Source organism: Lithobates pipiens, unplaced genomic scaffold, assembly GCF_037356315.1.
Source record: "Lithobates pipiens isolate NorthernLeopardFrog02 unplaced genomic scaffold, aLitPip1_a1.2 Scaffold_22, whole genome shotgun sequence".
Taxonomy (NCBI): domain Eukaryota; kingdom Metazoa; phylum Chordata; class Amphibia; order Anura; family Ranidae; genus Lithobates; species Lithobates pipiens.
Window position 1 is genome coordinate 38,217,963 of NW_027507784.1, and position 139,836 is coordinate 38,357,798.

Genomic DNA, 139,836 nt, shown 5'->3' on the forward strand with positions numbered 1-139,836 from the left:
CTTAATTTGTTGCTAATTTGCATCTTTGTCAAAACTCTGATCGTGTGTACGGGCCTTAAGGCACATCTCACTACAATACTGGCCTTGTCTTCAGTGCTGCCCCCTGCAGATACTCCACTTCCTCGTCTGTCATCTTTTGGGTTCAGGTGAGGCTGTGCATTCAGCCTGCCATGCATATAGAAAAAGTCCACCTTGTGCACGTTCCCCTCACCTCTGCAATTGTGGGTGCACAGCTATGGGAGGCAGCACCAGTAGATACTCCCTTGACAAAGCCTGTCATAGACCCGCCCCCTGGGAGTGCATCATTGCGTGATACAGGCTGTCATGATCCCGTCTCCTGGGATTTTGTCACCAGGGTAGGACTTGGGGTGGTGGGGACCCCTGGGCTTAAGTCACTTTCGGCCCTACCTTCTATACATTACCGTATTTATTGGCATATAACACGCACCCCAAGTTTAGGAGGGAAGTTTAAGGAAAAAACTTACATTTAAATGCCCATCAATGTAGCCTTATCAGTATCCATCTGCAGCCTTGCCCATCCATTTGTAGCCTTGCCCCAGTGTCATTTACAGCCTTGTCATTGCAGTCTTGAAGTTTAAAAACTTGTCTCGGCGGCTCTCTGGTCCTCTCGGTAGTGTAACAACCTATTAAGTCACCCATCGCAGTTTGCTACAGAAGTGACGTTCCGTCGCCGACATCTTGGTACACCCCACACTCGTCCACAGTAAGGATACACTAAAAAGGGGTAAAGCAGACATGTTGCATGCACCGGAGTTTTGTATTTTACATGTATTTATAACAGTAATGTCAGTTTATATAGTGAAATACAGTACTTAGAACTCCGTCTGACTACTTGGATCTTGAATTTTAAAAGCAGCGGCATCCCTGCTCATCTCACAGGTTTGCTAATTTGGCAGAAGTTCGCTGCTTTTAAAATTCAACATTTAAGTAGTCAGACGGAGTTGTAAGTCCTGTATTTTACTATATACTAACCTTAATGTTCTAAATATGTCTAAAATGCAAAACTCTGGTGGGTGTAACATATCCACTTTACCCCTTCTTGGTGTATCATTCCTGTGGACGAGTGTGGGGTGTAGCAAGATGGCGGTGACGGTATGTCACTATTGTAGCAAACTGCGATGAGTCTTGGAATATGTTGTTGCAGCAGCTCTCGGGTCCTCTCGCAGTCCCGAGCGGAGCCGAGAGTAGCCGAGTGTACTCTGCTCGGCTCACAGTCACGCCCAGTCCCTGTGTTATGTCCATCATAGGGCAAGACTGGGCGTGACTGTGAGTGGAGCTGAGAAGAGTACACAAGAGTACGCTTGGCTATGTATCTCGGCGGGGCCCATGGGCTTGAGCCCAGTCAAGCCCAATGGTAAGTCCAGCCCTGTGCGTAGACTAACCCATGTTGGCTTTGATTGGCAGTAAGTTGTTGTGACTGACACGATGTCTTGTACCTCTTGCAGGTGGATGATCTACTTAACCAAATGGCCACGGGACACGTCGACTCCCAGAAAGTCTTACAGCCCATCCGTCCAGGCGTTCTCCATTCTCCTATAGCAAAACAGGAGCTCAGCCCCGTTTTTTATTAATTCTCGATCAGGGGTGCAAATCAGAGCAAAGAAAAAAAATCTCCTTTTTTATGTAACTAGTGGAGGGAGAAAAAAAAGAAAACCCGGGAATATGTTTCTCTAATGACCTCCATGCACAGAATTCCCCCATTTCTCACTGTGAATGCCATAGAACGCTCGCATAAACCAGAGCCATTTTGCATTTTTTTTAATTATTTCTACATAAAGTGGCAAATAAAAGACTTCCTTTTTTTTAAAACTGTTCCGCGTCTACAATTTTAAGAATATTCTGACCACCCAAGCCGACTCAATAAACGTGCCATAGTAACTAATCTGGGTATATGTTACTGAAGATAGGTTATCTCAAGGAGGATTCTAATTGGTTGATGTGGGTAATTTGCATTTCTCTTTGCACCGTTTGAGAAGGTCCATGCATCTTGATTTAAAGTATATGTATGGGTAGCATCCATCTCTATCCCAGTGGAGACCATTACCTTCACTTCCTGCCCCATAAATACAACAGGAATTGAGAGGAAATCGCTGCAAAATTAGGAGACCAGAACAGGAGTCATAATAAATTTCCTCTTTTATTCCTGTTCCAGTGACTTAATTAAAGTGTTGGATTTTACCCCCAGTTGCAGTGCTGACATGGGTAGATCTGTGTGCTGCCACCCTCCCTGTGTTGGTATTGTCTAGCGGGGGCCTCGCAAGCCAAACAAATTCCAGATCTAGCAACGCACACACTTTCATTCATGGCAAGAATCCTCTCCGGTCAAGAATGGCTAACATGTTTCAAGGGGAGTCCCCACTTCATCAGAGCCCCTGATGAAGAGGGGACTCCCCTTGAAATGAGTCAGCCATGCTTACATGGGAATAAAACACTGTTCAAGTAAGTGTTTGCATTGAATCTTGCGTTACTGGATCTGGAATTGGCTAATGAGCTTTTGCAATTTGCAGTTTGAGAGTATAGCACCTGTCTACTTTTATTAATAAATGGTCTGCAATGGTAATCCACTAGGCTGGTGCGCTCTTTGTTTCTTTTAGTACATTTTGATATCGGGGCTGGCCCTGCCTTAAGAGGGCAGCAAAGCTTAGTGGTGTAACACGTCTCTGGAGTGGAGCGGTGAAGGTCCATCAGTCTCCGAACACTGCAATGGCAAGCAGGCTGCTATTTATTTATTTTTTGTTCTACAGTCTAGCTGGGGCCTTGCAAGCTGTAAAAAGGCCCCTCAGAATGCAAGCAGCCCATGGGCCACCAGTTGCACAGGCCTGGTAAAATTGGTACTAGTGGTTAAATTGGGCTTCAGTGGAACTGAATCTGGGAGTGACCAAAAAGCAACCAATCAGAATGCACTGTACCGCAGGTCGACCAGTACAAGTTGGATTTTGTTTGGCTGAATGGGTTACTACACTTAAAGTAGATATAAACTGTAGCTGGATAACATTTAGTGTCTTCTCCAGCCATTTTGAGCCTCTTCCTATCTACATGCTCTGACTTCAGCACTGGCTGCACATGATTGCTCTGGACCAGTTTCCTGATGGTGACAATGTTGGCCCATGTCTGAGCAATGTGTATTGGGAAAATCCTTTTGTAGTCTCCAACGGGGACATATGTGGAAGGGTGATGCAGGGAGCACAGCTGAGAGACGCCTGACGCCCATAACAGGAACATACTGTAGATGCCAACTGTCCCGGATATGCTGGGACAGTCCTGCACCTCAGACCTCAGTTCCAGTGACGCTGTGTTTTGGGATCACAGCATCACCCGTAATTTTGAGTTACTATGAATGCTGTGCAGTAACTCAAAAGTATTAAAGCAGAACCAAAATCTGCAATACTTGCCTCTCCTACGACTGTCTAAGGTTCCTCGCTGTAATCTTCTACTGAGCGTCGATATTTAGCAGTCTTCAGTGGCCAGTGCAGGATGATGTCACTTCTGTACATACACAGGAGTACAGTGATGTCAACACCCAGGATCTGCATCAGAACATAAGCGCCGCCATACAATAGTACTAAAAAATAGTACTTTTTTTTTTTTTTTTTTTTTTTTTTTTATTTAACAAATGCGGTTTAGAGTCCATGACCACAATACAAATGAAGTAATATCTTACACAACATTGTATAATCATTAATTGAGGAAAAAAAAAAATGGGTATCTTGACACTTCATTCTATATTTGGGATGCAGAATATTTAAATCGGGTGTTCCGTATCCCAAGTGATAGAGAATTTTTCTAGTTAAAAAAAAAAAAAAAAAAAAAAAAAAAGGGGGGGAGGCCCAGACCCGGCAGTCACGGACAGTCCTCTCTCCTCAACCCAATCACCCCAAATTTTGTTAAACTTTAAGACCTTTCTGACCCATATATGTCAGTTTATAAAGGGGTTGCACCTGGTTCGCAAATTCTCTCTGCGGCCTGACTGTGGGGACCACAGATGTCTTCCATTTAAGTAGGAAAAGTTTCCGCAAACAAAGCGTTGGATTGAAGAGAAAGCACCGTTGATGAACGGAAACCTCAGTTTGGGAACCAACTCCTAATAGAGCACCCAACTCCTCCACTACCCCTTGCCAATAGGGCAGGAGGACAGGACCATGCCATGTGTATAAATGTTCCAACCTCCGTTCCACACCTAGAACAGATTTAATCAGCCCCAGTGTATATATAATGGATAGACTTTGCGGGTTATAATGCGCCCAATTGTAAGAATTTTTCAATTGAATACATCTATACCAAGCTGAGATCAGCATAGGAATACATTTGTGGAATATCATCCCATTCCTCAGCAACCAAACCTGGGATATCAGCTTGCTACGTCTGACACAGTTGGGTCAACTAGTTGGCTTCACATCCTGATATCCGAAGATAAAGAGAGGAAAGGATCATATCCACATTTTTCTAGATCAGGAAGTGCTCAACTGAGTGCGATTCCAGCATAATCGGATTGGGGAATTGTGCCCTAAATGCGTGGTGCAGCTGCAGATATCGAAAGAACATTCAGTTGGGCAATTTTAAATTCCTGTTTTAACTGGTCAAAAGTCAATAAAGAACCATCCTTAAATGAAATGGTACTTTTAATCCCTGACCCTATATCATTTATAAAGAGATTTAAAAAGTAAGGGGGCAACACTGAACCTTGGGGTACACCACTGATAACCTTAGACCAGGGCTCTCCAAACTACGGCCCTCCAGCTGTTGTGGAGCTACACATCCCATGACGCATTGTAAAACTGACAATCCCAGACATGACTAGGCATGATGGGGATTGTAGTTCCTGAACAACTGGAGGGCCATTGTTTGGAGACCCCTGACTTAGACCAATGGTCATCAACCCTGTCCTCAGGGCCCGCTAACAGGCCAAGTTTTCTGTATTACCTTGGGGGAGATGCAGACTAGAATACTGCAATCACTGAGCAGCAAATGATATCACCTGTGATGTATTTCAGTTATCTTGCAAACCTGGCCTGTTAGAGGGCTCTGAGGACAGGGTTGATGACCATTGCCTTAGACCATTCAGAGTATGAATCATTAACCGCTTTGTGACCACAATTGTGACTAACGCAATGTCTTGTACCTCTTGCAGGTGGATGAACTTCTTCTCCAAATGGCCGTGGGACACGTCGACTCCCAGAGAGTCTTGCAGCCCATTCGTCCAGCCGTTGTCCATTCTCCAGATGGCAAAACAGGAACTCAGCCCCATTCTGATTAATGCCTGAGCAGGGGTGCAAATCGGAGCGAAAAAAAATCTCCTTTATGTAACTGATGGGGGGGAAAAAAAATAAAAAATATGGGAATGTTTCTCCAATGATCTCCGTGCGCAAAATTCCCCTATTTCTCGCTGTGTGCGCCATAGAACGCTCACACAAATCAGAGCCATTCGTATTTTTTTATTTATTTATTTCTACACAAAGTGGCAAATAAAATACTTCCTTTTTTTTTCTTTTTAAATGGTTCTTCGTCTACAATTTTAAGAATATTCTTAAAGTGGACGCAAATGCTCCATAGTAACCGATTTGATCTTATGCTACTGAAGATGGATTAGCTCAAGGAGGATTCTGATTGGCTGTGGACATTCTGCATTTCTGTTTGTACCATTTGAGAAGGTCCATACATGTTGATTATTTTATTTATTTTTTAAGTCTATTTAATGGCCCTTGACAATTGCCTTCACTTCCTGCCCTTGAAGCACAACAGGAAGTGAGAGGAAATCAGAACACCAGGACAGGCTTCTCCATAGATTTCCCCTTCTGTTCCTGTACTGGTGACTCATTGAAAATGTTGCCTTTACCCCCAGTTACAGTGCCGACAATCAGTAAATGTGTGCTCCAGTACTTGGTATCCTGCTACCACCCTGTGGTGATACTGTCTAGCTGGGAAAACAGAGGGTGCACCAGCCTAGTGCATTACCATTGCAGACCATTTATAAATAACAGTAGACCGTTGTTATACTCTCAAACGGTAACGTGCAAAATTAACATTACTAATTAATTGATACAAGGTAATGTTTAGTAATAGCCTGAATTGGGGGGGCATTTGTTTATTTCTTATGGTCATGTACAAAGATTGTACATACCACATACACAGGTATCCCCAGCCTCATTACCCCTTTTGGGCTGTATATAAGTCCTGTGTTGCCCTCCCACGTGAGCCTTCTATCCCCAGACGAAGCTGGTTACGAGAAACGCGTTGGGAGGGGCCTCACACATGATGTTGTTCCGCAAGTCAGCCTGATCGCTTGGACCTGCTAGTTGTTTGTAACGTATGTTACATATGTACTAGAGCACACGTATGTTTACGAAATTTTAAAATGTGATTTTATCATTTTAATAAAATTTTGGTGAAATGCTACACTATGTGGATCTTCCTCTGTACTTTAACTTCTTCCATGAAGCCTATCTTGTATTAGGAGATTGTGGAACCTTTGCATGCAAGAATTGTGGTGTATATGGCTGCTATGCAGCAAGGTGTCTGATGGTCTCCTTGAGGGACCAGAGCAGGTGGTAAGGAGCTCATTTAATCGCCTGCGTTGATACCTTTTTGAGAGCACTCTTTCTGGTGCATGTTGTTGTCATTCCTTCATGGCAAAGAAATGGGAAATATTGAAGTTTAAAAAATTTGAGCACCTTTTTGCTGTGTGTGTGTGTGTGTGTTTTTTTTTGTTTTGTTTTTTTTGCGCATTTTAGATGGACTTTATTTGCACAGATATGTACATTTTAGGATGAGTTCATCATACACCTATATTACCAAAAGTATTGGGAAGTCTGCCTTTCCACGCACATGGCATCCCAGTCTTGGTCCATAGCATTCAATATTGAGTTGGCCCACCCTTTGCAGCTATAACAGCTTCAACTCTTCTGGGAAGGCCAAATCATTTGGTGGAGGGGGGATTGTAGTGGTGAGTTATTTTTCAGGGGGTTGGGCTTGGCCCCTTATTTCCAGTGAAGCCAACTATTAAGGCATCGGCATACCAAGACATTTTGGACAATTTTACTGCTGCCAAATTTGTGGGAACAGTTTGGGACACAGAGTCCTGACCTCAAACAGATAGAACACCTTTGGGATGAATTAGAGCACAGACTGCAAGCCAGGAATTCTCGTCCAACATCCTCACAAATGCACTTCTGGAAGAATGGTCAAACATTCCCATAGACACACTCCTAAACCTTGTGGACAGCCTTCCCAGAAGAGTAACGGCAAAGGGTGGGTCTACTCAATATTGAACCATACAGACTAAGACTGGGATGCCATTAAAGTTCATGTGCATGTAAAGGCAGGTGTCCCAATACTTTTGGTAATATAGTGTATGTTTAATGCACTTTTATTGTGTCTCTTATGTGATTTATTAACTTATACGTAGCACAAGGATAGCGCACTTTATAGTATTGTTTGGTTGGAGCAATGTGCAAAAGCTCAGCAATGAATTCCAGCTCTAGCAACGTACGTGAGATCCAATGCACATATTTTCTTACTTGGGAAGAAACCACCCAGGTAAAGTATGGCTAACATGTTTCAAGGGGAGTCCCCTCTTCATCAGAGCCCCTGATGAAGAGGGGACTCACCTTGAAACACGTTGGTAATAAAAACACTTGGGTCAAATATGGCTAATGTGTTTCAAGGGGAGTCCCCCTCTTCATCAGGGGCTCTGATGAAGATGTGACTCCTCTTGAAACATGTTAGCCATATGTGACCCAAGTGTTTTTATTCCCATGTAAGAAAGTATGTGCACTGGACCTCACGTTTACTGTATTTGGAATTGGCTGATGAGTTTTTGCACATTGCAGCTTGAGCGTATAGCAATTGTTTACTTTTATTAATAAATGTTCTGCAATGGTAATCCACAAGGCGCTCTTTGGTTCCTAGTACATTTGATTTTAGGGTTTCCCACCTTAAGACGGCGGAAAAGCTTGGTGGCGTAAGGTGTCTTTGGAGTGAAGCAGTGAAGGGCCATCAGGCTCTGAACACCACACTAGAGAGAAGACTTTTTTTATTTTTTATTTTTTATTTTTTTTTGGTTCTACTGTCTAGCTGGGGCCTCGCAAGATTCGAAGGCCCATCAGAATGCAAGCAGCCCATGGGCCACCTGTTAGACAGGCCTGGTCCAACTTGTACTAGAGGCCAAGTTGGGCTTCAGTGGAACTGAATCTGGGAATCCCTTTCTCACAAGTCATTAACGGCTTTATTAAAAAAGTGACCAAAAGCAACCAATCAGAATACGCTCTACTGCAGAAAAAACAGTACAAGATGGATTCTGTTTGCCTGAATGGGTTACTACACCTAAAGTAGATATAAACTGTAAATAGAAGGTGCAATCAGTGCAAAAAATAAATAAAAAATACTAACTCAGGAGTCCAGGGGTGTAACTATAGGGGGTGCAGCAGTTTCAACCGCAACTGGGCCCTGTGATGCAGGGGGCCCATGCAGCCCCCTCTACATATGGCCGGAAGCAGCATAGGCAGCTAGGGGTACCAGTACACCATGCACACGGGTGGCTGGAGCTGGAGGGTGACTAGCAGAGCTCCATGCTCAACTATCGCACTGGCTGCTCTTTAGTTGTTCATTCCCCGCATGACCTGTGTCCTCAGCCGGCTCCTCAGAGTACCCCTCTCCTGCTCCATGCATTGCCGCTCAGTCCAATGTCTGTTCTCCCCAGCCAGAGTCCCGCCCCCCCTGAGTCCGGCCCACACTGCACTGCATACTTCTCCCGGGTAAACAAACTTTAAGCACACAGATGCAGTGCAGCCCTATGAGAGCTCCCCGGAGGACACTGCAGGCTTGTCTGCCAGCCCCCCTCCTCCCCCGTCATATACAGATGATGAAAGGTCTTTCTGGGAGATATGCTGATCACCCGTCCAGCACACTGGATGGAGCCCAGGTCAACATGGATGAGTGCACGGCCTACAGCTTGGTCATGGTGAGTGAGAGGACCCCATCCCCCACACATCATTACATTCCCCCTCCTTCTCCCACTGGGGACAGGGAGCCCTTCTCACGTGGGGACAGGGACCCCTTCTCACCTGGGGGTAGTAACTTCATCTGCCCTGGAGAAAAGGACCTCATCTCTTCTGGGGACAGGAAACCCCATCCTGCCTAGGGACAGTCCCCCAATGGGGCACCTAAAAATAAAAAATAAAATAATAAAAAAAACTACTGATACCAGTGGTGGAACTACAGGGCTCACAAAGGTCATACCTGTGACCATGCCCTGGAGTTCCACCACTAGACTTGGAGGGAAGGGCCCTGGCTGGGGTTTAGGGGGGCCCTTCATGGTTTCTTGCATTGGGGTGAGCGTAGAACTTAGATCGAAGGTGGATGGTCTGTCACCATTATTGAAATTGCTGATCTTCACCGGTGGAGTCATCTTTCTGGGACTTGTTGTTCGCCAGCATCTTAGATATAAACTGTAGCTGGATAACATTTAGTTTGTCTTCTCCAGCCTCTTCCAGTTTACATGCACTGACGCCACCATTGGCTGCACATGATTGCCCTGGACCAATTTCCTGATGATGACAATGACGGTGACAACGCTTCATGCCTGAGCAAAGTGTGTTGGCACAGCTTCTTGAAAAAACTTGTGTCATCAGTGCAAGTGTTGATCCCAATTAATTATAAAAAAAACTTAAATTCAAATTGTGATCTGCTGCAGTTAATTTATTTATAATGGGGAAAATGTATGTATATGAACGCGTAACTGTGCTGATCCAAAAAGTGCTAGTGAAATATAACCACTAAGACGGTGTCTATACTTTGTATAAAACCTATAGACTGCAAAGTGCAATGTGCCAATAAATCATTATAAAGTGCAAATTATCATGTGCAAAATATTAAAACCCCAGAGTTCATTTCCGTATCTCATATATATTCAAAGTGCATGATGTGCTTCAATCCACATCCATGTTCAAAAAAAGGGAACTTTTCACCACTTCATGTGCCACCACCACCGTCTGAAATGGCCACTCACCAGAACCTTAGAGAATGTTTTGCCTTTGCTTCATATTGGGATAACCACTCCACTATTTTGGCGTTCCTCCACCTGGATTACAACTTCCTGATGATGCATATGTGTACGCGAAATGCGTAGAAGCTTCTGGGTAACGGTTGACGTCACTTCCTGTCACTGACCTGCATCAGATCGAGGCTTGAAATGCAAGCCGACTCCGGTAAATGAATTTAGCAGAGCTGAACCTTAAAACAAACTGCTGGAAAGACTCAGTGCCGGTCCAGGGTCACTTTTAATTGTGAGTGTACATTTCAGACATTCTGGATATTGTTTAATTTGCTAAAATAAATATATTTTTAAGTAAATTGCGCAATGATGGATGCTTAATCTGATTTTTATGAGATACTAAGACTGACATGGAGATGTGAGGAATATCTAGTGGTAATCCAGGTGGAGGAAAGCCAAGATAGTGGAGTGGTTATCCCAATATGAACCAAAGGCAAAACTTTTTCTAGGTTTTTTTTGGAGCTGGCGGTGCCCATTTCATAAGGTGGTGGTGGCACATGAAGTGGTGAAAAGTTCCCTTTTTTAGAACGCGGATGTTTATTGAAGCACATTATGCACTTTGAATATATATGAGAATGAGATATGGAAATTAACTCTGGGGACCATAGAAGAGATTTATGCTCTGGAGTTGTAATATTTTACCCATGATATTTTGCACATGATCATTTGCACTTTATAATGATTTATTGGCACATTGCACTTTGCAGTTTATAGGTTTTATTGCATAAGTTGTATTCAAAGTATAGATATCGTCTTACTGGCACAGCTTCTTGTAGTCTCCAACAGTGACATCTGTGGCTGTGTGATGTTGGGGGCACATCTGGGAGACACCTGACACCCCATAACAGGAACATAGATGCCACCTGTCCCCCATATAGGCCCTCTCTTACAGTGACACTGGGTCTTGGGATTACAGCATCACACTTGCATGCTCAGTAACTCGTAAAAGGGTATTAAAGTAGAACTAAAGTCGGCAATACTTACTGTACTTCACCTTCAACGATCTAAGGTCCCTCTCTGGCATCTTCTACTGGGCATCAAGATGTGGCAGTCTTCATTGGCCAATGCAGGATGACATCATCCTGCCAGCACACAGAATCTGTGCCAAAATGTAAACTGAGCTGCACATGCACAACTTGGTGTACATTCTGAAGAAGACTGCAAGCAGGCATGCATTTTATTGCAGAAGAGACATTACTTGCCTATCCTGAAATTTAGAGCCTGCTTTCTCGCAGTTTAAGTGGAGACTTTATTTCTGCTTTAATTGGGGAGATCACAGCCATGAGTGGGCAGTTCCTACATATATGGCCATGGGATGTTGCCAGAGAATGGGCTTAAAGAGGAGTTCCACCCAAAAATGCACCCTTTAAGTGAAGTTGACCCCCTGACATGCCACATTTGGCATGTCATTTTTTTTTTTTTTGGAAGGGGGGGGGGGGGGGTGATTGAGCGGATACCCAGTTTTTATGGGCACCCAGCTCCCATTTCCTCCCTGACCTCTGCGGCACCAGAAGGAAGTTCACCGCTCCCCCCCCCCCCCCCCCCTCCTCGGCAATTATCTGGGACATCACAGGTCCCAGAAGATTGCCCCGCCATTCACAGCATGCAGCGTGGCTCGTGCAAGCGCAGCTGTGAAGCCACTGCCCACAGTTAGAGTGTCGGTGCCATGGAGAGGAGGGGGGAGAGGAGTGGGGCTTTGGGCAATTCAAAGGTATATTACTTTTCTTGTTTTACACTTTTTTAACATTTTTTAGCAAAGATCCTAGAGAATAAAACGGCAGTCGTTGCAATATTTTTATGTTACATGGTATTTACGCAACGGTGTCTTAAACACAATTTTTTTGGGAAAAAAATACACTTTTTTTTTAATGAAAAAAACTGTAAAGTTAGCCCAATTTTTGTTGCATATTGTGAAAGCTGATGCTACGCCACGTAAATAGATACCTAACATGTTACGCTTTAAAATTGCACGTACTCGTGCAATGGTGACAAACTACGGTACTTAAAAATCTCCATAGGCGACCTTTTAAAAAGTTTTAACGGTTACCAGTTTAGAGTTACAGAGGAGGTCTTTTGCTAGAATTATTGCTCTCGCTCTGTCAAGCGCGGTGATACCTCACATGTGTGATTTGAACACTGTTTACATTTGCAGGCGCGACTTACGTATGCGTTTTCTTTGGTGTGTGGGGACAGTGGCGCTATAAAAAATTTTTTGTTTTTGTTTTGTTCTTCTTGATTTTTTTTTGATTTTTTTTTTTAACATTGTCCCTTTAAAAATAAAAAATAAAAAATCTGATCATTTTTATTCCTGTCACAAAGAATGTAAACAACAGGAATGTGACAGTAATAGGCTTCGACAGGTACTCGGCATTTTGGAATACTGCCATTTTTTTAAAATCGGTGCCATTGGCAGCCAAGTAAACCTGAAGTAATTTTGCGACGTCACTTATGTGTTTTTACATCGGTGACCCAGTCTAAGCTGATTCCAGCTTCATTCGTCTCTTCGGTGAGCCGGCAGACATGCCGGTTGGTCGCTCGGGTCTCCTGGGGGAAGGGGGCATCCCCTCCCGCTACTCGTGATAGCGGCCGAGTGGCTGCTATCAACACATAGCTGACCGCCAGCTCCAAAAAAAACAGTTACCGGGGTGAAGTCTCCCATCCGGATACTAACCAGGCCTGAACCTGCTTAGCCTCCGAGATCAGATGAGATCAGGTGTTTTCAGAGTGATGTGACCATTGAGGAACTCTTCGGGCACTCTCAACCCTCTTGACAAACGCCAAGATGGTCACCTTGGGAAACAAACCACTTCAACAAAATGGCGTACAGGTACGCGATTTTGTGTGAAGTGGTTAAAGTGTTCACTTTTTCACATTCAAAGTAATAACTAAAGCCCTTTTTTTTTTTTTTTATATTGAAAGACCATTAATATTGAAAGTAAAAGAAAATCCCCCCATTTTGGGTTGTCCCCAGAATAGTAATAGAGGGGGAATCTTCTAATGGGTACACTAGTTCTGGTGACCCAGGTTGTCCCCAAGGGATTCCTGTCATTTGCAGGGATTTTCTCTTGCTTCTATTTTGGCTATGGGGTAGAAAGTGAAGGTAAATCTCCCCAATGGGACGCAGATGGCAAAAAAAATTAAAAAATTATAATAATCTGACAGGGTTATAACCCACTCTTACTTTTATACAAAATTAGGAAAATACTGCCTATACTTTGCTGGGAGGCTGTCAATAGACGTCCTCCCCTTTGCAGGCTCCCCGCACGCCCCCTGCAGGGCGCATGCGTCACGCGCTGTGATGACTGCGTCAATGAGACTCAGGTGATCACAGATCAGAGTAAGGGGCCGATCCTGGTCTCTTACCACGTGATCAGCTGTAGGCCAATGACAGCTGATCACGGGATGTAACCAGAAGATCAGGTAATCGTTTTTCTGACAGCGTGAGGAGAAAAGAAATCCAGTCACCGGCTTCAGTGTGAGGGACATCTGTCCCGAAGAGGAAGAAGCGAAGCCGCCTCATCTGTGCCCACCAATACCGCCTTCAAGTGCCACCTGCCAGTGCCCACACAGTGCCACAAATTAGTGCATAAGTGCCAGCAATCAGTGACACCTATCAATGCTCACGAGTGCCACCTATGAATGCCCACCAGTGGTGTCAATCAGTGCCACCTACCAGTGCTGATCAGTGCCCATCACTGCCTCCCATCAGTGCCCATCACTGCCACCTATCAATGCCCTTAAGTGACACCCATCAGTGCTCATCACTGCCATCTATCAGTGCCTATCAGTGCCAGCTATCAGTGCCACCCATCAGTGCCCACCAATGCCACCTATCAGTGCCCACCAGTACTGCCTATTAGTGCCCATCAGTGCAGCCTCAGCAGCGTACATCAATGAAGGAGAAAAATTACCTGTTTGCAAAATTTATTAACAAAATATAAAACGATTTTTTATTTCTTTTAAAAAATTTGGTCTTTTTAAATTTTTTTTTTAAATAAAAAATCCAGAGGGGATCAAATACCACCAAAAGAAAGCTCTATTTGTGGGAAAAAAATGATAAAAATTTCATTTGGGTACAGTGTTGTATGACGGCACAATTGTCATTCAAAGAGTGACAGCGCTGAAAGCTGAAAATTGGTCTGGGCAGGAGGGGGTTTACTGTAGGTATCCAGTAAGCAAGTGGTTAAGGATAAACTAACTCAATACACCAGTGGTCATTACTGGGACAGGATCCTCCGGTGCCCAGGCCAAGAATGTAGAAATGCACCCACCCCCCTCCTAATCCATGTCAAAGAATAGGTGTACCACCTTGTGCCCATTTTTTGATCCTTTGCTTCGGCCGTCGATGATTGGCATGGAGTGTACACTGCCCATATATGGCCAATCACTTGCTTTCTTGTGCCTAGAAGGTAGTTGTACATGCACGGTGTGTTTTAGTGTCAGCCATAGGCAGATGGGCTGGAGAGAGAGGGTATGTTTGGAGCACATCCTGACGGCAATAGCTATCGGAGCAGCCATTAAGCTGTGGCCCACTGGTTGATAGCCACTGATCTGGAGATTGCGTGGGTGAGGGGGGTGTCTTCCCTTACTGATGCCCCTCCTGCCTACTCCTTGTCCCAGCACGGCCACCCCCCCGGGCCAGATGTGGCCTTTGCCTATCTTTATCCAACCCTTGGAGCACTAACCCCCCCCCCCCCCAACACCAACGATGGGGCATAATGTCTGCTAGTAACACCAACAATGGCCCATTATTATTTATTGATATTATTTATTTATTACAGCCACATCTGTAGTGTTTTTGTCCAGTTCTGGTCACTAATCCTCAGTAAGGATGTGCTGGAGCTGGAGAGAGTTCAGAGAAGGGCAACAAAATGTAAAAAGGAGACTGGAGGACCTCGATTATGAGAAACGACTACAACCATTAAACTTATTCTCCTTGGAGAAGAGACGCTTGAGAGGAGACATCATGGTGATATATAAATACCTTAATGGTGGTCCCGGCATAGGAAGAAAACTATTCAGGCTTGGGGAGTGTAAAAAGACACATGGCCGCTCGTTGAATCCAGAGGAGAAGCGGTTTAACCCTGAGCTGCGTAGGGGGGTTTTCACTGAGAGGGCTGCGAGGATGTGGAACTCCCTTCCACAATCGGTGATGTTAGCAGCAAGTATTGATAGTTTCCAAAAACTCTGGGACTATGTATCTTAGTGATCATAATATACCGTATATGGGGAATGATTATCGACATGAACACACACGCACCCCAACACAGGTTGAACTGGATGGATTAGTGTCTTTATTCAACCATACCAACTATGTAATTATTTCTCCCACTGACACCACTGATGGGGAACTATTTCTCCCATTGACTCCAACATTGGGGCACATTTCCTAACCCTAATAGACGTGCAATTTTTTTAGTTCCGAATTCGTTTTTATAACGATTTTTGACAAATTTGTTAATTCCGAATTTCCGATTTTTTCAATTTCTGAAATTTCCGAATTTCCGAATTTCTGAAATGGGAAAGTTCGAAAACTTCTAAAGAATGAAAATCTGAAATAACTATTAAATTATAGGTATTGGTGTTTCCATTCAAATTTGGCTGTTAGTAAACGTAACGAGTATGAATTTATCCAAAGTTACAAATTATCTGAAATAACGAATGCTGTATCTAAAAGAATGGAACGTAACGATCTAATAATAATAATAAAACCTTTTTATTATTATTAATTATTAATTTGTTCCATTACATTGGTTTAGATGCGACATTCGTTAATTTGGATAATTCGTAACTTCAGATAAATTTGTATTTGTTACGTTCACAAACAGCCAAATTTTAAAGGAAATTCCAATACCTATAATTAAAAATAGTTATTATTAGTTAGTTATTTCGAATTTTACTGATTTTCTTTCTTTTTTTTAAGATTTTCAAATTTTTGGATTTCTGAATTTCCCGATTTTCGAATTTCCCCAAAAAAGCAAAAAAAACAAATGAAACGCAAAAAGAAAAAAAAATTGTCAGTGCATATGTCTAAACTCTAATACCTAAGATGGGGCCTTGTTTACTCTTACTAACGCCAAGACATTTTCTTCTCCCACTCGCCAGCGTCTTGGCCCCTCTAAAATCTGAAGGACAGTATTCTGGCCCTTTGTTTAGAGTGTTTTGAGACACTGCACTGTACGCTCCCCGCACCCCCAATCTCTGCTGTACTTGCCTCCTTCCCTGACTGTCTTCTGCTACCCACGTAGCCAGTGTAGTGGGTGTTGTAGAATCTCATATTAGCCAATGTATTTCATATTATTCACATTGATTTGCATATGTTTTATTGTTATTATTATTATTATTATTATATAGTAGTGGTCTTATCAATACTATTGTTAAATAGTACGAAAAATCATAAGCCGCAATAAACAGATACAAACGACTAATTGTGCAAAAATTAATAATGTTAGAATGAATATTATACAGGGTATAGCGACCCTATATATATATATATATATATATATATACGTGATATAAAACACACATGTGTTAATGTCTCAAAACCCAAAATATGACTACTGCAATTTAGCACATACAATAAAATTCCATGGCGTAGGCCTATAAATGCATAATGCATAAAAAATGAAAAAACATAAACACCCAGTGTATAAACAATAAGTCCGTGTATGGGAGCCACCAAATTGGTTAACGTAGAACTGTAAATAAAAGTCCTCCAAAAAATATGAAAATGTATATAAAAAATATAAACCACAATATTCGTAGAGAGTTCACCACTAGGTCCAAGATGGGAAAAATTGTGTTCAATCCACCACCAACATACGATAAGGTTTGCTGCTTACCAGATAGGCATGACCCCCCACTACAGAGGGTCACACGAGACTTGTGAAAATAAACACCACTTCCAGCCGGGGGGGGGGTTTCCTCGATGTCCTCCTGGTTCCACTGCTCCAATAGATCTTGGGAAGGAGACTCACTCCCGGACGCTTAACTCAGAGGTCCAAAAGGAGGACTCAGAAGCAGGGGCATCAAAACCATAAAGGGAAAAATAGAACTCAAAATAGTGTAAAACCCTTTTATTATAAGGATAAAAAAAGTAAAAATGCACTTACAAGTGTATAAAAGAAAATAAGCCTTAAGTCCGTAGCGCCGGCCGGACGCACACGGACAGACCCGTTCTCCTGGAACCCGTCACAAACACGAGGTGATAAGTAGCGTACCGCTCATCCCTACGCGTTTTGCAACAAAATTGCGTCATCCAGGGGCATTCGTAGCGCTGGCCGGACGCACACGTACAGACCCGTTCTCCTGGAACCCGTCACAAACACGAGTCAACAAAACACGAGTCAACAAAAACACGAGTCAACAAAATTGCGTCATCCAGGGGCATTCGTAGCGCCGGCCGGACGCACACGGACAGACCCGTTCTCCTGGAACCCGTCACAAACACGAGTCAACAAAACACGAGTCAACAAAAACACGAGTCAACAAAATTGCGTCATCCAGGGGCATTCGTATCGCCGGCCGGACGCACACAGACAGACCCGTTCTCCTGGAACCCGTCACAAACACGAGGTGATAAGTAGCGTACCGCTCAGCCCTACGCGTTTCGCAACAAAATTGCGTCATCCAGGGGCATTCGTGCCCCTGGATGACGCAATTTTGTTGCGAAACGCGTAGGGCTGAGCGGTACGCTACTTATCACCTCGTGTTTGTGACGGGTTCCAGGAGAACGGGTCTGTCTGTGTGCGTCCGGCCGGCGCTACGGACTTAAGGCTTATTTTCTTTTATACACTTGTAAGTGCATTTTTACTTTTTTTATCCTTATAATAAAAGGGTTTTACACTATTTTGAGTTCTATTTTTCCCTTTATGGTTTTGATGCCCCTGCTTCTGAGTCCTCCTTTTGGACCTCTGAGTTAAGCGTCCGGGAGTGCGAGTTAGTTCACCTTTTCATGTTTTGTGAAAAGGTGGAGTAACCTTTTAAAAATGTTAATAATTATATAACGCTTTTAGCAATACACTCTTTAGTGAGGCTGATTGTTTTAATAGTGATTGTGTTCCAATTTGGGTACCAGTATTCTGGCCTGGTCATAGTGATACATGGTGTGGACATATGTTTTATATTGATAGTAGAGTCTCATAGAAAACAGGAGTCCATGTTTTACAAATCTCGCTCTTTATTGCCTGAAAATAAAGCAAGTTCAAGAAGCAAAAGTGACGAAGACAGACAATGCGGGAGATTTAAACATGCCCGGTTTCAGGCGCTCCTTAGCGCAGTTTTGTTGACCTTGTTTGAATCTCCCGGACAAAGTTGATTTAACCAATAAATAAATAAAAAAATGCAAGTGTGATGAAGCTGTACAGCTGAGCGATAGTCTCTGACCAATTCTGGCAGAGGAACAGTGAAAAGAGCAACACTGTGTGGTAATGGGGCTGGCCAACGGACTTGGACGCTGGAGGTTTTTAATGGCTTCATGGTTTTCGAGTAGCTCCCCCTGGAGCACAGACATCGCATTATTACTTTGGCACAAATGACATTGACAAGGGTGGGAAGGTCACATGATGAACGATGGAGAGATCGGAGGGTGAAGGCACAGAGTTTTAAACAGACGCGACACCAACAAGCGTGTTTGGAGCTGGGCAAGGGCAGCCATGTTCTTGGAGACCAAGAGTGAATTCTATCTATATATACAGGTCAAATATCTCCCTGATTTTTTTTATTTTTTATTTTTTTACGTTTTCACACTTTTTTTTTTTTTTTTTCCATAAACATAATTGAAAGTTTTAAAAAGCCCAAAACGAACACACCTCCCCAAATATGGAGTTGTGCTTCGAAATATTAAAAAGAAAATGTAACTAAATTTGGCACTTACAAAAATGTTTAACACAAGCACAATGGTTTTGTCACATAGGGGTTTCCATCACTTTGCCGTAAAGCAAGACGGAATACGGAAGAGGTGGTGGTCAGCCTGTCATAGGTAAATTTTCTTAGAAATCGGCACCCAGCATGACAAAAAGTCCAAGATTTTGTCCTGGTGAGCTAGTGATTCCCGCTATAAATTGTTTTATTTTTTTCTCTTTTTACAATTGGTCAGAAAAGCTTCCTGTGCTATTTCAAGGAGCCGGAGCCAATCGTGGTCTTCACCAAGACAGCGGCTCCTTTAAAGGAGAAGGGGCAGGTGTTTAGAACTCTGTGGCTGATGGTGAAAGGTCACATGACAGACGATCGCACGGTGAGGGACTGTGCAGCTTGTGATTGCGATCTGTAAATTGAGACCCTCAGTCTGTGTATAATTTGGAATATCCCTCATGTATAACCCCACCCGCCCCATGTTGTACCCATAGTTCATCTTCAAATTGACACCTCATATTCCCGGGTATCCTGAAACAGAAAAGATGATATGCAAGTTAGAGTATGCTAGTTTATAAAGAGTTAAGTGAAAAAGTATTTGGCCCCTACCTGATTTTTTTTTTCTGCATATTTGTCAGATCATCAAGCAAATTTTAATATTACACAAAGACAACCCGAGTAAATACAAAATGCAATTTTTAAATGGTGATTTCATTTATTAAGGGGAAAAAAGCTGTTTAAACCTGCCTGGCCTTATGTAAAAAAGTAATTGCTCCCCCCTCCCTTGCTAAATCATGAATGAACTGGGATTAACCACATTTTTTGGAAAGCTGAGTTAAATTTTTCTTGCCACACCCAGGCCTGATTACTGCCAGACCTGTTGAATGAGGAAATCACTTAAATACCGTAGAAGCTGTCTGACAAAGTGAAGCACGCTAAAAGATCTCAAAAAGCAACACATCATCTAAAGAAATTCAAGAACAGATGAGGAACAAAGTATCGTATTTATCAGCGTATAACACGCATAACTTGAACACTATGTCCACCTTGCCAGTACAGCAACAACAGTTTGTCATAGACTTACTTGAGTTTGCTGCAAGCCATAACTATTTTTGGTTCGAACAAAAGTATTATAAACAAATTAGTGGAGTAGCAATGGGGGCTAAGTACGCCCCTAGCTTAGCGAATCTTTTTATGGCAAAATGGGAGGAGGACGTCATCTATAAGGACCGAAGCCCTTTTTTGATATTTTGGGCGAGGTATATAGATGACGTTCTCCTCTTGTGGGAGGGGACTAAGTCCCAACTTGATGAATTATTTTTTAACATCAATGCCAATGATAGGGGCATAGGATTTTCAGTGGAGGCTAGTTTAGATAGTATCCACTTTTTGGATTTGCCAATTAGTAAATCTGAAGGGAGTTTTAAGACGATTTCCTATTTTAAGAAAACTGATAGGAACTCTTTCATACCTATATGGATTTGTCACCACAATTCATGGTTGAAATCAATCCCTAAGAGTCAGTTTGTAAGAATGAGGAGGAACTGCTCTGACGTCAATGATTTTAGGTTGCAGGTAAACATCCTAAAGGGGAGATTGGAAGAAAAGGGGTATGACGTTGAGTCCATGAATTTAACCATAGAACAGATTGCTGATGTTGATAGAGCCTCTTTGTTGAAGGCTGGTTTAGGTAAAGAGAGGGAGAAGCCTAATATCCATTTTGTTACAACTTTTTCTACCCAACATTATTTAGTTAAAAAGATGTTGCGTAAACATTGGCACTTATTATCTAATGATAGAATCATTCGTACCTTCCTCCCAGCTAACCCAGAGATCATTTTTAGGGGGGTCCCCTCTTTGAGGCATAGGATAGCCCCTAATGTAATAGATCCCCCCATTAAGAAAGTTTCCTTTTTTCAACAACTAACGGTACCATCAATGCCGACGGTATCAGATTTGCACATTAAATAAGAGCAAACAGAAAAAAACGGAGTCGTTTGTTTCTACTAGCACTCGAAGGGAGCACATAATTGAACCTTTCATAACATGTAGCTCTAAGGGTGTAGTATACCTTTTACAATGTCCATGCGGTCTTCAGTATATAGGGAGAACCAAGCGAGCCATGCAGGTTCGCTTGGGAGAACACATCACGAAAATTAAGAATGGATATAAATTTCATTCTGTATCCAAACATTATGATTTACATCATGGTCGTAATCCAGCAAACACCTTATTTTTAGGTATTGACAAGTTCAATGCGCATTGGAGGGGTAGTTCCCTGGTGCGGGACTTGTCTAGACTAGAAATGATGTGGATACATAAAACACAATGTTATACACCTTATGGTCTTAATGTGGATGTTGATGTGAACGCCTTTATAGATAACGGTTAGATCTTCATATTGTGAACCATTTCCGAGTTCCTGGTTTGGATCCAATAACTTCGATCTGATTGTATACTTTTGACAATCTTTAGGTGTTATTAATGTGAACAAATGTCCTTTGATAATATATCTCTCTAACCGACATCATCTTCTTTGAATAGTGAGATGGGATGAGTATATTTTGTTAGATATTGAGGAGTATGTGCACTGAATATGATTCATGTGTGCACATTCTTCTGGGTATGCATGGGTAGATATTTTATCAATAGATGCCCAATGTGGAGCGTTTGCTCCAACTAATGAGATAATGGTATTTTGGCACTGGTTGGGCCTGGCCGAGGGTTTCGGCCATTTACGACATCATTAGATGTTGCCCAATGAGGATGTTTACCCTTTGGGGGGGAGATGAGGTGTGTCTGAATGCCCCTCCACTATGCAACATACATTGATTTGAATGGACCCCGTGGATGCTGAAAGGTTAATCATAAATCTTGGGTATGTCCTGCGACTTTGATAGATCCTTATAATGGACCCTGAGGGTGGTGTAAGAGCCAGTTATAATTTTTTGGGTACGCCTTGTGACTTTGGTATGAGGGGTTAACCCATATATTTTTTTAATTTAATTTAATTAATTCTTAATTTAATTTAATTTATTTTGTTGTTGGCCGTGGTTTATTATGGAATATTAATCCTCTTTTGTGATTGGGGTTAATGAATTTCCCTTTGGGATTTTGGATTTCTGCATGATGTGGATTTATTTAACATGCATCCAATGATACAGGAATATATTTTTATTAATAACCTTCTATTTATAAGGATAGTTAGAATAATGTCCTGAAAATAAGAAAGTTTTTATATATTTTTTATAAGTTTTTAGATTCCTATAAAACGTTCTGACCACCTTTTTGGGCATGTATCCCTTACTTTTGAAGGAGAGTATGACTGGTGGAGCGTTTATGGGTCCTTTCATGCTTTATTGCATATATTTAAATTGTGCGATTGAACATGGAGGTACGCCCCTACCAGAGTATATGCTCCTGATGGAGCAACTAGGGTTTATAGCGGGGTTTGTAAATGTGAACCTATTACTATTAATTTAAGAAATGGTTCCCTCTCCCCTTTTAGATAGGTTTATTATTTAGGAGTAATGGTAAGGGCAAGTGATCAATATTGCCCTGTTCCAAAATGGTGGATTAGGAGCTGTAACCAGGAGCCCGGAAGTGGGCGGTTACAATCTTTGCCAGTGAATACTTATGGCGGTGGATCAGCGTGCCGCCCGTACCCCAGGAAGAAGTCATTTTTGACGAAACGACGTAGGGTGAGCGGCGTGCTGACGTCACCGCCATTCCCCGTTGGCCAGGAAGGGCGGGCAGTGTAAGCAAGAGAGAGCCGGCCGACTCGTCACTATACACACGCTTGTATTCAGCTGGAAATTTGTGAGTTTGTTACCTTTATTTTATTGTGTTTGAATTAAAATTTTATATGGAGTTACGCTATGGGAGCCTTTCTGTTTTATCTTACTAAATGATTATGGTGAAACGGGAGACGCCCTGAGAAAGGGATACAGGAGTTGGAGACACCAGCAGAGCCTATTAAAAGGACCAGGAGTGATAGTCTTGTTTGCAAGCTCGTATGATCTCCCTAAAAAGAGATCTTGTCAGCTGGTAAGCCTCACTGAATCTGGTGGTGGATGAACCTCTCTCTCTGGGTGCACCTGCTATATACCTGAAGGGTGTTTTACGGAGTCACTTAAATGGACTGAAATCTCATCTCCTTGTCTCTCTCCCTTTTCTTTGGACTGTTCATGTTTTTTAATAAATTTTTTCTGCACCATTTGCGGTCATATCAATGTCTTTTTTGTAAACAGGATATATTATGTTATATTATTATTCTGGCACTATATAAGCTTCTAGCGCAGCTTTTCTTTTGAATTATTGTATATTGTGTGTGTCTCACATTATGTTGCGGCAAGAATTTATTATTATTTAATTTTCTGTTTCACTGGCACAGGATTTTTGAGTATTCTAGTATTTTTTTGACAGCGCTGTTTTCCAATGGTTTTTTGTATAACACGCAACGCAAGTTTAGGAGGGAATTATAAGAAAAAAAACGTACATTTAAATGCCCATCAATGCACCTTATCAGTGTCCATCTGCAGCCTTGCCCAGTCTCATTGCAGCCTTGCCCAGCCTCATTGCAGCCCTGCCCAGTCTCATTGCAGCCTTGCCCAGTCTCATTGCAGCCTCGCTCGTTTAAAATTAGAGCCGCAAAGATACACAGAGCCGGATGTCCTGTGTACTCGGCTCCTCTCGCAGTCCCGCCCAATCCCGCCCCTTGGCCCGACTCCTGTGATGGACATAACACAGGTCCAATGATGGGACTGGGCGTGACTGCGAGCGGAGCCGAGCCTAGTCGAGTACACTCGACTATGTGTATATCGGCGGTGCTCACTCTTCTACCCTCAGAATCAGCGGGAATCGGCGGGGATCGGAGTATAACACTCACTGACGATTTTCCCCTGATTTTACGGGGAAAAAAGTGCGGGTTATACGCCGATAAATACGGTAATTGACACATATCAGTCTTAAAAGGGTTACAAAGCCATTTCTAAGGCTTTTGGACTCCAGTGAACCAGGGGGAGAGCCATTATCCACAAATGGAGAAAATTTGGAACATTGGTGACCCTTCCCAGGAGGGGCCGGCCTACCAAAATTACTCTAAGAGCATGACGACGACTCATCCAGGAGGCCATAAAAGAACCCAGAACAACATCTAAAGAGCTACAAGAAAAACAGAAATGGAAGGCGCGCACACCTAGTGCATTACCAAAGATAATTTAATAAAAAATGTTTTATATAAAAGTGGGTACTCACTTCTTTCGGATTACCCCTTCTAAGGAAGGCAGCATCCACCCAGTTTTGGATACCATATATACCTTTCACACCACCATTTTATTTGACATCTGTTACTCCACACCTTGAAAGACCTATTAGCGCTGGAAGTGACTGTGTTTTTTGAACATCTAAAGAACTGCAGGCCTCACTTGTATCAGGTAAGGCAGTGCTCATGATTCAACAATAAGAAAGAGTCTGGGCAAAAAAAGCATCCATGGGAGATTTCTATGGTGAAAGCCACTGCTGGCAAAAAATAACACAAAGGCTCATCTCACATTTTCCAAAAAACATCTTGATTATCCCCAAGACTTTTGGAAAAATATTCTGTGGACTGATGAGACAAAAGATGAACTTTTTGGAAGGCGTGCATCTAGGGTTGCCCCCTCATCCCTTTTAAAACCAAACACATATTAATTACACAGGTTCTGGGGCTGATTAAGGTGGTCATTAAACTCACTTGGTGCCTTACCTGCATTCAATTAGCCTAGGGACCTGTGTAATTCATATGTGTTCAGGTCTAAAGGGATGAGTTGGCAACCCTATGTGTGTCCCGTTACATCTGGTTTAAAACTAACACTGCATTTCATAAAAAGAACATCATACCAACAGTCCGATATGGTGGTGGTAGTGTGATGGTCTGGGGCTGCTTTGCAGCTTCAGGACCTGGACAACTTGCCAAATTTGACGGAACCATGAATTCTGCGTTCTAACAGAAAATCCTGATGGAGAATGTCCGCCCATCAGTTCCTGACCTCAAGCTCAAGTGCACTTGGGTTATGCAGCAGGACAATAATTCAAAACACACCAGCAAGTCCACCTCTGAACTTCTCAATAAAATAAAACAAAATTAAGGTTTTGAAGTGGTCTAGTCAAAGCCTTAAATCTGACTAAGATGCTGTGGCGTGACTTTAAAGGTTTAAGGGGTAATTACTTATTCATATAGGGCCAAGCAGGTTTGGACAGCTTTTTTTTTACCTTAAAGCGGAGGTCCACCCTAAAGTGGACCTTCCGCTCATTGGAACCCTCCCCCCCTCCGGCGCCACAATTGGCACCTTTCAGGGGGGAGGGGGGTGCAGGTACCTGTACAGTACAGGTATTTGCACCCACTTCCGGCGTAGATTATGCAGAAGGTACGCCCCTTTCCGCAGAATCTACGCCCCTTTCCGAAGGTCCCCCGCTGCCTGCTGGGAAACACACGGATCCCAGAGACAGCGGGGACCATCCTTATTGCGCAGCGAGACTCGCGCATGTGCAGTAGGGAACCGGGAAATGAAGCCGAAATGCTCCACTTCCTGATTCCCATACCCAAGATGGCGGCGGCAGCACCCGAGAGACGATCGAGAGATCGGCTTCGGGTGCCGACATCGCGGGCGCGCTGCGCGGGTAAGCGTCATTATTTTAAAAGTCAGCAGCTGCAGTATTTGTAGCTGCTGGCTTTTTTAAAAAAAAAAACGGCGGACTCCCGGCGGACTCCCGCTTTAATAAATGAAATCATCATTTAAAAACTGCATTTTTTCTGACACATATGCAAAAAAAATTTTTAAAAAAAATCTGGAAGGGGGCAAATACTTTTTCACAACACTGTACATAAACACCGAAAAAAGCGCTCAGAGATAACCTTACTTAAATTAATGGGAATATCTTTGCAGAGTCTCACATGTAGATGTTATAAAAAGAGTTTCCAAAAATATTTATTATCCTTTGCAGTTCAATTGAGTTGTTTGAAGGCTCTTATTTTAAAGCGGAGGTCCACCCTAAAGTGGACCTTCCGCTCATTGGAATCCTCCCCCCTTCCGGCGCCACAATTGGCACCTTTCAGGGGGGAGGGGGTGCAGGTACCTGTACAGTACAGGTATCTGCACCCACTTCCTGGATAGCTCAATGCGGAAAGGGGCGTAGATTACGCCCCTTTCCGAAAGTCCCCCGCTGCCTGCTGGGAAACACACAGATCCCAGAGGCAGCGGGTCCGTCCTCATTGCGCAGCGCGACTCGCGCATGCGCAGTAGGGAACTGGGAAATTAAGCCGAAAGGCTCCATTTCCTGATTCCCATACCCAAGATGGCGGCGGCAGCACCCGAGAGACGATCGAGAGATCGGCTTCGGGTGCTGACATCGCGGGCACGCTGGACAGGTAAGTGTCACTATTTTAAAAGTCAGCAGCTGCAGTATTTGTAGCTGCTGGCTTTTAAAAAAAAGATATTCCTATTAATTCAACTAAGGTTGTTTGAGTGCTTTTTTTTTGTTGGTGTTTTTGGATTATGGTATTTACTTTCACCGGGCAGTTCTCATGAGCAGCATCTGGAGTTGCCAACTTTTAGACTCTGGTATGCAGTATAATATTTTTTAGGTCTTATTCCAATAGCTCATATAGCCGGACTATTTGCATTATTTATATACATGCTAATTCCTGTAGTTAAAGGGTCAATTCACCCAAAATTAAGTTATAAATTACACACTTTCAAAATGAATGTTTCATAGCAATGGGTGGAACCTGCTAAAGGTAAGTCACGGGCTTTGTCTTCTATCCCCCCCCCCCCGCCGTTCAACATTTCCTGAAGGTTCCTGCCCACCTGAGAGTTTCAGATGTTCAGAGGTCCAACCGATCCTAAGTAGTCAAGGCTGAGCAAATATTGAAGTTACTGTACACTTGGGGTAATGACAGTGACTGCAGAGAGACCTAGGGCAGTCAGTGAAACATCCCAGGTACTCAGTAGAAGACCCAGAAAACTCAGTAGAAAACCCACAGAACTCATTAGAAAACCTGGGACTTGTAGAATAACTGAGACACTTGAAAAACCTGGGGCACCAAGATGAAGACTACAATGATTGGAAAAAGATCCAGTAAAAGACCCGGGGGAATTACTAGAAGATCCCAGAAACAGTAGAAGATCCAGATCACGCCGTAGCAGGCCAGGAAAACTCCTTAAAAGACATAGGCACTCAGTAGAAGACCCAGAGCATTCAGTAGAAGCAGGGGTACTCAACAGAAATCCTGGGGCACAAAGATCCAGGACAAATGCCCTCTATGTCAGGGCTTGGTTTTGCTCCGGACTTATTGGATTCCAAGGTCTTCCCAGGCCAGCTGTGAGATACAATCATTCTAGTATTTCCTGAGCTAGCGCTAAGACCTCTTCCCGATCTGGCATGTACCAGGGCCTATTCCACACCATCAATGACAGGTTGTCACACTTACCCCAGCCTCATATAATGGGTTGTTGAAATCGGACTCCACGGTGATGGGACTGTAAGAATGGGAAGCTGGGAAGGAGAATCCAAAAAGAGACTTTCCTTGAAACCTGAGGAGGGGAAGCACAAGAGATGTTCAGTATTCTGAGATGACTTGAGCACTTGCTCAGTAAAGCTTTAGTCCACCAAAGTGATATTTTAGTTACAGGTAAATTCTGGCAAGCTGAGTCAGCCCTTGGATTCCTATATCTTGGAAAATCTAACTGGCAGATCTCCCAGCCATAATTCCTGGCTCTGTTTCTGTCCACTGGGGAGTTTTGGGTGTTACATCAACCTTTTGTGTCACCTGGCTGCTCCTGTTATCTCCATATTCTACAAGTCTTCTTTTGTGAAAGTTCTACATTAGTTCAAAGTTAGACATGTGCAATGCATTTCCTTATAAAATCGAAATTCAGACAACATTTTAGTTAATCGAAGATTCAGATGTATCTGAATTTCCAAATCCGAAATAAATGATAACGACCCAAATTATCCAAACTCAAATTCAAAAATGTATTTGAATTCAAAAATGTATTAAAATTCGAAATGGAAACATGTTGTCAATAAATACAGTAAGGTATAAAAGTGAAATAAGATAAAGATTCCTACAAATACTGTAGCTGCTGACTTTTAATATTATGCCCCGTACACACGATCTGACTTTCCGACAACAAAACCATGGAATTTTGTTCGAAGGTTGTTGGCTCCAACTTGTCTTGCATTCACACGATTACACAAACGTTGGCCAACAATTACAAACCTAGTGTCATACAACATGTACAGCGAGTCGATAAAAAGGAATTTCAATAGTCATTACGAACACTAGTTTTACAAGACTGAGCGCTTAAGGCTAGTACTTGATTCCAAGCATGCGTGGACTTTTGTGCAACGGACTTGATCGGAAAGTCTGACAGCAAAATTTTGTTGGCGGAAATTTTGAGAACCTGCCAGCCAACATTTGTTGGCGGAAAGTCTGACAACAAATGTTTGATAGAGCGTACACATGGTCGGACTTTCCGCCAACAAACTCACATCCAACATTTGTTGTTGGAAAATCAGATCGCATGTACGGGGCATTAGAGCATTTACTTGTCCAGGAATCCAGCGGTGTCCTCTCCCGAGCCAATTTTGCTATCGGGTGCTGGTACCGCCATCTCGACTAAGGGAAACCGGCAGTGAAGCCTAGCTAGGGCAACACTGGTGAGGGTCAGAAGTCCATCTCTGTGAACAAGTCTATCAGCTCTCATCGTACATACAACCAGCCGATCACACCAAGAGTGCACTCACTTTGTGTAATAGATGTATATTCCGCCAATCAGAAGGATGACCAATATAATGGGCAGGAAAATGGCTAGCGCAATGTTCCCACCCTCCATTTGGTGGGAGGGGTCTGTTGTCTGGGCAACTGGAAGAGAGAACAAAGACAAGTCATTCACCTAGGGGAAGAGCATATGCTTTAATGGACTTGAAATGGAAAGAGGTGACCCAGACCACGAACCTCGGAGGTGGGGTTAGATGATGATGAGTGATGAACAAAGCGGAGGCTCCTAGTCATGTTGTTAATATAACAATGCAGAAATGGAATGGCACGGGGTGATGTGTATGTTATGGTGGTGGTGAAAAGTTTGTGCAGGAAAGTGATGACTAAATAGACATCCACTAAGTCAGACCTTCCAACTTCCTGTCATCCAGGAGCTCCTCATAGGCAACTGAAAATGAAATAAAAAATATTTGTACTTATTTTATTAGTAAGTCTTATTTATTGTCCCATCCTTTCTTTAACATTGCCACTTGCCATCACAGAATGGTCCCTAAAGGGGCACCTGCATTCAGATATGTAGAGTAGTGTATAAATTTACCAGGAGAGTAGGCATTGGCCTACATGGATGATTATTAGTAGCTTAACCAAGCTACAAAAACCTCATGAGATTAATCTCTTTGCTTATATCACATTGCCTTTTATTGTGAGCTGCTACATAAAAGACTTGCAGTAACGTGATGCAGTGGTCAGCAGGGTTGCTCACCATCTGTAAATTTGCGACCACTTTGTAAATTTTAGCCTATTTACAACAATAAATGTCCATTATGGACATTGGCTGACCATCATTTTTTAATTTTGGCAGATTGTCAACTGAGCATGTGCAGCCCCGAAGCATTAAGATTTGTTTTACCCTTAGGCACAAAGGGGTTATACCTTAGCCTCTTTACACCCAAGGGTAAAACAAATCTTAATGCTTAAGGACAATTTTGCAAGTTTGACATGCGCTAGTAAAACCTTACATAGATTGGAAGTAAAGACATACACTATATTACCAAAAGTATTGGGACTCCTGCCTTTACACGCACACGAACTTAAATGGCACCCCAGTCTTAGTCCGTAGGGTTCAATATTGAGTTGGCCCACCCTTTGCAGCTATAACAGCTTGAACTCTTCAGGGAAGGCCGTCCACAAGGTTTAGGAGTGTGTCTATGAGAATGTTTGACCATTCTTCCAGAAGCACATTTGTGAGGTCAGGCACTGGTGTGGACGAGAAGGCCTGGCTCACAGGCTCACTCTAATTCAACCCAAAGGTGTTCTATTGGGTTGAGGACAGGACTCTGTGCAGGCCAGTCAAATTTCTCCACCCCAAACTCACTCATCCATGTCTTTATGGACCTTGCAGTAATTTTACGGTATGTATTTTTACGGTATGTACTTTTTGGAAGTGTCAGTAAAAAAATTGTCTCTGTTAGTAAATTTCACGTGTTGTGCCAGTAAAAAAAATGGGAGCTGTCGGTAAATTGATGGCATCCTGTCAGTAAATGTCACTTCGGGAGATTGGCAACACTGGTGGTCAGTCATTTAGGATTGCACAATGCCACAATTTAATTACGCAGCAGAAACTATTAGTGATTGATCTCACCTCTTCTCCTCTATGGACTTGAATTGGAGAAGGAGAATAATAACTCAACAATCACTTACTAATAGGGATGAGCCCGGTGTTCGATTCGAACCCATGTTCGAATCGAACATCGGGCGTTCGTCCGTTCGTCAAAAACAGAACTTTGTGGGCCATTCGCATCAAATTCGTGTGATACGAACGGCCCACAATGCACTGCGCCAGTCGCAGTGCATTGCTGGCTGATGATTGGCCAAGCATGCACTGTGACCCCACATGCTTGGCCAATCACAGCGCCGGCAGCGAGAAGAGCCATAATTGGCCACAGGTTGGATGCCTGTGGCCAATTATAGCTCAGGGGGTTTAGTACACGCCCCACACTATATAAGGCTGCCAGCGCGGCAGCCTTGTGTAGTGTGTTGCAGCGTTCATAGAGAGAAGGATAGGCAGGGACAGTGTCAGCTGTGCTTTACTTCTTTAGATAGCGCTGTTACAGTGAGTGTAGTGTTCAGGGAGAGAGCAGGATAGGCAGGGACAGTGTCAGCTTTGCTTTGCTTCCTAACCTAGCACTGTTACAGTGGGTGTAGTGTGCCTCCTGCACAGCATACACCTGAATCTACCCACCCCTCATTGCTGGTGTTGTGTAGTTCATTTGTGCAACACAGACATCTGCCTAACATTAACATAACATATTTTGGGTGCGGGGTTCCCCTTAATATCCATACAAGACCCAAAGGGGCTGGTAATGGGCTGGGGTAGGGGGGTGATGGGGTAGCCATGCCATTTTTCTCAAAGATTTTCCTGCATATTGCCAGGACAAGATATTACTTAATAATTACTTAATTAATGCTTTAATAGCCGCAAGCAGTTTTAAATGGCTTTTTTTCCTTTACAAATGTCATTTTGTGCAGGGACTGTTCTAAACATGGGAAATATATGTCAGTTCACAGGCATACTTTAGACACCCCCCAGGTACGATATTTAAAGTAATATTTCACTTTTTTTTCACTTTATGCTTCATTAAAATGACTGCTCCAGAAAAAACGTCAGTTTTTAAAACTTCTTTTTGCATTGATACATGTCCCCTGGGGCAGGTTCCGGGTCCCCAAACCCTTTTTAGGACAATAGCATGCATATTGGCCGTTATAATTAGCACTTTAGATTTTGAACGTTCGCGTCCATTGTAATTAATAGGGTTCTAACGTTCGTGCAAACTTTCGGTCCGTTCGCAGGTTCTGGTGCGAACCGATCCGGGGGGGGTGTTCGACTCATCCCTACTTACTAATAAAGGGAGATTGGGAACTTTTTGGCTGAGGGTGAAGTACACTCAATTAGCCCTTCCATGGTCAGGACAGATTTCTGTACACTAAAGAAAGTGTACAAAGTAATGGTGCCACTTGGCTGAAGGCCATGGTAAAGGAGGGTGATCCTATAGGGCAGTGAAAGCGAACCTTGGCACCCCAGATGTTTTGGAACTACATTTCCCATTATGCTCATGCACTCTACAGTGTAGTGGAGCATCATGGGAAATGTAGTTACAAAACATCTGGGGTGCCAAGGTTCGCCATCACTACTATAGGGCTTGGTTGGTGGCACATCTTGAGATATTTTAGAGTCGACCTCTATTGCAGCTCTTAGCATTTGGCTGACTGACATATCAGAGCTGCAAAGGAAGTGCTGGAAGACTTTCCTCTTCCAAACTCGGTGGTCACAGGTCTAAACAGGGAGCAGGTAACCCATCATATGTCCTAACTGTACTGTAGATCCCACTCTGAGGTCCAAAGAGTTCATTATCTCTACTTAGGACCACCGGTCCTACATTTCTTTTTAGTACTGGCTCAGAGGGCAAATGTTCCCCTCGGTGTTAATTTGGTCAACAAAAAATATTTTCGTCATCATTTTTGTCAGCTGCATTTTTCCCGGCGATTACCCTGAATTTTCGTCAACTGACAAAAACTATGATGAAAAACATTTTCAAATCAATTTCCAATTCTAAAACAGAATGAAGATGTGAGGGAGGGATGTTTTACTTATAAAGGCGTTATATAATGGCTAAATCTGTGTCTGTGTAGTTTGTTCAAAACTTGATACCATAAATAATAACATATAATTAGATTTTTTTTTTTACTCCAGGAGTAAATAATACATTTGGAAATGCTAGAGAAATGCTTAAATAATACATTACAATTTAACTAAACCCATTAGATTTGAGTTGATTTAAATGGTTTTAGTCGACTAAAATGCACTGCAGATTTTAGTGGACTAAAATACGACTAAACCAAAAACAATTCAGATGACTAAAATTCAACTAAAAATGAAATGGCATTTTAGCCATAGGACTATGAATGAAACTAAATCGAAATTTGACATCAAAATTAACACTGGTGCCCCTGCACCCCAACCCAGTTCTCCCCGACTCATTTAGGAGATCTTTCCTGGGTGATTTTTTTTTTTTCATGTACACCCCTGAGAGATAAATCTCATGAAACTTTTCTCAAAATCCTGCGATAGCGTGAAAAATATTTTAAAAAATATGGTGTTTTCAGTTTCTGAGAACGCCCATGTAGTCCTAGGCCAGGGATCTCCAAACATCGGCCCACCAGCTGTTGCGGAACTACACTTCCCGTGAGGCATTGTAAAACTCCGACATTCACAGACATGACTAGGCATGATGGGAATTGTAGTTCCTGAACACCTGGAGGGCCATAGTTTGGAGACTTCTGCCCTAGGCCAACCCCTTTCCCTCCATAAAGGAGCAATAAGATGCAAGGACTGGACTTACTCAAGGCAGCTAAAGAGGGTCATACATGAGTAACCACCCAACCCAATACACATTTTGCAAGATTGGAGCAGTATGGGGTTGGTTTACTAAAACTTGGGAGTGCAAAATCTGGCGCTGCTCTGCATGGTAGCCAATCAGCTTCCAGGTTTTATTACCAAAGCTTAATTAAACAATTTGATGTTAGAAGCTGATTGGTTTCTCTTCAGAGCTGCGCCAGGTTTTGCACTCAGGTTTTTAGTAAAGTAGCCCCTATGTGTCCATCAGAGCAGGACTGTTACCATTATTGGGCAATTGGCCAACATTATGGGAGAAAGTATGATTAAAAAAGACAGGGGAGCAGAAGGATAACCCAAACTTTTGCCTCTACCCAAAACCACAATACAACTGTCCATTTTGGCCACAATAATCTAAATTCTTTAAATAGGAAAGGTTCTCTGTGGGGTTTTGATTTGCAGCCATAAAGTACAATATTTTGAAAAAATATAAAGTTTTATTTAGAAAAAAATTGTTGCATCAAGGCAGGTTTTTACCTGTTTTTTTAACCTTAATAGTTTCTAATACCCCCCTAATTATTATTAATCGAGTGATATTTCCTTATTGTTCTTTTCACTCCAACAGTGGTTGGGCGAGTGTTTGGTCTGCTTCTCGGTTCTTGGCATCTCCCCGCCCCCTCCAGTGTTGGGCCTAAGCGTGGCCTCTTGTGGGCCTTAATTATTTGACCCATTGGTATCTTGGCCCCTTCCCCTTCGGAGTTGAGGTGGGGATGCCTTGCCGCATTGTTTGGATCTTTTCGGTAGCCTATGGGCACCGCAATCAGGGGGTCTCTTTTCAGCCGTGATTGGTAAATATATTTGAATTATTTATAAATGTGTTAAGATTTAATATACAGAAATAGTCTTTGCTTGTAGATATTTTTGGTCTCCATATGTTTTCATTACCATACACATATTTTTCCTCCCCAGAGTTTGTTTCCTCGCTCCCCCAGAAGAATACTGAAAAAGGTCGAAACGCGTGGGGTTTCTTCAGTATGATTTACATACTTATATCATGCTATGTTTTTTCCTCTTGTACTCAATGGCTGTAAATGTTATGTACATGTATTAGCCTTATCCATAGAGCCCATGTTTTAACTGCAACAAATGTTGCCTTGAAGCAACGATTGTTTTTAAATAAAACTTTATACTTTTTTCAAAATATTGTACTTTATGGCTGCAACTAAAAACCCCACGGGGGAACCTTTCCTATTTATGCTTCTTTAGGGGCGTGCAGCGTCCTTTTTTTTTCTCACTAAGAGTATCATTTTCAATTTTTCTAATCTAAATTCTTTAACAAATGATCCTTCTCCTTCGTGTGTATGAACTTTAAAAGGAAAGCTGTCGGGTGATCTGGTCTTACCCATTAATAAAAACTCTAGATTATCTGACTGTGATGCCAGTTCGGGATTTGGCCCTCTCTGAGTCACTGACGGCCAGGCAGTTTGCAATTTCAGAAGAAGGTCAGAAGTGGCTTCCTCCATATTTCTGTAAGGACTGTTACTGCATGGAGCAGAAGCTATACCCATAGCTGGAGCGGTACTCACTTTTACAGAGAGGTGGTTGGTTGGTCCACTGTGATGGGTGCCCAGGGACGCAGATGATGGTCACTTCTCCGATTAGTTCAAAACCTTCGTAACAAAAGAAGCGCAGAGCCTCTCCTGCCTGGTAATGGTGCTTGTACAGGGTCTGGTACCCATTCTCTGGAACTCCGGGGTTCAGACAAGGCTCGTACTTCACTAGAAAGTGGGTTACAATTCACCATAACATTAAATACAATATCATATAGCTGAACAAATGAATGGGGTGGGCAACTACATGGCAAATGAGGTTCAATGTAGAAAAATGTAAAATAATGTATTTGGGTGGTAAAAATCTGAATGCAATCTATACACTGGGGGGAGAACCTCTGGGGGGGAATCTAGGATGGGAAAGGACCTGGGGGTCCTAGTAGATGATGGGCTCAGCAATGCCAAGCTGCTGCTAACAAAGCAAACAGAATATTGGCATTAAAAAGGGGATCAACTCCAGAGATAAAACAATAATTCTCCCGCTCTACAAGACTCTGGTCCAGCCGCACCTGGAGTATACTGTCCAGTTCTGGGCACCAGTCCTCAGGAAGGATATACTGGAAATGGAGCGACTACAAAGAAGGGCAACAAAGCTAATAAAGGGTCTGGAGGATATTAGTTTTGAGGAAAGGTTGTGAGCACTGAACTTATTCTCTCTGGAGAAGAGACTCTTGAGAGGGGAAATGATTTCAATTTATAAATACCGTACTGGAGACCCCACAATAGGGATAAAACTTTTTTGCAAAAAGGGAGTTTAACAAGACACGTGGCCATTCATTAAAATTAGAAGAAAAGAGGTTTAACCTTAAACTACGTAGAGGGTTCTTTACTGTAAGAGCGGCAAGGATGTGGAATTCCCTTCCACAGGCGGTGGTCTCAGCGGGGAGCATCGATAGTTTCAAGAAACTATTAGATAAGCACCTGAATGACTGCAACATACAGAGATATACAATGTAATACTGATATATAATCACACACATAGGTTGGACTTGATGGACTTGTGTCTTTTTTCAACCTCGCCTACTATGTAACTATGTAAAAGTATATCATAGCAAATGAATACAGGACCTTCAGATTTCATTATCTATTGTGATGGCAGCATAAACGCATTATAAATCAATAGGTTTTATAAAAGTGCAAATAAGCTGTTGCCTAATCGCTATGCGCACCATTATGGCCATTGTGTCATGGAAGGGCAAACTATAAGCACTTCACTTGACATTTGCTGAAATTAACCTTTCATGCAACAATATACAGCAACATTATCATTTATCAAACAAGCTGCAACTTTTATCATTAAAGAGGAACTGCAGTCGGCTCACATAATTTGTAATAAAAACATCTTTGCCATTCTGAAGCTTCCCTCCAAGCACGTTGCATATAATTTTATATATACTGTGATTCTTTACTTGCCAAATATGTTTCAGAAATCTCCCTCCACTGAGTCTGGCTGCAGCCATTTTAACTGTGGGCAGCTGAAGCTGCTGCCTGTTCACTTCCTGGATTTACACAGACACACCTCCAGATCTGCAGCTCTCATTGGCCCTCTTAAGACTCACCCCCTCCCCCCCATCCTGGCAAACTCTCATGCTGCGTACACACGACTGGACTTTCCGGCAGACAAGATCCGACAGTCTTCCCAACTGACTTTTCAGCGGCGTTCCGGCGGACTTTCCGAACGTACAGACTTGGCCACACACAATCACACAGATTCACACGGCCCAACAGATTCGAACGTGATGACGTACAACCGGACTAGAACAAGGAAGTTCATAGCCAGTAGCCAATAGCTGCCCTAGCGTCAGTTTTCGTCCGTCGGACTAGCATACACACGAATTGACCGACGGAAAAATTTGAAACATGTTCTAAATCTAAAGTCCGTCTGATTTTTTTGACAGCAAAGGCCTGATGAAGCCCACACACGGTCGAATTGTCAGACGGATTTGTTCCGTCTGACCTTTACTGTCGAAAAAAGTCCGGTCGTGTGTACACGGCATCAGGAGAGTGAGAGAGAGCTGTGTATGATGTCATAAGCCTAAGCCAATGACCAGACAAGAAACAGGAAGTGGGCTGTATAAGAGATTTACTGGCAGAAAAAACATCTTTTACTATCCAAAGTTAAAACAACAACAAGGGCAGAAGATTTAATAAATGGAAAGATGAAAAAATGACTGAAAAATTCTGCTTTAAAAAGCTTTCCGTTGACCAAGCCGAGATGATGATGTCACCAATCCTCTTGTAAACTTGTAACAAGTCACAAGGTGGGAGGCTGCAGCAGGGGTTAATCTGTGTCAAACATTTAGGAAAACAGCCAAGAACTGTATGGGCACCAGGATTTACATAACTATTTCATCTCCAAGCCGCTATCTTAGTCCAGAAAATGCTCAGCCTGGATGATGACTGAACAAAGATGGCACAATCCTTCCGGAGAAAAAAAAAAATGAGATGAAGGCATCATCAGGGGGGAATACCGCTAAACCTGTGAGATGTAATTAGTACCTGGATGTGTTATCTATCAGCTATTACGCACCCAGGTACTTAACATACATATATCTGACCCTAGATCTACTCTCAATACATTAATCACAGTACAAAACACCAAATAGATTTTTGTTGGTGTCGTTTTTTTTTTTTACATCTTTTCATGGGAATACACACTATAATATTTTGGCATGGTTGGCAGGATCTCTTCATGGGAATATACAGTGCCATAAAAAGGTTTCATACCCGTTGAAATTTTCCACATTTTGTCATGTTACAACTAAAAACGTAAATGTATTTTTTGGGGATTTTATGTGATGGACCAACACAAAGTGGTACATAATTCTGAAGTGGAAGGAAAATGATAAATGGTTTTAATTTTTTTTTTACGGATAAATATGTGAAAAGTGTGTGGGGTACATCTGTATGGCGCCCCCCGAAGTCAATACTTTGTAGAACCGCCTTTCACTGCAATTACAGCTCCAAGTCTTTTTAGAGATGTCTCTACCAGCTTTGCACATCTAGAGAGGACATTTTTGCCCATTCTTCTTTGCAAAATATCTCAAGCTCTGTAAGATTGGATGGAGAGCGTCTGTGAACAGCAATTTTCAAGTCTTGCCACAGATTCTCAATTGGATTTAGGTCTGGACTGTGACTGGGCAATTCTAACACATGAATATGCTTTGATCTAAACAATTCCATTGTAGCTCTGGCTGTATGTTTCGGGTCGTTGTCCTGCTGGAAGGTGAACCTCCGCCCCGGTCTCAAGTCTTTTGCAAACTGTAACAGGTTTTCTTCTAAGATTTCCCTGTATTTGGCTCCATCCATCTTCTCATCAACTCTGACCAGTTTCCTTGTCCCTGCTGAAGAAAAGCATCCCCACAAAATGATGCTGCCACCACCATGTTTCACAGTGGGGATGGTGTGTTCAGGGTGATGTGCAGTGTTAGTTTTCTGCCACACATAGCGTTTTGCTTTTAGGCCAAAAAGTTCAATTTTGGTCTCATCTGACCAGATCACCTTCTTCCACGTGTTTGTTGTGTCCTCCACATGGCTTCTCATAACCTGCAAACAGGACTTCTTATAGCTTTCTTTCCACAATGTCTTTCTTCTTGTCACTCTTCCATAAAGGTCAGATTTGTGGAAAGCATGTCTAAGCCCTTGTATACGCGATCGTAGATTCCAACAACCAAATCCGTCGGATTTTGTCCGAAACTGTTGTATACACACGGTCGGACGAAGTTGTCGGAAAATCCGATCGTTCAGAATATGATGACGTTATTACATTACGATGGGACTACGTTCAGGCTAGTAGCCAATAGCTTTGATGTAGGAATTTGATCTGAGCATGCACTTTGTCCGATCGGAATTCTCTACACATGATTGGAGTATGTCCGATTTTGTCAGAAAATATTTCCGGCAAGTTGGAAAATTTGGTCCGACGGATATTCCGACGGAAAAAGTCCGATGCATACCACGCACAGTCGGAATATCCGACAAAACGCTCCGATCGGACACATTCCGTCGGGATCTCCGATTGTGTTTACAAGGGCTTACAGTTGTCCTGTGGACAGATTCTCCCACCTGAGCTGTGGATCTCTGCAGCTCCTCCAGAGTTACCATGGGCCTCTTGTCTGCTTCTCTGATGAATGCTCTCCTTGCTCGGCCGGTCAGTTTAGGTGGACGGCCATGTCTTGGTAGGTTTGCAGTTGTGTCATACTCTTTCCATGTTCGGATGATGGATTGGACAGAGCTCCGTGAGATGTTCAAAGCTTGGGATGTGTTTTTATAACCTAAACCTGCTTTAAACTTCTCAACTTTATCCCTGACCTGTCTGGTGTGTTCCTTGGCCTTCATGATGCTGTTTGTTCACTAAGGTTCTCTAATGCCACGTACACACGACCGGACTTTCCGGCAGAATAGGTCAGACAGAATCATTCCATCGGATAGTCTGATCATGTGTGTGATAGTCCGATCGTTTTTCTTTAAAAAAATTCAGACGGACCTAGAAATAGAACATGTTTCAAATCTGTCCGACAGACTGAATTCCCATCGGGAAAACCATTCAGCTGTGTGCTGGTCCGACAGACCAAATATGACGCAAGGGCAGCTATTGGCTACTGGCTATTGAACTTCCTTTTCTAGTCCCGTCGTACGTCATCACATTCAAAACGAACAGACTTTAGTCATAGACAATGATGTGCAACTTTGTGTTGGTCTATCACATAAAATGCCAATAAAATATATTTACATTTTGGCTGTAATATAACAAAATGTGGAAAATTTTTAAGGGGTATAAATACTTTTTCAAGGCTCTGTACACTACGATTGTTTGGTATATTCAGCAGGATCTCTTCATGGGACTAAACACTATGATTTTTTTTTTTGGCGTGGTCACCAGAATCCCTTCACGGGAATGCACACTATGACTTTTGGCATAGTCAGCAGGATCTTGACTTTAACAATATTTTTATTGAAAAAAAAATTGTTTTCAGACAGTGAGGATTGAAAACATGTAACAGATACGGGAATTTGCAAACACAATGAACCAAACCCCTTTATGTAACCGATAAATCCAGTGAAAACAAATATTAGGAGGTCATTCCAGAGACATCAGCAAGATGTCTTCATGGAAATATACACTAAGCCCTTGTACACACGGGCGGACATTCCGACAACCAAATCCGTTGGATTTTGACTGACGGATTTTGTCCGAAACTGGTGTTGCATACACACGGTCGGACAAAGTTGTCGGAAAATCCAATCGTTCAGAACGTGATGACATTATTTTTCGTTACGATGGGACTACGTTCACACTAGTAGCCAATAGCTTTGGTCTAGGAATTTGATCTGAGCATGCGTGGCACTTTGTCCGATCGGAATTCTCTACACATGATCGAACAAAGTCCGATCAGATTATGTTGTCGGAAAATTTTACCGATAAGTTGGAAAACTTGGTCCGTCGGATACTCCGACAGAAACAGTCCGATGGAGACCACACACATTCGGATCATGTTGTTGGAAAATTTTATAGCCCAGCTCTAAAATGTTGTCGGTCGGATATTCAGACGGAAACAGTCCGATGGAGCCCACACACAGTCGGATTATTCGACAACACGGTCCGACATTCCGTCGGAATGTCCGACCGTGTGTACAAGGGCTATGACTTTTTGGCGTGGTCACCAGGATCTTTTCATGGTAATAACACCCAACACTCCAAAAACATGCAGGTAGGTTAATTGGCTTCTGTCCAAAATTGGCCTTAGTATATGAACGGGGACCTTAGATTGTGGGCTCCTTGAGGGTAGGGACCAATTTGAGTGTGCAATGTACAGGGATAGGGGTAGACACTCACTCAGGTTGAACTGGATGGACTGGTGTCTTTATTCAACCTTACTAACTATGAAACTATGAAACACACTCTAGTATCTGCACTCTTATTCAAAAGATGGCTCATTCCTTTTACTTCTTGAATTATAAATTAGAGAGTTTATAAAATACAGTAAATGGCACATCCATTTTCTTCATCCCCAACCTTACGCCATGTGCCAAACCTAACTGAAGAGTCATGCGAGTCACATTGCAATGTGCCGAAATATTGCAGCATATGTGTGGCAAAAAAAAATAAAAAATAATTCCTTAGTGTCCATATTTTTTTCAAGGTTGCAAGGATAGCAGGCCCAGCTGGAGAAGATCAGTTATCATCTATAAATAGACAATGCCGGTGGTGACGGAGCATTGCGTATGCTTTAGAGGTCAAGCGATGGCAGCGGTAGAGCGGCTGCACTCAGGTTTATGCAGGTGAAATCTCTAGGACACCAAAAATAAGAATGGAACCGCTCAACTTCTAAAAGGCCAAAGCAGATTTATTGATGTTATCCAGTACAGGGGTAAGCCTCCCGCTCCTCCTACGCATTTCACTTTGTTAGGAGGCTTTTCATGGCGTCTCTTTGACCAAGCTCCTAAAGGAGTGAAATGTGGAAAAGGAGCAGGTGGATTATTCCTGTGCTGGATAACCTCAATAAATCTGCTGTGGACTTTTAGAAGCCGGGTGGCAAATTTTCACGAAGGTAACTAAAGCAGAACTCCAGTATCATTTCCACCCCCCCCCCCCCCCATCCTCCCTCTACAATACCCTGTCCTTTGATGAATCCTCCACTCTACCATTTTGTCTTTTAATTCCAATAAATTTTTATTAAGATAATCAGTTTCCATACAATATCGGAGAAGTTTTACATGCAATAAAAGAGCAAGAATACTAGCACGACACAGAGTTGTACATCGAACAGCACTCGGAGAGAAGTATAACAAGAAAGAAGGGGTTAGAACTGATTTGACTTCTATAAGTATTGATTTTGTAAACCATGTAAACAACATCAAAGAAAAAGGAGGTTGTGTTCATCCTACCATTTTGTCTTTTAACCTCATATGCCTTTATCTCAAATGTATTTTGACCAGTCTGGTCACATCTCAGGTACTTCCTCTTCTCTTCTGGCTGGGCTGAGCACCACCCTTGTAAGGATGTGTGATAGCTATACTGTGTGCCCAAGTTAGGTGATGATATCTTGAATATCTTCCAGTAGGTATGTCCAGTGCCAAGACAAGGTCATCCACCACCCAGGGCAAATATGCCAAACTGCATCCCCCCTTAGAGTTAGCAGTGATGTTGCTGTTAGCCTTGTAACAGAAGCAACTGGCGCAGGTCACCCCCCCCCCCCCCCCATTCCTGCAATAATCCATTGCACCCAGGGCAGCCATTCCTCCTGCCCACCCCTTGTCCTGGCTCTAGGTATGTCACTGACAGCCTGGGTTCACACGAAGTGGGTTCAATGATGCTTCCCATTATTCAACCCAAATCAGGACAGGCGGCCAGCTATGGAGGAGGATGTGGAGGGCATTCCTGAATTATGCAAAGGGAGACTTGTCCTTTACTTTTTCTTTTTTTGTTAGGAAGGGGAGATGGAGAAAAAAAAATTGTTTTATGTCAAGGCAGAGAATGCAAGGAACACCCTGCGGGTGTTTATTGCCCAAGAACATGACAGGAGAGGTGAAAAAATGTGATATAAGTGATTACTCTTTCGTTACACCTCCTGTCATGTTCTTCAACAGTAATGCCGTGTACACACAAGCAGAATGTCCGACAGAAAAAGTCAGATGGAATCTTTTCATCCTTATTCCGATCGTGTGTGGGCCTCATCTGACTCTGAATTTTTTAATGAAAATTCTGACGGGCCTAGAAATAGAACATGTTTTAAATCTTTCTGACGGAACCAATTCCTATCGGGAAAACCGCTTGTCTGTATGCTGTTTTCCGATGGATCAAAAACAACGCATGCTCTGAAGCAAGTATGAGACAGAAGCTATTGGCTACTGGCTATTGAACTTCATTTTTCTAGTCCCGTTGTACGTGCGGTACGTCACCGCGTTCTTAAAGATCTGACTTTGGTGTGATCGTGTGTACGCACAACAGTTTCAGCAGAACTCCGTCGGAACTCCGTATGAAAAACCTTCGGAGTTTATTTAGATGGGAAAACTGGTCGTGTGTACGCGGCATAATTATTTGTCTTAAAATATTTTCTATAAAGTGCAAAAGACAATGGAGCACCAAAGGAATGAATCAAAGAGATAATTAAGGAATGGAAGAATCAGCAATGGAGCACCACAGGAAGGAATCAGAGATAATCAAGAAACAAAAGAATCACCACTGGCCAGGGCAGGACTTAGGGTGGTGGGGGCCCCTGGGCTTGAGTCGTTTTTGGGCCCTATGTTCTATATATTACTGTATTTATCGGTGTATAACACGCACCCCAAGTTTAGGAGGGAATTTTAAGGGAAAAAAATTTAGGGAGAGAAGTTTTAAAAAAAACTTCTTACATTTACATGCCCATCAATGCAGCCTTATCAGTGTCCATCTGCAGCCTTGCCCAGTGTCATTAGCCTTGTCATTTGTAGCCTTGAAGTTTAAAAATGGAGCAGCTGAGATACAGAGTCCTGTGTATCTCAGCGGCTCCCGGGTCCTCTCACAGTCCCAAGCGGAGCCGAGTGTACTCGCCTCGGCTCACAGTCACACCCAGTCCCTGTGTTTTGTCCATCATAGGGCGGGACTGGGCGTGACTGTGAGTGGAGCTGAGCACACTCGGCTATGTATCTCGGTGGGGCCCCCTATTGGGAGGGGCCCATGGGTTTCAGCCCAGTCAAGCCCAATGGTAAGTCCAGTCCTGCCAATGGCACACCAAAGGAAGGAATCAAAGAGATACTCAAGTAATAGAAGAATCACCAATGCAGCACCAAAAGAATGAATCAAAGAGATAATCAAGGAAAAGAAAAATCACCAATGGAGCACCAAAGGAATCAAAAATATAATCAAGGAGTAGAAGAGTCACCAATGGAGCACCAAAGGAATCAAAAATATAATCAAGGAGTAGAAGAGTCACCAATGGAGCACCAAAGGAATGAATCAAAAAGATAATCAAGAAATAGAAGAATCACCAATTGAGCACCAAAAGAATGAATCAACGAGATACTCAAGGAATAGAAGAATCACCAATGGAGAACCAAAGGAATGAATCAAGGAGATAATCAAGGAAAAGAAAAATCACCAATGGAGCACCAAAGGAATACATTAAAACGATAATCAATGGGTAGAAGAGTTACCAATGGAGCACCAAAGGAAGGAATCAAAGAGATAATGAAAGAAAATAAATTCACCAATGGAGCACCAAAGGAATGAATCAGAGATAATCAAGAAATAAAAGAATCACCAATGGCGCACCAAAGGAATGAATCCAAGAGATAATCAAGGAATAGAAGAATCGCCAATGGTGCACCAAAGGAATGAATTAAAGGGATAATCAAGGAATAGAAAAATCATTCTTTAGCTGGAGCCTATATCCAATGTATTTCAAGGATTACAAAAATCTTCCATATTCAGGGTAAACAAGAAATCATATCAGCATCGATTGAACAATATATCAAGGTATATTATATGCCCATATAGGATGCTCCAAGGTATATTACACTGTATACCTACATACATTACAAAGTAACAGCACCAGTTTCAACCATTCCATGCTCTTTGTCTTTGTATGCTTGTAAGTGACATGCTGCCTCTGGTGGCAGGAGATGTGGCAAGTAACACGCCCAGGGCTCCCACTGATTCTGCATTGTGGTGAACCACTTCATTATATATTAGAATGTAACAATAGAAATGATGCGCTTTGATCACTCTGACGCCATATCAGCCATGGTGCCATGATGATTGAAACGCCAACACCAGCCTTTGCCCGCGAAAAAAAATTGCTTACCCCCGGGCGCAGTAGACGGCTGCTGCTATGGGCTCTAGCCCCGGATCTTTTGCAGACCTAGCAACGCCCCTGCACAGAAGTACTGCAACTGGTCCTTCCTCCGAAGAGGAAGGGCCTCAACTAAGCCCCCCCGGGATGCAAGGCTCCAGACAGAGGCAAGGCACTCTACGGTCTTCCTAGGTCAAAACCAGGTGTACACCACTCCTTAGGGACCAAATTCAACCCAAGGGCCACAGATCCTCTCCCCGACATCAGGGCAGACCCCAGTACCCTGCACCATCCGTCTCTGTTAGAAAAAAAACAACAACAAACCACACATGCAGTGCAAATGCCAATGATAAATAAGTACAAAAATAAATAAGGGGCAAAGTGCAGATTCACAAGGCAGGTCTTGCGGCCGGTATAAAGATTTACCCCTGGACCAACCGCAAAGCCTGCCCAAAATAAGTGAAGAACAAATGGCAGCAACCAGCTACTTTGTTTGCTACAGCTCTGCGCCATTACACCTCTAGGTGGCACTATTGTCACATCTCTTAACAAGACGGGGAGACGCAGAATAAAATCTAAAATGGAATATAAATTATGCAAGATGGGCTATGATTAATGTATTAGGGAAGAATGCACAGACACCAGCAGCAACAAAAGTGCTGAAGTAGTGGGGTGTGTGAACAGTAAATGGAAAGACCCGGCGCGTCTGACAACTAGAATACATACTGCCAGTAAATGGAAAGGAATTCGCTTCTAATTACTAATGAAACAAAGAAAATAAATAACATCGTGTTTTCTTAAGAGATATAGGCTACATACAGAAATCATGCGGTGAGATTGCGTGGTGCACCATTTCTCCCTATGGAAGGTGAATTTTGCTGGCTGAAAAGCACACTAACGACCATGGCGTAGTGTGGGCAGGGCTATTAGGTGGTTGCTTGGGTACAAAAAAAAAATTCTTAGGGGTGCAATCATAGGCGTGTGCCACGTGTGCATAGAATGTTAATAGCATAGTTAATGCATAGAATGTATTACAGTGAGAAACCTTGTGGCTTTACAACCCCTTTAGGCTGCGGGAATTGGATGCGAGTTCCCCCTCCGCATCCGATTTGCATAGCAGGAGATTTGGACCGGCTCTCTATGGAGCCGGTTCACACATCTCCGCAGCGGGTCCGGTGCGTCTTTTGGTCCATTTCTGGTCCGAATTCAGACCAAAATTCAGGCCGAGGTCGGACCTGGAACGGTGAATGGAGACACACCGGGCTCAAGCCTTAAGGCTACCCTTGGAAAAATAAATACAGTTGCCATTCTTATCCTCTCCCACTGTTCTTTTCTATTGTTTATTCTATTATTTTATTTTCTACTATTTTCTATTCTATTTTATTATTTTCTATTCTATTCAAATTTAATCTACGAATAATATGAATTTCAGAAGATGGTTATATTCCATTTTATGCTATTCTGTTATTTATTCTATTCTATTCTTTCATTCTATGTCAAGCTAATGATAAGTATATAAGAACACAAAAACACAAATAAAAAATGCTATTACATCATGGCCTCTTCCACGGTATACAAATTCACAACATGACCTTTTGTTTCGAGTTATGAAGCCCTTGAGCTTTTATAGCGCCCTTACATCAGCATATCGCTGTAAACACATCTTGCACCCCTTTATGGCACATTGATGCCAACAGCTGTCCCGAACCCCCGCCACCTCCCGCCGCAGTGCCCGCCATCTCTCCGAGCCGAGAGATCTTACACGTCGCTTCGCCAAATGACACCTCCGACTTGTCATCCCAAAGAGTGTAATAATAAATATGATATAAGAAGCGCGAATAATCCCGCCATGAGAGAATTATTGGGCTGTTGCTGACTGTCTTCTGCAGGTGCCAGTGCTAGATCCCCGGCTGGTATGTTGGTCCTGCGGCTTCAAGAGTTTCTGAGCGGGTATAGAAATTTGAACTCACGTGTAGGCATGTGCACACAGAAAACGTTTGATTTGTTTCCTTTCGATTTGTTATTTACATAAATTAGTTTAGTTGAATTTGTTTCATTCTTTTTGTGTATTCAAATGCCAATTCAATTTTTTCAAATTTCATTTGAATTTGAATGGAAATCAAATCGAATTCCATTAAAATTCCATTTAAATGTAATTTCATTAAAAATTTTATTTATTCTATTCAAAATTCAAAGTTTGGGAGATGGTTATATTCTTTCTCTTCCATTCTATTCTATTGTTTTTTCTATTCTATTCTTTTCTATTATCTTCTATTCTTTTCAATTCAATTCCTGTTCGAATTTATTCTATTTGAAATTAGAATTTCAGAAAACGGCTATATTATTATATTCTTTCTATTCTATTCTATTCTGTTCTTTTCTATTGTTTATTCTATTATTTTATTTTCTATTATTTTCTATTCTATTCTATTATTTTCTATTCTATTCAAATTTAATCTATTCGAAATTCGAATTTCAGAAGATGATTATATTCCATTTTATTTTATTCTGTTTTTTTATTCAATTTTTTTTGGTTCTTTTATCTTCTAATCTATTTTGTTCTGTTTTACTCTATTCTTTTATTTTCTATTCTATCCCTTTTTTTCTATTCTATCTTTTTCTATTCTTGTATTTTCTATATTGTTCTGTTTTACTCTATTATATTCTTTTCTTTTATTCTATTCTGTTTTTTATCCTATTCTATTTTTTCAGTTCTTTTATTTTCTATTCTATCCCTTTTTTTCTATTAAATTTTTTTTCTATTCTTGTATTTTCTATTTTGTTCTGTTATACTCTATTGTATTATATTCTTTTATTCTATTCTGTTTTTTTATTCTATTCCATTTTTTTGGTTCTTTTATTTTCTATTCAATTTGGTTCTGTTTTACTCTATTCTTTTATTTTCTATTCTATACCTTTTTTTCTATTCAATTTTTTTTTCTATTCTTGTATTTTCTATTTGTTCTGTTTTATTCTATTGTATTCTATTATTTTATTCTATTCTATTTTATTCTATTTTTTGGTTCTTTTATTTTCTATTCTATTTGGTTCTGTTTTTACATAAATTTATGGTAGAAGGGAGTGGGGATGGAGGGAGCGGAATCCCCACCTTACACATATCACAAATCAAAATTAAGAAAAGGAGTCACGGGGGAGAGGAAATAGTAAGGGTAAGATAAGATCACAAGAGGACAACTTAGAAGGTTTGTCCCCCCCCCCCCCCCCCTTTTTTTTTTTTTTTTTTTTAACATTATCTTAGGTATATTAAGGATCGATCCGGTCGGGTACCCAATGTATATTTTCTTACTTCCTGTTTTTATATGAATGTTGAAAATATTAAAATATCATGAATGCTAAACAAAGTGATTTGTAATAGTATGTATAAGAAATATTTTTTACTGTCTTTTGTAAATGTGGAAAACAAAATAAAAAAATATATATATATTTAAATACTCTATTCTTTTATTTTCTATTCTATCCCTTTTTTCTATCCCTTTTTTTTTCTATTCTTGTATTTTCTATTTTGTTCTGTTATACTCTATTGTATTCTATTCTTTTATTCTATTCTGTTTTTTTATTCTATTCTATTTTTTTGGTTCTTTTATTTTCTATTCAATTTGGTTCTGTTTTACTCTATTCTTTTATTTTCTATTCTATCCCTTTTTTTCTATTCAATTTTTTTTTCTATTCTTGTATTTTCTATTTTGTTCTGTTTTACTCTATTGTATTCTACCGGTATTCTTTTATTCTATTTTTTTGGTTCTTTTATTTTCTATTCTATTTGGTTCTGTTTTACTCTATTCTTTTATTTTCTATTCTATCCCTTTTTTTCTATCCCTTTTTTTTTCTATTCTTGTAATTTCTACTTTGTTCTGTTTTACTCTATTGTATTCTATTCTTTTATTTCCTATTCTATTCTATTATTTTCTATTCTATTCCTTTATTTTCTATTTGATTCTTTTCAGAAATTTGAATTCAGTTCGAAAACTATTTCAATTGGAATTTTGGGCGCAAAATTTTAATTCATTATTTTGGATTCGTTCAAATTCATTACAATTGTAATTCGGAAATTCAGGTACATCCAAATTTCCAAATAACAAAAAATTTGTCAGAATTTAAAATCAGAACGAAATGACCTGCACGTGTCTATTCATGTGTTGCTTCCTGTCCTAGAGTGACAACACTCACTGTGCTGTATCTATGGAGGAGCAGTGTTGTCACCCTAGGACAGGAAGTGTATTAAGCCCATTGTAGGTGCTTTTGGCTGTGGAACACGGCTCAGCATGGGCACCATGACTGGTCTGTAGCTACGCAACCCCATACACAACAAACTGCGATGCTCTGTGTGTTCCGTCACCTTTCTATCAGAAGCAGCATTAACTTTTTCAGCAATTTGAGCCCCGGTAGCTCTTCTATTGGATTGGACTACAGGGGCCGGCCTTCACCCCCCGCGTGCATCAATGAGCCTTGGCTGCCCATGGCCCTGCCACCAGTTTTCCTTCCTCGGACCACTCTTGGTAGGTCCTGATCACTGTGGACCAGACAAGAGCTGGAGTTTGGAGTTTCTCAGACTCTGACCCAGCACTAAATAATGTTTTTTTAGCCCAAACGTACACTTTAACCTCTCGCCTGAATATGTGCAGCGGCAAAGAGGGCGAGCTCTAAAGCCCACACGCTGTACATATGCATCCATTGGTGGCAAAGCTTCTTTTTTCTTTTGCATGCTGACTGCACACAGTGACTGAGCGGTCAAAAACAGTTCTTGGTCTTTGTTAATGATCGGTAGATTTGGGAACTGACTCCTGATCATCACTGTGGCAGCCAATCACAGTGGTCATGTGATTAGGCAAATCCTTCTCATCCACCGTCATTAAAGATCTTGTTAAAGGAATTCCAGGCCTGGGCAAGTGAGGGGTTAAAGCGACTTTCTCATTTTGGTGGTCAGTGGTGACCACAAATGTAAGAGATATTCTTCCAGCTGACCATTATTGCAAGGAGCATTCCTTCGAGTGACCACTAATGTAAGAAACATTCCACCCACTCACCACAAATGTAAGGAGCATTCTTCCCACTGATCACCAATGTAAGGGGCATTCTTCCCACTGATCAGCAATGTAAGGAACATTCTTACCACTGATTACCAATGTAAGGAACATTCTTCTCACTGATCACTAATGTAAGGGGCATTCTTCCCACTGATCAGCAATGTAAGGAGCATTCTTCCCACTGATCACCAATGTAAGGAGCATTCTTCCCACTGATCACCAATGTAAGGGACATTCCTCCCACTGATCACCAATGTAAGGAGCATTCTTCCCACTGATCACCAATATAAGGGGCATTCTTCCCACTGATCAGCAATGTAAGGAACATTCTTACCACTGATTACCAATGTAAGGGGCATTCTTCCCACTGATCACCAATGTAAGGAACATTCTTCCCACTGATCAGCAATGTAAGGAGCATTCTTCCCACTGATCACCAATGTAAGGAACATTCTTCCCACTGATCACCAATGTAAGGATCATTCTTCCTACTGGTCACCAATGTAAGGGGAATTCTACCCACTGATCACCAATGTAAGGATCATTCTTCCTACTGGCCACCAATGTAAGGGGCATTCTTCCCACTGATCACCAATGTAAGGGGCATTCTTCCCACTGATCACCAATGTAAGGAACATTCTTCCCCCTGATCACCAATGTAAGGAACATTCTTCCCCCTGATCACCAATGTAAGGAACATTCTTCCCCCTGATCACCAATGTAAGGAACATTCTTCCCCCTGATCACCAATGTAAGGAACATTCTTCCCACTGATCACCAATGTAAGGAACATTCTTCCCCCTGATCACCAATGTAAGGAACATTCTTCCCACTGATCACCAATGTAAGGGGCATTCTTCCCACTGATCACCAATGTAAGGGGCATTCTTCCCACTGATCACCAATGTAAGGAACATTCTTCCCACTGATCACCAATGTAAGGGACATTCTTCCCCCTGATCACCAATGTAAGGAACATTCTTCCCACTGATCACCAATGTAAGGAACATTCTTCTCACTGATCACCAATGTAAGGAGCATTCTTCTCACTGATCACCAATGTAAGGAACATTCTTCCCCCTGATCACCAATGTAAGGAACATTCTTCTCACTGATCACCAATGTAAGGAGCATTCTTCCCACTGATCATCAATGTAAGGAACATTCTTCCCACTGATCACCAATGTAAGGAACATTCTTCTCACTGATCACCAATGTAAGGAGCATTCTTCCCACTGATCACCAATGTAAGGAACAATCTTCCCACTGATCACCAATGTAAGGAACATTCTTCCCACTGATCACCAATGTAAGGAACATTCTTCCCACTGATCACCAATGTAAGGAACATTCTTCCCACTGATCACCAATGTAAGGGACATTCTTCCCACTGATCACCAATGTAAGGAACATTCTTCCCACTGATCACCAATGTAAGGAACATTCTTCCCACTGACCACCAATGTAAGGAGCATTCTTCCCACTGACCACCAATGTAAGGAGCATTCTTCTCACTGATCACCAATGTAAGGAGCATTCTTCTCACTGATCACCAATGTAAGGAGCATTCTTCCCACTGATCACCAATGTAAGGAGCATTCTTCCCACTGACCACCAATGTAAGGAGCATTCTTCCCACTGACCACCAATGTAAGGAGCATTCTTCCCACTGACCACCAATGTAAGGAGCATTCTTCCCACTGACCACCAATGTAAGGAGCATTCTTCCCACTGACCACCAATGTAAGGAGCATTCTTCCCACTGACCACCAATGTAAGGAGCATTCTTCCCACTGACCACCAATGTAAGGAACATTCTTCCCACTAACCACCAGTGTAAAGGACATTCTTCCTATTGGCCACCAATGTAAGGAACATTCTTCCCACTGATCCCCAATATGGGGGGCATTCTTCCCATTTTGATAGCACCACCCTGAATTATTTTACTCCTGCAGTTCCCCACTGCTTCATCCAAGCTGGAAGTTGAATCCCGTGTATGCTTGGGTGGTATCCTCCTCCTTATGTGATATAGTTCAGGCTGCTTTGGCCTGAGCACTGCATTATGGGAGGAGATGGAATGTTTCCCCATTGCCAGAAATACTGCACAATGGAGCAATATAGTGATTGGGCAGCAAGGCAAAGGTGAGTATAAGTGTTCGGCTGGTGGACACTTATAAGACTCCATCACTTTGTCATAAATGGGAAAAGTAACGGAGCCTTCTCAAAGTATTGAGGACATCATGTCAGCATGACAGCCAGGAAATTCACTTTTTAAAAAATTGGTCAATGATTTCATCCTTCGTGCTTTCCTCCTGATAGTGTTCTCAAACTCTGCCATTCAGGAGTTCTAACCCTGTTGTGCTGAAACGCCTCCTCATAGAAAGACCGGTTTTGTTGGCCTGCATTCCCGATTATTCATATAAGAACGCCTAAAGGCCAAAGCTTATATTTCAGTTTTTGGGTGGGCTCCAGCTATTTTTCTTATATCTCTCAGAAACAAAAGGATTCCCCAAAGATTTATTAATTCTATATTGCAGAGAACCCATCGAGTAATGTGACATCATCACCTGCCATTGCAACGATGGACGGAGCCGAGTATACAGGTGGCAATACCTTACAACTGAAGGTTCCAAGAGATCGTAACAAAGTAGAATGAGACTAAACTTGCCAGTGCTCCACCGAAAATCTGCAAGCACTTTCACGGAGTGAAAACAGATCTTCATTATATTATCATACAACTCAACAATTTTTTATAATTGTCTCAACGTGCCACCAATGGGAAAACACAGGAATAAGACAGAGATCATGCGGGATAATGGGGGTGTTACTCACAGACACATTTGGGGATGCGGTCGCTCCATTTGGGGGTTCCGGTATCTCTGTTGTAACAAGTGAGTATCTCACTGCCTTCCAGCGTGTAGCCCTCGTTGCAGGAGTAATGCACATGAGAGCCAATAGGAAGCCGTGGATCAAACGCCCTGCGGATGCCATTAGCGATCTCCCCGGGGTCCGCACAGTTCAGAACTAGAGACAAAAATAGGGATTTTTGAACTAGTAGCGTAGATGTCATGTATATCTCTGAGTGTAAGAGGCCTTCTTCCCACTGACCACCAATGTAAGGGACATTCTTCTCACTGACCACCAATGTAAGGAACATTCTTCCCACTGATCACCAATGTAAGGAACATTCTTCCCACTGACCACCAATGTAAGGAACATTCTTCCCACTGACCACCAATGTAAGGAACATTCTTCCCACTAACCACCAATGTAAGGAACATTCCTCCCACTGACCACCCAATATAAGGAACATCCTTCCCTCTGACCACCAATGTAAGGGACAATCTTCCCAATGACTGCTAGCATAATATGCATTCTTTCCCCTGACTACCAATGTAAGGGGAATTTTCTTACTGAACACCAATGTAGGAGGCATTCTTCCCACTAAAAATCAATGTAAGGGGCGTGGTTACTATTGACCACCAGTTTGAGGGGCATTACTAGCCACCAAAATATGGAGCATTTTTTCCCACTGACCACTAATTTAAGGGATATTCTTCCTGCTGTCCCCCGATAAAAGGGACACTTCTTGCACTGACTGCTAGCATAATGTGCATTATTTTGCCTAAACACCAATGTGAGGAACATTCTTGCCACTGACCCCCAATGTAAGTGGAATTTTCTGCCTGACCACCAATGTATTATTATTATTATTATTATTATTATAATACAGGTTTTATATAGCGCCAACAGTTTGCTCAGCGCTTTACAACATGAGGGCAGACATTACAGTTACATTACAATTTGGTACAAAAGGAATCAGAGGGCCCTGCTCGTTAGAGCTTACAATCTAAAAAGGAAGGGGCAATTGATAAAAAAGGTAATAGCTGTGGGGGGATGAGCTGATGGAGGAAGTAAAACAGTGTTAGTTAGAAGCAGGATAGGTTTCTTTGAAGAGAAGGGTTTTCAGGGATCGTCTAAAGATGGATAGATTAGGGGACAGTCGGATAGATTGGGGTAGGGAGTTCCAAAGGTAGGGAGAAGCTCAGGAGAAATCCTGGAGGCGAGCATGGGAGGAGGTGACAAGGGAGCTAATTTATGGGGCCTTCTTACTACTGACCACCAATGTTAGGGGCATTCTTCCCACTGACCACAAATGTAAGAGATATTCTTCCAGCTGACCATAAATGCAAGGAGCATTACTCTGAAAGGCCACTAATGTAAGGAGCATTCTTCCAACTGACCACCAGTGTAAAGGGCATTCTTCCCACTGAATACCAATGTAAGGGACATTCTTCTCAATGACCACCAATGTAAGGGATATTCTTCCTGCTGACCCCCGATAAAAAAACTGACTGCTAGCATAATGTGCATTCTTTCGCCTAAACACCAATGTAAGGAGCATTCTTGCCACTGACCCCCAATGTAAGTGGAATTTTCTCACTGACCACCAATTTATGGGGCCTTCTTACCACTGACCACAAGTGTAAGGGGCATCAATGACCACCAATGTAAGGGGCATCAATGACCACCAATGTAAGGGGCATTCTTCCCATTGACCACAAATGTAAGAGACATTCTTCCAGCTGACCATAAATGCAAGGAGCAATACTCTGAAAGAACACTAATGTAAGGAGCATTATTCCAACTGACCACCAATGTAAGGGACATTCTTCCCACTGACCGCTAATATAATGTGCATTTTTCCCACAGACCAACAATGAAAGGAGGCATTCTTCACACTGACCACTTACAAGAAGGTAAAGCTGATGGAATTCTAAATGAAATGAATCAGTTTCAACCATTTATGAACAGGTCCTTCAGACTATAGAGAACTGGAAAATGGTGAACTGCTGTAACTACACACAGAACGGACTGGAAGTGCTCACTCACTCTTCTCGCAGGTGGGAGGGGCATTGCTCCAGGACAAATCCCATTGGCAGGTCAGAATGTCAGAGCCAATGATGTCATAACCAGGTTCACACTGATAGGTGACGACTGTGCCACGGATAAGATCTGGGTGCGATGACGTCTTCCAGCCGGACTGGATGTCAGGCAGTGCTGAGCAGGTGTCATTCCGGGGCACCTCTAGAGAAAGAAAAAGAATCCGGAGAACACCTTAATTTCATATTAAAACCAATTACCTACTTTAGATGGACACTAAACATGCATGAAAAGTAAGCTCCATTAAAAAAAAAAAAAACCTTTTATAAAATCATGTATGCAAAGATTTTATTGTAACATAAAAGGAAACTATGACTATGTTTGGCTAACTGTATGTTTGTTGGTTTATAAACCGATCTTTTATATCTTTATTTTCATTGTATTGAAAATAAACCTTCAGTAGAGGTTGCTTCCATGGTGCTGTGTTTGCAGAGGATGCTGGGCTATTTACTAAGACAACCCAGCAGTCTCTGCTTACTTTCTGGCTATCTCTCTCTAACTGACAACCCATATGAATGCATTGTAAAAAGACTAGGGCAAAGGGAAATTCAATTAGGTTCTTTAAGTTGAGGAGGAGATATTTACCAGGATACATCTAAAATCTTGTCCAGTCATCCCATAATAACTACTGCCAACAGTCACTTTTTAAAGTGAACCTGTCATTAAAAATCACTTTTTATTAATCAATAGGGTACAAGACAACACTATCAAATCACACTAGTGTTTTGAGTCTCTCTATCTTGCCATAGATACAAAGTCTGCTTTCCAGGCCCCTCATATGGCCTAAAGCTTCAAACTACGGCCCTCCAGCTCTTGCGGAACTACACATCCCATGAGGCATTGTAAAACTCTGACATTCACAGACATGACTAGGCATGATGGGAATTGTAGTTCCTGAACAACTGGAGGGCTGTAGTTCGAAGACCCCTGACCTAAAGCCTAGGCTAAGATCACATGGTCAATGGCTACCAGGTGCATTATGGGCGCTTAAGAGACGTCAGAATGCCCATAACCATTGTCCCTGGCGGACAGTCTCTTACCTTTGAAGTGGATGATGAAGCCTTGACTCAGGCTGAACACCGGGTCATTGGGGTCAGACTGGAACTGGATAGTCACATCGTTAGCAGAAGAGAAGAGGTTGAAGCGTTGATGGACGCCCATATACTGTCCCAACACACGTGCTGTGAGGTCATCACCATCATATACCGTCAGGGCATCGCTCCGTCGGATGTTGAGACTATGAGGAATGGAGAAGTCTGTGAGGGGCTACTCTACTGTACTGTATGAATATACTGTAGGTCTGGGTCATATCGTGCGCACATACCTGTATTTTAAATTTAGGTGTCCAAGTTGTAGAAATTGCTCTGTCTATGGAATGCAGCTCTTTCCCCGGAATCCTTTTCATATGACTATTTAGCACTACCAAAATATAATTCCACAAACAGCACTGAATTCCATAGACAGGGCTGCTCATTTATAATGTTAGACACAGCTGGTCTCTAACAACATGGTAGACTGTAGTTCCCCTATAGCACTGTCGACTATTCAGTTGGGTAAAACTGATGCTTCAAAAGCCAACCCGGACTCATGGGAATAAGATACATCAGCTATTCTTAATCAGGGTTCTGGGGAACCCTAAGGTTCCTCCATAGTCTGGTAGAGGTTCCTTGAGCTGTAGCTGATTAACCTCCTATGTGATGGTGCCTGCATAGTTCCAGAGGCAATAACACTTGGCAGAGCCAGCGACGTGGTGCCAATTGTCCTTTTAGCAGCCAGTACGGGTGGTATTCTGATCACCACTGGTCCAGGGGGCATTTTTCCCATTGACCAATGATGTAAGGAGAGAATTCTTTGCATTGACCACCAATGTAAGGGGGTATTCTTCCCACTGAAAATGAATGTAAGGTGGCACTCTTCTGAATGACCATTGATGTAAGAGGGAAATTCTTCCCATTGACCACCAATGTAAAGGGAGCATTCTTTCCATTGACTACTCATGTAAGGGGGGGGATTTTTCAAATTGACCTTCAATGTAAAGGGGCCCTTCTTCCCATTGACCACTGGTGTAAGGGGGCATTATTCCCATTGACCACAATGTAAGGAGGGAATTATTCCAGTTGACCTTCAATGTAAAGGGGTCCTTCTTCCCCATGACCACTAATGTGAGGGGGGAATTCCTCTGATTGGCCACCAATGTAAGGGGGACATTCTTCCCACTGACCACAATGTAAAGGGGGGAATTCTCCCCATTGACCACTGATGTGAGGGGCATTTTCCCAATGATCCCCAATTATTTTTTTTCTTTTTAGCAGAGGTTCCCAGAGACCTGAAAATTATTTTAAGGGTTCCCCTGGAGGTAAAAAGTTTAGAAAGGCAGAGATGGAGAATGGAACTGTGCAAGAAAGACAGTTTTACTGTCCTGAGTGTGTCCACTGGCATGGCAGTGGCAGTTGAACCACAATCTTCTTTATTGTCATGCATCCTTCACCTTTCATCAACTGCCACTCTGCAGCAGCTGATATAGGTTGTGCACGCTGTAATCAAGTCCATAAGCAGATGTCCTCTGCAGTCCACAGTGGGCTGATTATACTGTCAGAGGCCAAGATGATCTGTAAAGCCTTCAAAATCATGAATTATGTCCTATGGACATGTCCCTCTTGTTTACTGGTCATTTGAAACCTTAATATCAACCATAAAATATTGATTTATATGATTCCCCTTTCATCATATGCGCATAAAACTATTGTGAATTTGTACAATTATTATATTTAAATATGGCTGATAAGTAGTTAAAATTCATTTCTTGCAGCACAAGGTTCTAGGTTCAATAGAATGCTAATTCTAGATGCTATCTGGGTGGAGTCCACCATAGGTTTCCTAGAAAATGAGCCTCCCTTTGGAGCAGCGATTGGTGTGATTGGTGTTATGTACTCCATAAAGAGGTGCAGAACCTGTCGTCTCTCTATAAAATATATAAAACATAAATATGTTGCTCACATTTCTATCTCCAGCAGAACCCGGCGATCCTCTTGAACGTGGATACCCCACACGCAGTCTTGGCCCTTGGCATAATTCTGGGGCCAATCTGGAGAAAGGATTACCCCAGCTGGCTCAGAGATCTCTCCCCCGCACAGTGCTATGACATGGGAAACAGAAAGCATGGTGGTTAGATCATGGATGGCTGTGGGGTACCTGTCACCTGCACCATTACTAAGGGGACTATATTAGGAGGCCACCATGTTGTGAGTCACTGACCTGTAAGTATGCTAAAACGCAGTTCAGAAGTAATTGGGAACATGCTTATATAAGGGCCTGTGTTGATAGTATAATTTTGAGATGTTTCTAAAGCCATTCAGAATTCACTGATAGGTGCATTTGACCTCCTTCCAACCTGCATTTGACCTGCTTCTAATGGGTTTTGCATTCCCATAGCCTTGTAAAGGAATGCAAAACCCATTGGAAGCAAACAAAAGCCTGTCAACACTATCTAGCTAATGAAACCAAGGATCAAAATGACAGCCCTTAAACTTGCTAGTCAACAATGGCAACTTCAATATTTCTGGAATGACAGGTTATCTTTAATATTTTTCAGGATGTTGGTTGTCATTTCCTTGGGAATTGGAGGCACATGGTGTATACTGTAATCTCTGCTTTTATTGTAGACTGTATTGCAGACAGCACATTTTACAATATGTACTGTACTGTATACCATATAGTATATTAATAAGACCATGTGAGCTGAAAACTGCACTGTATGCTGTATGGAAGATAGTGCATGATTGCACACTAAACATTACTGCATTATAGACAACACATCCTACACTGTGCCCTATAGACTGTGCGTTACAGACAACACATCCTACACTGTGCCCTATAGACTGTGCATTACAGACAGTACATTCTAGACCATGCCCTATAAACTGTACATTACAGACAGTGCATCATAGACTATGCCTTATAGACTCTGTATTACAGACAGTACATCCTAGGCTGTGCCCTATAGGAATGTGCATTAGAGACAGTGCATCCTTGACTTGCACCCTGTAGACTGTGCATTAAAGACAGTATATCATAGAATATGCCCTATAGACTGTGCATTATAGACAGTATATACTAGGCTGTGCCCTATAGACTGTGCATTATAGACAGTATATCCTAGGCTGTGTCCTATAGACTGTGCATTACAGACAGTACATCCTAGACTTTGCCCTATTGACTGTGCATTATAGACAGTATATCCTAGACTATGCCCTATAGACTGTGCATTACAGACTGTGCATCCTAGACTAAGCCCTATAGACTGTGCATTACAGACTGTGCATTAAAGACACTACATTCTAGACCATGCATTATAGATTGTACATTACAGACAGTACATCTTAGACTATGCCCCATAGACTGTGCATTACAGACAATACTTCCTAGACTGTGCATTACAGACAGTGAATCATAGACTATGCCTTATAGACTGTGCATTATAGACAGTATATCCTAAACTTTGCTCTATAGACTATGCATTACAGACAGTGCATCCTAGACTAAGCCCTATAGACTGTGCATTACAGACTGCATTAAAGACACTACATTCTAGACCATGCCTTATAGACTGTACATTACAGAGGGTGCAGCATAGACTATGTCCTATAGCCTGTGCATTACAGACAGTAGATCCTAGACTATGCCATATAGACTTTGCATTACAGACAGTACATCCTAAACTATGCCCTATAGACTGTGCATTACAGACTGTGCATTAAAGACACTACATTCTAGACTATGCCCTATAGACTGTACATTACAGACAGTGCATCATAGACTATGCCCTATAGACTGTGCATTACAGACAGTGCATCCTAGACTAAGCCCTATAGACTGTGCATTACAGATTGCATTAAAGACCCTACATTCTAGACCATGCCCTATAGGCTGTACAATACAGAGGGTGCATCATAGACTATGCCCTATAGACTGTGCATTACAGACAGTGCATCCTAGACTAAGCCCTATAGACTGTGCATTACAGATTGCATTAAAGACCCTACCATTCTAGACCATGCCCTATAGACTGTACAATACAGAGGGTACATCATAGACTATGCCCTATAGACTGTGCATTACAGACTGCATTAAAGACACTACATTCTAGACCATGCCCTATAGACTGTACATTACAGACAGTACATCCTAGACTATGCCCTATAGACTGTACATTATAGACAGTACACCCTAGAATATGCCCTATAGACTGTGCAATACAGACAGTATATCCTAGACTTTGCCCTATAGACTGTACATTACAGACAGTACATCATAGACTGGGCCTTACAGACTGTGCATTCTAGAACTAAGCCCTGTAGATGCTGCATTACAACAGTTCATCCTAGGCTGTCCCCTATAGACTGTATATTACAGACTATGCATCCTAGAATATGCCCTATAGACTCTGCATTACAGACAGTAATCCTAGACTGTACCTTATAGACTGTGAATCATACACTGTACATCACAGCCCTATACCTTGACTATAGCCCTGTGCATTATAGATGCCCCACACCCAGACATTCTTCCCAATCCCCTCCTTTGGCGGTGTATGTAAGGCTTTTGATAGCAGTGCTCCTCGCAGTGACTCATTAAGGATAAGGGAATGCTTTGCAATCTTTGCCATGCTAAAATATCCCATCTTCTTGGTGTTTTGAAAATTTTGGTAAAAAAAAATGAAAAAGGGCCAATGACCTAGTGGTCTTGAGATTTGGTGGGGTATACTCTGGGAGGCAATGGTGGCCCTGAAGGCGTGGATGTTAGATGCTGAAGAAGTGAAATGTGATTATTACGCACAGTGGAGGAATAGATCCCTCTAAACACGGGCTAATCAGCCATCCGAGGTATTTTTAGCGATCTCAGTGGTAAATACATGTAAAAGTGTTTATTAATTCGCACTAATCTCTAAACGTGACACCTACTCCAGCCGTAAGCTAAATGAATGTGATGAGTTTAAAGCAGTCCTTGGATTTAACTCCGCCGCCCCCGCTCGCCTCCCATCAAGCCACTTTTTAGGCTGGAGAAATCTTACGCCGACGTTACATCTCGACGGGTGAGAAGGAGTTAATTCTGAGCCCTACATTAGTTACCATGGCAACTAGAAATTGTTAAGAAACACAAATATATATCTGAGCACTTCCCATCCCCCCCGAAGCTCTGTGTGGGGACGACATCTCAGGAATAGCAGGAATGAGCTATGTAAAGCAGACTGGTCGGTGGGCAATTAAGGTCGGTTTATCCAGAATGACTGGCTGGCTCGCCAAATGTGTCATAGGTCACTCAAGGGAAATTATACTTTGTTTTCAACAATTGCTCTTAAAGCGGAGTTCCACCCAAAAAAATTGAAAGTCAACAGCTACAAATACTGCAGCTGCTGACTCTTAATATAAGGACACTTACCTGTCCAGGGCGCCTGCGATGTCCTTGCCCGAAGCCGACCCGTCCCTCTGCTCCAGGTGGAGTCGCTGGCATTGCTAGTAAAGGAATCAGGAAGTGAAGCCTTGTGGCTTCACAGCCTGGTTCCCTACTGCGCATGCACGAGTCGCGTTACGCGTTTTGGTTCCTGCTGTCTTCTGGGATCTGTGTGTCTCCCAGAAGACAGAGGGGAGGGGACGGTGAAGGGGCTGGAAATAGCGCAGATCGCCACAAATACTGCAGCAATCTTTCCCCGGAAGTGGGAGCAAATACCTGGATTATACAGGTATCTACTCCTCCCTCGCCTCTGAAAGGTGCCAAATGTGACACCGGAGGGGGGGAGGAATGCAGAAAGTGGTAATTCCATTTTTGGGTGGAACTCCGCTTTAAGGAGTCAACATTGTAACATTGCTTTGATGTGACTGTCACATCTTCATGTGTTTGTTGGTTCACGCTTCAATGACTTCACATTTGTAAGTGGCCATCATTGGTCATTTATATTGTTGGTAAAGTGGTCAGTATCCCGCTTAGAGGGCTGATGAGATGAAATCAGTTGGCTACATAAAGAATATTGGGGGTTGTTTACGAAAGGCAAATCCACTTTGCACTGCAAGTGCACTTGAAAGTGCAGTCGCTCTAAATCTGAGGGATAGATCTGAAATGAGGGAAGCTCTGCTGATTTTATCATCCAATCATGTGCAAGCTAAAATGCTGTTTTTTATTTTCCTTGCATGTCCCCCTCAGATCTACAGCGACTGCACTTCCAAGTGCACTTTCAGTGCAAAGTGGATTTTCCTTTAGTAAATAACCCCCATGATGTTCTTATGTATATTACTATGCAGAGTTTGTATATGCCACTAAACAGCCAAAAGTTTTTAGACACCTGACCTTCCCAACTACTCTGTGGCCAAAAGTATGAGGACCCCCAAACACAGATGATTGAGTTAAGCAGTGGCAGCTGGTGCGCAATTTTCTTTTTGGGGGGGGGGGGGGGCGCAATGCAAAGAAACTGAAAAATTCTGAAAAAAACCTCATCAATTGCAGCTACTGTGCCATCAAACACAGTCACTGTGCCATCAAATGCAGCCACTGTACCATCAAATGGAGCCACTGTGCCATCAAACGCAGCCACTTTGCCCATCAAACGCAGCCACTGTGCCATCAAACACAGTCACTGTGCCATCAAATGCAGCCACTGTACCATCAAATGGAGCCACTGTGCCATCAAACGCAGCCACTTTGCCCATCAAACGCAGCCACTGTGCCATCAAACGCAGCCACTGTGCCATCAAACACAGCCACTGTGCCCAAACGCAGCCACTGTGCCATCAAACGCCGCCACTGTGCCATCAAATGCCGCCACTGTGCCATCCAACGCAGCCACTGAGCCATCCAACGCAGCCACAGTGCTCATCAATTGCCACCACTGTACCATCAAACACAGCCACTGTGCCATCAAATACAGCCACTGTGCCATCAAGCGCAGCCACTGTGCCCATCAATTGCCACCACTGTGCCATCAAGCGCAGCCACTGTGCCCATCAATTGCAATCACTGTGCCATCAAACACAGCCACTGTGCCCATCAATTGCCACCACTGTGCCATCAAACACAGCCACTGTGCCCAAACGCAGCCACTGTGTCATCAAACGCAGCCACTGTGCCATCCAACGCAGCCACTGGAACATCAAACACAATCACTGTGCTCATCAATTGCCACCACTGTGCCATCAAACGCAGTCACTGTGCCATCCAACGCAGCCACTGTGCCCATCAATTTCCGCCACTGTACTATCAAACACAGCCCCTGTGCCATCAAACGCAGCCCCTGTGCCATCAAACGCAGCCACTGTGCCATCAAATGCAGCCACTGTGCTCATCAATTGCCACCACTGTACCATCAAACACAGCCACTGTGCCATCAAATGCAGCCACTGTGCCATCAAGCGCAGCCACTGTGCCCATCAATTGCAATCACTGTGCCATCAAACACAGCCACTGTGCCCATCAAACGCAGCCACTGTAACATCAAACACAGTCACTGTGCCATTAAATGCAGCCACTGTGCCATCAAGCGCAGCCACTGTGCCCATCAAACGCTTCCACTGTGCCATCAAACGCAGCCACTGTGCCATCAAACGCTGCCACTGTGCCGTCAAATGCCACCACTGTGCCATCAATTGCCACCACTGTACCATCAATTGCTGCCACTGTACCATCAAACATAGCCACTGTGCCATCAAACGCAGTCACTGTGCCATCAATTGCCCCCACTGTACCATCAATTGCCGCCACTGTACCATCAAACATAGCCACTGTGCCATCAAACGCAGTCACTGTGCCCATCAATTGCAGCCACTGTGCCATCAAACGCAGCCACTGTGCCCATCAAACGCAGCCACTGTGTCATCAAATGCTCCCACTGTTTCCCATGAAATGCTCCCACTGTGCCCTATGAAATGCTCCCACTGTGCCCCATGAAATGCTCCCACTGTGCCCCATGAAATGCTCCCACTGTGCCCTATGAAATGCTCCCACTGTGCCCCATGAAAAGCTCCCACTGTGCCTCATCAAATTCAGCCACTGTGCCATATCAAATGCCACCAGTGTGCCCCCTGCCCACCGTCTGCACTTACCCTGTCTTGGTGGGACAGATCCTCGATGCTCCTCGATATCTACTCCCGTCCTCTCTTCCTGTGCTCTGCTATGATTGGATGCCTGATAAGGGTCCAATCACAGCGCCTGTGGTTTCAGCCAATCAGGTGATGGGTAACAGATCCGAGCACCTGATTGGCTTTTCTAACACAGCTGAGTGACCTGCGTGCAATGCATTAATCTATCTATTGGTGCTAGAGGGGGTGGCAGGATAGAGGGGGCGACCCTTATGGACACACCGCCACTAGAGTTAAGAAGTATCCAGTGGAGGGTACTGTTAATACTACAGCATGCAAATACATTTTAGACAGTTGCCCACTTCCAACCTTGTGATCACAGGTGAAGGCCCTTTTCTGTTCCAGCATGACTGTGCCCCTCTGTACAAAGCCAGCTCCATAAAGACACGACTTGACCAGTTGGGTGTGGAGGAACCTACCTGACCTGCACAGAGCCCTAACCCTAACCCTACTGAACACCTTTGGGATGAATTAGAAAGCTGATTGTAAACCAGTTCTTCTTATCCAGCATCAGTACCCGACCTCACAAAATTCCCACAGATGCATCCAAGAAACTTGTGAAGAATGTAAGCTGTTTTAATCACAAGGTGAGGGGTCTATATTAATGGTAAGAAGAGTAACAAGACATTCCTTAAGAATGCTCTCAGCTGCATGCAATATACACATATGATTTTTATCGGGCACTGAGAACTATGAGGCCAAGTTCACCATCCTAGTAAAAGCTGAGCAAAATTTGCAAAAAAAAGCACACCTATCTGTAACCGATGTCTCTTACCTTTGCAGACCGGTTCGCTCTCGTTCCAGTGGGGATCAGCTGGGTCCACGCACTCTATGACCGGCGGGCCTTGTTCGAGCATGTACCCCGCATTACAGGAGAATGAAACCAGGGTCCCCACAGAGAAGAGGGGGTCTGTGGTACTGAAATTTCCATGGGCCAAAAAAGGCTCATAACACCGCGTCTCCGAAAACACTAACAGAGAAAGAGAAAAAGATGAAAAAGGTGAGGGGATTGGTCATTTTGATTTTGAGGTGGGGATATTAAAAGATCAGTTTACCCACCAAGCAATATTTAATTTTGGAGTCTGAACCAAGTTTTCTTGACCTTTTGCATTTCCAGTAAATTCTGAAGTTCCTGGCTCTTTTCTCACCTTAACATTCTGAGCGACCACCATAGCAAAGTTTCCCAACTTTGAAGTAGATGACGGGCTTGTGTCGATGGCATCAGTATGAGATGCTTCTAAAATCATTCAGAATTCATTTGAACCTCCTGATCTGCACTGGACTTGTTTTAAGTGGATTTTGCATTCCTATTGACTAGAAGGAAATGTAAACCAGATGTGAAGGCTTCACTGCCAGTTTCCCTTACAGGCATTGGCAAAACATCGGCTGGGAAACATCGGCTGGGGTGCCGATATAACTGGATTCCAGGACAGGTAAGTTTCCAAATATTAAAAGTCATCAGCTACAGTATGTGTAGCTGCTGACGTTTAATTGTTTGCTGGAGAGGCGGGGTGGAACTCTGCTTTTACATTCAATATATCAGCTCTGCTTTTAAGTACCAATAAACAATTTTTTCCAATGGTTTTGTAAGGGACATTTTTCACACGGACGATTTTAGCAGTGGTTCCCTCAGACCCAAAACATTTTTTTAAGGGTTCTTCTTGAGTAAGAAGGCTGGGAAAGGCTGCTTTAAATACAAAGTTCACCTTTTTTTTTTCTAAATTCCAGCTTCCCTTTGTACCAACACACCTCTGTTGCATAAAAATAAAAGTTTTCTATGTTTTTTAAGACAAGGCCTTACCTTGTGTGTTCCATAGAAAAGTTCATGATTGCCTGGTTTGTAGATTTAGGACATGAAAACCAGTAAAACACAGGAAGGAGTTCAACAGTTGACCTCGCTAGCACGCACCCTGCCCCCATATTTGCACCGCAGCCTTTTTACTCAAGAGGAACCTTTGAAATAATTTTCGGGTCTCAGGGAACCCCTGCTAAAATGGGGGGTCAGTGGGAAAAATGTCCCTTACATTGCAAACCATTGGGAAAAATACTATTGGTGCTCAGAATGCCCACCTTCCATACAGCTAAAAAGATTATTGGTGTCCTGGTTCTGACAAGTGGCATTAGACCCAGAACTATGCAGGCACCATCAGGTAGGAGGTCAATCAACCACAGCTCAAGGAACCTCTAACAACCTTTGAAGGAGCCCCAGGGTTCCATGGACCATGGTTGAGAATAACTGGATTAAAGGGTCAGTTCAGCCAAAACTAACATTTAATCCCTTCCCACCTTCCTGACCTGCTATGTTTGTCTTCTCCTATTCAACCCAGCTTGCCTCTGACCCGTCTCTGGATTCTTGTCTACCTTGTGACCTCAGCCTGTATTTTGGCCTATGCATTCTGCCTTCTGATTTGGTACCTTACTGCCCGGCTCTTAACTGACCTTGGCCTGTTTCCTCAGGCTGCCTGATGTTCCTGTACTTCACTGTCCAGCTCTTGCTAACATTGGTCTGCCTTCTGACTTGGTAAGTCGCTGCCCGGGTGTTGATGACCTTCAGCTTGTATTGGTGCTACTGAATGGTTCCTTCTGCATTTCTGCATCTGATCCTTACCTGGTGGTCCACAATCAGCCAGAATCTGCTGAGCTGCCTGTAACAATGGCCCATGTGCCACTCTGTGCCCTCACATCTCCAGTGCCCACTGCCAAGGGTGTTGGACAGGAGGTGCAAGAGAAGACCTCTTTTCACCTCGATCTGCACCAGGTACATGATGAGTAAGAATGAACAGACTAGCCTAAGGTCTCTAACACATATGTTGTCCTCTTTCCTTTCTTTTCTAATTAGAATCTATGTATATCCATACATGTAAATAAACCAAACCCTTATTTAATATCTAGATGACCTTCATTAAAATCAAGACAAACTCATTTTAGAGCTCGTTCTACAAGAAGTGAATAATTAAAGTTGATTACAATTTGTCAGGATGTTTATTCAGGACAGTTTGTCAAGGGAAAGATGGAGTGCCAGACGCTAAGGGTGGACGATACCCTTTGGCACCTTCCATTATCTTCCCACAAGATGTCCATGGCCATATATAAAACATTTACACAATTTTCTGTTACCCTCCAAGAAAAATTGTTTTGTGAGACACAACCACGTGAACCAGGATAGAACCATGACAAGTTTATACCAACTCTATCAGGCCTACAATGAGCCTAATTATGCACCTTTATTTAGTAGTAAGGATCAATTCTTTTAAAGAAAATTGCAGAGAATGAGAGTTGTATGCAGCCAGTAAAAACCCCTACTGCCCGATATTCAACTATATAAGTTCACCTCTACTTCAGGAAGGTTTAGGGAAATGGCGTACCTTCATAGCGCAGGCTGAGCAGAAGAGGTGCAGTTGGGTTCTCCGAGACCAGCTCGATGTAAAGAGATTGGGCATCGCTCAGCAGACCCCGCTCTGGGGCATCATCTATATCAGAGTCGTAGATCAATGGGGAGAGGGTGGAGCTACCAGAGTGAACCACCAACCTGCAGGGAGGGTAAGAGATGGGTGAGAGATAGAGAGCAAAGGGAAGAGAGACCAAGGCAAGAAGGGACCCATACTCTAGAAGGAAGGGGGCAGGGCTACAAAGACGGGTAGGCAGAACAGGCAACTGCCTTGGGTACTTCAGCAGGAAAGGGGGGGGGTGCAAAAAGGGCAGGACCTGCAACCTATATTGTTGAAATAGTTTACAGCTCATGGGGATTAGTGCACAGTTTGGCCTTTTACCTTTGAGTGCTAAAGAACCTTATCTGGTTGGCGGGCAGTTTTGTAACCCAGTTGCCAAAATCACGCTTTTACATTTTTAAAATGAAGATTTATATAGCAGTGCTTTTAGTGAAATTCCTCTGATGTGACAATGGTTGGTAATCACCTACCACTGTGTCTTAGCTGTAAAAAAAAGTCCCATATATCTGACTTCACCAATCCAATCCACTTGCTGTAGATTTCCACAACATGAAGGAGACCTCTTTGAGTGCTAAATCTTTTGCCACCACAACATCTAAATCAAAGGCTTACCGGAGGGATGGACCTCAGAGTGCAGATGTCATTATGCACATGGGTGTGGTACAGTTCCCATAAAGGTTTCATGAATGGTCCACAGCTACAGCTTCCACTTCCAGTACCCCATCAAATCACTGATGTCCACAATATAAAAAACACTCAAAAAGGGCAAATCATCCAACGGTGATTTATTAAAGCACATCTAAAAAATGCTTCCAAAGCTTTTACATTATGCCTCCACTTAGTTTACAACGTGCGTGCTAACGTCAGCTCCCAGAAATGCTATCATTTGTATTTTGTCACTAAATGAAATCCTCAGGGGGGCGTTCCTTAGTGACGAAATGCGTAGGGTTGAGCTTCTGGATGCTGACAACAAACAATTCAAAAACACAAAAGTAATCCCCTATTTTACCTAAATAAACTGGATTTTGAATTTGGAATGACATGTGTGGGTGGCTTTATCCTCAGATGGCGATAATCGGGGGGTGGGGGGGGGGTTGTCAGGGAAAAGACTGACCTGTCATTGTCCTCATCCAAAGAGACTCTCTCGAAGTGCAGATGCAGCCGCTGTCCTTCAGATGCCTCAATTAGCCAATGGCAGCTCAGGTTGTTGCTGTGGATTGCGGTGACATCAGGGGCCACAATGCGTCCGATGGTGGCGTTACGTATCACACCTCCGCAAGTTGCTGGATTACATATGTAAAGAATATATTTTTAGGGATTATGTACATTCTGCCTGTGCAAAGGGCCACTCAGCCCTCCATCACAATGAATTTCTGTACCTCCAAAGAGCCAGTAAACCTGAGAAGTTATAACCTCGGAGGTGGGTTGGGGGTGGAGTCAAGGGGTGACTCGGGGGAGGAGTTCCTGCACATATCAGAAATTACATTTGCACCCAGACAGATTCAAATAACTCTTCTTTGCAACCATTAATGGATTATATTTTTTAGATTACGTATCAATATGCTGCTGTGATTGGCTCATGCCTTTCCTGCTGCTTTATCCAAAACCAGAAAAAAAAAATGTTGGGCTTGGATATACTTTGCAGGAAAGGCATGAGCCAATCACAGCAGCATATTGATATGTAATCTAAAAAATATAATCCATCAATGGTTGCATAGAAGAATCTGTCTGGGTGCAGATGTAATACTTGATATGTGCAGGAACTCCTCCCCGAGTCATCCCTTGACCCCGCCCCCTACCCACCTCCGAGCACCATTCCTTGGTTCCACCCCTTACCCACCTCCTAGTACCACCCCTTTTAGCCCTTGTACACACGGTCGGACATTCCGACAACAAAATCCGTCTGATTTTTTCCGACGGATTTTGTCCGAAACTGGTGTTGCATACACACGATCGGACAAAGTTGTCGGAAATTCCGATCGTTCGTAGCGTGACGACGTTATTTCGTTACGACGGGACTAAGTTCAGGCTAGTAGCCAATAGCTTTGGCATAGGAATTTGATCTGAGCATGCGTGGCCCTTTGTCTGATCGAAATTCTCTACAAATGATCGGACAAAGTCCGATCAGATCATGTTGTCGGAAAATTTTATATCCAGCTCTCAAACTTTGTTGGTCGGACATGCCGACGGAAAAAGTCAGATGGAGCCCACACACGGTCGTATTATCCGACAACACGGTCCGATCTGACATTTTCCGTCGGAATGTCCGACTGTGTGTACAAGGGCTTAGAGAATGCAGAATAATTATCATTTTGTGGTGCTAAGTATTTTGTATGGAATTTGTTAATGATAAGAAAGGCAGTAAAATAGATCTAGCAACAATGGACACCCCAGCGACAATAGATCCACCCCAGCGACAATGGACTCCCAAAAGCCAGCATCAATGGGCCCTCCAGCAGCCAGCAAAATTGGAGGGAGGGAGACTACTCCCTCAACAGTAGATCCCTCTCAGCATTGATTGACCCCCAGCAACAATAGAACCCCCTGCAAAAATATATCCCCTCCAGCAACAATAGATTCCCAAGCAGCCAGTATCAATAGACCCTCCAGCACACCCCAGCACCCCTTGCCATTCAGTTCTGAAGGTGCCGGAACTGCGTTCCTCCATGTTCCTGCTATATAAATATAAATATATACTGTATTGGAGTACCTAGCAGTGTAACACAGTCCCCACCACCTCCACCTTCCGCCCAGCCCCCCTCACCTGCACATACTGGCGCTTTGCCACTCCATTGCGGGCGGGTAATGTTCAGACAGACCAGGGAGTCTACACCCTTCAGCGTGAACCCAGGGGCACAGTGAAAGTTAGCGGTTCCTCCAGGGTGGAGGTCCGTGACAGTTACTTCTCCGTTATCCGGTCGCGGAGGGAAGACACAGCTCAGGACGTAGGCTGAGAAGATAATTAAGTACACATCCATTGAGTTAGTCAGTATAATTGGGAGTATAAAAGTCCCCCTCTCATCGTTAGGCTTTAATTTATTTTACATTATGGTGATAAAGTATGATACAACCAAGCAATAAAATATTATCATAGGCGTAAAGGCGAAGAACACAGGTCCGGAAATTGAAGGACACACCTTGGTAGCGCAGTTTGAAGGCTCCTGGGCTGGTGACGCGATAGGTTTGAAAGTGTACTGCAATGTGATTGGTTGGGCTACGGATCACCTGACCCTCAGCCATCAGGGTCTCATTGGCCAGCAGAAAGCGGCGGTCTTCTTCCACGCCCTCGATGCTCAGAGCCTCCTCTTTGGACAAGTTCAACTTCTCCACCTAAAAATAGGTCCTGATTATGAATACATTTCCTTGTGCACTGTGACAAACGTCTGTATCGGTGTAATAAATGGGCACCTTCATTCATATCATAAATGTGTATAAAAGTTATTATATGATAAGCACAAAGTTCTACGTCTCTCTTTTATAAAAGACTTCCTGGCAGGTAACTACAATTCATGGGGCCCCAGAGCAAAACTTTGAATGGGGCCCTTAGTGACCTCTCTCTGTGATGTCAACTGGGACAATAAAGTAATTGATTTTAACATACATATACATACATATCTGTGCCTACATCAAAGATGGGTAGCAGGAGAATGGTCAGCCTAGACCAGTGGTCTCTAAACTGCCACCCAGGGGCCAGATGTGGCACTTTGCTTGCCTTTATTTTGCCCTCTGGGCACTATTCTCCCCACTGACACCAACAATGGGGCACTATTCCTCTCATAGACACCAATGATGGGGCACTATTCTTCCCACTGACACCAATGATGGGGTACAATTTCTCCCACTGACACTAATGATGGGGCACTATCCCTCCCACTGACACCAATGATGGGGCACTATTCCTCCCACTGACACTAGTGATGGGGCACTATTCCTCCCACTGACACCAATGATGGGGCACAATTTCTCCCACTGACACTAGTGATGGGGCACTATTCCTCCCACTGACACCAATGATGGGGCACTACTCCTCCCCACTGACACCAATGATGGGGCACTATTCCTCCCACTGACACTAGTAATGGGGCACTATTCCTCCCACTGACACCAATGATGGGGCACAATTTCTCCCACTGACACTAGTGATGGGGCACTATTACTCCCACTGACACCAATGATGGGGCACTGTTCCTCCCACTGACATCAACGAAAGAGCACTCAAGAGAAAAGGGCCTGCTCCAGGTGTCTGGGCCACAAAAATCTCCTCCTCCTCCTCAGATATGGTGCTGGCTCAGTATGCAAAATATCATGTAAAAAGAAATTCAATCCGGATGGCCGCACTCGATAATTTCGATAGTTTCTTTATTGGTTAAAAACCATACAGCAAGTGATGGAATCAACAGCTAATGAAAAAGCACTATTCTTCCCACTGACACCAACACTGGGGTACTATTCCTCCCACTGACACCAATGATGGGGCACTATTCCTCCCACTGACACCAATGATGGGGCACTATTCCTCCCACTGACACCAATGATGGGGCCCTATTCCTCCCATTAACACTAACAATGGGGTACTATTCCTCCCACTGACACCAATGACGGGGCACTATTCCTCCCATTGACACTAACAATGGGGTACTATTCCTCCCACTGACACCAATGATGGGGCATTATTGCTCCCATTGACACCAATGATGGGGCATTATTGCTCCCATTGACACCAATGATGGGGCACTATTCCTCCCACTGACACCAACAATGGGGTACTATTCCTCCCACTGATACCAATGATGGGTCACTATTCCTCACATTGACACCAACACTGGGGCACTATTCCTCCCACTGACATCAACGCTGGGGTACTATTTCTCCCATTGACACCAACAATGGGGCACTATTCCTCCCACTGACACCAACACTGGGGTACTATTCCTCCCACTGACACCAATGATGGGGCACTATTCCTCCCATTGACACTAACAATGGGATACTATTCCTCTCATGAACACCAATGATGGGGCACTATTCCTCCCACTAATACCAACGATGGGGCACTATTCCTCCCAATGACACCAACAATAGGGAACTATTCCTCTCATGGATACCAATGATGGGGCATTGTTACGGATACCAGGGCATTTTCTACTCCTACTGGTTACGGCCCGGCCCCTCTAAATTCTGAGGGATAATAAACTGGCCTTTTAAGGCTGCCAAGTCCCTGGTTAGGATGGTTACGGTGAAGGCACATTTATGGTTCTACAATGCACTCTCACCCATGTATAACCCTATTGACAAAAACCTTTTGTGTTTTACCATATTCAACTTACCTAAAGTCAACATGCACGCTTATCGGACACTTAAGTCCACTCATTTAGTGATATTTGGATTTCCGTTAAATCGTAATACTGCATTTCAAACTCATTTTTGTATTTTGTGCATTGGCGATTAGTTTGTTTCATGGCATTTGTCTTTTTATACGCCTCATAAACTTTGTAACCACCTCATTGTTATCCAGACTATTGGATTGAATCTTAACCACTTGCCGAGCAGCCATCCCCAGAGCCGATGCGAGTGCTCAGCGGGTGCGGTGACCTCCCGCGATCGCTCATGACACACCAAGAACCCGGGATCTGTGTGTGTAAACACAGAGCCCAGTTCTCGAAGGGGAGACGAGACTGATTGTGTGTTCATACAAAGTATGAACAGCGATCTGTCATCTCACATATACAGTCCCCTCCCCCCTTCAGTTAGAACACAGAGAGGCAACGCATTTAACCCCTTGATCGCCCCCTAGTGTTAACCCCTTCCCTGCCAGTGACATTTATACAGTAATCAATGCATTTTTATAGCGCTGTATAAATGCCAATGGTCCCAAAAATGTGTCAAAAGTGTCCGATGTGTCCACCATAATGTCGCAGTCCTGATAAAAATCGCAGATCGCCGCCATTACTAGTAAAAAAAAAAACAATAATAATAAAAATGCTATAAATCTATCCCCTGTTTTGTAGACGCTATAACTTTTGCGCAAACCAATCAATATATGTTTATTGTGATTTTTATTTCCAAAAATATGTAGCAGAATACATAGCGGCCTAAACTGAGAAAAAATGAGCTAGTTTTAAAAAAAATTGGGATATTTATTATAGCAAAAAGTAAAAAAATATTGTGTTTTTTTTTTCAAAATTTACGCTCTTTTTTTGTTTATAGCGTAAAAAATAAAAACCGCAGGGGCGATCAAATACCACCAAAAGAAAGCTCCATTTGTGGGGGAAAAAGGACGTCAATTTTGTTTGGGTGCAGCGCCGCAGGACCGCACAATTGTCAGTTTAAGCGACACAGTGCCGAATCGCAAAAAATGGCCTGATCATTCAGCAGCCAAATCTTCCGGGGTAAACCCTTTGTAAAAGAAGGATAATAAACTAGGCATTTTTTTTTTTTTTTTTTTTAGAAAGTTTAGATCCCCCGGGCATAGACAGTACACCACCAATGAGGGGGATAGAAGTTGCTTGGGAGGGGCAACAGTGCAGGGAAATCCCTTTAAATGTACTTAGTGACTTACTGGTATTTTTTAGCATCCACTAATCTTTTATGAAGTATAAAAACCAGAAAGTGACAAACATGCTTTATTATTCAGTAGAAAAATGTAAAAAGTGTATTATTATTTGAATTATATATTATTACATATTCATTAGTGTTCCTATGCACACTTCCTCTATAGCCTTAAAGTGGTTGTAAACCCTTCCAGTGAAGTGACTGGCCACAGGAAATACACAGAGACGAAACAAATCCTCCTACATAAGTTGTACCTGTTTAGCTGCAGTCTTCTCTTCTCTACATTCACTCAAAGTGCTGAATTTACACAGGATTTCCCAGCTCTGAATAGCAAGGGGCAAAGAGCTGAAGTTACATCAGTGAGGAGAGCTCTGAGAGCCGATTGGAGGGAAGAGACACCCCCTCCCCCTTCCCCTTTCAAAACAGGAACTCAGCTGAGGCTGTCAATCAGCTGGAGTTCCCTCCCCTGTCACCATTTTCCTCTTGGTGTCAGGAAAAATCCTCAGAAGTGATTCATGCTGATAGCAGAGGAAGTGGACAGAAATGAAACTTAGTGCTGTGGATTGAGACACTAGAGGGATAGGCTTTGTTCATATTTCATGTCTGAGGTTTACAACCACTTTAATACAAGCTTCCATTTTTTTTGCAGAATTACAAACCTCAAATTTATTCATTTGTAGCTAAAAATCTTTTAAGGTGAGGAACAACGAATTAAGTATAAAGGGTTAATATTAGAGGGCTGACCAGAAGACAATAAATTGACTCGCAGTTGGGGGAAGCAAGGGAGATCAGTATCGGATCTGTGTCATCTTAACATGCACAACCCCCCTAGTTGCCCTCCCTCCCTATTGTGGCTGCCCTATGGCAGCCACAATATGTCAAAATTAAATCTAATTTGTTTATTCGTTGTGTCAGTGTAACATTCCAGGCATTTAATGCCTCTCATCGTAAATTGTCCAGACCATGCCCTGCAACCAACATCGGCAGCAATGATAATGATTGCCCCCCTCAGGATGCCTTCAGTTTAATCAGTACATGCTTTATTCACTAATACCAAGCCCTGAGGAAGGGAGACCCTCAACCCCCAAAACCTGTTGGCTGTTTATGATAAAAAGAGTCTGAAAAAAAATGTCTCTGGACTTTTTACATTCTGATTTTGGGGCTTTTCTAATGGCACACTCAGTTCATATTTTGTAGAGAAGGGTGTCAGCTATGAGACTTACCCGAATCTCCACTCCATAACCGAGGTACACGGACACACTGTACGTACAGTCCAGACCACCAAAGAAACTTCCACCAGAGTATTCCGGAGCCTCCAGAATACCCTCCAACTCCGAAATATTGTTGTTACACAGAACTGGAAGAACAGGAAAAATGCAGACGATATCAATACACTACATTTCGGAGTAATGTCAGCTTTGTAAGAATTAAATTAAAAATTAAATTAAATTAAATTATAAATATAAAGCAGTGATGTCATCCCCAAATACCCTACAGTGATACTTCAGGTCTAGGTAGAGTGTTGTGGGATCCTGATAAGCTGCTGGTTTCCTATGGCTACGCTAGTAGTGAGATCTCCCAGTCATATTTCCCAGCTCTGCTACTGCACACCCGAGAGTTTCAGGGGTTCCCACCCACCTTTGTGTGCTCCAACTCCTCCTTCTACTGTCTGCATAACATAAAATACATAATCAAGTAAGGATGGTGGGAACCCCTCGTAATGAGCACAGCAGGTGTACAGACCTAGGAACTCAGCACAGGGATGGTGAGAACCCCTCATAATGGGCACAGAAGGTGTACAGACCCGGGAACTTGGCACAGGGATGGTGGGAACCCCTCATAATGGGCACAGCAGGTGTACAGACACCTGGTCACTCAGCACAGGGATGGTGGGAACCCCTCACAATGGGCACAGCGGATGTGCTGACCTGGGAACTCAGCACAGGGATGGTGGGAAACCCTCATAATGGGCACAGCAGGTGTGCAGACCCAGGAACTCAGCACAGGGATGGTGGAAATCTCTCATAATGGGCACAGCAGGTGTACAGACCTAGGAACTAAGCAAAGGGATGGTGGCAACCCCTCAATGGGCACTGCAGGTGTACAGACCTGGGAACTCAGCACAGGGATGGTGGGAACCCCTCATAATGGGCACAGAAGGTGTACAGACCTGGGAACTCAGCACAGGGATGGTGGGAACCCCTCATAATGGGTACAGCAGGTGTACAGACCCGGGAACTCAGCACAGGGATGGTGGGAACCCCTCACAATGTTCACAGCGGGTGTGCTGACCTGGGAACACAGCACAGGGATGGTGGGAACCCCTCATAATGGGCACAGCAGGTGTACAGACCTGGGAACTCAGCACAGGGATGGTGGGAACCCCTCATAATGGGTACAGCAGGTGTACAGACCCGGGAACTCAGCACAGGGATGGTGGGAACCCCTCATAATGGGCACAGCAGGTGTACAGACCCAGGAACTCAGCATAGAGATGGTTGGGACCTCTCATTATGGGCACAGCTGATGTGCTGAACAGGAAAACTCAGTGCAGGGATGGTGTGAACCCTTCATGTTATATGAGTATTGGGTAGACCAAACTTTTAAATTTCCAGAACAGTGATGCCACGCCTCTAAAATACTACTTTATCTAGCCTTGTGATGTCACAGCAATATATAACATAGTATAAAGTCGCAATGTCAAAGCTATAAAATATAACATACTTGGACAACAGAGATCAAGTTCATATGAAATATATCTGATATTATTACTGTAGTGATGTCACTGCTATAATTTATAGCATATCTGGAGAGCAGTTACATATTATTGTCAGAGTAGCAATGTCACCCCCATAAAATATAATAGATAGGTGCAGTGTAATGTCACTCCCATAAAATATAATAGATAGGTGCAGTGTGATGTCACCCCCATAAAATATAATAGATAGTTGCAGTGTGATGTCACTCCCATAAAATATAATAGATAGTTGCAGTGTGATGTCACTCCCATAAAATATAATAGATAGTTGCAGTGTGATGTCACTCCTTTTATACATGGGGAGTCACTCTTGGAAAATAGAACTGATATTTCTACAGTAATGATGTATCTCTTGTGAAATGTAACAAATCTGACAACTCCTATCACTCCTATAGAGTTTTTAGAGTGATGATGTCATATAAATAGAACATCAATAGTTGTATAATTCTCACCGGGGCTGTGTACTGTGGTGACGGTGGTGGTAGTGATCAGGGTGGTGGTCGTCTCTTCCTCCCCCTCGGCAGAGGGCCCCGGGCCTCCTGTAGGTGCCGGTGATGGAGGGGTCAGGGTACTGAGAGGTGGCGGCAGAGAGAAAGCCCCACCAACGGCTGTGGTGAGGACCCCGGAGGTCTCGCTGACCCCTGCCAGAGCCAGGTCATCGGTCAACGCCACGGGGGCGCCCAGGGTGGGGATGGAGGTGGTGCCAACTGTGCGGACACAAGACCAAATAACATAATGAAATCAAACATACATGATATTAATTTTGGTGAACAGGTCATTAGACAGGTGCAGTTCTTTTAGTTCCAAATTGAAATTTCGGATACATTTTATGTATTTGAGTTGATCCAGAGGAAGGCGGAAAAAAACCCCAACAAAGCATGATCCAGAACAGAGCAAACAATAGAAAATAATAGAATAAAAAATATAGAAAGAATATAACAATATAACCATTTTCCAAAATTCTAATTTTGAACAGAATAAATTAGAATTTCGAATAGAATAGAAAAGAATAGAATATAATAGAAAAGAAACGAACATAAAAAAAAATTGAATAAAATGCAATAGAAAGAATATAACCTTCTTCCGAAGTTCAGATTTCTAATAGAATAAATTTGATTCCAAATGGAATTCAATTTGAATTCGAATGGCATTCAAAAAATTCAAATCGACTTGAATTCGAATAAATGAAAAGAATTCCGAAAACAAATTAAACAAAATTTAACTAAATTGATTTATGTAAAGAACGAATGGAAACAAAACAATTTTCTTTTTGTTCTGCACATGTCTACAGGTCATTTACAGTAGATAGGTGTTTTAAAAGTAGATGCAAATCTTTACTGAATAACATTCTAGGCTCTTGCCTAGAGTGGTGGCAAGAAGAATGCCAAGGGGAGGGGCCATATCAGCCCCCCGCCCTTCTGCTTGATTCCTGCCACCGCTTATAATGAGAGATTTCATCAACAGGGTGTATCAACAACATCCTCCTTCCTCAGGTCCCATCAGAATGGAATACCCAACAGCATATACTGTATAATAGAATACACAGGCCCTAGTCCATAACAACACATTACACATCACACTTTTTTTTGTGTGTTGGATATAGTGTAAGGATTAGAGCCCCTGTCAGGTTTTTATTGCTTATATAGAAAAAAGTGTAGCGCTATATTACAAAAATGACCACAATGTGGATATAACCTCCTGTGGATATTTATATCCACTTTCTGTTATGGCTATGGGACAGGAAGTGAAGAGAAATCTCCCCTAAGGGACATAGATGACCCAAAATAAAATAAAAAATATTACAGGGCTTTACTCTATCCAAAATGGCTCCATCACTCCCCACGCTGACCGTCCTTGGCCCGCCCCTTTCATTCATTGGATTTCAGTTCTTTCAATCATGGAGACTCAGTATCACATGTTGGCGTTACCTAGGGGGGTCTGCATATAAATACGGCCTGCGCAGGAACAGGGGCGGACTGACCATTCGGCCCCTCTGGCACTGCCCGAGGGCCCTGGGCCACTACGGGGCCCCATCAAGGTTTCCAGCCTCAGTAAAACCAGGGACAGTATGAAAAAATCTGTGTTTTTTTTTTTTTTTTTTCATCTGTCTCTGAAATGTCCCTTACCGACATCCTTTTGGTCTAAAAATGCTGAGATTATTGCTGCCCCACCTCTCCAGTACCTTCTCAGCCAATAGAAACATGTCTGTGTATACTGTGTGTACATGTATGTGTATACTGTGTGGCCCCATAATCTCTGATTGCCTGGGGGGCCCCATAATCTCTGATTGCCCGGGGGCCCAATGAGTTGTCAGTCTGCCCCTGCCCAGGAACGCCCACTCCTCCAGACTGATACCCAACCATCAAGGCATTTTGATATTTGCATAACTCCTCCCAAGAGCCAGCCCATTGCTTGCATCAGGGAGGAGTACTGAGGCCGGGTGCTGTGATGTGTTCAGGAAGCTAGGTCCAGCCCCCTGCTGACTCCTCCCACCGGCCGTGATCTGCGTAGAGAATCATAGAGACCCAGTGATGACATTAATAGGTCTAAAATAAGGTATGCAATAAAAACAGAATTATTATTATTTTTTTTAATATTTCAGATATTATCAGATTAAACTTGTAGTTCCCAGTGGTAATGCCACCTTCCATAGCGGGATGCAGGGTTGGGTGCCAATATTGAGAAACCCAGTGGTTCTGTAGTGGGTTCAGGGCACTGCAGAAGGCCCACCAGTAAAATTCCCACTGTGTGCTACTTGTATGCCAATGTTACCTTTGTTACCAATGTTACCCTCTCAACCGCCCCCCCCCCCCCCATCATCATCAGCCAGCAGCACCCCAACTCTCACCTGCAAAGAAGCTCTCCTGACCCAGGAAATCTTTCTTCATCACAGCCTGATGTACCAGCTGCTCCAGGGAGACGGGGTCCGAGCGCCCCATGGACGGTGTGTGCAGCAGTTCTGGGATGTCTGTACTCTCCTCATCCAGCAGGGGCAGTCCTGAGCAAGAGAGACAACGCATAGACATGTTAAAGAGACCCCGTCACCAACTCTAATCATTGCAGGTAAAAAAAGTAAAGAAACTGAAATACTTACAGCATTTTTCCTTTCTATAAATAATTTTGTATTCATTAGGGGAATGTCCCTTTGAACTTGCTAGAAAAATTGATTACTAAAGGAAGAGTCAGTTTCCTAGCACAGCTCCCTCCCTCCTTGTTCCTCACAGCCACCCCGCCCCCGTTCTGGAAGTGGGTAATTTTATTGCAGGTGCTGACAGGAAACATACTGCCAGGAGGAGAGAGCAGAGTGAGCGGAATAAAGACCTTATTGTTTAATATATATATATATATATATATATATATATATATATATATATATATATATATATAAACACACATACAGTGTGTATATATATATATATATATATATATATATATATATATATATATATATATATATATATATATATATATATATAAACACACATACAGTGTGTATATATATATATATATATATATATATATATATATATATGTATATATATATATATATATATAAACACACATAGAGTATATATATATATATATATATATATATATATATATATATATATATATATATATATATATATATATATATATATATATTAAACAATAGAGTCTTTATTCCACTCACTCTGCTCTCTCCTCCTGGCAGTATGTTTCCTGTCAGCACCTGAATGGCTGCCACTCCCTCTCCAAGTCTGAAAAAAAGAAGAATCCCCTGTGTGGTGGACAATAATGTTTCAAAGGATTTTTAGTAAGGTATATTAATAGTTTAAAAAAAAAAATATTTATGAAATGTATAGAAAAAATATATAAAAACATTGAATGTTTAAACACGTCTAAAATGTATACACCGTCATATGCATAAATGTACAATACAGTTTGTGATTTCTTGTACCTGACGCGTTTCAGAGTACTAAGTTGCCTCCTTCTTCAGGGATATAAGCAAGAAGAAACTATAATTAAATGTTATAACTGTGTAATCAACATTCCAGTAGTTATGTCTTTAAAAAAACATGCGAGGGTACAAATGCATGCAAGTTCTCATTTAGGAGACCCCCAGTGGCGTGAATGTGCGCAGATGTCTACAGATATCGCACCCAGGAGGAAGCCCGCCGCTAGCCCAGCACTCCCTCCTCCACCATAGGAGGGATGACCAACCAGTGGGTAGGGAGAGCCTGAAGACACGCTGGGGTCAAAGTCTCTCCAAGTCTGGGTGCTGCTGTGAAGGAGATGACAGAAGGCGGATATCAGAGTGATACAGGAACTTGCACTCGCTTCCTAACCTCCAAACTCCAAAAAATCAATCTAAAGCCCCATACACACGGTCGGACTTGTACAAACTTTTCCGTGGACTTTTGTACAAAGTGTGTTGTCCACAAGTTTGTATTGCATACACACGGTCGGACTTTTTGACAACAAACACGAACGTAATGACGTCACAACGTACTGACGCCGCTTCAAAAGAGGACGTTCAATGACTCCAGCGCCACCTTTGGTCAACTTCTGTATTGTAGTCTGATCGTTTGCAATGGTTCTGAGCATGCGTGTTTGTACCTTGTACAAAAGTCCGATGCTTTTGCGTACACACGGTAGGACTTTGCTCCATCGGACTTCTGTTGTCAAAAAGTTTGTCCGTTCGCAGAGCCAACAAAAGTCCGATGAAAACAGAAAAAGTTTGTCCGATGGAGCGTACACACAGTCGGATGTTGCTCCAAAACAGCTAATTTGCATGTTTGTTGTCAAAAAGTCCGACCGTGTGTACGGGCCTTTATCCTCATCTCAACACTGAACTCCAAACCTGAACCTAAGTCTTCACCTCAACCTAATACCTAACCCTAAGACCCCTTTCACACCAGGGCGTTTTGCAGGCGCTATAGCGTTAGAAATAGCGCCTGCAAAACGCCCTAAAGAAGCTGCACCATTGTTTCTAGTGTGAAAGCCCAGAGGGCTTTCACACTACAGCGGTGCGCTGGCAGGACGTCAGAAAAAAGTCCTGCCAGCAGCTTCTTTGGAGCGGTGAAGGAGCGGTGTGTTTACCGCTCCTCCACCGCTGCTGCCCATTGAAATCAATGGGGCAGCGCTGTAATCCCGCCGGCAAAACGCCGCTATTGCGGCGTATTGCTGGCGGTTTTAACCCTTTCGCGGCCGCTAGCGGGGGGTAAAAGCGCCCCGCTAGCGGCCGAAATGCGCCGCAAATCGGCGGTAAAACGCAGCTAAAAATAGCGGCGTTTTACCGCTGACGCAAGTTGCGGTGTGGTGTGAAAGGGGTCTAAACCTCAACCTAAGCGCTCACCTCAACCTAAGATCTAACCCTAAACCTGAACCTAACCCTTCACATCAACCTAAGACCTAACTCTAAGACCCCTTTCACACCACACCACACCTTGCGTCGGCGGTAAAACGCTGCTATTTTTAGCGGCGTTTTACCGCCGGATTTGCGGCGCATTTCGGCCGCTAGCGGGGCGCTTTTACCCCCCGCTAGTGGCCGCGAAAGGGTTAAAACCGCCGGCAATACGCCGCAATAGTGGCGTTTTGCAGGCGGCATTACAGCGCTGCCCCATTGATTTCAATGGGCAGCAGCGGTGGAGGAGCGGTAAACACACCGCTCCTTCACCGCTCCAAAGAAGCTGCTGGCAGGACTTTTTTCTGACGTCCTGCCAGCGCACCGCTGTAGTGTGAAAGCCCTCTGGGCTTTCACACTAGAAACAATGGTGCAGCTTCTTTAGGGCGTTTTGCAGGTGCTATTTCTAACGCTATAGCGCCTGCAAAACGCCCTGGTGTGAAAGGGGTCTAAAACTGAACCTAAACCTTCACCTCAAACTAAGACCTAAACTTAACCCTGAACCTAACCCTTCACCTCAACCTAAGACCTAGCCCTAAACCTGAACCTAACCCTTCACTTAAACCCAGGACCTAAACCTAAACCTAACCCTTCACCTCAACTTAAGACGTAACCCTAAACCTGAACCTAAGACCTAAACGTAACCCTTTACCGCAATGTAAGACCTAATCCTAAACCTGAACCTAAAACTTTCCCTCAACCTAAGACCTAACCCTAAACCTATACCCTTCACCTCAACATAAGACCTAACCCTAAACCTGAACCTGACCCTTTTCCTCATCCTAAGACCTAACCCTAAACCTATACCCTTCACCTCAACATAAGACCTAACCCTAAACCTGAACCTGACCCTTTTCCTCATCCTAAGACCAAGCCCTAAACCTGAACCTAACCCTTCATCTCAACTGAAGACCTTACCTTAAACCTGAACCTAACCCTTCACCTTGACCTAATCTCTAACCCTAAACCTGAACCTAAACCTTCACCTCAACCTAAGACCTAACCCTAAACCTGAACCTAACCCTTTACCTCAACCCAAGACCTAACGCTAATCCTGAACCTAACCCCTTACCTCAACCTAAGATCTAATGCTAAACCTGAACCTAATCCTTCACCTCAACATAAAACCTAAATCTGAAGCTAACCCTTCACCTCAACCGAAGACCTAACCCTAAACATGAAGCCAACCCTTCACCTCAACAGAAGACCTAACCCTAAACCTGAACCTAACCCTTCACCTCAACCTAACCCTAAAACTAACTCTTCACCTCAACCTAAGACCTAACCCTTCACCTCAACCTAAAATCTAACCCTAAACCTTATCCTTCATCTCAACCTAAGACCTAAACCTGAAGCTATGCCTTCACCTCAACCTAACACCTAACCCTAAACCTAACCCTTCACCTCAACCTAACACCTAATCCTAAATCTTAAACTAATGTTTCACCTCAAACTACCACCTAAACCTTAGCCTAAGCCTTCACCTCAACCTAACACCAAACCCTAAATCTTAACCTAACATTTCACACCAACCGAACACTGAGCCCAAAGCACAAAGCCTTAACCTAACCCTTCAACTCAACCTTAGACTTTACCTTAAGCTTCAACCTAACCTTTCACCTCAAGCTACCACCAAGCCCTATACCCTAATGTAAACCTTTACCTAAACCGTAATTTAATCCTCAACCTAAGACCTAACTCTAAACCTGAACCTAACCCTTAAAAATCTTTGCCTCATTCTAACACCAAACACTAAGCCTTAACCCAACCTTTTACCTCAGGGTAACACAGAATCAAAAAACCTAAAAAAAAACTCAAAAACCTAACCCTTCACATAAACCTTAACCCAGCTCTCAGATCACCTTAACCTAGGACCTAACTCTAAACCCTAACCCTTCACCCAAACCTTAATCTAATTCCTTCACCTAAACCTCAGCCTAACTCTGACCCTAAAACTAAAGTTTCACCTCAAACTACCACCTAAACCTTAACCTAACCATTCACCTCAATCTTCACACCTAACGCTAAACCTTAACAAACCCTTCACCTCAACCTCACAACTAACCCTAAACCTTCATACCCCAGACCTTTATCTTAACATAACGCCTAACCCCAAACCTCAGCCTAACCCTTCATGCTATCCTAACACCTATATCCTATATATCCTAACCTAAACCCTTACCTTAATATACCACATAACCCTAAACCTTCACTTTGGCATTCCACCCATCCCTAAATTATAATCTAACCCTTCACCTCAACCTATCTCTTAACCCTAAACCTCAACCTAACCCTTGACTTTCACCTAAAACCAACCTATAAACTTTATCCTAATCCTTCTCTTCCACCCAACTCCAAATCATAATCCTTAACCTAATCCTTTACCTTTCCTTATTCTCCAAAATACAAACCTTCCAAACCTAACCCCAAACCTTAATCTATCACTAAATCTAACGTTTAAAGTAGACCTGTACTTATTACACCTTGAGTAAAGTAACCCTGAAGCTTAGTGGTAGGAGCCCAATCTCCTGCTTACCTTAGCCACACTCCTCTGCCTTCCAAGACCCTGCTTTAGCTTGGTTGTCCTGCGTATGACCCAACCTTTACCTAATTAGGTACTTAATAACCAAGAAGGGAATTAATTTGTCTTTCTCTGCTTTCTTATTTACAGACTAGAAACATGGGAACATTAAGTGTATCTAAACCCAAGAACTTAATTTATTGCAGCTTACTAGTCCTTAGACGTGGTGGCTGTATTCGTTTTCTTTTTTAGACTTCACCTGATTATCCTGCCAGTAACATACTTCTTGTTCTTGGGTGGCAGCACTCAATCACCATACTGTATCTACGGAGGCCCAGCGTTTGTGACCCTAGGCAAGACTACAGAATACCTCCCCCTCTCCTAATCTCCAATATGGGGTTGGGGGGTGTTCTGAAGAACTGGCCATGATGATAACACTGCTGATTTATAAAGATGCAGGAAGTATCAGCTTGGTATATATTGGTTATGTTTATCAGACCAAAAGAAAGCAAATACGGGGAGGTTTCTTTTGTTAGGTTTTAATCTTTTCTGAGAACATTGGCCAATTCCCTTCTCCCCGACCCTTTTTTTTATATGTTTCCATGGCTTCCTGCTGATGTTGTAATCACATATCTCGGATTCTCAGAATTTTCCTAGATTCTCAGAAATCATCCCAGTCTTATTCTGTTTATATAAAGGTCAGGCTGATTTACACATAGTATATAAAATTTACGCTCATTATTTTCAGGGGGATGTCCCGATACATATTATTATAACCCAGACTTTCTCCAATCATTTTACTGTGTAGGAACCCTTAAAATCATTTTCAGGAAACCTCTGCTAAAATGATTATATAGCACCTACAGCTCAATGTACAATTTAGTTTACAATAGCCTTCATTAAATGGCCCAGACCGAGTGATGACCAGTCTAGACAGTCAGCCTTCCAGCCTACTGTCGTTGGTTGTTAGCGCCACCAGTGTCCCAGCAACCAATGACGTCATTTCTGTGCCCTGTCCTCTTTAGCAAGTTTCTCCACCCAGCTCCCACCCCCTGCAGCACGCTTCTTCTTAAGGCTCCCGCCTCCCGCTGCTTGGCTACAGGGATCATCTATCGGGTACACCAGAGAAGTTAAGGATGGGCATTCTATTGTATGGGGGCACTCTGATGGAGACACCTGATCTATGGGGGCACCCACATGGGGACACCTGCTCTATGGGGTACGGTAATGAGGACACCCACTCTCTGATGGGGACACCTGCTCTAATGGGGACACTGTGATGGGGATACCTGCCCTCTGTTGGGGAAACTCTTATGGGGACACCTGCTCTATGATGGGGACACCTGCTCTATGATGAGGACAGACTGATGGGGAAACCTAATGTAAAAGGGAACTCTGATAGGGATACCTGCTCTATTGGGGCACTCTAATGGCCACACCTGATGTAAAGGAGCATGCTGATGGGGACACCGGCCCTCCAATGGGGACACTCTGATATGGACACCTGTTCTATGGGGGCACTCTGATGGGGACACCTGTTCTATGGGGGCACTCTGATGGGGACACCTGTTCTCTGATGGGGACACCTGCTCTATGGGGGCATTCTTATGGGGACAAAAGCCCTCTGATGGGGACACTCTGATGAGGACACCTGTTCTATGGGAGCACTCTGATGGGGACACCTATTCTCTGATGAGGACACCTGTTATATGGGAGCACTCTGATGGTGACACCTATTCTTTAATGGGGACACCTGCCGTTTGATGGGGACATCTACTCTATGGTGTACTCTAATGGGGACACCTGCTCTCTAATGGGGACACTGTGATGGGGAAGACTGCCCTCTGTTGGGGAAACTCTGATAGGGACACCTGCTCTATGGGGGCACTCTAATGGGGATACATGCTCTCTGATGGGGACACTCGATGTAAAAGGGCACTCTGATAGGAACACCTGCTTTATGGGGGCACTCTGATGGCCATAACTGATGTAAAGGGGCACTCTGATGGGGACACCTGCCCTCTGATTGGGACACTCTGATGAGGACACCTGTTCTATGGGGGTCACTCTGATGGGGACACCTGTTCTCTAATGGGGACACCTGCTCTATGGGAGCACTCTGATGGGCACACCTGCTGTAAAGAGGAATTCTGATGGGGACACCTGCTGTCTGATGGGGACACTCTGATGGGCACACCTGATGTAATGGTCACCAGGACAAAACCAGTGGAGCAATCTCTCCAGTGGGACACAGACTTCAATAAAAATATAAAATTCCTGAAGCGTTGGATTATCTGATGTATGTTTTAGAGCCACTGGGTTTTTTTTTTTTTGTGTACCAACTTGAGCCACTGGGTTTTATAGTATATTAAAGTAGACTAGCAGCTCTATTTTTCTTAGGACTATTGCAGATAGTGAGACATGAATACGGGTCAAAGCACAGAAGCATCACTCCACTTGTAAAAGTCTACAATAAGATTTTAATTGTAATCGCCGAGGAAAAGCCAATGTGTCTTGAGGGCTTCCTCTTCTCCAGGGCTGAATAAGATCAAAAGAATGTAATCTGGACCAGACAGCAGTATCAGAAGGAAGAGTAATTAATCCTAATCTTGTTGGAACCTTTCATCTTACTTTCGGCAGAAATAAAAATCCAACAAAAAACCCAGAAAATGCAACCAAAAAATTTCACCTAATCCTCTCCCCAAACCTTGAAGTGAGGTACCATCTGATCACTGATGAAAAGATGAATTCCAGGCAGGGTATATTTTTCCATAGTTACATTGGTGCAGCTTGAACTAATGTAACGATGTATGTACTGTACCAGACGGATGTCCCTGCAAGCTGGAAGTCACTGAAGTAAACAGAACTACTCCAATGATCTCCACTTGGGTCCTGCGCTGAGCGGTCAGCCCAATGTATTGTGACTACAGAAGGTCGGCCACTCTGCCACAGGAAATACGCTCTCTCGTGCTACGATTAATGCTTTCTAGTCTAAACGCGTTAGCTAGGCCATAGACGAGTCGAAAACTGACTGTTCTGTCGATTGAAAAACGAAAATGGTACATACGATTGTGCCATCATCTATTTGATTTTTCGAAACAAAAAATCCAGCATGTTGGATCAGGCACATTCAAATGAGACACGGAACTCGTGTGTGGCAGCTGGCACACTAATGATGCGAAAAACTAACAACCAAGAATTTTAGTTCAATTTTTGACTCGTCTATGGCCTGCTTTAGTCAGTTTGTGCTGTACTCACAATGTATCCAATAAAGATTTGCAGTTACTGATGACACGGGGTAGCCGGCTTTATCTTACTCTATGGGCCATTATGTAAGTGCGGTGACACGCTGATTCACTGGTAATACCAACTCCTTGGGATCTGTACGGCTAAGTATCTATCCATGGTGTTTTATTATCATTCAGAGAATGCTTTGCATGTTCTGAATGTATGCAAAGCGTTCTCTGATTAGACAAAGTGGAGAGTGTGATGTCAACTCCTCGCCTCGCCACCTCCTCCATTCAGAGAATGCTTTGCGTTCAATGGTGCCCATGCCGAGCAGCCAACCTCCTGTGTGCCAAATGCAGCAGGGAAGACACTTGGTGCGGGAAGTAAAAGTAAGTGAAGATCACAGAAGTAGTGGTGTAGTAGTGGTGTAGTAGTGGTGTAGTAGTGGTACATACTCCAGTGATTTTCAGATTCCAGGGGCATCGGCCAGGCATGGTATATACATAATTACATTGCTGGACCAATGTCACTATATATATAATATCCATAGCTGAAATTCATTTTTACATTTTCCTCTAGAACCAATTATACTCTCTTGCTCAATGTTTCATGTACCTTAATAAACTTTCTCCATATTATATGAACAACAAAAAATGTTACCGAGCGATGACAAATGTGTCAAACGTTTGGTGCCAATAGGAGCTGAAGTGATACATTCCACCATATGAAATTAACCCGCCCCGATCATCGAATTATGTGAAAGAAAATGTATGAACATCCATCAGGCTGGAATTCGGAAAAGGTTAAAATATATTAAGTAAAAAAAGTGATACTTTGTGGCAGAGGGAGACATTCTCCAGCACACTTCGGACTCGCCATGCGATTTGACAGTTCCAAAATTGCAAGACAAGTCGCACCCCACGCAGGGTGGGGGGCGTGTCAGGACAAATCTGATCACTGGAGAAGAGCAGGCTGAGTTCCCAGCACAACTAGAGAACAGAACACGGCATGCTCTTCTGCTTAGTGTGGTCAGTTTTTAATAGGAAAGCAGAAGGGCTGGCATGAACACCAGGGACTTCACACAAAGGAAGTAATACAAAGAGAACAGGAGACTTTCTCTTACAAGTAAATGGTATAGGATCAGGAATATGAAATGATGGGTTTGCATACCAGTTCCCACCCAGGCCAATTCTAACATTTCTCCCCTACATCAGTATTTTTTTTGCGAGAAAATTGCTCAGAACCCCAAACATTCTATATATTTTTTAATTAGAGACCCTAGAGAATAAAACAGCGGTCATTGCAATTTTTTATGTAACACGGTATTCGCACAGCAAATTTTCAAATGCGATTTAACCTCTTCAGCCCCGGAAGATTTTACCCCCTTCCTGACCAGAGCACTTTTTTTTACAATTCGGCACTGCGTCGCTTTAACTGACAATTGCGCGGTCGCAAGACGTTGCACCAAAAAACAAAATTGACGTCGATTTTTTTCCCACAAATAGAGCATTATTTTGGTGGTATTTGATCGCCTCTGCGATTTAAATTTTTTGCGCTATAAACAAAAAAAGAGCGTCAATTTTGAAAAAAAACGCAATATTTATTTACTTTTTGCTATTATAAATATCCCCCCTAAAAAACAAAAACAAAAAAAAACCTGCAATAAGCTTATATTGATTGGTTTGCGCAAAATTTATAGTGTCTACAAAATATGGGATGGCATTTTTATTATTTTTTTATTAGTAATGGCAGCGATTTTTATTGTGACTGCGACATTGCAGCGGACAGATGGGACACTTTTGAAACTACTTTGGGACCATTGTCATTTATACAGCGATCAGTGCTATAAAAATGTACTGCTTACTTACTGGCAGTGAAGGGGTTAACCACTAGGGGGTGATGAAGGGGTTAAGTGTGTCCTAGGGAGTGATTCTAACTGTGGGGGGGAGGGGCTACAACACACATGACAGCGATCACTGCTCCCGATGACAGGGAGCGGTGATCTCTGTCCTGTCACTAGGAAAAACAGGGAAATGCTTTGTTTACAAAAAGCATATCCTCGTTCTACCTCTCCATGACACGATCACGGGCACCCGGCGGACATCGAGTCCGCGGGACCCGCTGTCACAGTGACGGAGAACATGCCCGCAGCGCTGCTTCTTAAAGGGGATGTACCTGTACGCACATTTGCCCACCAGAGCCATTCTGCCGACGTAAATCGGTGTGCGTTGGTTCAGGAAGCAGTTGAAAAAGAAAAAAAATAGACTTTAATGAATTTTAATGCAAAAAACACAATATATATTGTGTTTGGGTGGGGGGAATTTGTGCTGGGAGAAGAGATTTCAGTGGGGGGGGATGTGTACCAGGAGGGGAAATTGCAGGGGTAGAGGATTGTTTTCGATTTGTGCGCGGAGGATTTGTGTAAAGAGAGTATTTGAGCTGGAAGGGGGGTTGGGGGGCTGGGGGGGGGGTCAGAGATTTGTGCTGGGATGGGCGACTTCAGCAGGGGGGTGGATTTGTCCTGGGAGGAGGAGGAATTTATTCTTGGGGGGTGAGCATGCAGATTAGTGCTCAGTTTTATTTTGGTGGGGGGGGGGGGATTTTTGCTGCCATATAATGCTCATACATCTTGGGGGGGGGGGGGACACAGCCAGTGGGTTTTTTTCATGTCCCGAATCCCTCGACCACACTTTCCACAAGTAATTTTCCATTTCCTGAACCTCAACACCTTCCAATCAGCAAAAAGAGAGGGGACTTGCCATAAGGCTTGGATAGATTTTACAGAGTACCTACAGTACGATCGAAGGTGCTCGCTCTCTGGTCTCGGGATTACTGTACATTGTTAAGTCATAGAAGATACACTGCTACAGGGCGGCCGTTCTGTGCAGAATCACGTATATATTACATATGAATCACGTATATATACATGTGATTCGGCAACTTCCACTTAGGAGGCGCACGCGCGTGCCACCGGCGCACGTGCGCGCCACTTCTGCTTGTGATTACTAACAACAGAAGCTGATCTGCGGGTGCCAGGCAATGGATGTCCTCCGGCATCCAATGATAATCGGGAAGAGACACAGGACACAGGACAGGGGGGAGGTGATGGATTTTGTGTTTCGGCAAAAGCAAGGATTGAAAATCCATCACTTCCCTTCGTAAAAGTACCACACAAACTGGCTAGGCGCACATTTAACCCTTTGATCACCCTCATGTTAACCCCCTTCGCAGCCAATGTCATTAGTACAGCGACAGTGTATATTATTTTAGCACTGATTAGTGTCACTGGTTCCCCACGTAGTGTCATAATGTCAGTTAGTGTCTGATTGTCCGCAGCGCTATAAGTCGCTGATTGCCGCTATTACTAGTATAAAAATTTATAAATTAATACAAATTCCAGTATATATCCCATAGTTTTTAGACGCTGTAACTTTTGTGCAAACCAATCAATATACTCTTACTGGGATTTTTTTTTTTACCAAAAATATGTAGCAGAATACATATTAGTACAATATGTATTCTGCTACATATTTTTGGTAAAAAAAAAAAATCATGTGCCCACAATGCCACGATTTAAAGAGGACGTACCCATACCCCTTTTATTTGCCCGGCCGTGCCATTGTGCCGACGTACATCGTCGTGCGCTGGTCGGCTAGTGGTTAAAGTTCCAGAGGTTTAGGGAAAAAAACCTTTGGGGAATATCCCGTGAATTTTGAAGACTTTTCGAGCAAATTGAAGATTTTTCGAGCGACCAACACCAGGTTTAAACCACTTGACCTCTGGAAGATTTACCCCCACCCCCCTTCATGACCAGGCCATTTTTTTTTTTTCTTTTTGGCACTGCGTTACTTTAACTGACTATTGTGCAGTCATGCGAAGTTCTACCGAAATAAAATGTATGTCATTTATTTCCCAACAAATAGAGCTTTTTTTCTTTTTTTTTTTTGGTGGTATTTGATCACCTCTGCATTTTTTATTTATTTTTTGCTCTATAAACAAAAATAGATCGGCAAATTAAAACAAAAAAAAAAACAATATTTTTTTACTTTTTGCTATAAAACATATGCTTAAAAAAGTAAAAAAAAAAAAAAAAATTCTTCATAATTTGATTATTTGTTTCTTCTTTATATGTTGTATAATTTAATTTCTTTGTTTTTAGAGGCCCCTGAACTTGAAGTGCCCTGGGCCCCCCCCCAAGGTCTAACTCCAGCACTGATGGTCTTGAGAAATAAATGGCAGTTCTTCTGCAGATGGATACAGCCAAGTCAAGTGTCACCCTTCAAGAGAACCTGTCACTAGTAGTTTTATTTTTATAATCTTTATTTATATAGAACATAAATTGCAGAAAAGAGCACACATCAAAGTCACTAGTCGATATTGAAGGAAACGGTGGGGGTCAAGACAAATAAATGTCAGTTAAACCCAAGTGAAGTGTCATCTTTCAAGACTACCTATCACTAATAGGTATTGAAGAAAACGGTGGTGGTCAAGAGGAATGGATGTCAGTTAGAACCAAGTAAAATGTCATCTTTCAAGAGAATATGTCACTAGTAGTCTTTTTTTTTTAATAATCTTTATTTATATTGAACAAAAATTTTGAGAAAAGGAAAAAAAGAGCACACATGAAAGTCACTAGTAGATATTAAAGGAAACTGTGGTGGTCAAGAAAAATAAATGTCAGTCAGAAGAACCAAGTAAAGTGTCATCTGTCAAGATAACCTTTCTCTAGTAGATATTGAGAGAAACGGTGGTGGTCAAGAGGAATAATGTCAGTTAGAACCAATTAACGTGTAATTTTCAAGAGAACCTGTCACTAGTAGGTATTGAAGAAAAGAGTGGTGGTCAAAAAGAATAAATATGAGTTAGAACCAAGTAAAATGTAATTTTTAAGAGAACCTGTCACTAGTAGGTATTGCAAGAAACGGTGGTGGTCAAAACAGAATAAATATCCATTAGAATCAGTTAAAGTGTAATTCTCAAGAGAACCTGTTACTAGTAGGTATAGAAGGAAACGATGGTGGTCAAAAGGAATAAATGTCAGTTAGAACCAAGTAAAGTGTAATTTTGAAGAGAACTTGTCACTAGAAGGTATTGAAAGAAACGGTGGTGGTCAACAGGAATAAATGTCAGTTAGAACCAAGTAAAGTGTAATTTTCAAGAGAACCTGTCACTAGTAGGTATAGAAGGAAACTGTGGTGGTCAAAAGGAATAAATGTCAGTTGGAACCAAGTAAAGTGTAATTTTGAAGAGAACCTGTCACTAGTAGGTATTGAAGGAAAGAGTGGTGGTCAAAAGGAATAAATGTAAGTTAGAACCAAGTAAAGTGTAATTTTTTAAGAGAATCTGTCACTAGTATGTATTGAAAGAAACAGTGGTGGTCAAAAGGGAATAAATATCCATTAGAACCAATTAAAATGTTATTTTCAAGAGAACCTGTCACTAGTAGGTATTGAAGGAAAGAGTGGTGGTAACAAGGGATAGATGTCCGTTAGAACCAAGTAAAGTGTCATCTTTCAATAGAACCTGTCACTAGTATGTATTGAAAGAAACTGTGGTGGTCAAGAGGAAAAAATGTCAGTTATGCCGTGTACACCAGACTTTCCGGCAAACTAGGTGCGACAGTCTTCCCGACGGACTTATGGCAGACTTCAAACGGACTTTCCGAATGAACGGACTTGGACACACCAAAGTCTGACGCATTCAAACGTGATGATGTACGACCGGACTAGAATAAGGAAGTTCATAGCCAGTAGCCAATAGCTGCCCTAGCGTCGGTTTTCATCCGTTGGACTAGAATACAGATGAACTGATTTTTTTACCGGACTCGAGTCCGTCGGAAAGATTTGGGACATGATCTAAATCAAAAAATCTGTCTGATTTTTCAACAGCAAAGGTCCGATGAAGCCCACACATGATCGAATTGTCCAACGGATTCGTTCCGTCTGAACTTTGCTGTCAGAAAGTCCAGTCGTGTACACGGCATTAGAACCATGTAAAGTGTCATCTTTCAAGAGAACCTGTCACTAGTAGGTATTGAAGGAAATGAAGGTGGTCACTGAGGAATCGTGTATCTCTATGATGTCATCACTTTCTGCACAGCTGAATGGAGGTTGGCCAACACAATATGGTTGCCTCCATTTTTTTTTTACAGATACACATTTCGGAAGTCATTTTACTTCTTTAAGCTTGATTTGTAAGAGCACATGTTGGAGCTAGTGACCTTATTAGTGAGTAAGCTGGTTCAGTAACGTCATCACTTCCTGAATGGAGCTCAGCCATACCCTGGAGCTGGGGACACCACTGGGGGATCAGGCTTCCTTGTGATGTCACCACTTTCTGAACAAATGGAAATGGAATGTGGTCAATGCAAAATGGTTGCCACTCTTTTTTTAATAATACACTTTTCTGCAGCCATTTTGTTTCCTTAAGCTTTAGACATAAGAGTGCATGCCAATGCTGGTAACGCTATTAATGGGTCCGCTGGTTCAGTCACACCATCACTTACTGAACTAACGAAGCTTGACCAAGCCTTGAAGCTGGGGACACCACTGAGAAATCATGCATCACTGTAATGTCATCACTATCTGGACAACTGATAGGTTGAATAGAGGTTGGCCAAAACAAAATGGCTGCTCTCATTTTTCGTAAGAGTACACGCCGGGCCTTGTAGCTGAGGACTTCACTAAAAGGAATTATGTTTCCTTCTGATGTCATCACATTCTGGCCAGATGATAAACTGAACAGAGGTCCATTATTAATAAGTCAACTGGTTCTTTATGCATCCCTGTGATGTCATCATTTTCTGTAGAGCTGATAGGCAGAATGGAGCTCGGTCAAGCCTTGTAGCTGAGGACATCACTAAAGCAATCATGCGTCTTTGTGATGTCATCACCTTCTGGACAACACAAAATGGCTGCCTAAATTTTTTTGTTAGAATACAGGCTGATGCTAGTAACCTTATTAAAGAGTCAGCTGGTCCAGTCACACCATAACTTGGTCAAGATGGGGATATTGTTGAGAAAGTATATGTCCCTGTGATTTAATCACTTTCTGGAGGGCTGATAAACCAAATGGAGCTCATGCCTTGTAGTTGAGGATACCACTGAGAAATCATGCATCTCCTTGATGTAATTATTTTCTAAAGAGCCGATAGGCAAAATGTAGCTCAGTAAAGCATGCACTTGGGGACATCACTAAAGGAATTACACTTCCTTGTGATGTCATCAATGTCTGGTTAACTAATAGAGGTTGGCCAACACAAAATAACCGCCTCCATTTTTGTTGTTAGCGTAGATACCCATGATAGCAATGTTATTAATGAGTCAGCTGGTTCACTAACACTATCATTTACTGAAAGGGTGGAGCTTGGTCAAGCCATATAGCTGGGAACACCAATGAGAAAGTACACATCTCTGTGATATCATCACTTTCTGTATAGCTGATAGGCTGAATAAAGTTTGGCCAACACAAAATAACTGCCTCCATTTTTCATACAAGTATATGCCAACACTAGTGAAATTAGTAATAAGTCAGCTGGTTCATTGAAACCATCCCTTCCTGAACAAATGGAGCTTGGTCAAGCCTAGTACCCGGGACACCACTGAGTAATCGTGCATATATTGATGTCATAACTTTCTGAACAGCTGAAAGGATTAATAGAGGATGGGAAGATTATGCTAGTAATGTTACTAATGAGTCAGCTGGTTCATTGACACCATCACTTCCTGAAGGAATGGAGCTAGGTCAAGCCAGGTAGGTGGGAACATCACTGAGAAAGTATAAATCTCTGTGATGTCATCACTTTCTGGACAATTGATAAGACGAATGGAGGTTGGTTAACACAAAACGTCCGCCTCCATTTTTCATAAGAGTACATACCGATGCTAGTAAAGTTACTAATGTGTCAGCTGGTTCAGTGACACCATCACTTCCTGAATGAATGAACCTCGGTCAAGCCTTGTAGCTGCAGACATCACTGTTATGTCATCACTTTCTGGAGAGCAGAGAAGACCGAATGGAATTTGGCCAACACAAAATGACTGCCTCCATTTTTTGTAAGAGTATATGTCAATACTAGTAACATTATCAATTAGTCAGCTGGTTTGTTGATCCATCACTTACTGAACGAAGGTCGCTCGGCCAAGCCTTGTAGCTGGGAGAATCACTGTGATGTCATAACTTTCTGAAGAGCTGATAGGCCGAATGCAATTTGGCCAACACAAAATTACATCCTAAATTTTTGTAAGAGTACATATCACAGCTAGTAACGTTATCAATAAATCAGCTAGTTCATTGACACCATCACTTCCTGGATGGATGGAGCTCAGCCAAGGCTTGTAGCTGCAGACATCACTGTGATATCATCACTTTCTGAAGAGCTGATAGGCCGAATGGAATTTGGCCAGCACAAAATGACTGCCTCCATTTTTGTAAGAGTACACGTCGATGCTAGTGACGTTATCATTTAGTCAGCTGGTTTATTGACACCATCACTTACTGAGTGAAGGTTGCTCGGCCAAGCCTTGTAGCTGAGAGTGTCACTGTGATGTCATAGCTTTCTGAAGAACTGATAGGCCGAATGGAATTTGGCCAACACAAAATGACATCCTACATTTTTGTAAGAGTACATATCACAGCTAGCAACGTTATCAATGAGTCAGCTAGTTCATTGACACCATCACTTCCTGGACGGATGGAGCCCAGCCGAGCCTTGTAGCTGCAGACATCACTGTGATGTCATCACTTTCTGAAGAGCTGATAGGCCGATTGGAATTTGGCCAACACAAAATGACTGCCTCCAGAGTCGATGCTAGTGACGTTATCAATGAGTCGGCTTGTTTATTGACACCCTCACTTCCTGAACTAATGGAGCTTGACCAAGCCTTGTTGCCGGGAGTGTCTCTAAAGGAATCACACCTCCTTGTGATGTCATCACTCTCTGGAGAGCCGATAGGCCCAAAAAGAGAGAACAGGGACACAAAATGGAGGTCTTTGCTCCCTCCACACTTTAAAATAACTCTACTCCTGAGAACGCAGATAAGAGTTTAAAAAGTCATAAACCCCCCCCCCCCTCAACAATATGGAAGCCAAGTCATCTCAGGTTCACTTTACAGCCATCATTTTGTTCCATCCAACACTGCCTGCCAGCATTCCACTAGAACCAATGACATCACTACATAAATAAGACCCCCTTGGTGATGTCATTCCTTTCCAGGGAGCGGATAGGCCGAATGGAGGCTGGCAACACAAAATGGCTTCTGGCATGCTGGCCAGGTACACCTGTTTCCTAGCCCCCCCTTTCCTAGCACAGTGTCTATTTCTGTCCCCCCCCCCCAACACACACACACACTTCTCTTCTCACCTCGAAAAGGAGAGAGAACTGGGCGGAGGTGACACTTCCAAACACAACCATCATAATGTGACAGAGGGGAGCGCAGGAGCGAGGGGAGGAAAATGACTGAGCAATATAGACACCAACGAGCAGGCTGATTGAATTATCTCCCGCAGAGACGTGACAGAAGGGCGGCATTCTACCAGATAACCTAACTCTAGGGGGGGGGGGCCCCGGGGAGACAAGCTCGTTACACCGTCTGCTCCTCATGTACACAGGCATTCTTTAACCCCCTCTGCGCCGCGCAGGCCTGTGGCGCATCCTATACCACCCCCCCATCCCCATCCCCCCCCAGCCAACCCCGACAGCCACATGCGTCCATCCGCGTAGAAAAACCCGAGACATGCAACCACAGCCCAGCGATCTATCTTAAGCATAAATCTATAGAGAACGTCGCCTTATCCGTGCCCATCGCACATTCTATATATCGGCACAGTAACCAGCAAACCATACGGCACAAACAAAGACAAAAGAGGAAGCCGAAGGGCCCCCTTTTTTTTTTTTCCCCCTCTACGTACGCAGGCAATAAAGACACTGCACCTATACGTGATACATACACATCTATACAATACATACACACCTATATATTTATATGAGTACATGCCTAAAAAAAAAAATCAGCACGCCTTGCCTCCGATGCTCAATGACACACATGCAAAAAAATTCCAGAATGCCTATTTGCATTAAAATTCCTATGCAGCAGCAGAAAATTTAATGCAAAGCAACGATCAATTTTTTTTTTTTGCACGTGTGGCGGAATTAACCCAAGCTCCCGTGAAATGAAGATGTATGTGTGTTTCCTTTTTTTATTTTTATGGTTAATGGGGTGTGCATGTGTAATGTATAGACGGGCGCGCAGAGTCTGCACCTACATGCATGTAGCATTGCAGCAAAACGAACGGTTTTCCCCTCTAGTCCCCCCCCTCACCTTGTACGGTAGCCAGGAGAAGCAGAGGGGAGAGGATCCGGGAGATGGGGCTGACACCAGACATCCTGCCCTCCGGATTTTACCCCAAGGCAGGGGCAGAGTGTGCGAGGGATGCTGTGTATCCAGGGAGACCAGAGCCCCAGCTGCTCGAAAAAAGGATGCCGAGACGATCAGAGCCACATCCACCGCCTTGTGTCTTATGGGAAAGGTGCAACCTTCTCCCACCTACGAGAGATGAAGCCTCCCCCCACCCTCCCTCTCTTGTCCCCTATGGGGGGGATCCAGATGAAGGGCTAAAGGGATGCTCTGATGAAGTGGATGCTGCTGCTGATGCTGATGCTGCTGCTTGCCTGCTTGGTGGGCTCTGACAGCTGAAGGTGATGCTTCGCCCAGGGGCTGAATCAATATGAGTTTTAGGAGGGGAGAGGCGTGTGGTGGGGGATGGACAGGAAGCGTGCAGACAGATGGGACCCCAGCTCAGCCTTGTCCCCTCTGGGGATAGGGACTGGGGGATTAACCCTTTGTCCTATTTAATCTATTATCTGATGCGTGTTCACACCTTTAAAGAGGAACGCCCTCCGTGTAATCACGTCTTATGGCATTTTTCATGCACACGGGCGTTTTTTTTTTACCTTTCTTTTTTTTTTCGTTTGTTTGTGTTCATGCCTGTGATAAGCTTGCAAGACTTACACTACTTTTAGAGGCGTAAACGCAGTGTGGGTTCACCGGTGGCGTACAGCTGCATTTAACACTTGTAAACCACAACATGCCTTTATGTGATAGCCGGGTGAACGCACCCCACATGCAAACATATTTTATGGTCATGAATTTTAACCTTGAATAACATTTTTTTTTTTTGTTAGATTTTAATAGGATTTTTTAAAATAACTGTTGATAATATATGTTATATTTATGTTTTTAATATGATACATTTTATATATACTTATTATATATATATATATATATATATATATATATATATATATATATATATATATATATATATATATATATATATATATATATATATATATTATAGTAATATGATATATTATATATATTATATATATAAATTATATTTATTTTTTAATGTGATACATTTTATATATACTTCAATTTTTTTTAGATATATATATAGTATAGTAATATGATATATTTTATATATTCTTGATATATATATCAAGAATATATATCATATTACTATAATATATATCTAAAACAATTATAATAAGTATATATAAAATGCATTATGTTAAAAAAAAGTATATAAAATATATCATATGACATATAATATATATTTTCATCTATCATATTACTATAATATTTACATATATATATATATATATATATATATATATATATATATATATATATATATAATTATAATTATATATAATAAAATATATCATGTGACATATAATATATATATATATATATTTTTTTTTTTATATATATATATACAAATTATATATATATAATTTTTTCTTTTAGATTTTAACTTTGTTGATATATATATATATGTATGGAATAGGTGTATATAAAATACATATAAAATATATTGTATAACTATAATGTATATACATACAGTATATACATTTATTTATTTATTTTAAATTTTATAGTTATCGATATAACACTGACAATTTATGCTGTGCTTTACATACTGTACATTCACACCAGTCCCTGCCCCGAAGGAGCTTACAATCTAAAGGTGGCCATACACCCTTTGTTTTTTTTGTTTGTTTTTTTAAATCCAATCGATCTGAACGTTGGAATGTGCAAAATCACTTCCCTTCCGACCAATTTAGACTCAGGCTGGGTTCACACTGCTGCGGGGGGAGATCCGGATGTGATTCGCACAGCAAATCACATCCGATCTCCGTAGCACTGCGAGTTCAGCCATACAGATAGTATGGCTGAACTCGCAGCTGTCCCGCAGCAAACTCGCACAGGACCCTTTTTTGGGTCCGCAACGGAATCGGATCGCATGGGGGTTCACACCATGCGATCCGATTCCTGTGCGAGTCGGCAGATCGCACTGCGATATGCCGACGGATCTGGGGGTGTCATTAACATAACATTGACACCCCCAGCCGTCCGCATAGGGCAGTGTGAACTGCCGGCGGGAGGTATGCGATGCGGGAAAACGCCGCGGATTCGCGGCGTTCCCGCATCGCAATAGTGTGAACCTAGCCTTAATCACGATCTCGATCAGCCAGAGCGAAAATGATCAATCGTTTGGCCTCGATCGGCAGCACTGAGATACTTTGTTTATGGATAGGACTGTATGTCAATCGATCAGATTATTAGATTGCTTGGTGGAAACAGAGATTCGATTGATAATCCACGATTGTGAGTTACGATCTTACCTTAAAGCAGTTGTAAACCACGGCTGTTTAAAAAAAAAAAAAACATCTGTAAGACAATGGATAATGTGCTAGTATGCATCACACTTCAGAGCGCCATGTGATTATTTCAGTAAAAAAAAAAAATCTAAAAAATTAATTCTAATAAACATTTAGAATGTGTGATTATTAGTTGGCGTATTATTATTATTATTATTATTGTAGTACTTTATAATTTGTATTAATCTTTATCTTTGTCCATGAATTGAATATGTGTTGCTGCTGGTTTATCTGTTATATTTGTTTTGTGAGGTTGGTTTTGATTTATTTTTCATTTTAAAATTGGCTTTTTTTTGTTATTATGTAGATGTTTTGTTATAAATGGAAAAATCTATCTTTTTAGGCATGTTTGCCATATAATGCTGTGTATAAATTTTCATGTCGCACAATTTGCACTTGGGGTATACACCCCTGTTGCTGAACTCTACGCTAATAAATTGTATTAATACAATATAATACTCTCTTTCTGAATTTTTGCTTATACTATTTTGCTGCCTGAAAACCCAACTTTTTTGGGGGAACCTTCCTATATCATACCATTCGGGGTTAACAGCCTTTATATATCTCTCTATATACGTACCTTTCCTTTGCTCCTTTTCTTTAGAAAAAAGAAGTATACTAAAAAAAAAAAGAATGTGTGAATAGAGGCAGTGTACTTTTCAACTATACCACAGTTTCACAAAACTCTACAGAGGCCTTGGACTCCTCCCTCTGTTCCTTCTACATATTAGGCAAGGCTCTGAGGAAGAAGGTCAAGCGTCAGCCAGCAGTGACCCCTGTAATCTCCTCTGCTACGATTGGGAGTCTGCTATCACCTCGAACAGTTGCTATCTTCTGGAGACTATTTGTATTATGAGTTTTTTTTTAGTTTACACGTTTGTTTGTAGTTTTCCATCTTACTTTTAAATAAAATATTTATCTAGAGCAAGGGTTTCCAAACTGCAGCCCGAGGGCCGGATATGGCCCTTCGCTAGCCTTCATCTGGCCCTTGGGGCACTATTGCTTCCAATGATATGAGGCACTATTCCTCCCAACAACAGGCAGGGCCATTTTTAAGGCAGGGCAAAAGGGGCAGCTGCCCTGGGCCCTGTCATTGTTGTGGGGCCCAAAGCAGATACCCCATACTTGCCAACTATCCTGGTTTAAATTCCCTCGCCCCTTGAGGTTTTAGTCCTGTGCTGTGTCCCAATATTTCAGTGTGAAGTGGTGCTACTAATGCTGCCCAGCTCTGCCCTATTGTTGTGCACAGATGACTCACCTGCAGACCCTGTGTTTACATATAAATTACCGGCTTTCATATGTAAATAACAGCCACTGGCGGCATTGATATGTATATCATGCCCCCTGAGGTCATATCCATAGTAATCTCTACCAACCAATCAACAAGCAGAAATCATGTGCTGTAACCTCTAGTAACTAATCAGTGAGCTGTAATGTGTTCTGTAACCTCTAGCAACCAGTCATTGAGCAGTAATGATATACTGTAACCTCTGGCAACCAATCGCATTAGCTGCCTGATCTGATTCAGTAAACGGATTTTGAGTCTAGCTGCTATTTATTGTATGTCTCAGAGTAGGTGAAGAGGGAAAGTGCATGGGAGGGGGGGGGGGGGGGCAAGAAAAGTTTTGCCCAGGGTCCAATCAATATTAAAGATGGCCCTGACAACAGGGCACTATTTCTTCCACTATTACCAATGATGGAGCCTTATCCCTCTTCCTACTGACCACCAACACTGAGGCCGTGTTTATTCTTGATGCCTGGCCCCGGGGGAATTTTCTTCCCCCACTGGTCAGAATCCGTCCCCCCCCTGAAGCCTGAAGGACAGTAAACTGGCCCTTTGCTTGAAAAGTTTGGAGACCCCTGATCTAGGGGATAATGTTCAAGGTCGGTGCGCCCTTCTTTTCCCTTCTACACATTGCCCAGGTGAAGTTAACCACAATAGTCTAGATTTGGCCCGAGGAGGATGTGATGTGAGTTGCCAAAAGAGGTGTGATGACTTAGGCCCCTTTCACACGGACGGATAGAATGGTGCTTTTAGCTGCGGATTTTCTAGTTTTCTACCGCAGCTAAAAGCACACAATGCTTTCCTATGGCCCCATTCACACACTGCGTTTAGCTGTGATTTTGTTACATGCGGTTCGGTGCGAATAGAAAAATAGAACTGAATGTGTCCAGGTGCGATGTAGCGCAGCTATATGCACATAACCGCAGGTAATCGCGGTCTTTTGTGTCAACTGCGGATAGCAGCGTGAGAAGGGTTTCAAGGGACCAAAAAAAAAAAGGTTGCTATGGGAACGACTATATTAGATAACTGCAGCTGAATGCAACTGCACAGAAACGCACATAAACGCAGGTGATTGCAGGGTAGGACCCACTAATTCAGGGTACTTTGTCGCAGTAAGTGGGCTTAGCACTATATGACCATATAGTGTGACCAAACCCCCGTATTTTTGAATATATTCAGGTGTTTTTAACCACCTCAATACAGTGCACTTACACCCCCTTCCAATTTTCAGCTTTCAGGGCTCTCACCGTTTGAATGAAAATTACTCAGTCATGCAACACTGTACCCATATGAAACTTGCGTCCTTTTTTCCACACAAATAGAGCTTTCTTTTAGTGGTATTTAATCACTAGTGGGTTTTTTTATTTTTTGTGCTATAAATTAAAAAAATATGTAAATTTTGTGAAAAAAAATGTATTTTTCTTTGTTTCTGTCATAAGATTTTGCTAATTAGTAATTTTTTGTCATAAATTTTGGCCAAAATTTATACTGCTACATATCTTTGGTAAAAATAACCCACATTAGTGTATATTATTTGGTCTTTGTGAAAGTTATACAGTCTACAAACTATGGTGCCAATCACTGAATATTGATCACATCTGATCAGGCCTTCAGTACATCAGGTGTATCTCATTTCTTGAGACACTTAGGCCCCTTTCACACTGGGGCGGTGCAGGCGTCGGCGGTAAAGCGTCGCTAATCGTTTTAGCGGCGGTATGCGGCCACTAGCGGGGCAGTTTTAACCCCAGCTATCGGCCAAAAAAGGGTTAAAACCGCCCTCAAAGCGCCGCTGCAGCGGTGCTTTGCTGGCGGTATAGCCACGCTGCCCCATTGATTTCAATGGGTAGGAGCGGTTTAGGAGCGGTGAATACACCGCTCCTTTCACCGCTCCAAAAATGCGGCTAGCAGGACTTTTTTCACCGTCCTACTAGTGCACCGCTCCAGTGTGAAAGCCCTCCGGCTTTCACACTGGAGTGAAAGGGGTCGGTTTTTTCAGGCGCTACACAGGCGCTATTTTTAGCGCTGTAGCGCCTGAAAACCTCCCCAGTGTGAAAGGGGCCAAACAAGTCAGGAAAGTACAAATACCCCCCAAATTACCTCTTTTTAGAAAGTAGACATTCCAAGGTATTAAGTAAGTAGCATGGTGAGTTTTTTTAAGTTGTCATTTTTTCCCACAATTCTTTGCAAAATGAAGATTTTTTTTATTTTTATTTTTTACAAAATTGTCATATTATCAGGTTATTTCTCACACACAGCATATGCATACAACAAACTACACCCCAAACAAAATACATTCTGCTCTCTTCCCGAGTACGGCGATACCACATGTGTGAGACTTTTACACAGTCTGGCCACATACAGAGCACCAACATTGAAGTAGTACCTTCTACGAGCAAAAAGACACATCTCATTTCACAGCCACCTATTACACTTTTGAAGGCCTTGGAGTACCAGGACAATGGAATTGCCCATAAAATGACCCCATTTTGGAAAGCAAACACCCTAACGTATAATATGTGAGGCATAATGAGTCTTTTTAACGGTTCATTTTTTTCCAGAAGTTTTTGGAAAATGTGGAAAAAAATTAAAACGCTTTTTTTTTACACAAAGTTGTATTTATTTTATATTTGTATTGTATTTATAAGATATTTCTAACACATAGCATGTATATAGCAAGAATTACACCCCAAAACACATTCTGCTACTCCTCCCATGTATGGCGATACCACATGTGTAGGACTTTTACACATCCTGGTCACATAGAGAGGCCAAACATTGAAGTAGTACCTTCAGGCGTTCTAGGAGCATAAATGACACATCTCATTTCATTCCCACCTATCAAACTTTTGAAGGTCCTGGAGGACCAGGACAGTGCAATTACCCACAAAATGACCCCATTTTGGAAAGCAAACGCCCCAACGTATATTCTATGAGGCATGGGCTGCAAATCAGTACTCGGTTACTCTGATGGGCTGCAGATAGGTACTCTGGTACTCTGTTAGGCTGGTGACATGTACTTGAGTACTCTGATGGCCTGGTGACAGGTACTGGGGTACTCTGATGGCCTGGTGACAGGTACTGGGGTACTCTGATGGCCTGGTGACAGGTACTTGGGTACTCTGATGGCCTGGTGACAGGTTCTCTGATGGCCTGGTGACTGGTATTTGGGTACTCTGAAAGGCGGTGATAGGTACTCAGGTACTTATATGAACTGTGACAGGTACTCGGGTACTCAGATGAACTGTGACAGGTATTCAGGTGCTCAGATGGACAGGGACAGGTACTTGGGTACTCTGATGGGCCGTGACCAGTACTCGGATACTCTGATGGGCTGTGACAGGTACTTGTGTACTCGGATGGACTGTGACAGGTACTCGGGTACTCTGATGGGCTGTGACAGGTACTCGGGTACTCTGATGGGCTGTGGCAGGTACTCGGGTACTCGGATGGACTGTGACAGGTACTCAGGTACTTTGATGGACTGTGATAGGTACTCGGGTACTTTGATAGGCTGTGATAGGTACTCGGGTACTCGGATGGACTGTGACAGGTACTCGGGTACTTTGATGGACTGTGACAGGTACTCGGGTACTTTGATAGGCTGTGATAGGTACTCGGGTACTCGGATGGACTGTGACAGGTACTCGGGTACTTTGATGGACTGTGACAGGTACTTGGGTACTCTGATGGGCTGTGACAGGTACTCGGGTACTTTGATAGGCTGTGATAGGTACTCGGGTACTCGGATGGACTGTGACAGGTACTCAGGTACTCTGATGGACTGCGAGTGACAGGTACTATGATGGGTGGGTCAGCAACTAGTTAACTAGCCTTGCAGGATAAATGTCATTTTTGTATGTGTGCGCTATAATCTGTTTTGTTCACTTCAACACTGACAGCACGGGCAATACTTTTTTTTCTGCTATAGAGTTTTTTTTGTTTTGTTTTTTCCTCACTGTCTATCCATGGACTGTTGAATTTATATGGTTTAACCGCTTCAGCCCCGGAAGAATTTACCCCCCTTCCTGACCAGAGCACTTTTTGCGATTCTGACAGTTGCGCGGTCATGCGGCGTGGCTCCCAAACTAAATTGACGTCCTTTTTTCCCCACAAATAGAGTTTTTTTTTTTTTTGGTGGTATTCGATCACCTCTGCGGTTTTTATTTTTTGTGCTACAAACAAAAAAAAAGAGAGCGACAATTTACAAAAAAAAAGCAATATTTTTAACTTTTTTTTTTTTTCCAATATAAATTTTTATTCAACTCCAAACAGGGGGTGGAGACCCCGCAGTACAAACGTGGGTGTGTATATTGCCAAGGTTACATCAATTATACCGCGGATACGTTTATACAACACAGAATACAGTCTGCTAGTAAAAATATTTTTTTACCTTTTTATCTTTTTGCTATAATAAATATCCCCCAAAAATATCTAAAAAAAACGAACTTATTCCTCAGTTTAGGCCGATATGTATTCTTCTACATATTTTTGGTAGAAAAAAAAAATCACAATAAGCGTATGTTGATTGGTTTGTGCAAAAGTTATAGCGCCTACAAAATAGGGGATAGTTTTATGGCATTTTAATTATTCTTTTTTTTTTATTAGTAATGGCGGCGATCTGCGTTTTTTATCGTGACATTATGGCGGACACATCGGACACTTTTGACACTATTTTGGGACCATTGTCATTGATACAGCGATCAGTGCTATAAAAATGCACTGATTACTGTGTAAATGACAATGGCTGTGAAGGAGTTAAACACTAAGGGGCGATCAAGAAGTTAAGTGTGTCCTAGGGAGTGATTCTAACAGTGGTGGGGCTATAACTCACATGACAGTGACCACTGCTCCAGATGACAGGGAACAGTGATCTCTATCATGTCATAAGTCAGAACGGGGAAATGCCTTGTTTACATAGGCATCTCCCCGTTCCGCGGCTCCATGACATGATCATAGGGAGACTGGCAGACATCGAGTCTCGCGGTTCCCGTGGACACGGTTGCGCTATACGCGGCGTGTGCATGCCTGCTAGCCCCAGCATTTAAAGGGGACGTACAGGTACGCCCATTTGCCCACCACTGTCATTGTGCCGACGTATATATCGGCGTGCGGCGGTCGGCAAGTGATTAATAACCTCTATATGCTGGAATATGTACTTTAGTTTGGGTGTGAATTTCACATCACTTTTCACTGTTTTCATGTTTATTTTTTTATTTTTTTTCACATGACACTTATTTTTTTTATATATGAATTCGTATCATTATGAATTTTTGAGCGCTGCACAGAATTTTATTTTCACATTTGTCCTTTTGATTTACACTTGTTCTCGTGTTGTGCTGGCTGCTACTGGATACACTTTTGTGTGTCAGCGCCATTTACACCAATTTTTCCTTCAGAGCGCACGCACCCGTGATGTAACTGGCTGCCCCCAGGGTGAATATCTCCTGAGGGGGAAGTGGGTACCTGGTTTTGACAGTTCCCCCCCCCCCCCCCGCAGTCTTCTGGGACACATCACACTATTCGCAGTGCATAGTGCGCATGCGCAGTAGGAAGCTGCAAGGCTTCCCTGCGTGTCTCCCTTACTTGAGATGCCGGCGCCTTCGCCTAAAAGCCGATTGAAGAAAATAAATGTACAGTATATACAATGACCACTACAAGGGGCCCCACAGAGACAAGCACATTACACCGTGTGCATCTCCTGTACACAGGCACCCTTTAACCCCCTCCGTGCCGAGCCACTATGTGCAACGTCATGCGTCCACTGTGCACAAATGTATTTTATAGCACACCAATCATTCATTTTATCGTTGAATCCCTTTTTAATAACTTTGTTTATACATATTATATATATCATTTTATTTATTATATAAGTATATTTATAAGTATATATATATATATATATATATATACACATACTGTACATTCACTGTCCCGGCCTGTCCCCAAGGAACTTACAATCTAAGATCTTGCATGCAAATGCATTTTATAGCATGCCAGGAATTTTTCGCGCTGAATTGATTTTTTTTTTATTGGATTCTGGTCATGTTTTTTAATAGCTTAGTTGATATATATTGTTTTATTTTATTTATTATATACATTTTTTTATTGCCAACAATTTACGTAGCATTTTACATACTGTATATTCACACCATTCCCTGCCCTTTAAAGAGCTTACAATCTAAGGCTCCTATTTCATATATATATATATATATATATATATATATATATATATATATATATATATATATATAGATATATATATATATAGATATATAGATATATAGATAGATATATATATATATATATATATATATATATATAGATAGATATATAGATAGATAGATAGATAGATAGATAGATAGATAGATAGATAGATAGATAGATAGATAGATAGATAGATAGATAGATAGATACAGGATCTCACGAAAGTGAGTACACCCCTCACATTTTTGTAAATATTTTATTCTATCTTTTCATGTGACAACACTGAAGAAATGACACTTGTCTACAATGTAAAGTAGTGAGTGTACAGCTTGTATAACAGTGTAAATTTGCCGTCCCCTCAAAATAACTCAACACACAGCCATTAAAGTGGTTGTAAACCCTTACAACACACTTTGACCTACAGGTAAGCCTAGATTAAGGCTTACCTGTAGGTCCAAGAAATATCTCCTAAACCTACACGGTTTAGGAGATATTTGCTGAAAGACAGGCACCGCTGTCTACGGCGCATGTGCCGTAGACAGCGGCGCGCAGGCGCACTGAGCGTGCCGCCATCAACAGCGTTATGTCACGCGTGGCGGCTCCCGTGCGCATGCGCGGGAGTGACGTCATCGCGGCTTCGCCGAATGACAATGGCGGAGCAGCGACACCCACCGAGAAGATGGATGCGCCAGACTACAGGGGACAGCGGTGACTTCGCTGGCTGCTGTGTCAGGTAAGTGACACATAATGGACTACTATGCGATGCGATGCGATGCGATGCATAGTAGTCCATTATGCTTTACCTTTGCAGGGAATGAAAGAGGAAGTAAACTCATCAGGGTTCACTTCCTCTTTAATGTCTAAACTGCTGGCAACAAAAGTGAGTACACCCCTAAGTGAAAATGTCCAATTAACCATTTTCCCTCCCTCCCGGTGTCATGTGATTCGCTAGTGTTATAAGGTCTCGGGTGTGAATGGGGAGCAGGTGTGTTAAATTTGGCGTTATCGCTCTTACTCTCTCATACTGGTCACTGGAAGTTGAACATGGCACCTCATGACAAAGAACTCTCTGAGGATCTGAAAAAAAGAATTGTAGCTCTACATAAACATGGCCTAGGCTATAAGAAGATTTCCAAGATCCTGAAACTGAGCTGCAGCATGGTGGCCAAGAACATACAGCGGTTTAAAAGGACAGATTCCACTCAGAACAGGCCTCACCATGAAGCTGAGTACACGTGACAACCCAACCTCTATCCAGAGGTTGTCTTTGGGAAATAGACGTATGAGTGCTGCCAGCATTGCTGCAGAGGTTGAAGGGGTGGGGGGGTCAGCCTGTCAGTGCTCAGGCCATACGCCACACACTGCATAAAATTGGTCTGCATGGCTGTTGTCCCAGAAGGAAGCCTCTTCTAAAGATGATGCACAAGAAAGCCCGCAGACACACAGACTAAGGACATGGATTACTGGAACCATGTCCTGTGCTCTGATGAGACCAAGATATTTGGTTCAGATGGTGACAAGCATGTGTGGCGGCAACCAGGTGAGGAGTACAAAGACAAGTGTGTCTTGCCCACAGTCAAGCACGGTGGTGGGGGTGTCATGGTCTGGGGCTGCATGAGTGCTGCCGGCACTGGGGAACTACAGATCATTGAGGGAACCATGAATGCCAACATGTACTGTGACATACTGAAGCAGAGCATGATCCCCTCCCTTCAGATACTGGGTCGCAGGGCAGTATTCCAAAATGATAACGACCCCAAACACACCTCCAAGACGTTTACTGCCTTGCTAAAGAAGATGAGGGTAAAGGTGATGGACTGGCCAAGCATGTCTCCAGACCTAAACTCTATTGAGCATCTGTGGGGGATCCTCAAATGGAAGGTGGAGGAGCACAAGGTTTCTAACATCCACCAGCTCTGTGATGTCATCATGGAGGAGGGGAAGAGGACTCCAGTGACAACCTGTGAAGCTCTGGTGAACTCCATGCCAAAGAGGGTTAAGGCAGTGCTGGAAAATAATGGTGGCCACACAAAATATTGACACTTTGGGCCCAATTTGGACATTTTCACTTAGGGGTGTACTCACTTTTGTTGCCAGCGGTTTAGACATTAATGGCTGTGTGTTGAGTTATTTTGAGGGGACAGCAAATGTACACTGTTATACAAGCTGTACACTCACTACTTTACATTGTAGACAAGTGTCATTTCTTCAGTGTTGTCACATGAAAAGATAGAATAAAATATTTACAAAAATGTGAGGGGTGTACTCACTTTTGTGAGATACTGTATATCTATCTATACAGCTGTGCTCATAAGTTTACATACCCTTGCAGAATTTATTATTTATTGGCCATTTGATAGAGAATATGAATGATAACACAAAAACTTTTCTTTCACTCATGGTTACTGTTTGGTCAAAGCCATTTATTATCAATCAACTGTGTTTACGTCATCCGTCAGGATGGCGAAAGCTGATGATTTAAGCTGTGTTTAAATCATAATCACAAAAGAAACTACCCAAATGACCCTGATCAAAAGTTTACATACCCCAGTTCTTAAAGCAGAGTTCCACCCAAAAGTGGAACATCCTCTCATCTGATTTCTCCCCAACCCCCCTCCCGTGCCACAATTGGCACCTTTTCGGGGGGGGGGGGGGGGGGACAGGATACCTGTCCTTGACAGGTATCCTTTCCCACTGCCAGGAGCCTCAGCTATTAACGCCATGGCTCCCTCCTCCTCCCTCCTTCCCGTGTCACGGGCCAGTAGGAGAGAGGAGCAGGCCTTGCGCAAGCACGGTAGGGTTTCCAGTGTGAAGCCAAAAGGCTACACTGCCGGGTACCCTTACCCGCAATGACAGTGGCAGCACCCGACAGCTGATGGAAACATCAGCTGCGGTGCTGACATCGCTGGACTCCAGGATAGGTAAGTGTCCTATTATTAAAAGCCAGCAGCTGCAGTATGAGGAGCTTTAATACTGTGTATTGCCCCCTTTAACATCAATGACAGCTTGAAGTCTTTTGTGGTATTTGTGGATGAGGCTCTTTATCTTTTCAGATGGTAAAGCTGCCCATTCCTCTTGGCAAAGAGCCTCCAGTTCTTGTTAATTCTTGGGCTGTCTTGGATGAACGGCACATTTGAGATCTCCCCAGAGTGGCTCAATGATACTGAGGTCAGAAGACTGAGATGGCCCCTCCAGAACCTTCATTTTATTCTGCTGTAGCCAATGACAGGTAGACTTGGCCTTGTGTTTTGGATCACTGTCATGTTGGAATGCCCAAGTACGTCCTATGAGTAGCTTCCTGGCTGATGAATGCAAATGTTCCTTCAGTATTTTTTGATGACCAAATTTCCTTTGCCTTTGTAGCTCACACATCCCCAAAACATCAGCGATCCACCTCCGTGTTTCACAGTAGGAATGGTGGACCTTTCATCATGAGCCTTGTTGACTCCTCTCCAAATGTAGTGTTTATGGTTGTGGCCAAAAAGCTCAATTTTGGTCTCATCACTCCAAATGACTTTGTGCCAGAAGGTTTGAGGCTTGTCTCTGTGCTGTTTGGCATATTGTAAGCCGGATACTTTGTGGCATTTGCATAGTAATGGCTTTCTTCTGGCGACTCGACCATGCAGCCCATCTTTCTTCAAGTGCCTCTTTATTGTGAATCTTGAAACAGCCACACCACATGTTTTCAGAGAGTCCTGTATATCACTTGAAGTTGTTTTTGGGTTTTTCTATACATCCCGAAAAATTTTCCTGGCAGTTGTGGTTAAAATTTTTGTTGGTCTACCTGACCGTGGTTTGGTTTCAACAGAACCCCTCATTTTCCACTGATTGATTAGAGTTTAAACACTGCTGATTGGCATTCTCATATCCCTTTCCTGTTTTTTACAGTTCATTTACCTTTTCCCACAGATCCTTTGCCAATTCTTTTGCTGTCCCCATGACTCAGAATCCAGAAAGGTCAGTGCAGCACTGGATGAAAGATGCAAGGGTCTGTCAGGAGTCTAGAAACTCATTGACCTTTTATACACACACTAATTACAAGAAAACAGATCACAGGTGAGGACAGTTACCTTCAACAGCCATTCAAACCCCATTGTGTCAACTTGTGTGCATGCTATCAGGACAAAATCATGTAAACTTTTGATCAGGGTCATTTGGGTAGTTTCTGTTGTGATTTAAAAATAGTAAAAACAGTTGATTGATAATAAATGGCTTCAGCCAAACACTAACCATGAGTGAAAGAAAAGTTTTTGTGTTATCATTCATATTCTCTGAAAAATGGCCAAGAAATCATAAATTCTGCCAGGGTGTGTAAACTTATGAGCACAACTGTATATACACACAAGGGCCATTACAAGGGAGGGGCTCGGATAGACAACACATTACACTTGCTCCTCATGTGCACAGGCACCCTTCAACCCTTAAAAACAATAATAATCTCTTGCGCTTGGGTGTTTAGTCTATAATTAAGTGGTGCTACCAACTCTTTAAATTTAAACAGTGCCTGCAGTCTTCCAGCCCTCCTCAGAACAATGGGTATTCTTGAAACTGAAACAAAATGAAAGAAGGAGGGCGCACCGACCTTGTGCATTACCAATGGTAGAATTTTATTAAAAGCATAAAAACAATGTTTATACTCACAAACGAGCATGTAAAAGAGGCTTGTCAATTGGTGAGTTAAATGTTTATATGGAGGCTTGGCTGTGGCGCTACGTTGTAGGTCACGTATTCGGCAGACTAATTACACACTGACCCATAACATCACGTTGTGGCGTGTGACGCCTTGACATTTGGAACGCACGCGATAGCTGCATAATGACGTTGCGTCATGTGACATCACAGCACCTGGAACGCACGCGCGACACCGGAAGTCAGATTCCATGTCGGCCACACAGGCTTGTAATTAGTTGATTAGCAGTTACAAATAAGCGCAGGAGATGGTCGGCCAGCGTATACCCCAGTTGAAGTCTTTGCAGATGAAACGCGTAGGGTTAATACGCTGGCCCAAGCCATCTCATACTGTGCTGCTTTAATTGTTCAATTGAACCGTTTTTATTTCGATATTCATCCGTTTGGATTTTTTTACTTTAATAAATTCCATCTTTTGGATTTACGCTATGTGGAGGCTTTTTCTCTTTTTTATACCTTGAATTTATATACCTACATCTGGAGGAGATATATTTGAAGAGCGATGTTTACCATTGCCTATTGTTGGGGAGTTCCATTCATCTCCATAATCATCGCCTTTTTGGATTTCCATCGGCCTACAAAGGAGGTGATCGTATGGTTCATCTGGGTAGTCTGACTCCACGTCTCTATCACGTCTGATAGATCCACCACTGTGCAGTGAGTTGGGTCCACTACTTCTGGTAAGAGTACCCTTTTCTCTCCCCATTTTCCTGGAAGGTGAAGGCACTCCCGGGTGTATTTATCCATTGTTTATACATCTACCCAAGAGACTGTTATGCCCCATACACACGGTCGGAAATTTCAACGGAAAAAGTCCGATCGGATTATATTGTCGGAAAATCCGATCGTGTGTGGGCTCTGTCGGACTTTTTCCGTCGGAATTTCTGACGGAAAAAGTTTGAGAGCTGTATCTAAAATTTTCGGACAACAAAATACAATTGGACTTTTTCCGATCGTGTGTAGAGAATTCCAACGCACAAAGTGCCACGCATGGTCAGAAAGAATTTGGAGACCAAAGCTATTGGCTACTGGCCTCTACATAGTCCCGTCGAACGTGTATAACGTCACCTCGTTCTGAATGATCGGATTTTCCGACAACTTTGTGCGACCGTGTGTATGCAGGACAAGTGTCGGCCAAAATCCGTCAGAAAAAATCAGACGGATTTTGTGATCGGAATGTCCGACTGTGTGTATGAGGCATTAGACATCTTTAATAACAGTGTGTTTTCATTCGTCACTGTTTACTTCTGATGCTTCATGGATTATCACATGTTTGTTTTTATTCACATTTGAAATTAGCATTGGGTTCGTCCTTTTATTATATGCCTATGGTTATGCATGGGTCTGTTTGGTATCTATATATGATAGTGTGTTTTTAGTAACAGGTCACTATTACTGTAAATTTTATGTTATCACATGTTCCTTTTATTCCCTATATTACATTACTTTTGTTAAAAAATTTTTTATAGTGTTGCGACTTCTTTGCGACTCATGATCGCATGAGGTATTTTATATTTACTCTGTGCTCTTCACTATGAGAGATGGATCACTATATATATATATTTTTTTTTATTATATAGCTGCTTGTTCTAGGTGTGCCTCGTTCACTTATTTTTAGCACAACATTTTTATTTACACATTTGTCAATTGGTGAGACTGCGTCTCAAGACACCTGCAACCCAAGCCTGATGTTCGGGGGATCAGATGATATCCCAGATTACTGACGCATTTCACCCTTTTCTTCAGAGCCTAAGCGGTCAATGGCTCATCTCTCCTAGTTGCCTCTATATTTATTCACGTGCCCACGCCCCCAAATGACACCCACCATGTGGATTGGCTCCACCTAGTGGCTCAGATACTTCACATGCCCATCCTCTGATAGGATAGAAAAGCCCCCATCTGAAAAACAATAAACATTGTTTTTATGCCTTTAATTTAATTCTACCATTGGTAATGCACAAGGTCGGTGCGCCCTCCTTTTTTTTGTACCCTTTAACCCTTTCCATACTGAGCATGTGGCACACAGCTGTGTTCAACCCTTGTAGGCCCGTTATGTCTAACAACATTCCCCTGTGTAAGTGCAGTAAGAAACAACAACGGGGTGGCAGAGTGCCATGTGTAAATGCATTTTATGGCATGCCAAGCCTTTTATGTAAATGCAAAAATTTTCACGCTATTTTTTTTTATTACAATTGTCTTTAAATAACTTTGTTGATATATATTATATGTATACATTGTTTTGTTTAGTATAAATTATATATAGAGGTATTTATGTAGTGCCAACAATTTACACAGCGCTTTACATACTGTATATTCACAACAGTCCCTATTTCACACGCATACAAGGCCGATTTAGACAGGGGCCAATTAACCACCCAGCATGTCTTTGGTATTACTGACAAATCGCACAGAATGCATGGAGACTCTCACGTCAGACCCCCGCTCCCTATTGATAGACAAAGGAAAACCTAGGGAAAAACCCTGCTGGGAGCGGAGCCCTTTAACTCAGCGCTGCAATTCGGCATGCTAACCACTCAGCCACCAAGCACCGCAGGAAAACCCTCCAACATACACAAAGATATAATTAAATCTGAAACACAGTGACTTGGACAATAAGCGGCATCTTGCATTTACGCACTTTTTTTGGGCGTCTAGTCAAACGCCGGCATGACTAAGCCCCGAGTCTTCTCCTGGAGGCTGGAAGGGAATTGAGGCTGAAAATAGTTTAATATGTTCTCTGCCAAAGGCCCCGGCCGTGATTATTAACACTTATTTAACAAGGCGAGAAGGCGAGCGCCATCACCTGGAGCAACCCGTCAGCTTTCGCCATCCTGACGGATGATGAAGTTTGGACACTCTTTGGATTCTCTGACATCACTGCTCTGGGCACCGTCACTAAATAACGGGTATCTGTCCACCCACAGCTATTTCTCTTTATAGTGTGAATTAAACACAGCGAGAATCTCTTCTATCACTTGGTGAGATCCCTGTAATGATTTCCTGGGTCTGTACACCTGTTGTTCCCATTATGAGAGGTTTCCACCATCCCTGTGCCAAGTTTCCGGGTCTGTACACCTGTTGTTCCCATTATGAGGGGATCCCACCATCCCTGTGCTGAGTTCCTGGGTCTGCACACCTGTTGTGCCCATTATGAGGGGCTCCTCCCCGCATCGAGTGTCCACGTTGGAGAAGCGCGCTCCTTGGTGGACACCCGTGCGGGCGCGCTCCAGAGTCCCGCATATGTGTCCATTCACACAGAATGCAGGACTCGGCCCCGCGTCATTGGATTTGATTGACAGCAGCGGGAGCCAATGGCTGCACTGCTATCAATCTATCCAATCAGGACACGAGACACCAGCTAGACCTGGTGGGTTTGTTCCCGGATGGAGGATGACAGCATTCAGGTAAGTAATGCATTACAACGGTTGTATAGTCATTTTTGTAAATCTTACCTACAGGTAAGCCTATAATAAGGCTTACCTGTAGGTAAAAATAATATCTCCTAAACCTGTACGGTTTAGGAGATATTCCCCTCGCAATGAGCCGCTGACTTCAGTGGCAGATGCCAGACCCTGCTGGGAAGAAAACTCCCGCACGGCATCGCGGCTCCGGCCACTCACATCGCCGGAGCCGCGATACCCAGAAGACACGCCGAAGGAACATGTCAGCTCCCTCGGCGTGGACTGAGTGGGATGCCGGTGTTCTGGCATATTCTGTCCGGCCATCATATAGTGTCCGCCCCATACTGCACATGCGCAGTACACAGCGGACACTATCCGATGGGGGACTGTATATGATAGGACACCGGCGCCTCATTCTAAGGTAAGTATTTCATAATGAGCTAGCATGCAGTGCATACTAGCTCATTATGCCTTTTCCTTTACAGGTGTAAAAAAATAAAAAAAAATAAAAGTCAGTGGGTTTACTCTTGCTTTAAGGTGAAAAAACATGAGGGTTTTCAACCCCTTCCACAAGTGCAAATGAGCCCTAAAACAATGCACTCCCTGCGTGGCTAAACAGCACTTTCCGGTGTCTTGTCAAATAGCGTCCTCCATCAGATAGTGTCCCCTGTGTACTGCGCATGCGCAGTACACAGGAACACAGATTCCAAAAATTGCAGAGGATGAACGGCGCCTGCGCCGTGAGTCCAGGTTCTATCCCCACTATCCAAGTGGACATAGAGTTAGAATAAAAAAGAGCCGAGCGCAGCGAGGCCGAGCCCGAAGCGTGGCGAGCGAAGCTCGCCCGCGAGGGGCCCTCTAAAATTCACAACCCTATGTCCGCTTGGATGGTGGGGCTACCTCCTCCACTCACGGCGCAGGCGCCGTTCAGCTTCGGAGATTTTCCGAAGCTTCGTCTGCTCCGTACGGCGCATGCGCAGTACTGAGCGGACACCATTTGATGGGCGGACTCTATTAGGCAGAACACCGGCCACTGAGAGCTCCCTCTAGAGGCTAATCTACAAGTCTTTATGTTTAAAAAAGTAAAACTGAAACAACTCAGAATATGAAAATGCATCATACTTTACTACACTATAATGAAATATAGGATCCTCCATTGCTAGCCACCTTTAAAAAAAATGCTAATTGCCTGGCTGTTATCCAGAGCCTTTGGCTTCAATACTAAGATCCTGGTCTGAAATGTGTGCAGGAACAATTAGAAATCCATGTCTGCATACTTGTTCTTAATGACCTGCACACTAATGAAGCTGAAGGATGGGCATGTCGGCCATTGTTTTCTACCGGTCTGATCAGTAGTCTGATCTTCTGTAACTTGCTGGTTTCCTCTGCGCATCAGTGCCGATAATCAGGTTCAGCACCACAGCTTGTGGACAGTTACAGGATTGCACGATCTCGCAGCTTGGAAACCAACCTGAATATTCCAAGGACCTACATGTCTTTCCAAGAGATTTGCTATAATTCTGAGTTTTGCATCTGGTTCTTAACCGCTTCAGCCCCGGAAGATTTGGCTGCTGAATGACCGGGCCATTTTTTGCGACTCGGCACTGCGCCGCATTAACTGAACAAGAGCGCGGTCGTGCGATGCTGTACCCAAACAAAATTGACATATTTTTTTCCCCACAAATAGAGCTTTCTTTTGGTGGTATTTTATCATCTCTGCAGTTTTTATTTTTTGCGCTATAAACAAAAAAAGAGAGACAATTTAGAAAAAACACAATATTTTGTGCTTTTTGCTATAATAAATATTCCCTTTTTTTTTGTTTAACAAATTTTTTCTTAGTTTAGGCTGATATGTATTCTTCTACATATTTTTGGTAATAAAAATCGCAATAAGTGTACATTGATTGGTTTGCACAAAAATTCTAGCATCTACAAAATAGGGGCTGATTTATTGCATTTTTATTATTATTTTTTTTACTAGTAATGGCGACGATCTGCGATATTTTTATCGGGACTGCAACATTATGGAGGACACATCACACACTTTTGACACATTTTTGGGACCATTGTCATACAGCGATCAGTGCTATAAAAATGCATTGATTACTTTAAAAATGTCACTGGCAGGGAAGGGGTTAACACTAGGGGGCAATCGAGGAGTATTCCCTCTCTGTGTTCTAACTGAAGGGGGGAGGGGACTTTGTATGAACACACGATCTCTCTTCTCCCCTCAGAAAACCGAAAACTGATATCTAGTCTCCCCAGGACACTGCATTCACTATATATGGTCTTCCCAGGACACTGCATTCACTATATCTGGTCTCCCCAGGACACTGCATTCACTATATCTGCTCTCCCCAGGAGCCTACATTCACTATATCTGGTCTCCCCAGGAGCCTGCATTCACTATATATGGTCTCCCCAGGACACTGCATTCACTATATCTGGTCTCCCCAGGGCTCTGCATTCACTATATCTGGTGTCCCCAGGACTCTGCATTCACTATATCTGGTCTCCCCAGGAGCCTGCATTCACTATATCTGGTCTCCCCAGGAGCCTGCATTCACTATATCTGGTCTACCCAGGACTCTGCATTCACTATATCTGATCTCCCCAGGACTCTGCATTCACTATATCTGATCTCCCCAGGGCTCTGCATTCACTATATCTGGTCTCCCCAGGACTCTGCATTCACTATATCTGGTCTCCCCAGGACTCTGCATTCACTATATCTGGTCTCCCCAGGAGCCTGCATTCACTATATCTGGTCTCCCCAGGACACTGCATTCACTATATCTGGTCTCCCCAGGACTCTGCATTCACTATATCTGGTCTCCCCAGGACACTGCATTCACTATATCTGGTCTCCCCAGGACTCTGCATTCACTATATCTGGTCTCCCCAGGAGCCTGCATTCACTATATCTGGTCTCCCCAGGAGCCTGCATTCACTATATCTGGTGTCCCCAGGACTCTGCATTCACTATATCTGGTCTACCCAGGACTCTGCATTCACTATATCTGATCTCCCCAGGACTCTGGATTCACTATATCTGCTCTCCCACGGTACACAGAACATGAAAATGCAATAGTTTTAGTAAATATAAACTGATAAATACCTTTTTCTCATCAGCAGTATATAGCAGTCTTGTAACTTCTATCAGTGTCTGGTTAAAGCTTGTAGGAGGAGTTTTCATTCTCCTCTGACTGTCCTATGAGGATGCAGGACCCCTGACCCTCTGTCTGGACAGTGCTGATTGGCCCTGTGCTGATCACATGCCCCCCCCCCCAGAAAAGAAAAATCCAAGGCTCTGAACTATCAGGAGATGGACTGGGGACAGTGAAGGAAGGGGATGATTAGAAAAGACAGGATCAAACAGCCTTTTTACACAATGCAGAGGATTAACCCCTTAGGTTCCACAGTGAGTAGAACAAGCATGCAATTCTGCATATACAGGCAGATTTTACGGCTGTGGGTTTAGTAAGAATTTAATGCCCATTCCAGCTCCCCTTGTGTCATTTTACCCTCAAAACTGCCATTTATTTTACAGTGATTTACAAAAGCTGGGTCACAAAGAAAGCAACCGGATTCAGAATTCTCTGATTGGTTGCTGCAGGTAAATGCTCCACCTCTGCTGCAATTTTTGCTCATCAGTTTTCCATGAACTGGGTCCTATGTGACGTTGTCCATAAAGGTTCACTGTAGGTGATTCTCTGTCCTTCTAAGGCTCCATTTACACTGCGCATATCCATGCGTTTTTTGTGCGTTCCCGAGCACATTCATGTCAGTGGCTGCCCTAAACTAGCAAAGTCCTCCCATTGATACCAATGATGGGGCACTATTACTCCAACTAATACCAATAATGGGGCACTATTTCTTCCATTGACACCAATGATGGGACACTGTTCCTCCCATTGACACCAATGATGGGGCACAATTCCTGCCATCGAAACCAATAATGGGGCACTATTCCTCCCACTGACACCAATGATGGGGCACAGTTCCTGCCATTGAAACCAATAATGGGGCACTATTCCTCCCACTGACACCAATTATGGGGCACTATTCCTTCCATTGACACCAATGATGGGGCACTATTCCTCCCACTGATACCAATGATGGGACACTATTCCTCCCACTGATACCAATGATGGGACACTATTCCTCCCACTGACACCAATGATGGGGCACTATTCCTCCCACTGACACCAATGACGGGGCACTATTCCTCCTACTGACACCAATGAGGGGGCACTATTCCTCCCACTGACACCAATGATGGGGCACTATTCCTCCCACTGACACCAATGACGGGGCACTATTCCTCCTACTGACACCAATGATGGGGCACTATTCCTCCCACTGACACCAATGATGGGGCACTATTCCTCCCACTGACACCAATAATAGGGCACTATTTCTTCCATTGACAGCAATGATGGGGCACTATTCCTCCCACTGACACCAATGATGGGGCACTATTCCTCATACTGACACCAATGATGGGGCACTATTCCTCCCACTGACACCATTGATGGGGCACTATTCCTCCCACTGACACCAATAATAGGGCACTATTTCTCCCATTGACAGCAATGATGAGGCGCTATTCTTCCCTCTGATACCAATAATAGGGCACTATTTCTTCCATTGACACCAATGATGGAGCACTATTCCTCCTATAGACACCAATGATGGGCCACTAGTCCTCTAACTGACATTAATGATGAGGCACTATTCCTCCAACTGACACCAATGATGGGGCACTATTCCTCCCACTGACACCAATGATGGAGCACTAGTCCTCTAACTGATTCCAATGATGAGGCACTATTCCTCCCCCTAATACCGGCTTTGTGGCTTTGTTCACTCCCACTGATTCCAGGATTTTTTTTCTCCCACTGGCTACAGTGTGCCCCTCTCCTGCCCCTCTTCATCAGCACTGGGGTCACTTTACCTGAGGGAGAGAAACATTGAGATACTAATCAGTACCGGGGTTCTTTGGGAGAACAAATGGCCGCTAATATTGGGTGTTCTAAACATATGGGTGTTGCTGCATTATGAAAAACTAAAAATTTCATTTTTTTAATTTTAGAATAGGGTGTCCTTGAGATTGTGCGGAATTGTAAGGGTGCCTTGACTGAAAAAAGGGTTGAGAAATATTGATTAAGGGCATCATGGGCCCACTGCCTGAATGTAGGGGATCATGGGCCCACTCCTTGATTGTAGGGGATCATGGGCCCACTCCCTGAATGTAGGGGATCATGGGCCCACTCCTTGATTGTAGGGGATCATGGGCCCACTCCCTGAATGTAGGGGATCATGGGCCTACTCTCTGAATGTAGGGGATCATGGGCGTACTCCCTGAATGTAGGGGATCATGGGCCTACTCCCTAAATGTTGGGGATCATGGGCCTACTCCCTAAATGTTGGGGATCATGGGCCCACTTCCTGAATGTAGGGGATCATGGTCCCACTCCTTGAATGTAGGGGATCATGGGCGCACTCCCTGAATGTCGGGGATCATGGGCTCACTTCCTGAATGTAGGGGATCATGGGCCTAATCCCTGAATGTTGGGGACCATGGGCCCACTCCCTGAATGTAGGGGATCATGAGCCCATTCCTTGAATGTAGGGGAACATGGGCCCACTCCCTGAATGTAGGGGATCATGGGCCCACGGCCTTAATGTTGGGGATCATGGGCCCGCTCCCTGAATGTTGGGGATCATGGGCCCACTCTCTGAATGTAGGGGATCATGGGCCCACTCCCTGAATGTTGGGGATCATGGGCCCACTCCCTGAATGTAGGGGATCAAGGGCCCACTAACTGAATGTAGGGCATCATGGGCTCACTCCTTGAATGTAGGGGATCATGAACCCACTCTTTGAATGTAGGGGAACATGGGCCCACTCCCTGAATGTAGGAGATCATGGGCCCGATCCCTGAATGTTGGGGATCATGGTACCACTCATTGAATGTAGGGGATCATGGGCCCACTCTCTGAATGTAAGGGATCATGGGCCCACTCTCTGAATGTTGGAGACCATGGGCCCAATCCCTGCATGTCAGGGATCATGGACCCACTCCTTGATTTTAGGGGATCATGGTCCCACTCCCTAAATGTTGGGGATCATGGGCCCACTCCCTGAATGTAGGGGATCACGAGCCCACTCCTTGAATGTAGGGGAACATGGGCCCACTCCCTGAATGTAGGAGATCATGGGCACACTCCTTGAATGTAGGGGATCATGGGCCCACTCTCTGAATGTAGGAGAACATGGACCCACTCCTTGAATGTAAGGGATCATGGGCCCACTCCCTGAATGTAGGAGATCATGGGCCCAATCCCTGATTGTAGGGGATCATGGGCCCACTCCCTAATCTAGGGGATCATGGGCCCACTCCTTGAATGTAGCGGATCATGGGCCCACTCCCTGAATGTTGGGGATCATGGGTCCACTCCATGAATGTAGGGAATCATGGGCCCACTCCTTGAATGTAGGGAATCATGGGCCCTCTCCCTGAATGTAGGGGATCATGGGCCCACTCCCTGAATCTAGGGGATCATTGGCCCAATCCCTGAATGTTAGGGATCATGGGCCCACTCCTTGAATGTAGGGGATCATGGGCCCACTCCCTGAATCTAGGGGATCATGGGCCCAATCCCTGAATGTTGGGGATCATGGGCCCACTCCTTGAATGTAGGGGATCATGGTCCCACAACCTGAATGTTGAGGCTTGATGTTCCAGGACAATATTGTGAATGTAGAGTTTCATAGGCCTGTCCCTGACAGGGAGTCACCACAGTATACTGATGCAGGTAGCGGTGCTGATGTCACCTAGCCTGAGCCTGGAGTTGCACTCTATTTTCCCATTATCACAAAAAGGACTGCAACATACACAAGAAAAAACAAAAAAACGCAGCGCACCACGAGTGGATCGGTATAATATAGGTGCCTTGTGGTGTGCCATGTGCGTTCAAAATGAATGTTGCACAATGCATGCAGACCCCTGTGTTAATGTGCTTTGTGATAACGTACAGTAAAACATGTTTAAACGCGGATCATTGCCAATTCGCCATGCACGTACGTGATCATGGCTTCAGAGTAATTTAGCACACATAAAGGCCTACATGATGGGTTACGGCACGCCGTCCTGGTCTGGACATGTCGATGTGCGTTATTGATCACAATGGCAGCGCATTTTTCACACATTCCAATCTGATTGTACAATCACTCAATCCTTCAAACATTCTGATTGGATTTCAGGAAAATCAATGTGTTTATTGCCATTGTTTTTTTTTTTATTGTTTTTTTTTTTATTTCAATGGATTTTTCTAGGTTTAACTTGAATAGAAGTTTTAGGGTGTAAAATATTCAATAATTTATTGATGTAATTGCAGCATATAGGTGATATAATCATTTTTTTTTAATTTTCAATTTGATCTTTAGCATGTAACAAAAAAAAAATATGAATTTGATTGTTGTTCTGAGCAAATAATAATAAAAAAAATTGCAGAGAATGTGTGTGTGGAGTATTTAAATCCTGAATACATTTAAATCTGAAGACTAATTTGCCATTATTTGACTCCCCCCCCCCCTTCCCAAACAACATGCTAAAAATATTTGAAATAAAATCTTTCAAATTTTTATAACATACCTTTTTTTTGTCCTATGGCCGGGTCTCTGTGCTTCTCTATGCAATGCAGGCCGATCACGGCTGGTGGGAGGGGCCGGCAGGGTGCTGTACAGAACTTCCTGAAAACATCCCAGCACCCGGTCTCAGTGCTCCTCTCCAGAGACCTCACCCCTGGGGCAAGCAGAGGGCTGGCTCTTGGGAGGCGTAATGTGAATATCAAAAGGCCTTAATGAAGGAGCGAAAATACAAGTGAAATACATATTTGTTGGTATGAAGTGTATCTCTTTCCTAACTTCATATTGAGGTTGGGGGAAGCGTTGTCTTTTATTGAACTATTAAATATAATAAATAATTGTTATAATGTAAAGGATCAGTCCACCCAGAGATGACGTTTTCGATTTTGGTTGATTCTGGAGTCACCAGCGTGAGAAATGATATTCAGCAGATCCCTGTAAAAAAATGTAAAAAATGTAACATACTTTCTTTTCCAGGAGGCCCGGTGATGACATTCAAGCCCCGGGCATGGCTGCCATCTGATGTGCCCCCCTCCTAATGGGTGCTTTGGTTCCTCCTGATGACCACATCATCACTACAGGGCACAGCAGCCAGTGGGAGGAATCATACAGTCCAGCAGGTGGCACACTATCTGACAGCCAGTGGTGCCCCATAGTAGAGGGGTCTAGATCTGCCCAAGACATTTTACTTGTATCTGCCAGATAGGTAGGTACAGGGAGCTGTGCCCATTATGAGGGGTTCCCACCATCCCTGTGCTGAGTTTCCGGGTCTGTACACCTGCTGTGTCCATTATGAGGGGTTCCCACCATCCCTGTGCTGGGTTCCCCGGTCTGTACACCCGCCGTGCCCATTATGAGGGGTTCCCACCATCCCTGTGCTGAGTTGCCGGGTCTAAACACCCGCTGTGCCCATTATGAGGGGTTCCCACCATCCCTGTGCTGAGTTCCCATGTCTGTACACCTGCTGTGCCCATTATGAGGTGTTCCCACCATCCCTGTGCTGAGTTCCCAGGTCTGTACACCCGCTGTGCCCATTATGAGGGGTTCCCACCATCCCTGTGCTGAGTTCCCGGGTCTGTACACCTGCTGTGCCCATTATGAGGGGTTCCCACCATCCCTGTGCTGAGTTCCCGGGTCTGTACACCTGCTGTGCCCATTATGAGGTGTTCCCACCATCCCTGTGCTGAGTTCCCAGGTCTGTACACCCGCTGTGCCCATTATGAGGGGTTCCCACCATCCCTGTGATGAGTTCCCGGGTCTGTACACCTGCTGTGCCCATTATGAGGGGTTCCCACCATCCCTGTGCTGAGCTGCCAGGTCTGTACACCTGCTGTGCCCATTAGGAGGGGTTCCCACCATCTCTGTACTGAGTTCCCGGGTCTAAACACCCGCTGTGCCCATTATGAGGGGTTCCCACCATCCCTGTGCTGAGTTGCCAGGTCTGTACACCCTCTGTGCCCATTATGAGGGGTTCCCACCATCTCTGTACAGAGTTCCCGGGTCTAAACACCCACTGTGCCCATTATGAGGGGTTCCCACCATCCCTGCTAGATGTTATATTGATGTTCTATTATGGAGAATGTGATGGGGGGGGGGGGGGCAGTGACACACAAAGGTGGGTGGGGACATCTATAGGTGGACAGGAGCAGAGTCGGGAATTATAATGGGGAGATCTCATGAAAGGCACAGACTGTACCCAGAAGGGAGATCTATGGCACAGTTGGGAATAAGCTTCATAACCCAACACTGCTGAACAGAACTCAGGCATGATTGGCCCCTCTGGTCCTGCTGGGATCTGTAGTCCCTCGGCTGCCCATATCTGCTGGGTTCTATCTCTGTTCAGACCCCTCCTCCCTCCGCCATCCCTGTTGTCTTGTAGCTTCTCCCCTCCCCCTCCTTGCTCTCTGCATTGCAGGCTTGGCTGGTTGCTGGGAGGAGATCGCACACAATCAATATTCAGAATATCGCAGATTATCGAATGGAGGGAGACGATTGGCCAGACCCCACACACTGCAAGATGGGAAGCCTGGGGGGGAGGGGGGGCACTTCGGGGGAGGGAGAGAGGGATTGTGAGAAAGCAGCACAGCTAACACACACGGATACACAACGCAACCAACACGGGTGGATTAAATGGGAATTTCGCCATCACACCCGTGTGGAAAGGCTTTGATTGAGGCAGCCATTGATGCCACGCACTAGTACTAGGCAGTTAAGCAAAAATGACCTGGAACTAGTACGAAGAGGCGGCATGTACGAGGAGCTGCTTCCACCAGGGCTGAATCACACAGGTGCTTCATAACAGATTTCCATTAAAAAATGTATATATATTTAAAAGATGCAATTGAATGCAGCTCTGTATTCATTAATACATCATTAACTGTCATTTTAAAATACAAGCTGCGTAAGTCTCTAAATCCGACCTTATATCAGTCCTCTGTACAGCAGAACTCAGAATGGGAGAGGGAGAAGCAGCACAGGGAGTCAATCAGTTGTGCTTACAAGGAGCATGCTGATAGGAAGAGAGAGCAGGGAGATGAGTTCATCGGTTTACTGCTTCTTTTTTCACTCGCTGGGGGAGGGACAAGACCTGTACGTGTTACCGAACTATAGCAGACAGGGGGGAGGGGGGGAAACAGGTCCCTTGGACCGGTAGACGGGGTTGTGCTGTGTGGTTGAGGACTGAAAAAATGAAGTTATGCGTAATAGAATGGAATGACAAAAAGTATTAAACACATGAAGAAAGGGAGGTGCAAAATCGGCATGGAAAGACACCAGCTGAAATCGATCAGTAATTAGAAAGCAACCCTGCCCCTTGTCAGTGCAAATTAATATCAGCTGGCTAAGTCTAATGGTCTATAAAAAGGTGTCTCATTACCAAGGTGTCACACAAGAAACATCTCATGATGGGTAAAAGCAAAGAGCTTTCACAACCTGTCAGAAACCATGAAATCAGACAAAAGTACAGTTAAATCACACTTGTTTAACAATAAAAGTAAATAGAACAAACGTAGTCAAAACATAGCCAGAGTTCAGGAACCGGAACGGATAGTCAGACAAGCCAAAACGCCAGGGAGCCGGAGATGAGCGTAGTAAAACAGCAAGCAGGATCTGGAGCCAAAAGGGATGTCAGCCAAGCAAGTCTTTTAACAGATATGCAGGAGAACATCTCTGTGATGTTGACCAAGGTGAAGGCAGAGATCCTCTGGGCAGGGCGGCTTAAGTAGGCAGGACTGATGAGCAGGATATCATCAACAGCTGATTAACTGTGGAGAGATAGGAGCTGGCAATTAGCTGACAGCTGAGTGGACAGCTCAGAGAAGGAAGGGCTGAGCCCAGCCCTGACACAACCTTATTGTTGCAAAACATACTAATAGCATTGGTTACAGAAGGACTTCTAAACTTCTGAATGCTCCAGTGAGCACTGTCGGGGCCATTATCCGGAAGTGGAAATAACATAATTTCACCATAAACTGGCCATGACCAGGTGCTCCTCACAAGATTTCTGACCGAGGAGTGAAACGAATTACCAGAAGAGTCGACCAAGAGCCAAGGACCACTTGTGGAGAGCTTCAGAAAGACCTGGAATTAGCGGGTACAATTGTTTCATAGAAAACAATAAGTAATGCAATGACCTGCCATGGCCTGTATGCACGCTCACCACGCAAGACTCCATTGCTGAATAAAAAGCGCGCTGAAGCTTGTTTAAAGTTTGCTGCGCAACATTTAGACAAGCCTGTGAAATACTGGGGAGAATACAGTCTGGTCAGAGGAGACCACAATGGAACTCTTTGGATACCATAATACACACCATGTTTGGAGGTCACATGGCACATTACCCAAAAAACACCCCCCGTACCAACAGTGAGGTTTGGAGGTGGGAACATCATGGCGGGTGCGGGGCTGTTTTTCACCATATGGTACTGGAAAACTTCATATCATTGAAGGAAGGATGAACGGAAAAATGTACCAAGACATTTGTGATAAAAATCTGCTGCCATCTACCAGGGTGATGAAGATGAAACATCCCAGCAAGACAATGATCCCAAACACAAAGCCAAGGGAACTCTCTATTATTGGTTTCAAAGAAAGAAAATAAAGCTGGTAGAACGGCCCAGCCAATCACCTGACTTGAATCCAATAGAAAATCTATGGAAAGACCTAAAGATCAGAGTTCATAGAAGAGGTCCACGGAGCCTTCAAGGTATGAAGACTGCGAGGAACAATGGGCCAAAATCACACCTGAGCAACGCATGCCACTAGTTTCTCCATACAGGAAATGGCTTGAAAGCTGTCATTACCAACAAAAGATATTGTCAGTGGCGGCTGGTGTTTTTTTGTTGGGGGGGGGGGGGGGGCAGCAGACAACCACCTCCCCGTGGCACCTCAAACACACACCCCCCCACTATTTGCCAGTCCACTTGCACTTACCCCATCATTGACGGGGTTCGGCGGTCACATCGGGCAGGGGGACAGGCTGTGGCATGCCCCTCCTCTGAGATCACGGCGGCTTCCTTCGTGCGTCTCCTCCCCCTCCTCCTAGGCGTCCAATAGGATCGCCTAACCTTTCAGCCAATCGGGAATCCAATAAGATCGCCTAACCTTTCAGCCAATCGGGGGAAACGGGTAACAGACCCGCGCTTCCTATTTAGCGAAGAGGCGGTTCAGTGTTAGAAAAGCAAATACTCATTTGCTTTTCTAACAGACCTGGGTGGGCTCTGACTGCAATGCTCTGCACTCCGAGTCCACCCTATTTTGAAGCCTATTAGAGCCTTTGGCTCTAACCAGATGCTTCAAAAAAAAACCCCGCCGCTGTAATTCAAGAGCCCTAAAAGGGGCTGGATGCCTGAATAGGGGGTGGCAGTGGCGGCCATGCGTCCCATGTATTTTGTACCAAGTATTAAATACATTTCACTTAGTGTGTTCAATACCTTTTCCCTGTGTCATTCCATTTTATTACACTTTAGTTTATTACTAAAAATAGCGGTGCTTTACCGCCTACGCCCCCAGTGCCCCAGTGTGAAAGTAGCCTAACAGTCGTGGCGATACCTTGCATGTGTGGTGCGAACACCGTTTACATATGTGTGCGCAACTTACACATTAATTCGCTCCTGCATTGTCTCTCTATTTATTTTTATTTTTTTATCACTTTCATTCCTATTACAAGGAATGTAAACATCCCTTGTAATAGAAATAAGGGATAACAGGTCCTCTTTATTGAGTGTTCTGGGGTTTTTAAGACCACAAATCTTCCCTCTACCTCTGAAAGCAAAAGATTAAAAAACAAAAGTGGAAGTGACATCATGACGTCTCTCCGGTCCTCCTAGATCATAGAGGTAGAGAGAGGCAATCAGCTCTCTGTCATCAGCCGCACCGTCAGATCCTCTGAGAAGCAAATTTGTTGAGACTAGTCACTTTAGAATGGGAAATGGTAGGCAAGGGTCACTTTAAGATATGAGGTTGTTGGTACGGTTTGCTTTAAGAAAAGGAATTTGTAGGCATGTCAAGCCCGAGAAAAAACCAGCGTGCAGCGGGTGAATGATTCCCTCCCACTTCTACTTCTTCTAAAAGAGATCCAGCGGCTAACCAGCCACTTGGATCGCTTTCATGAGAAAGAGACCCCTCCCACTGCCTTCTAAAAGGGATCCAGGGGCTAATCAGCCACTCAATTCGCTTTTATGAGAAAGAGACCTCTCCCGCTGCTTCTAAAAGCGATCCAGCTGCTAATCAGCCACTCGGATTGCTTTTATGAGAAAGAGACCCCTCCCACTGCTTCTAAAAGAGATCCAGCAGATAATCAGCCAAATGGATCGCTTTCATGAGAAAGAGACCTCTCCCGCTGCTTCTAAAAGAGATCCAGCAGCTAATTAACCACTCTGTTCGCTTTTATGAGAAAGAGACCCCTCCCGCTGCTTCTAAAAGAGATCCAGGGGCTTATCAGCTACTCGATTCCCTTCTATGAGAAAAAGACCCCTCCCGCTGCTTCTAAAAGAGATCCAGCAGCTAATTGGCCACTCTGTTCACTTTTATGAGAAAGAGACTTCTCCCGCTGCTTCTAAAAGTGATCCAGCGGGTAACCAGCCACTTGGATCCCTTTTATGAGAAAGAGACCCCTCCCCCTGCTTCTAAGAGAGATCCAGCGGCTAATCAGACACTCGGATCACTTTCACAAGAAAGAGACCCCTCACGCTGCTTCTAAAAGAGATCCAGCGGCTAATCAGCCACTCGGATCGCTTTCATGAGAAAGAGACCCCTCCCGCTGCTTCTAAAAGCAATCCAGCGGCTAATCAGCCACTCGGATCGCTTTCATGAGAAAGAGACCCCTCCCACTGCTTCTAAAAGCAATCCAGGGGCTAATCAGCCACTCGGATCGCTTTCATGAGAAAGAGACCCCTCCCACTGCTTCTAAAAGCAATCCAGCGGCTAATCAGCCACTCGGATCGCTTTCATGAGAAAGAGACCCCTCCCACTGCTTCTAAAAGCAATCCAGGGGCTAATCAGTCATTAGATTCACTTTTATGAGAAAGAGACTCCTCCCGCTGCTTCTAAAAGTGATCCAGCGGGTAACCAGCCACTTGGATCCCTTTTTTGAGAAAGAGACCCCTCCCACTGCTTCTAAGAGAGATCCAGTGGCTAATCAGCCACTCGGATCGCTTTCACAAGAAAGAGACCCCTCACATTGCTTCTAAAAGAGATCCAGCGGCTAATCAGCCACTCTGATCTCTTTCATGAGAAAGAGACCCCTCCCCCTGCTTCTAAAAGCAATCCAGGGGCTAATCAGCCACTCAGTTCACTTATTGAGAAAGAGACTCTTCCCGCTGCTTCTAAGAGAGATCCAGTGGCTAATCAGCCACTCGGATCGCTTTCACAAGAAAGAGACCCCTCACATTGCTTCTAAAAGAGATCCAGCGGCTAATCAGCCACTCGGATCTCTTTCATGAGAAAGAGACCCCTCCCCCTGCTTCTAAAAGCAATCCAGGGGCTAATCAGCCACTCAGTTCACTTATTGAGAAAGAGACTCTTCCCGCTGCTTCTAAAAGCGATCCAGCGGTTAACCAGCCACCCGGATCGCTTTTATGAGAAAGAGACCCCTCCCGCTGCTTCTAAAAGAGATCCAGCGGCTAATCAGCCACTCGGATCGCTTTCATGAGAAAGAGACTAGCCGGCTGAAAAAAATAAATAAAAAATACTGGGGTTATAGCTGGTCCAGTAAACCACTTGCAGACCAGAACGTATATAAACGTATTGCGGTCATGAAGTGGTTAAAAATCTTGCCTGTAAGCACTTTGTAATTCAAGTCCCCCGGGTTCCTTTGAATAATTTCACTGTCCGCATGCTTGTTCCAGGTCAGAGACTGAAGCTAAAGGGATCAGCCAAGCAAGCAAGCATTTTCTGAAGCTCAACGATGATATATCCCAGGTATTTGCATACAGAAATAAATACGTAGGGTACAAGTCATTGGCATACGAGTGAAGCCAGAGGATGGGCATGACAGCCAGGCAACTTCCGAAGGCAATGGCGGCCTCTGTGCATCTCTAATGGCCCATAAAATTTTTTTTTTTTTTTTAGTAATACTCCATTCCGACCAGCAGATGGAGCCATTGATCAGAGGATGCAGATCCTACTGCTGATTAGATCAGAAAAATGTGGACAAGAATAAAATGGTGACATTTTTTAAAGGGCCGGAATTATTTAAAAAAAAACAAAAACAAAAAAAAGTAAAATTTTTGCCACCATGATTACGTTTTCACCAAAATCTACAGCTTCCTCTTTTTTTTTTGTAATTGGCTCGCTGTCTCTGCACAGAGCTTGAAGCCAAGTTACAGACATTCCCCGCCAAGTCCTTGGTGTTCCTGAACAGAAGGGTGACCCCTGTGCACAGAGCGCAGTGTGTGTCTAGAGGGGGAATGCCTCTCCCTTCTCTTCTCTACAAAAAAAATCAGCCATGATCTGCCTGCATTGCATAGAGAAGTACAGAGACTCAGTGATGACATCATCATATAAATGACATCATATTAAATTTGGAAAGGTTTTATATAAAAAATATCAGGGAGCAGATAAAAGTTCAGCTTTAAATCCGGGTGCAGGAAAGGATGTGGGGACGGCGCGGACCACCCGCATTGTCGTGCCCGCACGGCGCTCCGTGTGCAATCAGCCAGCGAATCTCTCGAGGGGGGAAAGTGATGGATGAGCGCAATTTCCAGTTTCATATTTGACGGTGAGGGATTTGCATAGCGGGACGTCAGCAATTTAATTTAATTAAGCTGTCAGCCGGGATGAGGATTTATGTGACCGGTGAAATTAGTGACGCTTGGCGGAGGGGAAAGTGGATTAACAAATGAATTCCGCTAACATTCACCAACCGCCGAATAAAGAGCCCCAATACAAGAAACCGAAGCTCCAAAATCCAGACGCTAACGTCAGCCCAACAGCCTGGAGGTGTATGTAGGACTCTGTTCAGCCAGCCTTGTGATCCAGGAAGACCTGCCAGACAGCACAGCCCGGTCAGCGACCTCGTTAATATCCACGGTGGTGAAGTGAGATAGCTTGGTCACTGACCCACCCCCGCATGCTGCTGATTGGTCAGTGAAGGGCGCCATCACAAGCTCTCAGCTTAAATCAGACCTCCGCCCCGAAAAACAATGTGGGTGTGCCTGGCTCCAGCCCCCCTTCCCCCCACACCTTAAGGCTCCATTCACACCAACAGAAACACAGGGCATTACGTTTAACATGGGTTCCTATGGAACAAGTTCACATCAGTGCTTTTTTTGTGCCTCTGCGTTTTTTGGAATGGGTCGGGGACTTTGTTCTCTGTTCACACCTGGGCAATGTGAATCGCGGGTGGAATCGTGTCAATTCTGCCCGCAATTCCAAATCACTGGGACGCGTCTGCGATGCCATTACTTCCTAATGGCACCCCAATAGCGCTGTGATTTTTCTGTGATTGTCACGAGATAAATCTCGCTGCAATTGCGGCAAATCACAACGTGCGACACCATCTGCTCCTGCGTTACGTTCAGAGCTCGGGTTCAGAAGTACGTTACATTCAGAGTGCGGGGTTCAGGATCAGAATGCGTGATTCAGGAGTGTGTTACGTTCAGAGTGTGGGGATCAGGATCAGAATGCAGGGGTCAGGAGTGTGTTACGTTCAGAGTGCGGGGTTCAGGAGTGCGTTACGTTCAGAGTGCGGGGTTCAGGATCAGAATGCGGGGGTCAGGAGTGTGTTACGTTCAGAGTGCAGGGTTCAGGATCAGAATGCGGGGGTCAGGAGTGTGTTACGTTCAGAGTGCAGGGTTCAGGATCAGAATGCAGGGGTCAGGAGTGTGTTACGTTCAGAGTGCAGGGTTCAGGATCAGAATGCGGGGGTCAGGAGTGGGAGTGTGTTACATTCAGAGTGCGGGGTTCAGGATCAGAATGCGGGGTTCAGGAGTGTGTTACGTTCAGAGTGCGGGGTTCAGGATCAGAATGCGGGGTTCAGGAGTGTGTTACGTTCAGAATGCAGGGTTCAAGATCAGAATGTGGGGTTCAGGAGTGTGTTACGTTCAGAGTGCGGGGTTCAGGATCAGAATGCAGGGGTCAGGAGTGTGTTACGTTCAGAGTGCGGGGTTCAGGAGTGTGTTACGTTCAGAGTGCGGGGTTCAGGAGTGTGTTACGTTCAGAGTGCGGGGTTCAGGATCAGAATGCGGGGGTCAGGAGTGTGTTACGTTCAGAGTGCAGGGTTCAGGATCAGAATGCGGGGGTCAGGAGTGTGTTACATTCAGAGTGCGGGGTTCAGGATCAGAATGCGGGGTTCAGGAGTGTGTTACGTTCAGAATGCAGGGTTCAGGATCAGAATGTGGGGTTCAGGAGTGTGTTAAGTTCAGAGTGCGGGGTTCAGGATCAGAATGCGGGGGTCGGGAGTGTGTTACGTTCAGAGTGCGGGGTTCAGGATCAGAATGCGGGGGTCAGGAGTGTGTTACGTTCAGAGTGTGGGGTTCAGGATCAGAATGCGGGGTTCAGGAGTGTGTTACGTTCAGAATGCAGGGTTCAGGATCAGAATGTGGGGTTCAGGAGTGTGTTAAGTTCAGAGTGCGGGGTTCAGGATCAGAATGCGGGGGTCGGGAGTGTGTTACGTTCAGAGTGCGGGGTTCAGGATCAGAATGCGGGGGTCAGGAGTGTGTTACGTTCAGAGTGCGGGGTTCAGGATCAGAATGCGGGGGTCAGGAGTGTGTTACGTTCAGAGTGCGGGGTTCAGGATCAGAATGCGGGGGTCAGGAGTGTGTTACGTTCAGAGTGCAAGGTTCAGGATCAGAATGCGGGGGTCGGGAGTGTGTTACGTTCAGAGTGCGGGGTTCAGGATCAGAATGCGGGGTTCAGGAGTGTGTTACGTTCAGAGTGCGGGGTTCAGGATCAGAATGCGGGGGTCAGGAGTGTGTTACGTTCAGAGTGCGGGGTTCAGGATCAGAATGCGGGGGTCAGGAGTGTGTTACGTTCAGAGTGCGGGGTTCAGGATCAGAATGCGGGGTTCAGGAGTGTGTTACGTTCAGAGTGCGGGGTTCAGGATCAGAATGCGGGGGTCAGGAGTGTGTTACATTCAGAGTGCGGGGTTCAGGATCAGAATGCGGGGGTCAGGAGTGTGTTACGTTCAGAGTGCAGGGTTCAGGATCAGAATGCGGGGGTTCTGGAGTGTGTTACGTTCAGAGTGCGGGGTTCAGGATCAGAATGCGGGGGTCAGGAGTGTGTTACGTTCAGAGTGCAGGGTTCAGGATCAGAATGCGGGGGTCAGGAGTGTGTTACATTCAGAGTGCGGGGTTCAGGATCAGAATGCGGGGTTCAGGAGTGTGTTACGTTCAGAATGCAGGGTTCAGGATCAGAATGTGGGGTTCAGGAGTGTGTTAAGTTCAGAGTGCGGGGTTCAGGATCAGAATGCGGGGGTCGGGAGTGTGTTACGTTCAGAGTGCGGGGTTCAGGATCAGAATGCGGGGGTCAGGAGTGTGTTACGTTCAGAGTGTGGGGTTCAGGATCAGAATGCGGGGTTCAGGAGTGTGTTACGTTCAGAATGCAGGGTTCAGGATCAGAATGTGGGGTTCAGGAGTGTGTTAAGTTCAGAGTGCGGGGTTCAGGATCAGAATGCGGGGGTCGGGAGTGTGTTACGTTCAGAGTGCGGGGTTCAGGATCAGAATGCGGGGGTCAGGAGTGTGTTACGTTCAGAGTGCGGGGTTCAGGATCAGAATGCGGGGGTCAGGAGTGTGTTACGTTCAGAGTGCGGGGTTCAGGATCAGAATGCGGGGGTCAGGAGTGTGTTACGTTCAGAGTGCAAGGTTCAGGATCAGAATGCGGGGGTCGGGAGTGTGTTACGTTCAGAGTGCGGGGTTCAGGATCAGAATGCGGGGTTCAGGAGTGTGTTACGTTCAGAGTGCGGGGTTCAGGATCAGAATGCGGGGGTCAGGAGTGTGTTACGTTCAGAGTGCGGGGTTCAGGATCAGAATGCGGGGGTCAGGAGTGTGTTACGTTCAGAGTGCGGGGTTCAGGATCAGAATGCGGGGTTCAGGAGTGTGTTACGTTCAGAGTGCGGGGTTCAGGATCAGAATGCGGGGGTCAGGAGTGTGTTACATTCAGAGTGCGGGGTTCAGGATCAGAATGCGGGGGTCAGGAGTGTGTTACGTTCAGAGTGCAGGGTTCAGGATCAGAATGCGGGGGTTCTGGAGTGTGTTACGTTCAGAGTGCGGGGTTCAGGATCAGAATGCGGGGGTCAGGAGTGTGTTACGTTCAGAGTGCGGGGTTCAGGATCAGAATGCGGGGTTCTGGAGTGTGTTACGTTCAGAATGCGGGCGTTCAGGAGATGCTGCAGGCACGAGGCTGGAGTGTGCATACCCCGCCCCGCCCTCTGCTTCTGCTCCCCCTCTGTTGTAGATGCAGGGAGAGCAGGGAGGGTTGAGCGTGCCGCCGGAAGAGAAGAGAAGCCGCAGCCGCAACAAGCTAGGAAGTGCACTGGGAGCCGGGGTTAGGGGCAGAACTGGAACGGCTTTTTTCCTAGTGTCAAAACTTGGACTGTCCGGGTCAATCCAGTACAGGTGGCAACCCTACCCAGATCTCTTTTCATGCGCATGCAGGAGCACAGATGTGCCACAGGGCTCTGCCAGGTCTTGAAGCCACCTTGCATCAGGACTGAGGGCTCTGGAGAGGAGTACTGAGGCCGAGGTGCTCTGATGTTTTAAGGAAGGTATGTACACCCCCCTGCCGACCCTTCCAACTGGCCATGATCTGCCTGCATTGCATAGAGAAGCACAGAGGCCCAGTAATGACATCCCCGGGTCTATCATCAGCTATGTAATGAAAACTGATGGGTTTTAATTAAAAATGTCATTAGCGTGAAGGCAAAATGTAAACTCTTTGTGCCCGCCCTCCGCTGCAGAATCGCCATTGGCGCAGAAGGCTCAGAAGGGAATTATTTGGTGGTCGGTGAAGGGTTAACACATCTCAGGTGTCTCCAGACAGGAATTTGCACAAACAAAGCAGACGGCGGCGTGTAGCCAGAGACGCGGCCTGGCTCAGATTTGCACCCCAGTTTGCATTAAAGGAAGCACAGAGCAGCCGTTGGTGACCTCTCCTTCTGAAGATGCTCATTGCATGAATCATACAATTAACCCCTTCCAGCCCAACCCAGCATCCCTTTAATAAAGGATCAGCTGATCACAACCACTGTGATTGGCCAATTCCCAACCATTAGTCCAGACCCAGATCACTGTGCTACAAGCGCGCACGGCCGCCCATGTGATTGGTAAAGCCCGCCCTCTTCGCTGTCGCACATATGCATTATGTGGGCAGCAAGAGGTTAATACCATTTTTTTTTCTATCACAGTGTCTCCTCCAGCTTCTTTCAGCCACTTCCTGTCTACTTGCACCCTTCTCCAGCATCAGCTGCACATCATTTCTCTGGACCAGGTTCCCGACAGTGACACCAGGCCCACCCAGCAGTGTGTGTCAGCATGTCTGCTAGTAGTCTCCACCAGGGGGCACATGTGATAAGGTGACAACACAGGAGCACAATGCGGGGGGGGGGGGGGGAGGGAGGACAGTTGTCACCCTGTCACAGGAAGTATCTTCATAGCCACAACACCAGATTTAAAAGATTGGAAAGAACATTTGGAATGATACTAAAGTTTAACTCCAGGTCTGATCTAGACATGTCCAGAACAAAAAAAAATGTGTTTCGTGTCGATTCGTTATTTCCATAAATTTGTTTATTACGTTTTTGGAATTAATTTTGTTTATACAAATTCATATCGATTACAATTTTCCATATTTGGTTGAATTGAATTCAGTTTGTCCGAATTTGCAAAATTCAAATTTATTTGAATAACAATTCCATTCAATTTCTATTCAAATTTAAGAAGAAGGTTACATTCTTTCTATTTTATTCTATTTTATTGTTTTTTTTCCTATTCTATTCTTTTCTATTCAAATTTAAGAAGAAGGTTATATTCTTTCTATTTTATTCTATTTTATTGTTTTTTTTCCTATTCTATTCAAATTTAAGAAGAAGGTTATATTCTTTCTATTTTATTCTATTTTATTGTTTTTTTTCCTATTCTATTCTTTTCTATTCAAATTCATTCTACTTGAAATTCAAATTTTAGAAGATGATTATATTCTTTCTATTTTATTCTGTTCTTTTTTTGTTATTCTATTTATTCCCTTATTTTCTATTCTGCTCTTTTATTTCTATTCTATTTTGTTGTTTTATTCCTTTCTGTTCTATTCTATTATTTTCTATTCTATCCCTTCATTTTATTTTCAAATGTTTCTATTATTTTATTTTCTGTTCTGTTCTACTCTATTATATTTTATTTTTTTATTTTCTATTATATTCTTTTATATCTTTTGTTCCTATTCTATTCTTTTCTATTCAAATTCATTCTACTTGAAATTCAAATTTTAGAAGATGGTTATATTCTTTCTATTTTATTCTGTACTTTTTTTTTATTCTATTTTATTCCTTTATTTTCTATTCTGTTCTTTTATTTCTATTCTATTTTGTTCTGTTTCATTTCTTTCTATTCTATTCTATTATTTTCTGTTTTATCCCTTCATTTTATTTTCTAGTTTTTCTATTATTTTATTCTCTGTTCTGTTCTACTCTATTATATTTTATTCTTTTATTTTCTATTATATTCTTTTATATATTTTTTTTCCTATTCTATTCAAATTCATTCTACTTGAAATTCAAATTTTTAGAAGATGGTTATATCCTTTCTATTTTATTTTGTTCTTTTTTTATTCTATTCAATTCCTTTATTTTATTTTCTATTATGTTCTTTTATTTCTATTCTATTTTATTCATTTCTGTTCTATTCTATTATTTTCTATTCTATCCCTTCATTTTATTTTCTATTTTTTCTATTCTTTTATTTTCTGTTCTACTCTATTTTATTCTTTTATTTTCTATTATATTCTTTTATATCTTTTTTCCTATTCTGTTTTTTTTTCTATTCAAATTCATTCTACTTGAAATTCAAGTTTTAGAAGATGGTTATATTCGTTTACATTCGTTACTTTTGTCATTCAGAAATTCGGATACATCGGAATTTCCAACTAACAAAAATTTTGTCCAAATTTTGTTTTGGAACTAAATGAATTGCACATGTCTAGTCTGATCCTAATCACATGCTCACCCTGGTGCAGTTTGGCGCGATGTATGTATACATATTTCATACCTAAGGGGCCACTGAGGAAATCAGCAATCCCTGTAACAGTTGGCACTACTACAGCGATTGCAACAATCTTCCAGGATCATATGAACCACAGAGGGCCACTCACTCTGCACTGCCACCTTTCATAGCACACCTTGTATTTTTTTTCAATGAAGCAAGGTGTTCTCTGATTGGATGAGGTGGAGAAAGTCACATCACTGCCCCCATCCATTCAGAGAACATCTTGTATTCATAAAACAAAAACTGTAATCTGTAAATTGCCATTGTGAAAAACAAGCGCCCCCTGTGGACAGTATGCAGAACAGCACCTGCTCAGATCACAGTGATCACTGTAGTAGCACCAACTATTTGGCCTCATACACACAGGCGTTTAAAAAAATTGAGCTGTAAAGCTAATACCGCTGCCAGGAAAAAAGGCATTAAAAACGTTTATCCACCCTAGCTTTCAGCTGCATTTCTCTGTCTCTATTCAAAATCAATGGTTTCCTATGGGAGCCCATTGATTTGAATAGAAGTCGCACCAGAAGTCGGATCAGGATGATCCGACTTGTGGTACGATTTGTGTGCTGAGGATCTTGAAGGGGAACCCACCAAAATGTAAAAAAAAAAAAAAAATTTGCGTGAGGTCCCCCCCCCCAAGACGATACCAGACCCCAAAAAAATGATGTGGGGGTCCCCCCCCCCAGGATCCATACTAGTCCCTTATCTAAACATGTAGCCCGGCAGGTCAGGAAAGGGGGAGACAAGCGAGCAAGTGCAAGCACCCTGTCCCCATGTTGATGAGGGCCTCTTTTTGACAACCCCGGCCGTTGGTTTTGTCGGGTGGGGGGGGGGGTTTATCAGAAACTGGAAGCTCCCTTTAACAAGATCCCAGCCCCCCCCCCCTCCCTAAGTATGGAGTACACCGAACCCCTACCCATTCACCTAAAAAAAAAAGTGTCAAAAATAAACACACTACACAGGTTTTTAAAGTATTTTATTGCGGCAGCTCCGGCTCTTCTCCCTCTGCCACTCCTTCTCCTCTCTCCGCTGTCTTCTCCCTCTTCTTGGCGACGTCTTCTCCCTCTGCCAGTCCTTCTCCTCTCTCCGCTGTCTTCTCCCTCTTCTTGGCGACGTCTTCTCCCTCTGCCAGTCCTTCTCCTCTCTCCGCTGTCTTCTCCATCTTCTTGGCGACATCTTCTCCCTCTGCCGATCCTTCTCCTCTCTTTGGCTCTTCTCGGCGACGTCTTCTCCCTCTGCCGGTCCTTCTCCCTCTTCTTGGCGACGTCTTCTCCCTCTGCCGGTCCTTCTCCCTCTTCTTGGCGACGTCTTCTCCCTCTGCCGGTCCTTCTCCCTCTTCTTGGCGACGTCTTCTCCCTCTGCCGGTCCTTCTCCCTCTTCTTGGCGACGTCTTCTCCCTCTGCCGGTCCTTCTCTCTTCGGCTCTTCTCGGCGACGTCTTCTACCTCTGCCGATCCTTCTCCTCTCTCCGGCTCTTCTCCCTCTTCTTGGCGAGGTCTTCTCCCTCTGCCGTTCCTTCTCCGCGACGTCTTCTCCCTCTGCTGATCCTTCTCCTTCTCTTCTCCCTCTTCTTGGTGACGTCCTCTCCCTCTGCCGGTCCTTCTCTCTTCTCCCTCCTCTCGGCGACGTCTTCTACCTCTGCCGGTCCTTCTCCTCTCTCCGGCTCTTCTCCCTCTTCTTGGCGAGGTCTTCTCCCTCTGCCGTTCCTTCTCCGCGACGTC

At 43.6% G+C, this 139,836-nt stretch overlaps 2 protein-coding genes across 4 annotated transcripts in view; one reads left to right on the plus strand and one right to left on the minus strand.

The window, feature by feature from the left end:
* LOC143925385 (uncharacterized) overlaps nt 1–6,347 on the plus strand; it is an 18,185-nt gene extending 11,838 nt beyond the window's left edge. For 2 of the 3 annotated variants that reach the window (XR_013261955.1, XR_013261956.1), the window contains exons 9-10: nt 1,467–1,959; nt 5,150–6,347. Coding sequence is in view for 1 of the 3 variants with exons in the window: in XM_077449953.1 (XP_077306079.1) it covers nt 1,467–1,592 (126 nt within the window). In the remaining 2 variants the exon portion in view is untranslated. Of the gene's footprint in view, nt 1–1,466; nt 2,306–5,149 lie in introns of those variants that run through there. The other variant, XM_077449953.1, reaches the window with a different exon arrangement.
* An 11,883-nt stretch (nt 6,348–18,230) lies between these two features.
* On the minus strand, nt 18,231–98,225 carry SEZ6L2 (seizure related 6 homolog like 2). The gene is made up of 18 exons (XM_077447365.1): nt 97,789–98,225; nt 79,183–79,332; nt 76,787–77,041; nt 74,800–74,933; nt 70,162–70,354; nt 69,789–69,974; nt 68,139–68,307; nt 66,941–67,104; nt 64,351–64,545; nt 57,448–57,586; nt 55,491–55,687; nt 54,400–54,594; nt 52,339–52,530; nt 34,665–34,856; nt 29,095–29,133; nt 28,712–28,829; nt 27,393–27,495; nt 18,231–19,453 (listed from the first exon to the last, which is right to left on the minus strand). The coding sequence occupies exons 1-18, from the start codon at nt 97,850–97,852 to the stop codon at nt 19,424–19,426; spliced, it is 2,715 nt and encodes a 904-aa protein (XP_077303491.1). The 5' UTR covers nt 97,853–98,225; the 3' UTR covers nt 18,231–19,423.
* Between the last annotated feature and the right edge of the window lie 41,611 nt (nt 98,226–139,836).

What these genes read in the sequence shown, in the direction of transcription:
- SEZ6L2 (XM_077447365.1), bottom strand. Translation starts at nt 97,852, where the DNA reads ATGTCTGGTGTCAGCCCCATCTCCCGGATCCTCTCCCCTCTGCTTCTC. An exon ending in CTTCATCATCCACTTCAAAG is followed by an intron (nt 54,595 to 55,490) that starts GTAAGAGACTGT and finishes TTCTTTCTCTAG; the next exon opens with AGGTGCCCCGGAATGACACC. An exon ending in ACCCATTATATGAGGCTGGG is followed by an intron (nt 19,454 to 27,392) that starts GTAAGTGTGACA and finishes TTTCTGTTTCAG; the next exon opens with GATACCCGGGAATATGAGGT.